Here is a 144,179-nt window from a genome sequence, read left to right on the forward strand (position 1 = left end):
GGGTAGTTAGCCTATACCTCAAGCAGCCATTCCTAGAACTGAGCTACACTGTTAGGACAAGCTTAATTCAGACACACACTCCAAAGGTTACAGAGACCTAAAGCACAATTCATGGTCATTGACATCTAGGAATCTCTTCTGAAATTGTGAATTTTTTCACAAAATAGGGCTTCAAAAGTCTCGGATTCCCCTGAGATCACAGCAATTTAGGAAGGGGAATTTAGTGCAAGTTCCAATTGCAATCTGCTCTATCTCTGCATCCAATTAGCATGTCCATAATTCTCTATAAATAAATCATCATGCCTCTCTTTTTTCTCTGCAATCCTAAATTCATTCAGGGGTGAAGACTGGGTAACTTAGAGGAGCATTTAGAGCAGGAATCTGGCACCAGACTACCTGCTTTTGAACACCCATTCTGCTACTATCTAGCTATTTGATCTGGGGCAAGAGCCTTAATTTCCTTTTTAGTAAAATGAGGATAATAATAGAGCTATTGAGTTAACACATATATAAAGTTCTTACTACAGTTCCTAGCACAGTGTAAGTGCTATATGTGTTATTTATTACTATTTATTATCATATAAGTAAGGAAGCATAATTTTATAAGCCACTTGAAGTTCAAAATGTTAAGTATCTCAGAGCCATTTATTCTAAAAACACCTTCATCTCAAGATGCTGCTTAGTATGGGACACAAATTTCCAAGACCCAGCCATCAAACTGAAGCAGACTAAGTGTCCAGACCTTGCTTCTTGTAAATATCCCATAAACTAGAGGTGGTTACAGACAAAAATATGAAGAAAATTCACCACCTTGACAACTTCATTTGTGCTCTCAGACACTGAATCTGATTTACTAATCTCACGGCACAGGCCAATGCATGATGGGCTACCATGATCAAAAACAATACGAGTGCAGAGGTAGGGCAGCATCCAAGTTTAGCTGATTCAGAAGTTCAACAGTCAGGGCCACATTGTGACTTTCCTGGGCTCTAGATACTCTTTCATGGGACCCTTCCTCTATCTAAAAAAATATATATTTTACAACTGCAATGGTATAAAGACAAATCTAATCCAGGCTAGATGATATTTACTTTTTCTTCTGACTTTTAAAGAAATTAAAACATTGTAGGGGCCCCTAAAAAATATCATGGGCCCTTGGATCAGTTTGCCCTATGAACAATACCATCAAGGATCCAGGTATGTCCCTCTGTCAGCCATCCACAGCATGTATCACCACTGTGCTCAGGCTGGGTTCCCTCTCTGCTCTAACATGGCTGTCAGGGCAACTGGGGCAAGGAGCTAGGGAAAAGCCTTTCCCCTACCTAGGGAAACAAATCCTTTGTTTCAGTTCTGACTGGTTCAAAATAGAACAATGGCCTACCCCTGAAGCAAAAGCAGGAGAACAGTATTGCTGATTGCTTTATCTTTAGACTAGTCTGGAGACACCCCAAGAGCTAGGAATGAGAAGGGTACTGTTGGGATTGAATCACCTGTCCCACAAAAGGCATGTTCAAGTCCCAACTCCTGGTCCTGTGAGTATGAACCCATTTGTAAATAGGACCTTTGAAGATATTATTAGTAAGGTGTGCCTAAACTCAATGAAGGTGGGCCTTAATCCAATATGGCTGAAATTTTTATAAGCAAAGGAAATTGGATACAGAGAGAAGCCACCGGGAGCAGTCAGAAGCTGTAAGTCAATGAAACCGGGAACAGAAAAGAGAGGATGCCATCATGTACATTGTCATGTGACTGAAAAGCCAAGGACCAAAGATCACTGGCAGCGGATCTTGGAACTTCACAGTCTTTGGGAAGAAAGCATCTCCTTGCTGTTGCCTTGATTTTGTACTTCTCCTAGCCTCAAAACTGTGACTCAATGAATTCCCATTGTTTAAGCCAACCTATTATATGGTATTTATTTTAGCAGGTGAGAAACTTATACAGGTACCTAAATAACACTGGGACTATATTAGGATGGAGGAAGATTCTACTGCATCCATTCACACAATACCTTCTAATATCTAAGAACAATCATTCCTGTGAATTGAGTATTTATCATAGCTTTCTCATTTCATTCTCACAACTCCCTTAAAAAGTAGAGACTAGTATCCTCTCCATTTTACAGAAGCAGGAACTGAGGCTTAGAAAATGTAAAAGATTTGCCCAAGTTAAAATTTCTTAGGCTAGGACACAAACCACCAAGGTAAAAATTAATAAACTGGACTTCATCAAAATTAAAAATGTTTGTACTAAGAAAATGAAAAGGCAAAGAGACTGGGAGAAAATATTAAATATATATATATATCTGACAAAGGACTTATAGGAAGAATATATTTAAAAAAAACCTTATAACTAATAATAAGATGAAAACCAACAAAGATATGGGCAAAAGATTTGAACAGGTACTTCACAAAAAAAGATAATACCGACAGACAATAAGCATATGAAAATAAAGCTCAATATCACTAGATATCAAACAATGCAAATTAAAGCCGCAATTTGATACTGCTTGCATACCCATCAGAATGGCTAATATTAAAAATTACTGACAATACTAGATCCTGGCAAGAATGTGGAACAACTGGAGTCTCATATATTGCTGGTGGGAATTTAAAATGATATGGTTACTTTGGAAAACATTTTGGCACTTCTTTAAAATTTAACATACCTGGGCCATGTGTCCCAGCAATCTCATTCCTAAGTATTTATCTAAAAGCAAGAAAAACATATGTCCACAGAAGATTTTTACATGAATGTTCATAACAGTTTTATTCATAAACAATCCAAATATCCATAAACAGGTGACTGTATAAACAAATGAGGGTATATGCATATAATGGAATACTACTCAGCAATACAAAAGAATGAACTCCTGATACACCTAAACACAAGGATGAATCTCAAAACATGCTAAGTGAAGGAAGCCAGGCATAAAAGGATATAAACACTATGATTCCATTTATTTGAATTTCTTGAATAGGCAAAACAATTCTTAGGCTAAAAAAATGTATATATCTGCCAAAATATATCAAATTGTACATTTTAAATGGGTACAGCTTTTTGCATGTTAATTATACCTCAATAAAATGGATTTAAAACAAGATTTATCCAAGGTACATCAGTAATAAGTGGAGAAGCGAGGCTTCAAACCCAGGCAGTCTGACTCCTCAGCATTGCCTATAACCACTCCTTTGTGCAGTCTCCAGAATCTCTCAGCTCCATCCAATCATGAAACCTAATCAAGTACCTAACCTCCTTTACTTGTCACCACTGGTGGGTTTACATCTAATTTAGAGATGAAGGCACCTTAGTGGTTGGTTATTGACTTCAGTCCTTGAAACTGAGGCTCAGAGGGACTGAGTTAGCTCAGGTCACCTAGTTGATTAGTGTCAAAACCAGGACTTAAGTCCCAGCTGCAGGATTTCAATGCAGTACCCCCTCCTCTGTGCAGGCAACCAAATATCTTTTCTTGCTAGTAGTTCTACTCACAAACTTCCCAGGAAAGGTACTCCATGAACATGTACTGTGCTTTCATGGATGGACCTTGGGTCTTGAAGAGCTGCTATTACAGCTCAACTCTAAAATATGAAAACTAACAATCGGTATTACATGGGGTTGTTGTGTGGGTTAAAAGAGATAATGCATAAAAGCACTTAGCTTGAGGCCTAGCCCATAGTGTGTACATCGTTCCCAGATGGCTCCTACTAATAAAGAAAATAAAATGTGTTGAAATTCCTTCTCTTTGTGAGAGAATCCACTTACTTAATCTCATTTAGGCTGTGTTATTTGTTTCTCTTTACAGATGAAAACAGCTGAGAAAGGAGGCAGCTAACTTCAGGTCACTCTGGTGGTAAATGGCAGAGAAAGAGCATAAGCTCTTTCCACTACTGTGTGCTGCCTACTATATTAATTTATTCATTTATTCAACAATATTTACTGACTGCCTCCTATATACTAGATACTTTTCTAAACGCTAGGACTATAGCAGTGAACAAAAACAGACAAATTTCCCTGCCCGCACAAAGATAATAAATTAAGTTACATAGAACATTAAAGAGTGATGCATGCTAGGTAGAAATATAAAGCAGAGAAGGTGGATAGAGGATGCAAAGGGGTGGAAGTCACAGTTTTGAATGGGATAGTTAAATAAAGCCTCCCTGAAAAGACAACCTTGGGGCAAAGACCTGAAGGAGGAAGCTATGCAATACCTGGGGTAAGAGGGACCAAGAAGAGAGAAAGGAAAATCAGAAGCCCCTATGTCTGAGAAAGCAAGAATGGTAAGGCTGCAGCCTAGAGAATGTGAGGGGGAAGTAGAAGATGAGGTCAGAGGAATAATGGGAAGTCAGATGAGTAGGGCCTTGTAGGCCATTGTGAGGTCTTCAGTTTCTACTCTGAGTGAGCTGGGGTGGCACTAGATGGTTTTAGATGAAGGAGTAATATGATCCAACTTAGGTTTTAAAAAGAAGGTTTTAAAAAGATCACTGGGGACTCTCTGCTGAAGACTTAAGGGGAGCAAGAGTATAAACAGGGAACCAATTAGGAGGCTGTTGCAATTATCCAGGTAGAAGATGGTTTGGCTTAGACCAGGGTGGTTGCAAAGAAGATGACAAGGAATTTTCTGAAGGAGTGAATGGAAGATGTATGAGTAAAAAAGAGATTAAGGATGATTCCATCATCTTGGACTTGAGCCCCTGGAAAGATGAACTGCCATTAATTGAGACGGTGAAATTGTTGGGTGGGGTAGGTTGAGAGAGATGGTGAGAATCAGCAGGCATGTTAAGTTTGAAATGTTCATTAGACATCCAGATGGAAACATCAAGACTGCAGGCTCCATGCTAGAAACAGAAATTTGAGAGTTTTTACCCCACTTTTTCTGGGAAAAGGGCTAAGACAGGTAGTAAGAGTTCAAAAGAAAACATCTGGCCAGATCTTCTGCTGTGCAAAAAGAAAAGACTCATTTTTTTAAAAAAAGTTTGGAGGTCATTCATGACAAAAAAAAAAAACACACACACACTAGAATTTTGGTAGTAAAAATTTTCAATACTAATTAGCAAAACCCATATACTCAAGTAAGATCCAAGGTCATCAAGAGCCTCTCATCTTATTCAATATTGTGTACCTTACTACCAACTGGCAGGGTCTGGGTGCCTCACCGGATGCCCCAGAGATAAAGAAAGAGGCTTCCACTTGACCACCCTTTGGTTCCTGCAGTTTCACCACCTAAGGTCAGCTCAGCAGGGAAGGGAGAGCTTTTTCTCTCCTTCTCATCCTCTGACTACCTCTCCTTCCCACACTCTGCCTTGCTTCTCATGGACAGAGACAAAGTCCTCAACCTCTTCAATTTGCAGGATGCTCATTCATGAAATTGTATTTGGTATTTGCTTCTTGGAAGACACAGCTGTCCTGGAGGCTAACTGTTAATCTGACTATAGAGCTGGAGCCTTCAAAGATAACGCAATCTGTGCGGTATGATTTGACAAGGCTGGGAAAAAAAAAAATATTTTTTTCTCTCTAAATTCCTGAAATTCCACCATTAGTATGAAAGGTGAGTGTGAAATGCTCAACTTTAAATGACTAGTTTAAGGATCCCAAGTGAACCAGCGGAGAGGAGAGAGGCAATAGATGCAAAAAGAGGCTCTAAAAAGGGAGGCATGAGAGAACAAAAATAAACGTGGATCGCACAACTTTGTTAGTATTCTACGTGGCCTATTCCCAACACCTAGTACACAGTAGGTTCACAAATACTTGTTCAATGAATGGATGATCATTTTTCTCCATTTGAGGAAGCAAACACCCTACCCCCACCCCCAAGCATCTGAAAGAAAAGGCAAAAGGATCAGTTCTATGAAATAAATTAATTTATCCTCCTAGGATTGATTTACTGGTAAAATAAAATAAAATAAAATAAAATAAAATAAAATAAAAATGTAAAGCAATCTCTCAAGACTCTGAGCAACTCTCTGGGTGAAATGTGTTGTTCCCCTTTCCAAGGCAAGAGAATGTGCCCCGACGGCTGGGACTTTCTTAAGGCTGATTTCATATCACTTGCCAAATGTGCCATCTTCAGCTTGTGTTTCCTGACGCCTGAAAAGCAAAGCACTGGGGGGTGCCGGCGTGCCGGGTAACTGCAGGCTAGGGCGGCTGGCAAGGGCGGGCCGCAAGTGCGGGCAGGCCCAGAGCGGCGGAAAGGGACCCTGAGAAAGGGGTGCCGAGCTGCACTCTCCCGCCTGGCTTGCTGCGCTTGGCTTTGGCCTTGCGCCTCCCTCAGCTCCCTTCTCCGCCCCCCTCTGCCCTCCCCTTTCCTCTCTCTCTCTTTCTTTCTCTCCCTCCCTGCCTCCCTCCTCTTCCTCCTCCTCCTCCCCCTCCTGCCGCCGCTACCGCTGCAGCTGCCAGACCTCGCCAGTTCAGACCCACGGGGCTGCCCTCCCCAGCGCACTCCCCTCGCTGTCGGGGCCTGGAGCGCAGCGCGGCAGCGCAGGTAGGAGCTCACGGTGCGGGGGACGCACCAAGCGTGCCCCGTGCCCTCGGGTCCACGCGCCGGCGGGTAAGCTAGGGTGACCTGGAGGGGCTCAGGAACTCGTGTACCCGAGAACGAGGAACTGCCCCGGACTGTGCAGGCATCTCTGGCGGAGAGGCAGAGGTGTGCGGTCTCAGAATGCAATCTGTGCGAGTACCGGGTGACATCTGTTGGGACGGGCATGTCTGTGCGCTCCGACAACCAGCGGCATAGCTTTGCCCGTGAACGAGGTTTTGAAAGTTTCGGGGAGCCTGTGGGCGAGATTTAAGCCGCACCTGGATTCCACAGGAGCTGGTTAGAAGCTGACGCGCTAAGCAACTCCGGGGGATTGCCGCCTGTTATCTTATTTCTAAGAAAGGGGACCTCATCTCCTTCCGGGCGCCAGGACGGCCACCCCGAAACTGGTACCAGAGGTTTCGGTGTGGTCCCGGAGTTACGGCCACAGGTGGCACCTATTCAGAAGGGCAGGATGCCGAGAACCTAGGAACTGATAAGGCCCAAGGGAATCAGACACTTTGGGTTACTCCTCAGAACAACCTGGGCTTTTAAACAAAGATGTGCGCATAGAATGGCGTGGAAATGCCACTATGAGAGTTTGTGCTAGGGTATGTGAGAGAGAGTTCTGAAGGGCAGGTATTCCACTAGAACTGAAAGGAGACTGCTCCCCGAGTTTTGGTTTGGTGTTTTGTTTTAACAAAAGTTTGAGGATAAGGTAATTCATAATGGTTCGCAGGTATTTCTGCTGAGCTGTGAAAGAAACTTAACTGACGACATGTGAGCATACAGAGACCTCCACTCCCAGGGAAAAAAAAAACACCTTCTTGGGAACTGATTACCTTCTAGTCTTTCCCTTCCACTCCCTCTTTCTGGAGCCTGCTGTGTAGGTGCGGCATAAAATCCACGCCTGTATATCCTTTGTATATGTTCAAAGCAGCCGGATGGAGTAAAGTGAAATGCAATTCTGCAGCCTGTTACAGACTTTCGTGCCTGGTTTGGCCACGCGGGAGGTTGAGGAGGGGAGGGGAGATGAGAAAGAAGATTGGGAGTCGAGTATGGTGGAGCCTCAGCCTCCTCCACCCCCTCCCCCTTCCTCCCTCCTTCCTTCATATCTAAAGTTGTATTTTCCCCGCAGCAGATACTAACCATCAGTTTGTCCTGTGGTTTCTTTGAGATTCACGATGTTGAAGGTCCTTTCCCTGACTATGCTGACCCTGGCTCTGGTCAAGTCACAGGACACGGAAGAAACCATCACGTACACGGTAAGGGGTGCTGGAATTTGAGATAAGTCGAGTTCATCGGGATTCTGTGACACTAGAGAGACTTTACCCACCCCCGCCAGGGTATGTGGGCTGTAACTCTGTGGTGCTTAATAAATTAAACGATGCTTTCCCATGGCTTATGTTAAGACTGGTTGCAAATTGTCCGTGAACCTTTCAAAAGTTCATTTAGATCACCAATTAAGAAAGGGGCCAAAGTGTAATGATTTGTGCAAGGCCAAAAAAGGGAACCCTTTTAAAGCTAAACCCCAAGTACAGGTACATGTTTCCAACACATTCAATAAACTTCAGGATGAGAGGAATCCAGAAGCCTCGATTTCTCTGTACATGCAGATAAACCCAAAACTTTTAGAATGAGACTCAAGTCAAATAAGAATATTCAACGTCATAAAAACACAGTGCCTCACTTCTGCATGTGATTTATGGTCTCATGTAAGTGGTCTTTCCTGAATATATAAAGGCTATGTATTCACTTATAGTGTAATTGATAATTCATAAATGCCTTTCAGATAGACTTGATGTTTCACCAGGATGCAGTATTTGCTAAAGTGGTGTTAAAAGGCAGTGTGTGAAATTCAGTTTTGAATTTTAATTAGCATTTATGACATTCCCAAGTAATATTTGATTAAACAATCAACTGCATCAGCATAATCAATGTTTAATAAAATATTAGAAATATCATCTACTCCCTCCCACCACTAGGAATGGACGTGGTGAGAACAGAGAAGGACAGTACTTACCCCGCTGCTAGGGGATTTGTTTGCACCTCTGTTTTGTCTTTTCCAATCTTTTATCAGTGTTGTGAGGCCAGTGACATTTGTCCTGGATAGGAATATGAAAAACACATTTCTCTACTTGCTTCCAATTTAAAATTAAGTAATTCTACTTAAAAGAATATGAAAAATTTTTGAAAATTAAACCCTTAAAAGTGAGCTAATGTCAATTACTGATAATAAACATTATCTCACTTTTTGATGCCTTGTTATCCCTAGAATGTTTGAATCCATCTGCCAAATGTTCCTTCTTGTTGTTCAGGTCAACTCTAAATCAAATAGAGTTTAATATAAATATTTTGCTAACTTAATGTTAAATGTAGTTGCTTCCTCTGCTGAAGATAAATAAAGCAAGAGGAAGAATGCATGTGTTGTTTATCTTCAAATGAAAATACTTTGTTATTCAGGCAAAATTTACTACCTTCTCAGGGAGCTAAAATCAAATTAGCTACCCCCTTTTATAATAATCGAATAAAACATTTTATTGCTTTTGCAATTGCTTATCTCCTACTTCTTTCCCTTTTCTCATCATCTTTAGCAGAGAAAGTTCCCTATGGATTAAACACTATAATTTTAAGATGACTAACTAGGGTTCACTATAATTTGTAACACATATTCTAGATATGATACCTTTTTTTGTGCTAAGATTAGATCTGTTCTCTTTTGAATTGTGTATGACTAATAATTCATGGCTAAAGGACAAGAGATAACTATTTATTGAAAACCCTGCTGTGGAGACACTATCTCCTTTCATCCTCACAGCAAAATATGAGGCAAGTGACATCATCTTTCTTCTGGTAGTAGAACTAAGGATCAGAGAGGTTGTCTAACTTGCTTAAGGCTACATGGCTAGCAAGTGGTATAGCTAAACAACTAAATTCAGTCTAGGCTTGTTTAATAGTAGAGCCACATTAAATGTACTGGAACTAAATATCTTAAACTAACTGCAAGTCTTCTCCATTTACCATACAAATCATTCAACTAAACTGCTATTTGTCCTGGTTTGAAATACACTTTTTTAGAAGGATGGCTCATATCCCCATATTCCTTAACATGCTAAAAATAGGGCACATTCAGGTATCTGCCATGTGCATAAGCAACTCTCAAGTCCTTTTCAAAATAGTTTATTTACTTACTAAGAAAATTCAGCCCTTAACCTCAGAGAACTTGTCTTGGAAAGACACTGTTGAAAACTACAAAGTTCCTGAACAAATACAGGCAAATAATATTATTATACAGATCATACATGTTGTTAAAGAGACAGAAAAGCAAGTTGGTGATTAATGTCAGTGATGGCATACTGGAGCAGATGGAGCTCTGTGCTGGTTCCTGAAGGGAGTGATGACCTTGGATTGATCTAGAGAGGCTGCGGGGGCACCTGAATTAGAGGAAATGGCATGATCAAAGGTTGTAAGTGAAAACAAGCAAGACAAGTCTAGAAAGTGAAAAGGTCAGATTGGCTGGAGCTGGGTTTTTGGGGGAAACTAGAAATGGTAATAATGGGAGATAAGAGGTCTGCAGGCCACTGTGAGTTCTTCAGTGGAAGAGTGACATAACTAGGAGAGTGAGAAAGATTGTCATGGAGGCTGTATGCAGAATATAGAGATACGGAGATGGACCAAAGGGCCTTGCCTACTCGTGAGACCAGGAGGGTGTATATCAATGTAGTAGATGTGGAAATGGACACAAAGTCAACAGAACTTCAGGAAAAATAATTGGAAATGTCAATGCTAATGTTAAAGTTGCAATCCTGGTTTCCCTAGAAAGGTGGTGGTGACTTGGACAGTGTTGGAGAAACTATAAAGAACTAGTTTGGGAGATAAAGCGACTTCAGTTTTCACTATGTCAAGTTTCAGATATCAGTCAAATATCTAAACTGATCTCTCTGCCTCCATTCAAGCTGTTTACTCACCAAGCATGTGTTATATGCATAAGCAACTCTTAGCTCCATCAAAAAAATTTACATTTATTTATTTGTTCATTCCACTTTTTCTCAGTCCTTCCTGAAAAAATGTTCTTCCCAGTGACTTCCTCAAATGCACATCTGATCAAGTTTTATCCCTGAGCTTAAAAGTTCTTCAGTGGCCTCTTGTCACTGACAGCAGTGTTTCTCAATAAGTAGCCCATAGAAGACCTAGTCCAAATCATCTGGGATGCTTGTTGGGAAGTCAGATTACCAGCCCCCTACCCAGACCTATAGAATTGGATCTTTTGGCTGGGCCCAGGGATCTTCATTCTAACAAGCACCCTGGGTGATTCCTAAGCATAATAAAGCTTAAGAATCAGTGATCTTCACGGTAGAATCCAGTTCCTTCCTATGCTGAAGAAAGGCTTCCCAAGTTTGGCCCTGTCTACCTCTCTGACCTCATCCTATACCCTGCTCTGAACTACTTGCAGCTCTCTCCCTCTTTAACAGTTTTGTGCCTTTGCTCACCATGGTCCCTCTTCCTAGAATTCTCTTATCTCCCTGGAAAAATACTGCTCATCCAGTAAGGCCCAATTCACTTGTCACCTCCCTGTAAAGACTTTCCCTCCACAATGTAATGCCCCTCACAGCCCAGGCAGAGTCCATCACTCCCTCCACACATGTGCTTTCATTATGGCACCTGGCCCACTGTCTTGCTCCAACTTCTCCATCTGTCTCCTGTCTTGGCCTGTGAACTATTTGAGGACAGGAGACAGGTAATCTTCATCTTTGTATCCCCAGGGCCTAGGATGGTTCCTGGTGTGGGAAGGTGCTCTATATGCTTGATAGATGGTTTGTTTGGTGAGGGAATGTAGGAACTGAAGCCAGGAGGCAGGCCAAGTCTGAGGGGGAGGTGTGGAACTCAGCTGAGCAGGAATGGCAAGGAAAGCCATGGGCTTTAATACACTCTCTAAGAGTACTTAAGGAAGAGCCACGAGCTAAAAAGAAGAAAGTGAACTTTTTTAGGTAAAATTTACAACTTGGAGGAAGGGGAAATAAAACAACATAGAGTAGTCTGAAAGTTTGAAGATTAGTATCAAGTCAGAAAAGAAGTTGAATAGAAGAAGATGGTGATGGACAACTGTACCGAATTCAACAGAAGAGGTGAGAGGCAGCTAATGATTGAGAAGGGACCCTTGAACTGTCCAATGCACAGACATGGCTTAAAAGTTAAATCTGTTTTTCCCATTGCTTTGCTTTGTTTTGTTTGGAAATGTTTTTTTATTTGATACATAAAATAATTTTAAAATAAAAATTTAAAAAAAGCTAGACAATGTTAAGCTACCTACCTCACAGTATTTCTAGAACTTTAGCACAAGAATTACTGCCATCAGAATGAAACTTTTAAAGTGAACTTTCAGGGAATAGATAAATCATTTAACTGTTTCCTTGCCCTATCTTTGATGTTTCCTTCACAGCAATGCACAGATGGATATGAGTGGGATCCTGTAAGACAGCAGTGCAAAGGTGAGCTAACTTCAGAGACTCCCCTGTGAACACAGCTTTCTGTCTCTCTCTCATGTGTTATCTTTCCTGTCTGTTTGTATTGTACCAAAAAGGTACGCATGTATATGTACATGTTCAGCTTTCCCTCTAAGAAGATACCTGACTTATTTTATCATTGACTACAGATATTGATGAATGTGACATTGTCCCAGATGCTTGCAAAGGTGGAATGAAATGTGTCAACCACTATGGAGGTTATCTGTGCCTTCCTAAAACAGCCCAGATTATTGTCAATAATGAACAACCTCAGCGAGAAACACCAGCAGGTGAAGGTGCAGGTGCAGCTGCAAATGCAGCGGCAACCTCAGGGGCAGCCCCTGGGAGTGCAGCTGCCAGTGGCATGGCTGCCAGCGGAGTGGTGCCCGGGGGCAGTTTGGTTGTCAGTGCTGCTGCTGTCGCAGGCCCTGAAGTGCAGACTGGGCGAAACAACTTTGTCATTCGGCGGAACCCAGCTGACCCTCAGCGCTTTCCCTCTAACCCCTCTCACCGCATCCAGTGTGCAACGGGCTACGAGCAGAGCGAGCAAAATGTGTGCCAAGGTAAGCATGACTTCTTATACTAACAAGACAGTTCTTTCCTAAGTGCACTTCGTTGTGAGGTTGACAAAATCTCGCATTTATTGAGGACTTTCCGTGGGCCAGACATTGTACTAAGTGCTTTCTCTCTGCTATCATATTTAATCATCGCAATAATCCTAAAAGGTAGGTCTGTCTGTTGTCATCATTTTATGAATGAAGAAACGGATCAGAGAGTTCATCAGTGGTTCCCAACCTTAGCTGCACATACTCAGAGTAACTTGGGGAGCCTTTAAACAACTCAATGCCCAAGCCACACCCCCATGCAATTAAATACCAATCTCTGAGGGTGGGTCACAGGCATCAGTACTTTTTTTTTTTTAATATTCATTTTATTGAGATATATTCACATACCATGCAGTCATACAAAACAAATCGTACATTCGATTGTTCACAGTACCATTACATAGTTGTACATTCATCACCAGAATCAATCCCTGACACCTTCATTACCACACACACAAAAATAACAATAATAATAATTAAAGTGAAAAAGAGCAATTAAAGTAAAAAAGAACACTGGGTGCCTTTGTCTGTTTGTTTGTTTGTTTCCTTCCCCTATTTTTCTACTCATCCATCCATAAACTAGATAAAGGGGAGTGTGGTCCTTATGGCTTTCCCAATCCCATTGTCACCCCTCATAAGCTACATTTTTATACAATTGTCTTCAAGATTCATGGGTTCTGGGTTGTAGTTTGATAGTTTCAGGTATCTACCACCAGCTACCCCAATTCATTAGAACCTAAAAAGGGTTGTCTATATTGTGTGTAAGAGTGTCCACCAGAGTGACCTCTCGGCTCCTTTTGGAATCTCTCTGCCACTGAAGTTTATTTCATTTCCATTCACATCCCCTTTCTGATCAAGAAGATGGTCTCCGTCCCACGATGCCGGGTCTACATTCCTCCCCGAAAGTCATATTCCACGTTGCCAGGGAGATTCACTCCCCTGGGTGTCTGATCCCACGTAGCGGGGAGGGCAGTGATTTCACCTTTCAAGTTGGCTTAGCTAGAGAGAGAGGGCCACATCTGAGCAACAAAGAGGCATTTAGGACGAGGTTCTTAGGCACAATTATAGGGAGCCCTAGCCTCTCCTTTGCAGCAACAGTCTTCCCAAGGGCAAATCCTGTGGTAGAGGGCTCAACCCATCAAACCACCAGTTCCCTATGCCTGTGGGCATGTTAGCAACCATCACGGTGGGGCAGGCCAATACCCCTGCATTCTCCACCAGCTCCTCAAGGGGGCTCTGCACATTTTTTTCCTTGTTTTTTTTTTTTTTTTAACTTTTTTTTAAATCAACTGTATGAAAAATAAAAAAAACATAAAAAAAAATTTAAAAAGACATACAATAAAAGAACATTTCAAAGAGACCATAACATGGGAGTAAGAAAAAGACAACTAACCTAAGCTAACTACTTTACTTCCAACATGTTCCTACTCTACCCCAACTTGTTCCTACTATACCCATCAGAAATTAACAGACCATAGTAGTTTAAAGCTACTCCATGGTCCTAGCACGCAGTCAGGTTTGAGAAGCAGAGGTTGCACAGGTTGAACCAGGCTTCAAACCCAGGCAGGCATATGCCAGAGTCCCAGCTGTAAGACGTAGCACACAGGTTTTCATTTGAAACTTGAAATTGTGCTGTCAAGCTACTCCATAAATGTCCCCCTTGGTTTCTCAAGCTTCCTTCTCATTGAATTTGCTGCTGACTTATTTTCCTAATTCAGGAATAAAGAAGTGGGGCTCCTACTTCTCAATACCTTTGAGGGAGTTTCCCCATTCACATATATATCTCTTTCAAAGCTCTCATTTGAGCACATTTCACTTATATCACTTGCACCATGGCACTATCTGCCTGGGCTTTTCTGTTTATTTTCACAAAGAGTACACATCACTGTGTATTCTAGAAACAGCTGTAGACTCATGTTAGCAGAGTGATAAGGATCTCAGGCTTTGAAGACATGGAGGATATTAGCTAACTGGATTGTGCTAAGGGATTTATTTTCCCTTTTTCTTCTTAGCAAACCCTTTCAGAGCTGCCTGCTGCACAGATTGCATTACTGAGATGGGGCCATGGAGCCCCAGGCTCCTTCATCACTCCCAGGGTTTCTGAGGCTCCATCACACCACTACATAAATGCCTGCTATGTGCTGGCTGATTTAAAGAGCCTGGGAGTTCTCACCTTCTAACTTCTCAAAGGTGAGGACAAAACCACCTTCCTCCGTCTATAGTGAGGGGTTCAATCTGAATCATCTCACTGCTGCATTAAGGGCAAGCAGCATCTCTTGGTTGCCAGGGATGCTGCTCTCATTCACTAGTGTTTAGTTTTCCCTTCTGTGTAACAGATACTAGACTTTAAATGGCTTAGAAATGAAGTAAGGAAACCTATCATGCTCTGGTTTCTGCTATTTTATATTTGTCTTCAGATTTTAAGTACCCCACATCAAGAGCTAACCCATACTGTGAGGGTGTCACTTTTCAGAGGGTGCATCATATTAGCATCTGTTTTGTGTTACTGTCATGAGTCAGAATTCCAATATTGATGATGAATGCTTCAGCATCTGCTTGATATTTTTATATTTAATTTAAGGATCATGTCAAGGAGATAAACTGGTGAGGTTATTATAGATAGGTAAACACTGATAAAAATGCCGTTAGTTTATTTAAGATATACCAACTTTTAATTTCTGTTATTTAAATATTTAATATATAATTAATCAGAAGTTTGGTGCTATTTTCCTGAAAATGAAGAGTTTTGCTGGAATTAGTTTTTTAAGTGTTGACTTTTATATACTGAATTAGTTTTAGCACTTCATATGTTGGATGTTTTAATGGTACTTGGGAGAAAAATAAAACAACAGATAAATGAATGGGCTATTTCCTAAAGTAGTTTATAGTCCCTTATTGACACTTCCGGTTGAATTCAAGAACAATGCCTAGAACTGAATGAAGTCCTAGAATAAAAACAAAATTCAGGACCTATAGCATGTATTGGTTACAGAAAGAACATATTTTGAATAATGAAAATCAAGTCCTATTTAATATTTCTGGAAAAGATTTAGACTACCTTACAAAGTGAGTTATTTTTCATATATCAAGACACTTATAATTCTTACTTCTTTGGGAAAGTTATTTACTATTAATAGGCTAGGACTATTAAATTCCTTGGTTACAATAAATGCCAAATATATACTGGTTGACTCAGGGCACACAGGGTGCTGGTATTTCCAATTCAAATTGTTCTGTATAATTCAACCAATTTCTAAAACTTGGGAATTGGGGTAAAAAGCAGGGTTAAAAGTTTTTTGGATGACTTAAGGCTTAAGTTGGATTTTGTCCCACCTCAATTTTGCAAAGTGCCCATAAATGTGGATTTACTTAATTGTTGATAAAAGGGGTTATTTCATGTGATAACAACAGGATAATCTGTCTAGGGAATCTGACTAACATAAGTGGAGTCACACTTGTGCCCGTTTATTATTGAACTAATCAAACATGCAGTCCAGCTTCTTCTAATTGCCTACAGATGTATGACATTCTCATTCCAGGCCAGCAGCACAAAATAATGTTTTATAACCAATGTGAAAGTGTGGGGACCTCAGCTTAAAACAATAATATGCTCCAAGGACCTACATTACTGACATCACTGTGGAGTTTAAGGAGCCTTCTGTTTTAACAAAGATCTCCACTCCCTTTTAAATGTTGCATACTTAAGCCCAGTATTCCAAACACATTTACCATGGATTGGAATAAATGAATGCTTACAGATGAGTCATATTTGTATTAAAATACTTCTCCTTTCCACATATATTTTTCAACAGGTACAGTTTATCATTATATAGCCTAAAATTAAGAACCTTTTTCTGTAACTGCTGAAAACTGTACCATATTTCAATCTTAAAATCAGTTATACCTTTGAATGCTCAGTTGCCAATCACAAATGGCTCCTGATAATTTAAAATAATACTATTAGATATTTTTAAATGTATGCTGTTTTATAAATATACCTTTTAACCAGCTGCCTTTGTTTTAACAGTTCAAGGCAAATATACTACTTTTACATGTAGTTTTTCTGGAGTATTTCAGTTTTGTGCAAAAGCAAGAGGTTTAAAATGCAACATAGCATCCAAAGATAAAGTCACAGTGAGCAGGTTTTTTTCAGGTAACTTTTGCTCCTGAAGGTGATACTGGGGGAGAGTCACACCAAGAATTTCAAACAATACGTGCTAACCTTGGAAGCTACAAAATACAAGATTATTCTGGTATTACATACCCAGAGTCATGTATAAATAAAGTTTTAGAAATTAATTGTATCTCCATGATCTATCATCTACCTCAAAGACAACAGATATTCATCTGAACCAAAAGGAAATTGGGTGAATGGGGATATATTATAACCCATTGATAGCTTATCTTTAAGTTTCTGCATCTTTATTGCCTATTCTCTATGTAATCCTCTTTAATGGAGATGGAGTTAGAAATTGCTAGTATAAACTGAGAAGAGATTTTTTATCCTATGTAACTTTCTAAGAGTCCTCTTGCAGGAAAAAAAAAGTATTTGAGAATTAGTCAGTAAGAAAAAGCATAGACTGACCAATCTGAAGGAATTTGTTTGCTTAATGGAACTCTCAAAAAAATTAAACATAAGATATTTTGTGTAACTTGTGATGAAGCCATTACTAAACTATCAGGATTTGCAGGTATCATTACTAACTTGCTAAAGAAACTTCACTGTGAAGAAATGAACACGATACAGATGCCTAATGAAGCAGATAAAGGAGCCAAATCCATAATGCAGTACTTGATTTGTATTGTACAAGGTGTAACTCAGCAATGTGAAAACATATCCTAGGGGTTCCAGCTGTCCCTGTCTGCGCAGGACTGTCCTGGTTTTAAAACTTGAAGTCCTATATCCTAGAAACAACTCAGTCCTGGACAAAGTCCCAGCATGGTTGGATTCCCTGCTATACCTCCACACCTAAACCCCCAACACCTCACAGCCAAGAGCGGGAAAGTCCTAGCATTGGAGCCATTCTTGCAGGTTAAAGCATTGTTTGTACAGTGAGGGTTTTTTTTGTTTTTTTTTTGCTTGTTTGTTTGTTTTTTACAATTTGTTTTGAACTTTTAAAAGCCAAAATTTCTTGATTTTTAGGAAACAGATCCTTTCTTTGCAGTTGTCAGAATCCCACTTGACAGTTTTTCAATAGGCTGGTCCATTTCCACATTATTCCAGTTTTTGTGCATGTAGGACCCTAAACCTTAGCACCTGCATACTTAACTATGTGTCATACCATAATTAGCCCATCTTTTCACACTTCTGCTCAGAAAAATTCACCATTTGGCAAAACTAACATATGCTCCAATTACAATTTTTCAGTTTGCTAAATTTTTAAAAAAAATTAGCTGTATTTTCAATGATTCCATTTTTGTATCATTATTATCTGTGACACAGAAACAACTAAAAAGCTAAAAAATATAGCCTTTTATGAAGCCCAAAAGAACAAGAAAATTAAGCTCACATTACTGAGGACCATCTATTACCTTTGCACATTTCTTTATAAACACAAAAAATAACTAAAATATTGTTTTGAAAAGGAAAGTTATTATCGATAGATCTATGTAGCTTCTTAGATGTTAGGAATATCTTTCTTTGGCTTCTTTCATTCGCAACTTAAATGACCTCATACCCAAAAGAGGATTTATAAATTATAATGTAACCAAGTGGTTTAGCATACTAACATGGTCATTACTAAACAGCTTTCAAACACTACCCTTTTGTTGGTTCTCACTAATGTCATTAGGGTCCCTAGCTGCTTTGGTTAGTTTTGTGAAGAAATGCCTAGTTTTTGTTACATATAATTATATAGCCCAGTAATAGAGTTGAACTCAGAAAATAGATATTTTACAAAATGTAGATTATAATTGAGTGAATTATGATATTAACAGAAAAGAATACTCCAAGCAAAAAGTTAAAATGGGCATTTAGCATGCTTGTATGGTGTTCGAAGCATGATTCACTGTTTTTTATTGTTAATTGCCTTTGAATATCTGGATAATCTCAAAAGCCACATAAATAGATAGGGGTTGAGTTTATATGAAAACTTAATTACTGTAAAAATAAGCTGATGCAGTGTAATAGACGTGATCATTTCCCTCCTGAAAAATCTAGTGTTGTTTTATATTTTGTTTTTTCCAAATACTGTGTCATAGAATTTCTAGGCAATTTAACATGAATTTTTAATATACATTTGTAAACTGTATATAAATATATCTGAGTCATGTACAGTCACAAAGTGTCCTTAAAATTCCTTCATAAAAATTAGACAAGAGGATTGTGGGAAGACGGTAGAGTAGGAAGCCCCAGAATCAGTCCCTCCACCAAAACAACTATCAAACTGGCAGGAACTGTCTGAATCAACTATTTTGAAACTTCAGAGTCTAGCTGAACACTGTGCTGCATCCAGAGAGGAGCAGGAGAAAGAGGCTGGTAAATTGTGATAAACACTGGTGAATTTCATACTCCCTGCAGCGATTACCATTCCCCTTCCCCCAGCCACTAAGCAGGTAGTAGCGGGGAGGTTCCTGGTGCAGCATGCTGGTGCCAGGGTGAGATATAAAGAACTATTCCTCCAAACCCCGGAGATGTGTAGTCTGGTCATTTACCACTCCTTTTGATCAGCTACTTCAGATCCCTGGGGGCCCTGCTCTGAGGGTAGTCATTGTTCCAAACCTCCTTGGGCAAAGGCAGCAGAGGAATCTTAAAGACAATAACCTTCCTCAAAACTACAGAAGCAGGGCTGCATTAAATGGGCAAGTGCTGAATCAAGGAAACCCAGCTTCAAACACCATAAAAGAAGTTCCTGGCACTCTCACAGGCCACACTGTTACCTCTGTCCAAAATGCGGGGTAAAGCCAGCCTGCCCACCCATTGTGGGTCCTTGGATCTGTTCCAGAGGAAGCGGGGTAAAGCCAGCTTGTCCACCCATTGTGGGCCCTTGGATCTGTTCCAGAGGAAGCAGAGTAGCCCCTGTGTGCATAATGGGGTGCATGTATGCCAGGGCAAATCTGTCAGATAGCAGCATGCGAGTCTGGCACAAGGACAGACAGTGACCAATGAGATTGAATTAAGAGTTCAGAAATCATCCCTCACATCTACGGCCAATTGATTTTTTACAAAGGTGCCAAGTCCTCTCAATTAGGAAAGGATGGTCTCTTCAAAAAATGTTGCTGGGAAAACTGGGTGTCCACATGCAAAAGAATTGAAGGTGGACCCTTACCTCACACCATATACAAAAATCAACTCAAAATGGATAAAAGACCTAAATATAAGAATCCAAACTAAAAAACTCCTAGAAGAAAAATAGGGTAGCTTCTTTAAGACCTTATGTTAGGCAATGGTTTCTTAGATTTTTACAGCCAAAGCTCAAGCAAAGTAGGTAAATGGTAAATGAACCTCACCAAAATTAAAAACTTTTGTGTATCAAAGGACTTTATCATGAAAGTGTAAAGACAACCTACTATGGGAGAAAATATTTGGAAAACACATATCCAAAACAGGTTTACCATCTAGAATATCTTAAGAAATCCTATAACTTAACAACAGAAAGACAAACAATCTAATTAAAAAATGGACAAAAGACTTAAATAGACATTTCTCCAAAGAAGATATACAAATGGCCAAAAAGCACATGAAAAGATATTCAACATCATTAGCTATTAGGAAAATGCAAATCAAAACCACAATGAGATACCATTTTCCACCCACTAGAATGGCTACTATATTTAAAAAAAAAAAAAAAGAACATTTTCAGGAGTTGAGGGGAATGTAAAATGGTGCAGCCATTGTGGAAGGCAGTTTGGCAGTTCCTCAGAAAGTTAAGTATAAAATTATATAACCTGGCAATCCCACTTCTAGGTATATACCCTAAAGAACTGAAATGAAAGCAGGGACTCAAACAGATATTTGCACACCAATGTTCATAGTGGCATTATTCACAATTGCCAAATGATGGAAGCAACCCAAGCGTCCATCAGCCAACAAATGGATCATTAAAACGTGGTATATACATACAAAGGAATGAAGTTCCAATACATGAGACAAGAGACGAACCTTGAAGACATATGTGGAGTGAAACAAGGCAGATACAAAAGGACAAATAATGTATGGTTTCACTGATATGAAATAATTAGAATAAACAAATTCATAAAGTCAGAAATTGTAATATAGGTTGGGCTAGGGTAGAGGTAGGGAATGGGATGTTAATGCTTAAATTGTACAGTGTTTCTATTTGGGTTGATGGGAGAGTTTTAGTAATGGATGGTGGTGATGGTAGCATAATAGGGTGAAAGTAATTAACAGTACTGTATTATATATTTGAATGTGGTTAAAAGGTAATATTTTAGGTGGTATATGTTACTAAATTAAAATTTTTTTTTAAACTACATAGGACTGTACAACACAAACAGTGAACCCTAATGTAAGCCATTAATAGTACAATTGTAAAAACATTCTTTCACCAATTGTAACAAATTACCACAGTAATGCAAGATGTTACTAACAGGGTGGTATATAGGAACTCTGTATTTTAAACATGATTTTTCTGGAAACTTTCACTTCTCTAATAAAAAAAGAGAAAGAAATCTACATGTATATAAAAAAATTAAATGAAAACTATTTCATATGGGCGAAATGGAAGTAGTCAATATGATCATGCTTACTTCCAGGTGAAAGATTATGCTATATAACTCCCTAACTCAATGGTTTTCAAAGTCCCTGGACCAGCAGCATCAGCATCACTTGGGAACTTGTTAGAAATGCAGATTCCTGGATCCCACCCTAGATCTATCTAATCAGCAACTCTGGAAGTGAGGCCCAGCAGCCTTTGTTTAAACAACCCCACCAGGTCATTCCTCTGGAAGTGAGGCCCAGCAGCCTCTGTTTAAACAATCCTACCAGGTCATTCTGATGTCTATTCAAGTTTGAGAACAACACTCTAACTTAAGCTTGACTTCGGGAAGATGCATTCAGGTCTAAAAATCAGGGGGCAGGGTCAGAAATCTTTACAGGGGAAGTAGTGATGAGAAGACATCAGAAATAAGGATCCATAAGTTCTGCTGCTAGGGTAGGATAATATTTCTGTTTAACTTCTCTCACCTTTCTTATTGTCCCCAAGACTCTGATCCCCAAACATGTCATGAATTCTGGTTAAGACTGTATCTCTGAATGAAAGACATAACAAATGCAATCTAGAGAAAAATGGGGCATTTTAACAAGAAAGCAGGAGAGCCTTGCATCCCTCCATAAAACCTGAATATGTGGAATAACAGAACTATCATTAAATTGTCAGTGGATGAAACTGGTAATGATTCATGTTAAGTGATACCTTCACCTTCTGTAGGAATTCCCCTTATGCTCCAGGGCACAAAGTTGTGAGGTGAGGTGCTGCTGTTTGGAGGTTCATGTAGGGCCACAAAAAGGAGAGAGATCAATTCTGACTTTGCCTTAAAGCACCTTTGAGTCACCAGAGTGATAGGGAACCCCTCCACTATGAGATGCACAGATGACCATCTCATTCCATTTAAGATGCTGTGAGTCATAAATAATTGAAGAGCCTTTTATTCAATTTAAACTTGAACAAAGATTTACTTCCCATCAAAGAGAGAAGATTCTTTTTAAAACTAGTTAACACGTCTGTGGAATAAATTTCCCTCTTCCCATAGAAGCAAAGAGAAGAAGATTAGAAAGTAGAATTCAAAGCCTATGCAACTTCAGAAATGTGCACTGGTATTGGCTCATTATTTCTCTAGCAGAAAAGTCTCACGCTATAGTTTCTGAAATCAACAAGTGGCCCCTTTTGAAAGGATTGCCTTTGCACTTGTTGGATTACTGGCACAATTTTATTCTTTGAAACCAAAGCGTAAATAAATTTATCCCAAATGTGTTTGATTTTGCACGAATGTACAAATAAGTAATTCATGCCACATCTGAAATTCATTAGCATGCTGCTTTTTCCAGGAGGTAACTGCAAATTGCACACTCAAAAATAAAACTGATTAAGAAAACTGTGTTCCAGCATTGGCAGAAGAAAACAGCTGTCACTGCAAGCATTTAACTGCAATTGCAGGCTTGTAGCTTAAAACTAAATGATTTGTAAACATTTAATAAAGATGAAGCGAAGAAATGACATGAAAGGAAGGTGGAGTGCAAAATACTGACAGCAGCGTGGATAGTTTATAGCTGTCAATTTCATATGACCACAATTTAAAAGGAAGGAGAGACAATGAATCAATACCATATAAATGTCTAATAAAAAGACTAAAAAACTTGAAATTTGGGCAAAATTAAATTGAACTGCCTTTCAAATAAGTATTCAGCTATACTGAGTCAAGAGTGACCAGGCAATACCATAAATGAAACTAATCAAACAGGACATGAAACAGTCAGTTAGTGTTCAATAAATTCAATCAATAAATAGCTATTTTAAATATTATTGAACATTTTCTATTGTAAGGCACCTTTTTAGAATCAAAACAGAAGGAAATAATGGTCATCATCAACCCAAGAGTTAGCATGCAATAATAAAAGAAACAAACAACAGTCCAGAGATATAAGAAGGTCATGACGAATTGCCAAAAGTAGAAGTAAACCAGTGAATTAATTAGAAGTAAACTCAGGTAGTTCAGTCCTACCTTTTACCAAAACCTATATTTGGACAGAAAAAGAAAACATGTCCATAGAAATGCAGTCAAGGACAAAAGTTTCTTTCTTTCCTGGAAAGGAGCATTTAGAAGGGAATGATGACTATGGCCGACTGATCTTTGATAAGGCCCCCAAAGTCACTGAACTGAGTCATAATGGTCTATTCAACAAATGGGGCTGGGAGAATTGGATATCCATATCCAAAAGAATGAAAGAGGACCCCTACCTCACACCCTACACAAAAATTAACTCAAAATGGACAAAAGATCTCAATATAAAAGAAAGTACCATAAAACTCCTAGAAGATAATGTAGGAAAACATCTTCAAGACCTTGTATTAGGCGGCCACGTCCTGGACTTTACACCCAAAGCACAAGCAACAAAAGAAAAAATAGATAAATGGGAACTCCTCAAGCTTAGAAGTTTCTGCACCTCAAAGGAATTTCTCAAAAAGGTAAAGAGGCAGCCAACTCAATGGGAAAAAATTTTTGGAAACCATGTATCTGACAAAAGACTGATATCTTGCATATATAAAGAAATCCTACAATTCAATGACAATAGTACAGACAGCCCAATTGTAAAATGGGTAAAAGATATGAAAAGACAGTTCTCTGAAGAGGAAATACAAATGGCCAAGAAACACATGAAAAAATGTTCAGCTTCACTAGCTATTAGAGAGATGCAAATTAAGACCACAATGAGATACCATCTAACACCTATTAGAGTGGCTGCCATTAAACAAACAGGAAACTACAAATGCTGGAGGGTATGTGGAGAAATTGGAACTCTTATTCATTGTTGGTGGGACTGTATAATGGTGCAGCCACTCTGGAAGTCAGTCTGGCAGTTCCTTAGAAAACTAGAAATAAAGTTACCATTCGATCCAGCGATTGCACTTCTCGGTATATACCCGGAAGATTGGAAAGCAGTGACACGAACAGATATCTGCACGCCAATGTTCATAGCAGCATTATTCACAATTGCCAAGAGATGGAAACAACCCAAATGTCCTTCAACAGGTGAGTGGATAAATAAAATGTGGTACATACACACGATGGAATACTACGCGGCAGTAAGAAGGAACGATCTCGTGAAACATATGACAACATGGATGAACCTTGAAGACATAATGCTGAGCGAAATAAGCCAGGCACAAAAAGAGAAATATTATATGCTACCACTAATGTGAACTTTGAAAAATGTAAAACGAATGGTTTATAATGTAGAATGTAGGGGAACTAGCAATAGAGAGCAATTAAGGAAGGGGGAACAGTAATCCAAGAAGAACAGATATGCTATTTAACATTCTGGGGATGCCCAGGAATGACTATGGTCTGTTAATTTCTGATGGATATAGTAGGAACAAGTTCACAGAAATGTTGCTATATTATGTAACTTTCTTGGGGTAAAGTAGGAACAGGTTGGAAGTAAAGCAGTTATCTTAGGTTAGTTGTCTTTTTGTTACTCCCTTGTTATGGTCTCTTTGAAATGTTCTTTTATTGTATGTTTTTCTCTTTTGTTTTTTTTTGTTTTTTTTTTTTAATTTTTTTTTCCATACAGTTGATTTAAAAAGGAAAAAAAGGTCAAAAAAAAAAAAAGAAAGAAAGAAAGAAAAAAAAGGAAAAAAATATGTAGTGCCCCCTTGAGGAGCCTGTGGAGAATGCAGGGGTATTGGCCTACCCCACCTCAATGGTTGCTAACATGACCACAGACATAGGGAACTGGTGGTTTGATGGGTTGAGCCCTCTACTGTAGGTTTTACCCTTGGGAAGACGGTTGCTGCAAAGGAGAGGCTAGGCCTCCCTATAATTGTGCCTAAGAGCCTCCTCCCGAATGCCTCTTTGTTGCTCAGATGTGGCCCTCTCTCTCTAGCTAAGCCAACTTGAAAGGTGAAATCACTGCCCTGCCCCCCTACGTGGGATCAAACACCCAGGGGAGTGAATCTCCCTGGCAACGTGGAATATGACTCCCGGGGAGGAATGTAGACCCGGCATCGTGGGATGGAGAACATCTTCTTGACCAAAAGGGGGATGTGAAAGGAAATGAAATAAGCTTCAGTAGCAGAGAGATTCCAAAAGGAGCCGAGAGGTCACTCTGGTGGGCACTCTTACGCACAATTTAGACAACTCTTTTTAGGTTCTGAAGAATTGGGGTAGCTGGTGGTGGATACCTGAAACTATCAAACTACAACCCAGAACCCATGAATCTCGAAGACAATTGTATAAAAATGTAGCTTATGAGGGGTGACAATGGGATTGGGAAAACCATAAGGACCACACTCCCCTTTGTCTAGTTTATGGATGGATGAGTAGAAAAATAGGGGAAGGAAACAAACAAACAAACAGACAAAGGTACCCAGTGTTCTTTTTTACTTCAATTGCTCTTTTTCACTTTAATTATTATTATTATTTTTGTGTGTGTGCTAATGAAGGTGTCAGGGATTGATTTAGGTGATGAATGTACAACTACATAATGGTACTGTGAACAATCGAATGTACAATTTGTTTTGTATGACTGCATGGTATGTGAATATATCTCAATAAAATGAAGATTAAAAAAAAAAAAAGAAGGGAATGATGAGAAAAAATGGGAGGTCTGACAAAGGAAATTAAGACTGAAACATCAGAGGAAATAGCTACCCTATAGTCAAGCAGGACAAGTGAAAAGCAGCATTGCATCAGTGTTCCTTCCATCCTGGAATAGTTTCCCATGAGAGTCCCCCAGAAGCTGTGTGCTACTGATAGGAATGCTAATGAGGTAAGGATGGGAAGAAGACCCGATCAGAAAGTACTATGATACTGAACCACTTTACACCACAAATATCTGTCGCTAGTTCCATCCTTGGTAACTCTCCCCAGCAAAATACTAATGTGCTCAATCAGCTCTACCTAAACATCATTCCAAACTGTGTTCCATTTTATTTATTATTGAATAGGCACTCAATAAGTGTTTTTGTCTATTTGCTTGCTTGTTTGTAATGACTTTTAACCATCAGAGAACTCATGCTTAAACTTCACTCTGAGTTCTAAAACCATCGTTGAAAATGAGGTATTAGGTACCATGTATATAGGTATATTTTCAAACTATTAAATGTTATTAAATTTCAATGTGGTCTGTGAGTACTTATTGAAAGATACTACTGTTTCTGACCACTAATATGGGTGTCTTAGAAATCTTGCCCCCATTTTAAGCTTAAACTATGTGAAAGAAGGAACCATTAAACCTTTTAAAAATTTTTTTCCAAACAAAAACTCCCCCATCCTCCCTCCTTTCCCTTCCATCCCCTTGGAACCTCTAATCTACTTTGTATCTCTGAGAATAGTCATATAAGTGATATCACACAATATTTGTCCTTATGTGCCTTGCTTATTTCATTGAGCATAATGTTTTCAAGATTCTTCCATGTTGCAGCATGTCTTAGAATTTTATTCTCTTTTATGGCCAAATGATTTCCATTGTATTTTGTACTGTATTCTGTTTATCCATTCATTTGATGGTGGAAAATCTATTCTTTATATCCTGGATCATTCAGTTTTGAATAAACATCAGGGGAAAACTGGATTACTGTTATTCCTAGAGCAAGACTAGTAATCAGAAATCCTAGAATTATTTTTATTTTCCAAGGCATTTACCAATGAATGCATCTCTGTATCAAATATACACTTCCTCAAAAATCTAATGATGAATAATAAAAATAAAGTTGGGATGGAGAAATGTTAATATTTATGATATTTGAAGTGAAATAATCATAAGGCTAGAAAATATTGATGTGAGCTGTCTGAAATTATGAAGAAACTCAAGCCTTTTGATGGAGCTCTGTAACATAACAGTAAGAAAGAACAAAGTGATCAGAGAAATCCAACTTGGACATTTTCCTGGGCTGCAGGCCAAAAATTATGCTTTTAAAAACTAACTTGTTCAAATGCTCAAGGACAATCCAGGAAGGTCACTTAGTTTTATTTAGATGACTTAAGGAAGAGCAGTTTCGATCTGGTCCAGAGGTATAAAGAAGTGAATTGCTAGAGAAGGGAGAAGGAAAATCACTGGTCCCAAAGGCTTTGGAAGAGAGAACCTAACCTACTGAGGGCCCTTGGAGAGCTGATAACAAGCTAGTAACTACCTGAACTCTCAGGGAAATAAGAGTGAAGTATGGAATGGACCTAGAGACAATCCTAAAAGCTGTCCATATAGCTTTATGTGTGCCCAGCTTAAGTGATACTGGAATTGGAACTGCCTTTTTGAATACAATTAAATCACTATCTCCAGGGACTGTGATGAAATCAATTTTGTGCTCTAAACAGCTGTGTGTGCTGCAAACAAATCTAATCCTACTCCATGGAGTGGAGCCAGGGAACATCATCCAAAATGGGAAGCAACTCAAGGGGGTTTTTATTTAGGGTCTCCCTAGAGACCAGGTTTATTACAACCTGGTTTAGGGAATAATTTTTGTTTAAATTGTAATTAGTTAGATTTCACTTGTGAATTACTTTGCGGCAAAGCCCTCCTCTTACAAACACTCACAAAATAAGGATGCCATTAAATTGTCATTAATATTTTTAAACTTTAATATCCCAACACTTTCTAATATACCATAATTGCAAGAGTAATGCAAGCTCTTTTCTTAGAGTCTGTTGTTGAGTCCGTAGAATTATGGATTTGAAGAAGCTTTTTACAGAATTAGTTTCCCTTTTAAATATTTTCCTAAAAATATGTGAACAATTTGGGAATCTGCATCATTCAACTTTGCAATGCCCACCATGAACTTTTTCCTAATCACTGCTTATGTAATTTGCAATCTAAAGAGATATTATTGTGTAACATGGTTTTTCCTCCTTATCCCATGTCTTTCTTGAGCAGTTTGTGATACCAGAAGATCCCTCATCTAAAAGAGAAGAAGAACATCCCAGGAGAGATTGTTAAAAGATACCTTAGAAACCCACTCATGCAGGCTAAAAGCCTCCTTTCTTGCTTATATTTAGTTTATCGTAGCTATTTACACTCGCACTTGTACATACACACAAATACCCACCAAGTACGTACATACACATATACACACATAAGCTTTCGTAGGAAGGAATGTGTACAAAAATAAAACTGATCAAGTTTGATGATGCTTCCGATAGTGACACAGTATGCAATTCTCGCGCCATTATTCCCTGTCAATCAATATTATAAACTGGTTTCCTAAATTCATGTGTTTAACCTATCACAAGAAATAGGGCACCTTGGACAGCTACTGCCCTATCTGCTCACAAAGAATTTTGTTAGATTAAGAAAGGGTAGACAAAACAAGTGAAAGCATTAAAAAGTAACCTCTAAGGCTTTGTTATCTTACAGTTCTGCCAGCACTGTGGTCATTTCTTTACCAATGTTTCTAGAGATTTACCTGGATTCCATCCTGACCCCACCTATGTAATCTATACTGAGCAACTGAATTTTTAGCAAAACAAAAATTTTTTAAATAAGCCACGATAGAGTGGATTAGAAAAAAATAATTTGTCCAGGACTGACACTGAATCCTCAAGCTCATTCATTCTTTGGATTTTGGTATATTATATAGTCAGGAGGCAGCCAGAATAAAGTTCCACTCAACAGCAAGGCAGAAAATTCGTTATTCATGATGAATTGAACTTCCCAGTAAGAAAGCCGTGGGCCCTTTTTGCAAAAACAGTTCATGACCTGGCATATCAGAAGAACCCTAATCCAGGAAGGTAGCCAGAGAGAAAGTCCTCCCACACAAGCTGGTAAAAGGCATTTCTGAAAACCCAGGAAAGATGCAGGGCTTTGTTCTGAACTTCAACTGTATGATCCTCCCTTCTTTAGTGATTAAAAAAAAGGCTAATGATAAAAAGAAGCTAAATGAAAGGAAAGAAATTTAATTGTAGTGCAATTTAAGCATCTAATGATAGCTCTAAAGACCAGGGAAAATTCTTTGTGAATAGCTCATTCAAAAAAAAAAACCTGTTAAATAGCAAAACCATTGTAAATTGGAAATCAGCTGTAAGTAAACTGAAAAATCTTCTCATTGATTTTTCAATTTAAGCAGAAAAATGGATTGTGTAAGTATGCCCAGGCAATAGTTTCCAATAAATCGAGCTATCACAGATGTTTAATGCCCCAAGTAGACTATCAGAATATCACTCTATTAGAAAAAGCTTGGGCTATTTAGTTGTCATTATAAAAACATGGCCACAAATAATATTTGGGCTTTAATAGAGAGTTTTAAAGAATCATTGGAAAGTCTGGTTATAATATCAAAGTCAGGAATAGGCAGAATTACACATCATCAAAAGTATTATGAGTCTATTTCAAAATGCTTTGAACTGTGTATTTTTGTTGGTAAAATACAGTTTCTGGACTCAGAGAAAGTGAGCAGTGTGTGGTGACAGAAAATAAAGAAGACTTTAAAAAGGAAGATTGCATGAGTAGTTTGATTAAATATGAATGGCGTTTTGAGTTTTCTCAAGAGCTTAAAAAAGTCCAGTAAAGGTCCTGATAAGTGGGTAAAACTAACTGCAAGCTACAGGCCTGCCTGTTCTTCAGTGTGAATTTCAAATTAGGAAAACAAGACTCAGCGCCAATTCAAATTCTGACCAAGCCTTTGCTGGTGATTTGGGTCACCTAAGCTTTTTTACTTATTCTAGTAGATGACATACTGTTAAGTCAAAGTTATTATTCAGTAGAAAGAAAACACCATTTTCTTCTAGAAGAGAAAAATAATTTCTCTTATGCTCTGTCAGAGTTAGGTAATCATCATAGCTACAAAGATTATAACTGGATAAACTGCAGTTGCTGAATATGTGTAACTTGTGTGTTACTTGATCATTGATGGACTTTAAAAACATATACCCCATATTGTTAGGTTGAAAAGGGTGAAGCCAGTTATGGGACATCCCTGCTCCTCTGCTGAGCCACTCAAGTGGCAGCAATCTACCACCCCCAGCACCACTTACCACTACCACATACCTCTCAGCTATGAAAATGAATCATCTAAGAAAAAGCAAAAATGCAATGAAAACATGCTAAGTGGGGGGGCAGTAAGTATTCATACATTTGTGGAGAATACCCTTCTCTTCCAGGAGCCTCTTAACTTGGCAGACAGCAGCAACTGTAAGAGGGGATGAGACGCAGAGATAAGAGATAGAGAATGGAACTGGAAAGGAAATAAAAAAGAACCTGGGGAGGCAGTGGGTAGAGACAATAAGAAATCATAAGACTTTCTAATTGAAAATAGGTTCTACTTAAGTATCCATAAAATAATATGATTACCAATTTTTCATCTACATGTATATGCTTAAATGCATATTTCCCTCAAAAGACGGACAAAGGAAAAAAGAACATGTGAAACCTAAATAAATTAGTTTTGCTGTTTTTATAAAATTGGCTAAAGGAGTCTTTAAATTTGGGATTCATTGTTTAATAATGGTTTTTGAGAATCTATTGTATGTCATGTGCTATATAGACCAGCGCTTCTCAAACTTTAATGAACATATGAATTACCTGGGGATCTTATTAAAATGAAGATTCTGATTCAGTTGGTCCAGTTGTTGATGGTGCTGGTCTATGGACCACACTTTGAGTAGCAAGACTATGAAGTACAAGTACACAGAGCTTATCCTCCAGTGGCTAACAATTTGCACTTCCCACCGAAAAGCTGATATGCTTAATAATTCTTCAGCCTCTATTTTCTTTGTTAGTAAGATATGGTATCATTTCAACAAAATCAGATTTATGTGTGGTGATTTTTCAAAAAGGTATTTTTCTCCTTTTATTAGATACTCAGTTTTTCCAATATAAATTATATTATAATAGCTACAGTTGTAATAAAAAGCTATCACAGGTATTTCCCTTGCTTACTAAATAATAGTATTTTCTCTTTCATGGAATGTTTTTATGCATAAATGCTCAGGAGGGTCCCGGGAAGTAGTCTTTGGCAGCAAAGAGTGGTGGAAACTATCAAACTCAGAAAGAGAGAAAGGTTCCCATCTGGGTTTTCCCCTCAGTGACTCTGACTGCATTAAATCAGTTTCACTCTCCAGGCCTCAGTTTCTCAGCTGTTAAAATTAAAAGTAGTCCCTTCAAACTCTTATTCAAAATAGTTTTAAAAGAATTAGTGGTGTTAATAAGGGGGTATACGAGAATCCTATATTTTTATGCATGATTGTTCTGCAAACCCACAACGTCTCTAATTAAAAAAAAAATTTTTAATTAAAAAAAAAAACGGAACGAGAGAGAAAGAAAACACTTTTTCTAGGTTACAAGCCTCAGGAGTATGGTAATTATATGGTTCCTGATTAATACATGCCTGGCATTTAAACTTTTTCTATGAATAGGAGTTCTTTGCCTTTTGGATGGCATTTTTATCAGGAAAACATACCAGGGCAAGTTAAAATCTGCCCTGGGAAGAATGCAGGTGCATTCTGTTATTATGATAGCATTAATGACTCAGAAACAAAAAACCAGACAGTTCTAAAGACCTGAAGCTTTATTGACAAAACACTTCACACTTAGTACTTGTTGTTTGCTAAAAGTCTGGACTAAATCACTGAATCTTTAAAAGCCAGATCATTTCAGTCTTCCCCAGGCACTGACAAAGGTAATGATTATGGTTCATACCACAGTCCAGGACCCATTACAACACTGATTCAGAAAGGAATTATTTTTATTTTGGTGCACAGTAAATATATTTTTGCAAATGTTAATATAAACTCCTGTAAAATTAAAGGTGCCAATGCTAAAATGTGGCAGGCTTTTATTATTTTCTGTGATTTTAATTAAGATCTCCTGCCTCCACTGGGGACATTAATACCTTTCAGCACAGAATAATCTGTTTAAAGTCTACAAGTTTGTTCATTCCATATTTCAGGATTTTTCACCTCAGACCCACACCAGACTTACAATCAAAGCAACAGGTCTTGCCTGAGAATACACATTATTATTTATCACAAGTGAGGAAGTCTATATACCAATCATCCAGTACCTTGTAACAAATTACCCAAAAATAGTGACATAAAACAACAAACATTTATTATCAGTCTCTCTGGGTCAGTGATCTGGGCATGGCTTAGCTGAGTCCTCTGGCTTTCCCTCTTTGACAAGACTGCAAGCTCCACTTCCTATCTCACTCACATGGTTATTGACAGGATTCACTTCCTGACTTGGTTCCACATGAGCTCTTCCTCCTTCATTTCTTGCCACATTAACCTCTCCATAGAGCATCTCACAAAATGGCAGCTTTTTTCATTAAGAGTAAGCAAGCAAGGGGGCAACAGAGGGTGTCAGCAAGAGAGAGAATGCCAATAAGACAGAAATCACAGCCCTTGTAATCTAACCACGGTCATGTCAACCCATCACATTTGCCATATTCTATTCATTAGAAGCAAGTCACCAGATACAGCCACACTCAAGGGCAGGAGTACTAGGAGGCTGGGATCATTGGGAGCCACGTCAGAAGTTGCCTACCGCAGTCTGTAATCAAACGTTCCCCCTGAATTGACCTCAACCAAACCATCATAACAAAATCTAGAATTTTAAATGGCTTTCAAAAAGCAAAATATGAGTTAAAAGCAAAATGCACCACCCTCCAGCAGTCCAGGAGACTGGATGATTCATTCAGATACCAAGCTTGATGGGTGTGGTCAGCAAGGAAAGTGCTGTCCTAAAGAAGAACCTGGCTGCTTCTAACATCTCCCTTTGAGTAAATATACCCTTTTCTTCTTCATGGACTTGAGACTTCTAAAATGGTTTCAAATTGCTCCAAACCACTCCAAAATAATTATAACTATCCCCTTTGATTTAAAAAAAAATAAATTAAAATGCTTCTTTATTCCACTCTATAAAAAATATCCATGAAACAAAAACTTTATAAGCAAACACAAAAACATTCTTTATTTTTCTGTTTAACATGTACCCTCATGCCTATTACATAAAGAAATGTATAAAGCACTCCTCTTGCTTTTTGTTAACTTTCAAAACTAGACATCTGTGATATTTGGGTGTTTGTTAGGAAATCGTGGAAATGTTCTTCAGCTCTCCCATAGAAATCCTCATGTTCTTTTGGTCTCATTTTTCTTCCTATTGTCTACTCAAAAGCCTGGTCCTGGAGTCATCATCTTTACTTTTAAATATGTTTACATTTTTTTCTTTTTGTCTCAAAGGCTACTAGGAGACATGTGCAGAATAATCTAAGGTGGCAATAAATGGTTTTGTACGAGTAAAAAAAATGAAGGCAAATTCAAATTGCAGCTTTTTGGGATCCTTCGGTCTCCTATAGAGGCGGGTAGTGGGTTTTTTCACGGAGGGCACTATGAAGCGAATAGCCTGCAAAGGGAGAGGGAAAAGAGAAAGATATATAGCAAAAAAAGAGGGAAAATTCAGTGAAGGTAGAGAAATTGAGCTGTGTATAGAAGGACCTGTAAAATCAGATGGCACATGAATAGAAGGCCACCAGTCACACCCTCCTCCAGAAGAATATTCTAGCAGGCAGATCATATATTAACCAGAGGGAAAAGACAGAAAAGGCTAATAATGTATTACTAACAGGAGTAACTAAAATCCAAAGGAGGGTTTTTTTGGTAAAGAAGATGAAAATGGACCAAATGCTCTAAATTGATTTTTAAAGTGCATAGTACAGCTCTGTATGCAGTGCAGCAAGTTTTGTCCTCAGTTCATTCTCCCTCAGAATTATTTTTCAGATTTGGGCCTGTTGATTGGGCTGTAGAATAAATGAGTGTTCTGCAGTCAGGTAGAGGCCAGACTCTGGCCTCAGGCCTAGAGCATCCTGGGGAGGTTGCTTTACTTCTTGAAACAGGCAGAGTAGGGGAGGAGAACACCCCTCAGAGGGCTCCGAGTCAGATCTGGTTCCCTTTACTTTAAGACCGGGGCGGGGGGGGGGGATGGGAGATGGGTGGGGGTGGCGGCGGCATTTTGCTCTTACTATTTTCTCAAATTCAACTACCAATTGCTAATGCAGTCTCTTGACATAGTAGCACCACTAAATTCCTCTTTCCTCATCACTAACTCTAAAATGACAGTTTAAGGATTATCCTTTCTGCCACTTAACCATGAAACACAGCTCCAAACCAGTTTGTTGTAGCTTTCTGAGCTTAACCACATAGCTCACAACTGAGTGGATAATCAATCATTCTATGACTAAATCCATCTGGAACAAATTTGAAGAAGTGGCTATGTAGGTTTCTTAAAAAAAAAAAAAAAAAAAAAAAATTAAACTGAAACCAGAGTTCATCTTTTCAAAGGTTCAGAAAAAAAAGAAAATTTAAAAACGAGCAATGACTTTCCCCCTAGAACTTGTGCATGCTCTCTGAGATTTGTTGGGGAAGAGCCCACCTCCCAGTGAATGAGGTCATGATCCCACCCTGGGCCCAAGGGAAGAAAGACATGGTATGGCCAGGTTGTCGCTGTATCCTCATGTTGCTCTTAAATTCCGAAACACAGGGGACTCCACTGAAGGATTGTGGAGCAAAAAGAGCTTGTTTCTGTCCTCATTCTTGCTGGACCTGCTACTCCTTGCTCTGTGGGCATTAAAGAATAATTTAAATATCTAGAGCCTTGGTTTTTGAGAACTCAGCCTTTCTTTACCTTGTTAGTCTCCAAATTGTTGTAGTTTTAGGATATATTTCTCCATGTATACCCTGAAAGCTGCACCACTCATGAACTCATTTGTTCAATTTTTCTAGTCATTTATTCATTGATTCATGCACCAATGCATTCAATTAACATATGCCCAAACTGTACTAGATGCCTAGACACACAACCTTTCTTGCAAAGACTTTTCAGTCTATCTGAAGAGACAAGATAAGCTCAGTTTAAAAAATTAAATGATACAAATAATTCAGCTCAATGATTCTAGTCAACAAACCCTAGCTGAGTGCCTCAATCCCAATGTAGTTAATAGTAAATGGTGGCTACAAAAAAAGCCTTGCAGGAGTTCAAAAGAGAGATTGGTTGCTGTGACCCAGGGGCCAGTTAGGGCTCTGTGGAGGGAGTGGATTCAATCTGAGTCATGAAGGATGAACTGGATGTGAATAAACCTGAGAAGAGCAGGGCATGATTTATTGGGTGGCCCCTCTGTGCACAAACCAATGGTGACAGTACTGTGTTGCTGTTTGGGGCAAGGGAAACGGGGCTGCTATGGGGCACCAGCATTCATGATTGGAAAAGGCACTGGAGAACATTTACACAGGACCCTGGATTCTTGACTAAGCCATTTAGATTTAGTACTATCATAACCAGTGAAAGACTTTGAGCAAAAAGTGACATAATGAAAATGCTACTTCCAGATAGTGTAAGATGAGGGGGGTGGGGGAATAAGTATGCACATATGTTTCAATGTGCTAAATCATCCTAATGAGACTGGGGGTGGGGAGTAAGAAGGGAGAGGACAGAGAGAGAGTATGTCAGTCTGATTTATTGAAAAGTGAGTGAGTTTCTCAATAAAGAATTGTATTACTTTCAAGTACTGTGTACAGTAATGATGCTAGAAAGTGGCATAAAGGAAAATTTGACCCATGAGGTCTGTTTTCAGGGCCATAACAATTACTTAAAAACATTTTCTGATGGACACATTCATTATTTTTGCATGCAGGTGCTCCTAAGTCAAGCAGTGATTCTAAGTTCCATTCCAAGTAGGGTAAATAGTTTAGGGTACTGTTTAGCAATCTTATTTATAAGCATTACAAAGTAAACTTCATATAGCAAATTAATAAGATTTTGCTGTAATTTCAGCTCCCCCAACCGGTGAAATAACCAATTTGGAACTAAATGAGCCCTTAAATGAAATTCTGAACAATCAGCCTTTCTGACTCATGCCATATCCATTAAGCTGTAGAATGTTCATTAGCCATAATGTATGACTGAAGGAATATGGAACAAGTCTCTAACCATAAACTATGTCTAAACATAGACCGTTAATAGCAGTTACTCTTATTTTAACATGTAAAAGACTGTGACCCTACAAAATGCAGTGAACTCAAGCAGATTCATGCCCTGATTATAACAAAGTTTTTGTAATTATTGACAGTTATGTCGAGAGGGCAAAGTTAGGATGGACCACCCACTCTCACTCATGAGCCCCCTACCATCCATTCTGCAAGCAAGCATGAACTAAGGGGTAATCTGGTTATAGATAGAGGAGACAGCTAGTTCTCCTAGTATGTCTAGGGGAAACGCATTTTCAAATTAAAAACAATCTTCATTTAAAAATAAGAGTTTAAAACAGAAAGGGGAACACTGAGGGTCATGAGACTGGACTGCTAAACTAATAAAGCAAGAACTTAAGACCATAAGAATGTATATTTTAGTTTATGGAGTAATCCAAAGGAATTTTAACTGGATTTTAGAACTCACTTTACTAAATCTTGTCTCCCTATGTTTTCTTTGAAGACCTACCCACAGCTAGAATTTTGCAAAGGTAAAACACCTGATTTGTCCATTTATTGACCTATTTAAGTTTACATTCTGAACACTTCATAAATAATAGTGATGCCTGTACTTGTCCTTCTCAAGGGTGGGAGTCTGCTGGAGATGATATGTTGGCTGTCCAGATTTACTTTTTTGTTTCATACTGGATTTGGGAATAGTAAGATGGGAAAAAAACTTTTACATTTATTTACAGTTTGGGAGATGACACAAGCACAGACTAGGTATCCTGAGCCTGGATCACTAAACATAATTTCAAAATGTGAGACTATTTGACAAGCATGAATTGAGAGTGTCTGCTGTGTGCAAAACACAGCGGGTGTTGAGAATACAAATCAAAGTTTATGAAGCCTGCTCTCAGGGCACTCACAGTCCAAGAGGAAGCAGGTGATAATCAAAATGTGGCATTTTGGGGACTTCACTGATAGGTGACACCACACCTAAGTATTAGGGAACTGTGGGAATTAGCCTTTAGAGAATGTGGGGAAGGAATAGAGGAGGAAGAATGTCCCAGGCAGAGGAACAGAATTTGCTAAGTTCATGAGTGGAAGACAGCTGGAAGGGGGAGCAATGAAGTTTTCTCTACAGCGTCAGTGTGCAGTAGGTAAAGGTGGCAAAAGGTCAAATCGCAAAGGGCCTAGCATGTCATGTTAAAAAGTTTGGATTTCATCCTTAAGATAGTCAGAAGTGACATAATCAGCTTTCTTTTGTACCAACTAAAAGATGCCCTATATCAATTTCAAACTTAATTACTTAGGCAAATCAAACTGCTGTCCATCCTCTTGGCTCACAGAAGATTTAATGCATGAAGCACATCATGTGCTTTGTATTTCTGAATTCTAAATTTGTTAATTCTACTTCTATAAAGGCACCTTGAGTATGGATTTCCTTTTAAAAATAGAGAAAAATACCTTAGTTCAGGGAAAAAACTACAAAAGTCAAATCCAGCTTTAAAAATCCATTCAGTATTTAGTGGACTTTTTTCAGACCATTTGTAATTTTTATCCATGTAGAATTTAAGGTAACTCTTAAAGGATTTTACTATTTGGGGGTTGTTACATTTTAAAGTTTGTATTAAAACTTATCAGAAGACTGGTTTGAAAACAAAATTGTAACTTAGCCTTTGCAGAAGCTATGGGAGGTTCTCCACATTCATCTCAATTGTCACATCATCCCCAATCTTGTGAACAATTGTTGTAGTGACAATATAATTGCATATCTATTATCAAAGCATTTGGCATTATTTATATAAGATTTTTTTGCCACTTCATAATATAACAATGCTAGAATTTATCCATCAAATTTATTGGAGAGCTCTTCAAACAGTTGAGGCTATAAAATTAAATATGATGTGTCTAGGGTTATCCAGTTGCTGGTTTACAAATGGAGAACACCAGGCTTCTGTGATCAGAGCAAAATTCTTCTAGAACCCTGAGCCAGACAAAGGGATACAGGCTACCCTTAATCCTCAAGGTGGCCCTGGTTAAGGATGAGGTGGAGGAGGAGACATCAAGGACCTCGTCAAGTCAGTTAATTTTCCAGAGATAGCAAGTTTCCTGCTATTCTTCCTTCTTAATAAGGATAATTTGTGGGTAAAGCTGCCACAACATCAGTTGGACAGACTGCTCTCTGTGGTGATCTTACTATGGGCAAAGGAACTTGGGAACAGAAGCATAAGAAAGTGAACCTGATCTGGGCTATAAGGATACTCTATCCTGGTAGAGTAAATGGGTTGGAGAGAGGCTTATGGGCAAAGGCTGGCAAGTGGGAAAAGTGTGTTGCCCAGGTGATAAGTAGCCTGGCTGATGTGGAGGGTCATACAAGAGGTCATTGATAAGTTGGAACCCAAAAAAAGGCCTATTTTTTTTTTTTTTTAATATGGAACTACCTGTTATGTTGCAGTGAGGTTCAGACCAATCATACAGGATGTTCTGCATTTCTTGACATTTACGTGACATGGTCACAAGACTGGCAGACAGGTCCTTGGGGCCGGGGCCTGACAGCAGCCCAGCCTCAGTGGGGAGGTCAAAGTGGCAGGGTCTGCCAGGCTCCCAGAGGGATTCACCAGAAAGCCGAGACCAGAAGCTTGACCAGAGGAACAGCTCTCTATAAATCTTTGCTAAAGAAGCCACACCCATGCTTACAAACCAACAAGAGGCAGTTTTCACACCACCTGAGATAATGGCAAGAATCAAAGCTCTCAAGCTAAAAAAATATTATTTCTGATCAGGGAGAAGTTGACAAAGGGCAAATGCAAAATTAAACATTTAAGTAGGAAGAAACAGTAAAAAATGCAGGGTGGAGAAGGGAAAGATAAGAAGACAAGAGAGGAAGAAGTAAGCTAAGCCACCTGCTGATTTGTAAGGCTGTCACAAGTATCTGGTTTTCCTCAAGTTTCAAGGTTTTTTCATTTTTTACCTGTTCATTCTCTTTGTTACACACTTAATACAGAAGCAAAGACAATCATATACTCATGTATCATTCACCTACTGCTATAATGAAATTATTCAGTGTAGGTCATCTGGTGTTTAAGGAAAACAAAATTTGAAAAAGAATACTTGTCTTATTTGCCATGGTTTTACTATACTACTAGCACAGCATTTACAAAACAAAAATTGGCTCCAAATCAAACTCACCTGTGTTGATACAGTTGAATGGCTGCTTCATTAAATACAAGTGGTGTGGATCACCATTCTAGTTTTTGTTTTGTTTTGTTTTGTTTTGTTTTTTCTTAATGCAATTTTGAGATATAGTCACATACCATAAAATCATCCAAAGTTTGCAATCAGTTGTTCACAGCATCATCATAGAGTTGTGCATTCATCACAATTTTCTGAACATTGTCATTACTCCAAGAAATAAAAATAAAAATAAAAGTAAAAAAGAACATCCAAAACATCTCATACTCCTTTTGCCCCCTATTATTCATTTACTTTTTGTCCCACTTTTTTCTACTCATCTGTTCATACCCCAGATAAAGGGAGTGCGGGCCACAAGATTTTCACAATCACACAGTCATCCCATACAAGCTATATAGTTATACAATCGTCCTCAAGAATCAAGGATACAAGGTTGCAGTTGACAGTTTGAGTTATTTCCTTCTAGCTATTCTAATACACTAAAAACTAAAAAGGGATATCCATATAGCCCTGTTCTAGTTTGCTAATGCTACCAGAATGCAAAACACCAGAAATGGATTGGCTTTTATAAAGGGGGTTTATTTGGTTACAAAGTTACAGTCTTAAGTCCATAAAGTGTCCAAGGTAACACATCAGCAATCGGGTACCTTCACTGGAGGATGGCCAATGGTGGCCAGAAAACCTCTGTTAGCTGGGAAAGCATGTGGCTCCAGAGTTCTGGTTTCAAAATCGCTTTCTCCCAGGACGTTCCTCTCTAGGCTGCAGTTCCTCAAAAATGTCACTCCTAGTTGCACTTGGGGTATTTGTCCTCTCTTAGCTTCTCCAGAGCAAGAGTCTGCTTTCAACGGCTGTCTTCAAACTGTCTCTCATCTGCAGCTCCTATGCTTTCTTTGAAGTGTCCCTCTTGGCTGTAGCAGCTTGCTCCTTCTGTCTGATCTTATATACTGCTCCAGTAATTTAATTCAGACCCACCCTGAATGGGCGGGCCAACACCTCCATGGAAATTATCCAATCAGAGTCATCACCCACAATTGGGTGGGGTGCATCTCCATGGAAACACTCAGAGAATTACAATCTAATTAACACCGACAGGTCTGCCCACACAAGATTACATCAAAGATGATGGCATTTGGGGGAACATAATACATTCAAACTGGCACAAGCACATAAGAATAACTCCAGAATGACCTCTCGACTTCATTTCAAATAGCTCAGCCACTGAAACTTTATTTTGTTTCATTTCTCTTCCCCTTTTTGGTCAAGGAGCCTCTCTTAATCCCATGATCCCCAGGTTCATCCCCAGGAGTCTTGTCCCACATTGTCAAGGAGATTTACAGCCCTGGGAGTCATGGCCCACATAAGGGGAAGGGCAGTGAGTTTACCTGCCATGTTGCCTTAGAGAGGGAAGCCACATCTGAGCAACAAACAAGGTTCTCTGAGGGTGACTCTTAGGCACAATTATAATAGGCTTAGCCTCTCCTTTGTAGTAAAAGAGCTTCCTAAGGGCAAGCCCAAAAATCAAGGAATTGGTCTACTACAATGGTAGTCCCCAGTGCTTGCAAGTATATCAGGAATTCCCCTGGTGGGGAAGTTTAATATTGTCCATTTTTCCCCAGTCCCTCTTGGGGGCTCTGAAAATATTTTTAATTCTCTGCCCAAACTACTTGGAATATATCGGGATTTCATGCTAACCTGTACAAACCAACCAGATCTCACTCCCTATGCAAGTTCTGTATAATTACGGTGTTTGAGTAAACTGACCATACTAGTTACAGTAAATAGCATGCTATAGAAAATATAGATTTTCCAACAAATAAACATCTCTTCCTTTGGTCTCACACAGAAGTTAAAGTTTTAAAACACAGTCAATATCATCCTTTTCTCTTTAGTTTGGTTTACCTTAGTCCTAACCAAGTCCATTTTGTTCATATCTCCAATTAAAGTATGATCTCTTTTCCAGCTTCTTTAACATTTTCTGTATGGGATAACGTTGACATTCATAGCTGTCAAACTCTGGTTCTGAGTCTCAGGTGTCACTCAGATACCTGAAGTTCTAGGAACCAACCAGATTATACACAAACAGCTCATCATCTCAGAACTTAGAGATAACCATTACAATTCAGGAATAGATGTGACTGCTTTAAGAGTTTACAATCTAGGAACCTTTACCATAAACCTTCTCCTGATAATCTATGCTCTCAGATTCAATTCTCAGAGTTTGCACATTATAGTTAGTTCATGTTAGAGGGCATTATAATGTTTGTCTTTTCTATTCTGGCTTATTTCACTCAACATACTGTCCTCAAGGTCCATTTACCTAGTTGCACACCTCACAACTTCATTTCTTCTTGTCCCCATTCAATACTCTGTTGTATGTATACACCACAGTTCACTATTCCATTTATCAGTCAATGTACCCTTCATAATGGATGGTCACTTCCATCCATTATGAATCGTGAATACTGCCACCAAAAATACCAGTGTGCAATGTCCATTCATGTCCCTGCTCTCAGGTCTTCCAAGTATATACCCAATAACAGGGCTTCAGAACCATATGGCAACCACAAAGTTAGCTTCCTGTGGAACCACCACACTGCCCTCCAGATGGGATGCCCATTCTGCTTCCCTGCCTACTGTGAATAAGTAACATCTCTCTCTCTCGCTCCTCCTCCACATTTCTCCAGCAACTTGTATCTCCCTCTGTTTATGTTTGAACAGGTTTGTATTCACACACCATATAATCCATTCTAAGTAAACAACCAATGATTCCTGGTAATATCACATAATTATGCATTTACCACCAAATCTATATGAGAACATTTCCATTTCTTCCACAAAGAAAGAGGAAAAGGAGGAAAAAATGAAGAATAAAAAATATAAAAGATAGAAGAAAAATAAAATACAATGAAAAGGTCAGAAAACACCACCACCAGCAAGAATCCCAAATCACTCCTATATCCCGCTTTATAGACATTAGCTTTGGTAAATTGGCCTTTGTTACAATTAACGGAAGCATCTTACACAAATGTTACCATTAACTATAGACTCTAGTTTGCATTGATTATATTTTTTCCCCTATACCATCCAATTTCAACACCTTACGATGTTGACATTCATTTGTTCTCCCTCTTTTAAAAACATTCTTATATTTGTACATTTTATCTCCATCACTTAGGTTTCGCTAAGTTATACAATCCCAGTCTTTCTCTTCTATCTTTCCTTCTGGTGTCATATATGCCCCTAGCCTTCCATTTTCAAACATATTCATGCTCATCTTTGTTCAGAGTACTTACAGTATTGTGCTACCATTGCACGATACTATGCTATCCATTTTTGGATCCATACAATCAATCCTGTTGAATTTTATGTACTCCTTCAGTCCTTCAGCATCAAATGCCCATTTTCTAACTTCTTTCTATCTCCTGACAACTTGTGCTCTCAACTCTAACTCTCAAATTTCACTCATCAATGCTAGTTCATATTATTAAGTCCATAGAGTATCCATCCTATTGTTTCTGGCTAATTTCACTCAATGTGAGGTCTACTGTCTACCATTTTGTCTTTTGGATTTTGTATGTCATCTCTCTCTCTCTCTCTCCTCTCTCCTCTCTCCTCTCTCTCTCTCTCCCTCCTCTCTCTCTCCTCTCTCTCTCTCTCTCTCTCTCCCTCTCCTCTCTCTCTCTCCCTCCCTCCCCCCCTCTCTCTCTCCCCCTCACTCTTACCAACAGTCTTCATTTTTACTCTCTTCTCCAAACCTTTCTGTCCTGTCTTTTCCTATCTGCCTGAAATGCTCCCTTTAGTATTTCTTGTGAAGTAGGTCTCTTGTTCACAAACTCTCTCGGTGTCTATCTGAAAATATTTTAAACTCTCCCTCATTTTTGAAGGACACTTTTGCTGGATATAGAATTTTTGGTTGGCAGTTTTTCTCTTTCAGTATCTTAAATATATCATGCCACTGCCTTCTTGCATCCATGGTTTTTACTGAGAAATCTGCACATAGTCTTATCGAGCTTCCTTTGTATGTGATGGATAGCTTTTCTCTTGCTGCTTTCAAAATTCTTTTACTTTGACATTTGATAATCTGATTATTATATGTCTTGGAGTAGGTCTATTTGGATCTATTCTGTTTAGGGTATGCTGCACCTCTTGGATCTGCAATTTTATGTCCTTAATAAGAAATGGGAAATTTTCAGTGATTATTTCCTCCATTATTCTTTCTGCCCCCTAATCCCTTTTCTTCTCCTTCTGGGAGACCCATGACATGTATATTTTTGCACTTCATGTTGTCATTCAGTTTCCTGAGACTCTGCTCATATTTTTCCATTCTTTTCCCTGTTTTTTTGTGTAGAATTTCAGATGTTCTGTCCTCTAGTTCCTGAATCCTTTCTTATGCCCCTTCATATCTGCTGTTGTATGTCTCTATTGTGTTTTTCACCCTTCTGTTGTGCCTTTCATTCCCATAAGTTCTGCCAATTGTTTTTTCAAGCTTTCGGGTTCTTCCTTATGTTCACCCAATGTCTTCTTCATATTCATCTCTTTTGCAATATCTTCCCTCAACTCACTGATTTGATTTTTGAATTGATTTACCATATTTGTTTGAACATCTTTAATTAGTTGTTGCAACTCCTGTATCCAGTTGAAGTGTAAATTTGCTCCTTTGAGCTGTAATCTTCATTTTTTTTTCTAGTGTGATTTGTAATTTTTGTTATCTAGGCATCTGGTTTCCTTGATCACCTCAATCAGATTTCCAAGACCAGATGGGCCCAGGTCTTAGGAAGAGGGTATACTCGGTATTAGGTTTCCCTGAGGATGAGACCCAGAAAGTTGTCAGACTTTCCTGGGAGGCCGCTAGACACTGTGCTTTTCCTATCCTGCCCAGAATGTGGTGCTTGCCAACCCGCAGCTCCCCACCAGTGTAAAGAGGTGCACTGCCTTTATTTTTCAGTAGACTCTGTCCCTGCCAGGGGCTGAGAGTGTCAGAAGCTAAGCTTAAGCTGTTTCTGTCCCTGAACCCCAGGTCCTAGGGTCTGAGTTCTCTAAAGGAGGGCAGTCACTTGAACTGGGCCCTGCCTCCCCCTTTTCTTAGAGAAGATAGATCCTTTAGGGATTTGTCTCCCATACTTGACTTCTTCCTTTGACTCTCTGACTATCTTAACTCCACCCTTGCCTGGGACAGCACTAACAATTGAAAATTTCTATGCCTGAGGCTTTTTCTAATGAGCTACTTAGAATGAGAGAAAAAAAAAAAAGGAAAAAAAAGAAATCCCCTTTCCAGAGCCAATCTCCAGCCCCCCAGTTACCAGTCAAGAACCAGAGTTGGTGTCCAGTTCTGTGTGCCCCTTTTCTTGGGACACAGCCCTTTTCCAGTATTCTGAGCTCAGCCAATTCCAAAAGCCTCTTTTTAAATTTATTTACTTATTTATTTATTTATTTTTTCCATCAGTCTCACCTCCTCTCTGCCAGGAGAAGCCTCTGGGTTCCTTTCCTGCTTGCCCTGGGTTTATCTGTGCTCTTAGCTTGTATTCAGTAGTCCAAATTCATTAATTAATACCACAATTGGAGCTTGGTTGAGCTACCTTCCCTTCTTCCTGGTAGATTGCTTCTTTTTCCCACAGGGAACTCTTCCAATTCAGACTGCCATGCCACTGGGGGAGGGGCACCAGCTGCACAGTTTGGGGAACTTCACTTACAGTTCTTATGCTATGATGTCAGCTGTTCCACCCATTCCAGTCTGGGGTACAAGGTTTGTCTGATGGTCACAGTTGTTCCCCAGCAGTTGTTCCAGACCATTTACTAGTTGTTCCTGGCTATATGCTAGTTGTTCCAGAGGACTAATTAATTTCCACATCTCCTTATGCTGTCACTTGCACACCACAACCCCCACCATTCTGTTTTGTGGAAACTCTTCAAACAGTGTTCATTTGAGCAATCAGTCCACATTTCCTTCTTGAGTCTGACTCTGAGCCTTGCACTTATGAATAAACAAACAGAAATCCCAGACCTGGCTGTACACTTCTGTTCTTTCTGCTACATTTGAAAATATTTCCATTGTTCTCTAGTTCCTGATGTATAATTTTGCAAATGCCTTGAAAGATGGTGACCATACTATCCTTGAACATATTCAATAAAGAAAACTGCTGCTGACATTTACATTGGTAAACTTTTTTGTAACTAGAACTTGTTCACCAAAATCTCTCTCAGATTTACATCCAGGTTCTAATTAGAGTTCCAGTTAGAGCTATTTTTGCTGAGAAGTCTTTATAAACATTAATACTCCATTGCTATAAAGGGGTTTTATGGCCATTGGCATTCCTTTCCCATCACAAAATTTTATGAAATGCAAAAGATATTAGTTCATTTGTTTTGCTAGATTCCTTTTGTTTGAATGTTTGCAACTTCCCTAACGAGAAATAACTTTAAGAGAGAAAGGCTAACTTTTCCTTTTCTTGCATCCATTCTTCTGGGTTGTGCCAAAGGAAGGGGAGTTCCTCCATTGCTAAGGTGTTCCTCACAATGGACTTTGCCCATGACGGACTACATTCAAAATATGACACTAAGCAAGGGAATGAGGATAGAATGTGTAATGATATGCAAGTATATGGAAAATTGTATTAAAAATTCTTACTTTCTGCAGTTTTCTTGCTTCCTTCCATCTGTTCACAACAGAGATATCACCCTGATCCACTGCCAAATTATAGTCATTTCACACAATTAAGAACAATTTATTGAGCACTTACTGTAGACTAGGTACCATTTGGGGGCATGTGTTACATTTAATCCTCACAATAAGATTATGAAATTTGTAATACCCCTAGTTGACAGATATGGCAGTGAGACTTGGAAAGGTTAAATAACTTTCCCAAGACACATAACTAAAACATGGTTTTGCTTGGATTTGAACTGAGACCTATTTGACTCTTAAACCCATGATCTTACCCACTCTTCTGTCTCGATCATATTTTATATCTTTCTGTCAGCAAGTATTATAAGAAAAAAATTTCTTCTGTGGCTCTCAGGCATTATACGAAAATCAACAAGTTCTCCCTGAAACTCTAAATATTAATTATTATAGTAAAGTTAGAAAAATTAGCATAAGCAACTAAAGAAAAATGTAATCTCAAATAAAATAATTTAGAACTTAGAAATAATACTTGATGAAAGAACAATAATATAATTCCCCTAATTCTGAAAACCAAGGAAAGAAATCTGTAATTGCAGGTCATGACTGAGGACTTCCTTAAAGCCCTCTGGCAGCCTCATACTCATCCACATTAACCAGCTGTGTTTTCATTTAAAGCCAAAAGTTTTCATTTAAAGGTTCCCATAAACAAATTATTACATTTCTAGGAAAAAAATAATTCTAAGCTAATTTTAAAATTAACAATATAAATTTCTCAATTTTCCTTTTCTCCCAAAATGAAAACTTGGAATATGATACTCAGATTTTAGAATGTAAGTGTTTTTTTTGTTTGTTGTTTGTTGTTTTAATCTATGTTTATTCCAATGAAGAAATTCTCTTTAAGATGGACTTAGTTTGGCATCTACCTTTAACATATCAACACCATACCTGGCGCCAGTCCATCTCCCTTTGTACTCTATAGACACAGAAACCATATGCAGGCATGTTTCCCCTGGAGATTTTTTTTTTAGTTTATGCTGCCAAACAGACATTAAGCTATTCTAAATTCCTGACAATGGAGGGAAGAAGAAACGAAGATCCATGACTGTGGCCCCAAGAAAACCAGAGCATGTTATTTGGGTTTTCCAGGATCCAAATATTAATTTTGAGAGGGCAGAAGAGGTAAGAGCTGGAAAATAAATACTTTTTCCTACAATATTCAGGAATTTAGCAAAGTGAACTTTTAAGTCCAGATTCTTAAAACTGAAAGGGATCCCAAAGAATATATAGTCCAACTTATTTTTGCCCCCAGGAAATGTAAGGTAAAAGACCCAAGACACATTTAAAAGTCCCAAGACTATTTGATGTGCTAGCTTTGAGAGGTCTTTGCAGGATCAGTTTTACTAAACAGTGTTTTTTGTCCCTATTGCTATTAGGCATTCCTTGCACTAATACTCAGGAATTATTTGAATGCTGTTGCTTCAGAAAACTGAAAGTATTTTGACATAGAGAGGGAAAAAAATAAAATAAATCCCACAGCATATATCCACACAATTTATCAGTAAATTAAATTCAAGTATGCATAATAATTTATGGATAACTGGGGAGAATGGTAACTATAGTATCAATTTGGAACTAAACCAGAGAGTCAAATCTCACTTAGTTTAAGGTATGTGAAAGATTTGGGCACAAGCTGATAGTTGCTTTCATTTAACATTATCACTAAATAATCTTATGCCTTAACATGATGAAGACTACCAAGTCTTCCTCCCTGAAAAATCTTTAATACAGAAAAAGGAATAATAAGTTTAGGATTTCTTAATTAGTTCCCTGCTCAAGGAAGAAGGAGGAAATATTCATTTAATATGAGGTCTTTCCTTGCTATGCTTTTATCATCAAGTAAGTTTTTCAAATGTTGGAGGACAAATAAAACTATAAAAGTTAATTTCACAACTATACAAAGATATATGTATATGCACCATGTGTCAAATGAGAGAAAATACAGATATTCAATTTTATTGAATCCTCACAATTTTCTATGTTGGGTGGACACAGCACCTATTTTTTAATTTTTTTATTATCAACACTGTCTTTGTTTGCCTGAGCTGCTATCACAAATACCATACCATGGGTTATTTAAACAACAAGCATTTATTGGTTCATGTTTTTAGAGGTCAGAAGTCCAACAGCTAGATACTGGCAAGGCTGGCTTTCTCCCAAAAACCTGTAGTGTTCTGGAGCCAGCTATCTGTGGGGTTCCTTGGCTTTCCCATCACATGGCGATATCCTTTCCTTTCTTCTGGTCTTCCAGTTTTCTCCACTGACTTCTGGCACCCGGCTCTTTAAAGGTCTCCAGTAATCTGAACTAAGACCCACCCTCATTCAGTTGGGGCACACCTTAACTAAAAATAACATCTCTAAGGGGTCCTGTTTACAAGAGGTTCACACCCACAGGAATGTGCATTAAGATTAAGAACATGTCTAAATTGGGGTACATAATTACATCTATCACAAACATTTTAAACTTAGAGAAAAGTTAAATGTATAGTAGAGTAAATATTGAACACACCCACCATTCAGATTCAAAAATAAAAATTCTGCCGTATTTGCATGCAGTACCATAACACCATTTTTAAAAACAGATGGCTGGTCAAATCCCAATGCTAGGATCCTCTTTGCACTATTTGCAAATTTCCAGTGACAGGAACCTCATTGTTCCTAATACCTTAAAACTTCTAATTTTATTTTACATGAACTAAAATTTGCCTTCCTTGAATTTCTACCCATTTATCCTAGTTCTGCCATTTGGGAAGACATGGTCAGTATCTTATCCTTCCTCTTTTTAAAAAAACACTTCAAATTACTTTAGTCCACTCTCATAGCAAACTATCTCAAATAAAGTCTCATCTGTATTGTCTTCTCTTGTAGATTGAGGGTGATAGGGAAAAAAAGGATGATGTGAGGAGAAAGGGTGGGGCTAATGGCCTTTTTATGGGCTGGCATTTTTTCCCACGTTTGATTATGTAATATTTCATTTCATTCTGTTTGAAATATTTAAATTTCAATTTTGTTATCTTCTTTAAACAAGGAGTTGTTTTGAAGTGTATGTCTTTTTTACAAAATAAGGGGATTTTTCTAGTTTTATCAGCAGCAGCATCAACATCATTATCATTATTATAATTACTGTTATTTCTGTCTTCTTTTCATCATAGTTAGAGGATATAATCTGTACATTGCAATCCTTTGAAATTTGTTTAGACTTGCTTTAAGGCCAGCATATCATTGTTTTCTTTTAATTTTCCTTCACTACTTGAAAAGATTATGCATTATGTATAGTGTTCTACATATGTCAATTAGTCCAAAGTTTTTAATCTGTTATTCATGTATCTTCTATTCATTTCTGAAAATGAGAAAGGGATATTAAAATCTCCTTTATAATTGTGTTTGTTTTTGTTTATATTGAGGCTATGTGATTAATGCATTCAAATATAGAATTTCTACATTTTCCTGGCTAATTAAAACTTTAATCATAATGTAGTATCATTTCTTATTTTCTAGTAATCTTTAATCTTGCATACCAACTTGCTTTGGGTTAGTCTTCGCATGGTATAATTTTGCATCTTTTTTCCCAATCTGTCTTCTTATATTTAAAAAGTGTTCCTTGAAACAGCATGTTTGGATTTTGTTTTTTAAATCAATCCAACAATTTTTGTGTTTTTAATAAGCACATTTAGTCTATTTAAATTTAATGTAACTATTGATATATTTGGATTTGAAGCTATCATTTTACTCTGTTTCCTTTTAGTCCTACACATTTTAAGATTCCTTTTCTTTCCTTTCTTGTCTTCCCTTTAAGTTGATTATTTTGTATTACTCCATTTTCTGCTCTGTTAGCTTTGCAGTTTTATACTCTTTTACTATTCCTTTAGTACTTTCCCTGAGGGTTCTTGAATATGGGTTCTTGAATGTGCATCCATGACTTAACATAGTCTGAGATAAATAGTATTTTCACCTCTTTCTGGACAATGCAAGGACTTTAAAATACTTTAACTCACTTTACCCTCCTGCCAAATTAAATTCTATTATCATCATGTATTTTTAATTCTGTATATTTTATATATCCCCAGAGACCTTTCTATTGTTGCTTGATATAGTTGATATTCATGTAGATTTGCCCACACATTTGCCCTTTACATTGTGTTGGAATTTTGAACCAACTAGAAAAAAAGAATTGAATGCAAATTTGGTGTGTCCCCCTTCCCCATCTCTGCTCCATTTGCAACTCTGAAAAGCATAAGGGCCCTGAGGCATATGGGGAAATATTATGCAGAGGCATTGTAAGTACAAGTAATGAAATGGGTAGGAAAATAACACACCATAAGGCAATGCATCAGTGAAGTCAAAGGCACAAAGATAACTTATTTTAAAAGGCTTAGACAGTTAATGAGTAGGAGAAGTATTGCCAAGTTACAATCACCAAATTTGGTAATATGCCTCAAATTAGTGGGCACAAAGGCTGTTTACAGTTGAACTAACAAGTATAATGTAACTGGTCTTGTACAATTAGAAGGTCATCAAGACATGCTTGTTATAATTGGCATTGCCATAGCCAAGGGCTTAGGCACCTTAAGTGATGATTGGCCTGAAGAAGTAAGCCAACAATGTGTGTGTTCTGGGCTGGGGACACTGATTAATCTGGCTGTAAGATCTCAGAGAGCGGGGCCAGGAATCAAATCACAGGGCCCGGAATAGGGTGAACTCAGTTGAATGCAGTCAGTCTATTCAGCCCATGTCTCCAGGGGCTTGATCTGGGGAAAATGCAACTGAAATGTCAATGCAAAGGCATCTCGTAATAGAGTAGAATCATATTTCCTCTGTAGGCCATCCAGTTTGAAGCAGGTCATCCCCAGTCTATGTGGGATGGAACTGAACTTCACATCGGGGGTCTTTAATTCCTGGTACGAGCTTCCATAGAGCAAAGACTGATGATGCTGCTTGGTTCAAAATACACGTTTACCTCCAGAAGGTTACAGACTGATGATCTGTTGTATTATCCCAAATACGGGATTTGTTTTGTAATTACCAAGGTCATCATTTCCCAAATATTTTCAATGAATAATTAAGCTTAAGAAGAAAAAAAGAAAGTTTATATGGGTATGACATAGTCACAGAGATGCTAGACAACACCCCTGACAATTAGCAATCATTGATCAGTAGAAAATGAGGTTGCCTTAAGATTCTGAAAGAAATAAGCTTCACTTTGTCAGTGTGCAAAAGAGCTGAAGACTAAGAATTACGGTTTTTGCCTCCTTGCTTGTTCTCCAGTTTCAGCCTATGGCCAGTGGGTACATTTGGTTTGTGTGTAGTATGGATGAGTCACAGACTGATCATGTATATGCGCCAACTGGTTTTCCTCCCCATGTTCATGAACTCTATGTCTAACCTCATCCAGTCATCTTGCAAATGAACACCACTGGTCTCAAAGGAGACTAGGTGACAGAGGGTCAATATGCAATGCAAATCCAACATCATTGCTGGAAAAGCAACCCCAAAAACGTGTAGCATAATTTTTCCATATGGGAACAGCATATTGCAAGGTTCTGGTATAACACAGTGTGATGCCAGGAATTTCTAGGGCACTTGATTAGCCACTTTATAAAACAAAGAAATGACCTATCAGAGGAAGGTGATATTTGTTGATTTGGGTGATTTTTTTAAAATTATTTAAAGCACATTAAATTATTAACAATCTGTTTTGCCAGAACTGATAAGCATCTAAAACTATAAATTTACTGCTGGCCATCAATGAAGACAATATTCTTTTGTTACTTAATATTGGTATTTATTTTCTCCACTAGAACTGCTTAGCTTGGGTGAATTCTAGCTGATAATTTCAGAAGGGTGAAAAGCTAACTAGAACTGGGCATTTAGCCCAGATAAATCTGATTCCAGTACTATGAAGGACACAGCAAGGGAAATAGAAAGTCTTTGACAAAAATTGTTGATAATTGGCTAAGGACTGGAAGGGAAACAGAAAACTTGGAGAGTTATAAATGTTATTCTAATGGAGAAGAAAGAAGCAAGAGAGGAATTAAGGCACTACAGATTAACAGCCTTTTCTTTAATGCTAAGAAAAATTTAAAATGTATATAACTACAGTAAAACCTCTATTATCCAGAACTCTTGGAAAATAAGTCTTTATGAAGACTAAACTTGCAGAGGCAAAAAGATACCTTGGCCTTGAATCTCTGCTCTATGTGACCTTGGGCAAGTCACCTCACCAGCTTACATTTCAGTGACATCCTCCTCCTTCATCTATAAATTGTTGATGATGGGACTACCTGCCTACCCCACAGTGCTGTTGTTGGGATTAAATCTGAGGCTTTGTAAATCTGATTTGCTAATCAAATAATAGATCTTTTCATATCTTTTCATATTACTAAGCATTTACTTATTCTTATACCAATTAATTTTAGAATTTTAACAAATTTGTATACAAAGCTGTCTAAAATATTATACCCCCTCTTAACCAGATTACAATCAACATAATTTAATCTGACTTGATTTTCATTATCAAGTCATTACTGGATGAGGCAGTAGTACAATAATAATGCTCTCAGCTGTTGTTGAGATAGTTCCTACCTTCCAGTACCTTATATTGAAAAAGAAGATGAATAGTCAAAATAACTATAAGATCTTCATCCAGTGAGTTCCTTTTATTTAAAAAAATTTCATAGAGTAAAAGTAGAAAGAGTATTTTAGTAGGAACTAATTTATTGCCCTGTCATTAAAGAAGATTAGGACCAACCATTCAGAGCAGGGTGTCTATCAAAATTTTTAAGAACGTTAAAAAAAAAAGAGGCCAAGAGTCAAGTAGCTCTTCTTTATAGCAAACACAAATCCTCAGCCTTTTTTTTCCCTATTTTACTCCATTTATGAGGTTAAATAAACATGGTAGGATAGATTTAAGGTTTTAAATCCACACATATCAAGAAACATTAGCCACTTGAATCTAACTACTTCCTTTTCTCTAACCTCAAAAGCTCCAAGAACAGCACCATTAAATAATATCGATAAAGCATCTCCAGGGTGCTGCCCAGAGCTAGTAGAGATGTGGTCATTTTACTTTAAGGATTCATAGTCTGGAAAGAAAAAGATACATTTTGAGGATTCTGAACATTTTTTTTAACTTTGCATCATCATTAAGGATAGACAGACCATTTTACAGATGGAAAAACAGAAAATAGAATTGAGACCATGGCTCTGGATTACACAATGACAGGATCAAAATAATTTCAACCCCCTTCCTCATCTTCCAGAGCATTGTCATCACTGGTCTACAGTGGCTTATTAAAGAGTAACTGAATTATCCTATAAATCCAGAGTGAGTTGCACAAATTACAAAAGTCTAAAATGATAGATACTCTACAGCATTCCGGTGCAAATAATTTTTGCTCATGAAAACACAATGAAGTGACTCTGTGTGGTGGTAAATTATCAAATTATGGAAAGAACATTGCAGAGATTAAAACGTTGCATAAGAGAGAGAAATCAGCATGAGTCAGGGGTTTGGGAAATATGAGTCAGACTGAAGGGAAAGAGCCAAAAGCACAGTGAAAGAGGGCCTAAGCAGAGACTTAATGGACACCACAGAGATGTGGACACAGTTGCCTCCATTAAGAGAAAATCAAATATGCATTTTCATAAGATGGGTCAGCATGGTAAAGAGGCTAGAAGTGACAGCAGAGCAAAGATCAAACCAGATTATTTAAAGCAACCGATGGTGCGAAAGTCAGCAAGAAGGGAACCTATAATGGTATAAATCACTGAGAGGGAGAGTGTGGGCACATTTTTGAAAAATGAGGGAATCGCCAAATATTGCCATTAGCTATTCTTAATGTATCAGAATGATGAAATGTGAGTTGATTTACATGTTGTGATATTTTAGGAATCACATTCTGTTATTTTGTTCTTTGGTAATGTTTATATCAGGATAAGTCTACATAGTTCAGAGCTGCTCCCTATGGTGTTCAATCCAAACACCCTAATCCCACCTTTAAGGCCCTGATATTTGCTCCATGATTTGAGCTAGCATTTTCTGTGCACATTCAACCAGGCTCTGCCCCAAGCTCCTCACACACAGCCCCTGCAGCCAGACTGACTCCCATCTGTCTGCCATTCTTCTCATCCATGTTCTCTAAATGTGGCGGGCCCTCTGCCTAGAAACAGCCTCCTATTTCTGCCAATCCATGTAGCCCACATTGAAAATGCAGCTCAAATCTTATCTCCTTGGGCAAATCTTCTGCGATCATCCCCTCTGACACTGCTTTTTTCCCCATAATCTCTGCACGTCTGGAGTCAATTGCTTGACATTCTCTTCCATTTGCTGACATCCTACTGATTTTGCTGTGTTTCTCAGATCTTGTATTCACATATGTGCCTTCTAGACTGTCTTGAAAAGTTTTAGTTCTATGCAATAAAACACTGATCCTACCTTCCTTAAACTCTAGGCACCAGGCCTCAGCAAACAGTCATGATTCATTTGTCTATTTATTGAACTCATATTTTTGAAAACCTGCCATTTGTCTTGCCTATGCTAAGCACCAGAAGTAGAGAAAAAAGCAAGTCATAGATCCTACCCTTAAGGAGCTTGGGTCTAGGGTCCCGGGGATGCATTTACTGAGTGCCTAAAAAACCTAGTGTGCTTAACTAGTTGTCTAGGATAAATTTAATTGTCTACACTTAAAAAACAAAACAAAACTCCTCTCCCAGAGTACTTTTTCCTAGATTATTAGGAAAATCAAGGCTGACCCAAGCAGTTTCCTATATGAATAAAGCATTGCTTTTTCTAGTACAGGTATTCTCACATATAAATGTAGGAAACTGCCTTTTTTTAAAATACATGGAGATGCCTGCAAAAGGCAGTATTTATGTTGTAGTGAGTCAGGGGGAGGCGGAAGGCAATTCTGGCAAAACAGATTGTTAAAAATGTGATGTTCTTTAAGTGATTAAAAAAAAATCACCACAATCAACAAATTTCACCTTCCCTGATAGGTCATTTCTTTGTTTTAAATAGTGGCCTATCAAGGATCCTAGAAGTTCTTGGCATCGCACTGTGTTATACCAGAACCTTGCAATGTCCCCATATGGAAAATCACACTACACGTTCTTGGAATTGCTTTTCGAGCAGTGGTGATGGATTTGCATTGCATATGGACCCTCTGTCACCCAGTTTCCTTTGAGGCCAATGGTGTTCATTTGCAAGATCGGGTAAGGTTAGACATAGAGTTCATGAACAGGGGGAGGAAAACCTACTGGTGCATGTAGACGATCAGTCTGTGACTCATCCACACTATACACAAACCAAATGTACCCACTGGCCATGGGCTGAAACAGGAGAACAAGCAAGGAGGCAAAGGCCTTAATTCTCAGTCTTCAGCTCTTTTGCACACTGGCAAAGTGAAGCTTATTTCTTTCAGAATCATAAGGCAATGTTGTTTTCTACTGATCAATGATTACTAATTGTCAGGGGTGTTCTCTGGCATCTCTGTGAATATGTCATACCCATATAAACTCTCTTTCTTCATCGTTCTTCATGGTGGTGGATGGTGCCACAGTGGGTTTTCATAAACACTCCTGAGAGAGCTAGGTGTCCTGGTAAAACTACACAGAACTGAGGATATTCTGTGTTGAATTTCTGACATACTTGTGTATTTTAGTGTTTTGCTTATCATGTTGATTTTTCTGATATTTAAAACACATAGAAATGCATACAAGTAGAAAAGACAAGCATAACAAAGTATAACAGTGTATAATCATTTTGACGTGACTTTCTATAGATTATGAATAAGTAATAGCAGGATCTCAGAATACAATTTTCAAAGTAATAAAATTGTGTTATTTAAATAAATTAATAAATTGACATTTGTACTGAAGATAGTTCAAAGAAATTCCAATTATCTACATCCTTCAGAATTAGCCAACCTGTTCAGAGCAAGGGAGAGGATAAAGATTCTAAGCTCTAGCCAGAAAAGCCATAAATGAAAGTTAGTCAGTTCATTTAGAAACAGATCCAGTTCAAGGTGTATGATGAACTCAACACCTTTGGAATAAAGTCTTGAATGGGATTTCAGACAACTCTACTTATTAAATTTCAGGAGGTTCCTATGCTATGGAAGAATTAAAATAAAGGTACACATTCAAGCAGCCAAAACAGTTTTTCTTACATTTAAAAGAAATTTTTTTTAATGATTTTAGTATTATAGTTCATTTTACAGGTAAAATACAATTAGTAACCTCTGTTCTTTTCTGCGCAAAGCAGCAGTTAGAGCTTTCTGGATTGGAAAGCAATGATGGGGAAAGAGAATTGAACATAAATTTTATGTCCAGCTTGTCAATAACCTACCTTAAAGTCCCTCACGATATGCCCTTTAAGTATTTATTTTTAGTTACATTTTTATATTGAAAAAAAAGTACAGGTTCATCAAGAGCCTTCTGATAACAAAGCTAAATAAAAAAAATCTGCGAGTACTGACCACATTTAACCAAAGTTCTACAATACAGTCATTCAAAAGTCCCATTCAAGACTTTTTTTGTGTTTCTAGTCTATGCAGAAATACTGTACTAGGAACTGTGGTGGCTATAAGAATCATAAACTTCTTTCTTCACCCTTATGGACTTACCATCATGTAAGTTAGAAAAGACTCTGGGAACAGAACAGATGGGATAGCTATTCAGAAGAAAGATTTATAACAGCATTACACTCAGTAGTTGTCATACTAGGTGTTGGCTGAGCCTTTTAGAACAATAGAGCTCATCTCTATTTGGCCTGTCGACTATCATCTCCCCAAAAGACCACAGTTGATCAAAGTCAAGCTTATCAGACTTGCTGCAGGAGGGAGAATACTACCTTGAGCGAGTCTTGGTAGTATCTCAAAATGGAGAAATTAGGGGAGGATATTAATAGAATTTGGGGTTCTGGGCTGGGTGGTTTTAAGGCAGGTCTTGCCATGGGGAACTGGTTGGGCTTAGGCAGAGTTTATGGCATCATAGGTTTGCATATATGGGCATATGAAGGCAAGGGTCTCTCAGCAAGCCTTGACAAGCAAGCTGTTAGTCTTGATAAATAATCTATTTTAGTTGGTTCACAGTCTTACTTCCAGGACCAAGTATTTTCTGAAGCAAGTAGTTAAATTATGTTTCCCTGTTTCCCTGTTCTCAGTATAGTGAACAAAGATTTTAAAATGTATGCCCATTACAAAACTGTTTAGCACAGGAACAGGAAAAAGATGTTTGGTCCCGGTCTTGTTTAACACAAGAACAGAGGATTACATTAGTTTCAGGTCTTAAGTATGCTTTGTATATACTTTTTTTTTTTTATTAAATTCAGTTTTATTGAAATATAGTCACATACCATACAATCATCCATGGTGTACAATCAACTGTTCACAGTACCATCATATAGTTATGCATCCATCACCACAATCTATTTATGAACATATTCCTTACATCAGAAAGAATCAGAATAAGAATAAAAAATTAAAGTAAAAAAAGAACACCCAAACCGTCCCCCCATCCCACCCTATTTGTCATTTTGTTTTTGTCCCCATTTTTCTACTCATCCATCCATACACTAGATAAAGGGAGTGTGATCCACAAGGTTTTCACAATCACACTGTCAACCCTTATAATCTACATTATTATACAATCGTCTTCAGGAGCCCAGACTACTGGGTTGGAGTTTTGTAGTTTCAGGTATTTACTTCTAGCTATTCCAGTACATTAAAACCTAAGAGGTGTTATCTATATAGTGCATAAGAATGTCCACCAGAGTGACTTCTTGACTCCATTTGAAATCTCTCAGCCACTGAAAGTATTTCGTCTCATTTTTCATCCCCCTTTTGGTCAAGAAGATATTCTCAATCCCACGATGTGGGTCCAGATTCATCCCCGGGAGTCATATCCTGCGTTGTCAGAGAGATTTACACCCCTAGGAGTCGGGTCCTATGTAGCGGGGAGGGCAGTGAATTCACCTGCCAAGGTGGCTCAGATAGAGAGAGAGAGCGTCACATCTGAACAAAGAGGTACTCAGGGGGAGACTCTTAGGCACAATTACATGCAAGTTCAGCCTCTCTTTTGCAGTAGCGAGCTTCATAAGGGCAAGTCCCACGATAGAGGGCTCGGCACATCAAACCGCCAGTCCCAATGTTTGTGACAACATCAACACCAGTCCAGGTGAGGAAGTAAATGGACCTATTCTTAAGAAAGACTAGGTTCAAGCAGCACTGATTTTTATTTTTAAAACTTATTTAATTGTGCATGGATTCTACTGGAGATGTTAGCCTGTTTATCAGAGAGACTTAGAAATGAAAGAATATAGAAGGAAATTGCAGGACAGCAGGAATGTGATGGGGTGGAGGCAGTTTGCAGAGAGATGTCTCAGCAAGAGAAGCCTAAGTCATTGGTGAGGCCTCGCTTAGAAAATGCAGCAGTCAGCTTGAGTCCTTGATCTTCTGCCAGCATGTACTTGGGAAACTTGCCACATCTGAATCTAACATTTCGTTATCTTTCAGGACTGTTATCACTACAAATGCTGGCAAATGTTCTTGACATGGAACAATAGGAATCCTGTGATTGTTTCTGCATTAGCGAGTCATAAAGCCCTGAAGAAACCCCAGTAGAAATGTTTTTTGTCAAGTGCATATGAGAAAATAATAAAAGATAACAAAAAGAGCAAATAATTTCAAAGGGAAATTGCTGCACTTTTGCACAGTACCTAAAAAGAGCAGAGTTTCTAATCACTGACTTGGAAAAAATAAGTTTAAAACAAAAATGAAAATAAGTTTAAAAACAAAAACAATTAGCCAAAAACTTCAAAACCAGTTTCAGAGAATTATGTAAATAGATCCATTTACAGGTTATTATCCAATAAATGGCCACACTTCACTAGTGTATTTTTCATCTCCTCTTCCTCTTTCTTAAGGAAAGAATCTTTCATTTCCATACCAGGTAAGTAAAGTCAATATCTGAGAACAACCTAAACTTCCTACATCACTCACTGGGTAATGTAATTGCTGCAAGTCTACTTGAAAATAGAGAAAAAATGAAAGAAAACAATACCAGGGGCCACTTTCTATTTAGAGCTTCTTAAAGAGAATGCCAGAATTGAGGAGTACATTTTAATCATGGATCGCTTATTTTTTAAATTGATTCTTAGGTAAAAATGGTTTGTATTTGTGTGTAGAAGAGACCACTATTTATTCTAAAGTACACCTCTGAGTCTGCCACAGTGATGGTCTAGGACACCCTGAGCCTAAGTTTTTATTTGAAATTTGTCATGTAGAAATTACAATTTTTTTACTTTTTAATGCAGCTTAGAGTTTTTCAGTTGTTGAAGAAAACAAAATTGCATACTCTTGTTGTGCTGTTTAACGTCATAATGTAGGAGGATTTGAATGAATGCAAAGGTAATGTAGACAAGTCAAAATTAAATTTCATTTATAAATCACTGTAAATATGAATGTATATGCAAAAATTCACATCACATGTTGATCACAAAGAAATTTTTTATAACAGATTTATTACGTTAGGACTGAGATTTTTTTACTTTTCCAGAACTCGAACTTGCTTACTCCCCAAGGCATATTTAGTAAATTATTCCCAGAAGTAAAGTGCTTTGGGAAAATATGTATTTCAAACTACACCAGCCTATCTCTCCTAAAGGAATAGATCAAATTAAGTTCTTTGCATTTTGAAAATTGCACCGAATGATTTATATATATTTTACTCTAAAGGTTGCAAAAATAGCTACAGGATTTGCACCTCAACAAGGAAACAAATAGAAAAATGTATGATATTAAAATTTGATTACACTGAGTTACTGGGCAGAGTTTTAGAGAATTTTCAATAGAATTTACCTCAAAAGCATAATATTGGGTGAAAAAGCAAGTATCACACAGTTTAGTTAAATTTTTTAAAATACCAAATAATACTATATACTGTCATGCGTGAATCCATGTGTAATAAAAATATAAAAACATCTCAGGGAAGGATTCACACCTACCAGAATAGTGGTTACCTCTAGGGAGGGAGGTAAAGGGATGAAAATGGAATGAGGCTTTAGCTGTATCTAAAATGTTTCATTTCTTAATGAAGGCTGAGCAAGCATGGCAAAATATTAGCATTTGATAAATCTGAATGGTACACACTGTTGTCAATGAAATTTTTTTCTGAGCACTTGAAATAATTTATAATTGAAAATACTGTCATATGGTAGCACAATATTGTGAACGTAATCAACACCACTGAATTGTATATTTGAAAATAGTTAAAATGGGAAATATTAAAAAAAAAATTTAAAAACCATAGAACTGTACAACAAAAAGAGTGAACCCTAATGTAAACTATGGACTATAGCTAATAGTATAATTATAATAATACTGTTTAATCAATTATAACAAAGGTACCAAACTAATACCATGTGTTAATAATAGTTTCTAGAAAACTGTGTGTGAGGGGAGATATATGGGAACTCTGTATTTTCTGCATGATTTTACTTAAATCTACAACTTCTCTATTTTAAAAAATGAAAAAAAAACTGTCAATATAACAATATAATGTTTTCAAAATAAAGTAAAAACTCATTTTCTTTAAGAAAAGTCTAATGGCAAAGTGGAGGAAATAGTAACACCTTCGCAAATTACTAAAATCCTTTCTGTACTGTGTCTGTTTTTAACAGACATAGATGAGTGCACTGCAGGAACACACAACTGTCGAGCAGACCAGGTGTGTATCAATTTACGAGGCTCCTTCACCTGTCAGTGCCCACCAGGGTATCAGAAGCGAGGAGAGCAGTGTGTTGGTAAGTACCATAGTGAGGCAAACAAAGTCCTGTCTTGAGCATCTTAGGTGTTTAAACCTCAGGCATACAAAACAAAGCACTCATATTTACTTGGAGAAGGATAGCTAATAACTGCTTTTTTTTTCATGGACTACCGATCCATTTTCACACACCAAGAAAGAATTAACCAGAAAGGTTGAGCCTATTCTGGATATCAAAGTGTTGGTTACTTGTTAGACTAAGCAAAAGCAGAAATTTGGGGTATGAAAGAGACCATAAATGCAATCAAGAAAATAATTGCAAATTACCTATTTGGAGCCCATAGCCCTAAAACATTGGTAACATGGGCTTCATTCACTGGAACATAGCACAGCATAGCATAGCAAATAAAGCACCCAGTCTTTGGGGTTTAATTCCATGCTCTACCTCTAACTTACTTTGAGGCTTTGGGAAAGTTATTTAATTTTGCAGGGTCCCTACATCACACAGTTGTCAGGAGGACTGAAGGAGTTCATGTATGGGAAGTAGTACGAACACTGCCTGGTCCTATGCTATTATGTGGTCATTTAACAAACACATACTGAGCACTCTTTGTGTTGCAAGCCTGTACGAGGTGCTGGGAATGCAAAACCCAGCACAGCCTGGTCATCTAGTTGAGGGTCTGAGAGCGTAAGATCCTTTAGGGCAGGGCCAGGTCTGGTTTGTGTCACCATTGCCTCCCCAGTCCCTAAAGAGTCCCTGCCACATCACTGACACTCTCTGCATGTTTTATGAATGGATCAAAGAGCATGGTATGGGGAAACAGTCTGGCAAACAGAGAAGTAAAATTAAGTGTTCTGGGTTCAATCCTGAGGGCCAGCACTAGTCACGAAACAGTAATTGACTCCTCATGTCCATTTATTTAGATACCACCTCTTACCACAAATCATGAAGAATCCTCATTTTCTCTTAGGAACAGAGGTTGAGGACATTGGGATAGGCAACCAGCATCAATTTTTTGAGAATTTGAGCTGTTGACATTAGGATTTCAACACTGACCTCATTGGCCCCAGCCCAGTTCTGCCAGCCAGCAGTTGTATCTAGTTGCTGGGGTTAGTGCCCAGCCTCTGATGAAGGGCCCAGGATTTGCAGTGACTGAAGCTGTGATTTTGTCAGATTTGGTACTCAACAGGAACCCACTGTATTAGTCAGGAAAACATGTGAGAGCATAAAAAGTAAAGAGAAAAAACCAACCCATCCTACTAAGGAGAGAATTAAAGAGAATGGAACATATATGGTCAAAGCCATTTATGATATAGTTAAGAGGAGACATCTAATCATGTGACATCACTGCATAAATCACTCCAGTATTCTTTCACCCACAGAATCAAGTCTATATTTCTCAACAGAACATATAAGGTCTTCCCCAATGTGACCTTTGCTCTCCTCAATATGACCCTCTATTGCATCAACATTCTTCCCACCCAAAAAATACATATAGTCTAGTTTTATCCCACTTGTTATAGTTCCCCACATACACCATGCTTTTAGTGCCTCTACAAGCTCTTTCCAGCACCAGGAACATTCCCTCCTGGCAAACTCCTATCCAACTATCAGATCCCAGCTGAAGGTCCCCTCCTCTGGGAAGCCTTCTGTGATCTAACCAAATAATTACTTACTCCCTTCTCTATGCCAGCACTTCTTAACTATGGTGAAGAAGCCTTTTTATAAATTTCCAAACTGTTGCAACCAGTACTTTTGTAAAGTACAATAAAAATGTTGTAGCAATCTCAAATTGCTATTCCTAAATGCATACTCTCAATTTCTGTACTCACTCGTTGCAGACCAGTCCAAATAGTCCCTGGACTAACAGTGGTCAGCAGGCCACACACTGAGTAGCACAGTGCTCTCTCTGTTCCTTGTACACATTTCTGTTGTTGATCTTATCATTCTGTGGAGCAATTTGTCCTCGAGCCTGTCTTCCATGCTAGACAAAAGGTAAAACATATGTGTTTGTGCTATCATTATAAACTTGCAATGCCAAACACAATGCTAGCAAATAACACCAGTTCAGTGAATGTCTGCTGGTTGAGAGGACATGCATCATTCATTTAGCAAACATTTACTGAGGGCCTCCTGCATGCCAGGCACTGTTCTGGGTGCTGGGCTGTAACAGTGAACAAACAGATTTTACAAAACCATGGCCTTCATTACCTAAATTACTATAGATCCTGGAACCTGGCTATGATACTGGTTATTAGGAAGCACTATGCTCTTAAGTAGTATGAGGTTTCCAATCATTCAACTAATGTTTATTGAGTACCTGTTATGCCAGGCTCTGTTCCAGGTGTTAAGAATACAGAAGTGAACAAACAAAAAATCCTCTGCCTCCACCTCAAGGGGAAAAGACCAGTCTTATCTGCTATGCACTATAGTGAAGGAGACAGACAACAAACAAATGAATATATAACACAATGTCAGGGAGTGTCAAGGGCCAGAAAAAAATATAAACCAGGATAAGGAGCTATATAGGGCAGAAGCAGCTATTTTATATGGGTGGGCAGGGTTGACCTCCCTGAGGAAGTGACATTTGAGCAGAGACTTGAAGGAAGGAAATGAGGAAGGCATGTGACTATCCTCTTATCATTTATTTCAATAATCAAGTTAAATCAAATAGCTTGCAGCTTAATAATAATAACTCCCATTTGTTTTTGCCTACCACATGCCAGGAACTTTATCTACATTATCTCATGTAATCCTCCTAAAAACTCTACCATGTTGCTAGATTACTACTTACAGAAGAGGAAATGGAAGCTCAGAGAGATTAAGACCAAGCTAAACTATCAATTACCAGAACTTAGATTCAAATTCAGGTTTCCCTGAAGATGGTTGAGCACAAATGAGGCCGCTCACACTTTCAGTCATGAAAGTACCAAAAAGAGGTCAGCATCAAGTTTTGTTTTGCACCCCCCTTTTTTTCCATAAAGCAGTGTCACTAGATACTGTTACACTGTGAATGCCTAGTTGTTGTATTAAATTACACATCATGTTGGAATTGTCACAAAGTGTACAGTCATGAATTAATGAACTTTTAATATGCTTCTAAGATGTTAGCTCTACTCTGCAAGTTCCCAATTGAACATTTTATAGTTGGAAATATTTATATGAGAAGGACACGGGCTGGAACACTCAGTGTATCAAAAGGGCACTCTTAAGAGGTAACTTGTGTAGCATCCTATTCTTTCCACATCATTCTTTCATTTGATGCTCACAGAAACTTCCTAAGATAGACATGGCAAGCATTACTAGCCACATTTTACAGAAGAAAAAAGCTGAAATACTGAATGGTTAAGTGACTTAGCCAAGGTTCCCAGCTGAAGAGAAGCCCACACCTCCTTTCCCTTAGCTTTGTTTTGCATCACTCAATTCCTCTGTCGTTACAGTTGTCATTATAAATAAGTTTTTAGCTCCCACACTGACATGCTCATATATATGTGAAATAGTCTTAATCACTTTTCCTCCCTTTAAATCTCAATCCACTCAACCAGATTTATTTACCACTGAATGGCATGAACATTCAGTTCAGTTCCTAACATCTAACTTAACTGCATAATGCAGACTAAGTATATTTAAAACACATATACCTTAATTTTAAAAACAAAAAATCAAGGGAGAAATAATTACTTTTAAAGCAAGTTATTCTCTAGATAGTCTGTCTAGATAAGCTCTATTGAGAACTTGAGAGCAAACAGCTGTGGATATGCAATGCTTTGACTCTTTGTGTTTGTGTGCCTGATATCCTAGATATAGATGAATGCACCATCCCTCCATATTGTCATCAAAGATGTGTGAACACGCCAGGCTCATTTTATTGCCAGTGCAGTGCTGGGTTTCAGTTGGCAGCAAACAACTACACCTGTGTAGGTAAGCCTTTGGAATTTGCCATCCTGACTAGCTGATTTCGGTCTTCAAAAAAGGCAAATCCCATTCCATGCTGCACTATTTCCAGTTTTCTATGTTCTCGAGTGAACTGGTTTTTATCAACTTCCCTTAAGCAATCATAGAGCAGAACAGACAACCAGTCTGTTTCTTCAAACATATCAAGATGTGAATGGAAAACTTTTTTAACCTTGGTTTTAGTTCTCCTCTGTGGGTGTATTAAAAAAAAATTTTTAAGCTACAGATTGACTGATGCACACACACACCAATTAGTCAACAGTGTGTGATACAAATGCCAAAGGTGCGAAAGGGGACAGTGCAATTTCATGTACATAAACTTTCCACTGAAAGCACATCTGATTTTTACATGCTTGTTCTCCCCCTTCAGAATGCAATGTCACAGCACACAATTTTAAGATTGGCATGACATGGAAAGAATCTAGTGCAGGACAAATGCCTTTTCACAATATCTTCAGTGCCTTAGAGCATTGCAAAACTCTGTATGGGTCTCAAAGTCTTATGATATAATTGTAATGGAATTTAACAGAACCCATTTAAAAAGTAATAAATAGCACAGATAAATCTTCACTACAGCAAGCTGAGAGACCATATCAGTAAGTGTGTCTTATATCAATTATTTATAGACTTGGCATTTTGTATTTGAACAACAACAAAAGAAAATAGATGCTGGAATGTATATTTATTAGAAGCATTAAATTCTTTTGGAAAGGCTCATGAAACATCAAACTAACTGTCATTCCTAGAAAAATTATTGTGGTATTTCAAAAAGGAGTATAAGACACATGTCTGATGTTGTTCCAACAAACATGAAACCTGAATGGATGTTCTCCAGTAAGCTTCTGCAGGGCAAAGAATTTAGCTAGGGAATTACTAACTTATCATCAGATAACATAGGTTCAAAAAAAGCAATGATATGCTTAAAGCAAGAATACATATATGAAACTTTTCCTTTCAGATATAAATGAATGTGATGCCAGCAATCAATGTGCTCAGCAATGCTACAATATTCTCGGTTCATTCATCTGTCATTGTAATCAAGGATACGAGCTAAGCAGTGACAGGCTCAACTGTGAAGGTAAAATATTTTCCAAATAATGTGTAATCAAGTCCAGCTCACAGAACACATTTCTGTTGCTGTTATTTTATCTGATTAAGTACCTCTGGTGGAAACAAGTATTTATTTATGGAAATTCTGTTTTAAAATCCAGTTAATTTAGTTTGGTAGCAACATTGGCTTTTCACTATGTTATCAAGAGAAAGTGGAAGGAAAAAAATAAATTAACTATTAGATGCCCTCTGGGCTTATTAATTAGAAGGAGTACTCTAGTGCCTTGGCTTCTCAAACTGTGATCTGATGATCAGAGGCATCAGTCCTTCCAGGGAGCTTATGAGAAATGCAGAATCCCAGGCTCCATCCCAGACCTACTGGGTCAGAATCTGCATTTCCACAAGATCTCAGATGACTGGTGTGCATATTTAAATTTGAGAAAGATTGATTGCATGTCAAAAACATTAGAATAGAAATCAAGAGATTTGATCCCTTGTCTTATTCCTGCCACTGTGTGACTTGGGCACATTTCTTATGCTGCCTGGGTTTCATTTTCCACATGAGTAAAATGAGGGCTGTTTAAATGGGCGGATGACCTTCAAAATACACTGAGTGTGCACGTTTCACTGTGTAATTCCTAAGCCATAAGACATTCCTGAGGGGGATGCCATTGCCTTGATTTCCCTGATTTCCTCACGTACCCTCCCAGCTTTACTTGGGGCCACAAAGGTTATACCCCACCCAGTAAAGCCTCACATCGTGCTCTTGTGCTCCAAGCCAAGAGGGGCTGGCTCTGGACAGCCGCCCCTGCCCTTCTGAGCAAACTAAAGGGACATCACCATTCAGAAATGCAAAGCATTCTTCCCCTGAAGGCCAGACCCTGCCAAGACATAACCCTCTGGAAGTTCGCACAGGGATGGGACTTGGAGTTCAAAGCTCAAATGAACTTGGCGGCAGAGCCACCCAATTTCTGAGAAGACAAAAATGAATCTGCATGGTGGGTGGGTCTGCAGAGCCCAAAGTGAAGAGTGTCAACCCAAAGCCAATTCATTCAGTCTGTTAGGCCAGTATGGTTAGGTTCAGGATTAGCCAAACTGTCAGCAATAATTCAGTAAAATTGATGGTAAGAAAAACTCTTTGTGCTGTGAAGTCATAAGGGAAATGAGCTGATATTGTTAGAATTAGCCCTTGAGCTTGTTGTAAAGTATTGTAATTCTATTTCAGAGGTTGCAATATTTTTACTCTTTTTAGCACATCTAAAATAATATTACCAAAGTAGTGATGTGTAAGTTTTCAACTGTGTCCTTGCTCTTGTCCGGTTCAACAGATATTGATGAATGCAGAACCTCCAGCTACCTGTGTCAATATCAATGTGTCAATGAACCTGGGAAATTCTCATGTATGTGCCCTCAGGGATACCAAGTGGTGAGAAGCAGAACATGTCAGGGTAAGCTTCATTGTTTTCATATCTGTGAAGTGTTCAGTTTTAACCAGGAAGAGCAGGGAGGAAGGTTTAATATTCTATACCATGGACTTCCATTTTTCTACCTTGAATATGCAATTTGAGCTCTTTCTTCCCTGTTTATCATAAGGTATGTAATCTCATAAAAGAGGGCATTCAATGTCAACAATGACTTCCTTGAAATTTAAAATAATAGTGTTTCTTTCTTAAAATATAATTTTAGTAAAATATCGATAGCCCTTCTATATAGCCTATATAATCTCTATGATATACGTCTTCAAATTGTCCACCAGAAAAGATTCAATTATTGGAATATTTTACCATGAGTTTGGGTCCGCAGCCTAAGCATAATGTATGGCATTAGGCATACCTCAAACCAGTCTCAATTCTCTAAAACACTAAGATTATAAATTAGGTAGTAGCTTAGGTGCTGCAACAATCAGCCAAAATGGGAATTAAAATGTGCTTGAATTCTTTGGAGAAAACCATTAATCCAAATATGGCTAATACTTTGGGGTCCAGTTTCAAAAATATTCAAGTGGTCTACACAAAGACAGAGGGCAGTTCTCTACAAGGTGTGACTTCAGAGTCTCTCAGAAAGATCTGAAAATATGCATCCTCTTCCTCTCACCTCAAATGTATTTTAAAATTTCTTCATGTAATTTAAAATTTCTTCAACAGCAAAAAGACTGCTCAGATAAGACCAAAAATGTAGATAACCCTGGAAACCGTAGTACAAATACTTAAATTTACATAAAACAGTGGGAGAGTGAAAAAAATGACTGACTTGAAGATACTAATCTGTACGATCTTGAACAAATTACCAAACTTCCCTGAGCCTGAGATTTCTCATTTGGAAAAGGGAATTGTGGGAATGAAATGGAATGATATTTAAAATAATGTGTAAATTATAAAGATGGTACAATTAAAAGTGTGATTAGGAAATGTACCCAGCAGTGTAAATGCCTAGCAGCAAATCTTTTCCAGAGAGTCCTTTTAATATGAATTGGAGAGAGGGCACACAAGGGCAGTAAAGATCCTGTTGAAAGAGTAAAAGGTCAAGGAAAGGAGAAACGAGATACTCAGTCTGTATCATTATTTTAAGGAAAATTTTAACCCAGAGGACCATATCTATGACCTGAGATTTTACAGTGTACATGTGATTATTCAACTAGACTCCAAGCACTAAGTATGAACATAATCAGCATCTTATTCATTGCCCAATGAACATCTTTAAAACCCTCTCCAGGTTACTAGAGACTGTAAATGCTAATTGTGGGGAAACATTGCATACCAATGGTTTTACTTTCTAAACACCCTAACTGAGACTTTTAACATCAATATTACATGCAGGAAAATATTAGCCAGTGAAATATCCTGACCAATTTCCCTGGAGTCCTTAAAACAAATATATATATGTTTCTGATCATAAATGGATTTGATGCTTAGACAAATACAGAGACAAATTACCACACAGTGGAATTTTACCTACCAAGGTAAAATATCTAGAAAATTTATATGTTATAATCAAAGATGAAAAATACACTGAAATTGCAAATGAGGGACATGTCTTGAAGATATGTAGCTTCAGAATGTTTGGTTAAGTCAAACATTTTTTTTAAATGAGACTTACATTCTTTTAAGGTAAAAATCAACTGTTTTCCCCCATTAAAACCACCCCATCAGAGACTCCTCCATAGAACAAAAGTAAAACCGAAAGGGTTTGGAATCTTACCTTCCTCCAAAGGCTTATTTTGTAGATGAAATTATGTTCTTATTTCCACAGTCTTGCAAAAATGAAGAGGGAGGGAGAGATTTTAATACTACTAATAATTGCTGAAAAACCTTCCAGAATTATCAAGGTGCTGATTATCTAGGTTTTTAATTACTAGAATAAATGGAATTATAACAAAGTTTCCTTTTGCTAATGTTGTTGGACTCATATAACAAAAAGTCTGCAGTTTTCCCTATAGCTAAACAACATCTTTATTTTTCAAAAAAAAAAAAAAAAAAAAAAAAGTGGAAACTATTGAAAGGATAAATCAATTGCAATTTCTTCTGAGGGGTCTATGTTTTCTGTCATTAGCCATAACCAGTCCAAAAGAAAACACTGCTTGTAACTGACTCTTGGAAACTACATAGCTTTTCCAGTCTCCTCCTATACTCAGGTTAACTTGGCCAGTTTGGAAGCTAAAAATTTTCTTTTTCTCCAAAGCCAAAGCACAGAATTATTCTCATTTAGAAGATATGGTACCATGCAGTAGAAAGATTCCTGGCCCTAATGGTATGAATGTGGGCCTGTCAATTAACCCTTTTTTCTTTTACCTCCATATCAAACAGAGATAATCTTTTTCTCTACCTATCTCCACATGGTTTATTTAAGGAACATCTTAGTTCAGTTTAATATTTGTTGAAAGCCAGATGTCCTCAATGCATTAATGCTACTTGATGAATGGGATAAAAAGACGGATTTGATAGTCTTTGACCCTCAAGATGTTTACAAGCTAATAGAAGCCTTAAGACAAACACCCATATTTCAATAATGCAAAGCAGAAAGCAATAAAAGCCCTAAAAATAGGAACATGGAGGTATAAGAATTCAGAGAAGAGGAAGAGATAATATCCCAGCATCTCATCCTTGCCTGACTATAGCAAGGATTCAGTAAATTATCTACCGAATGAACAAATTAATAAATGAAAATATCCAATTGTGGGGAAAGAATTCAAATGTAAAGGAATATAGACATATATTGCTATATTGTTAAAGTTGTTGTTGTTTTAACTGTAATGGATTTCTAGTGAAACTGTTGTCTCAGAGGTCATCTAGGAGCTCCTAAGTGCCAAATCCAAAAACTGTCCTTGTCCATCCTAACCTTCTTCCTGGGTCTCTTTCTCCTTCTGGCTTCCTTGGCCCTGCCTTTTCCCAACACTGGCAGCCCCTCCCTTAACTCCTCTTCTTCCACACTCCTTAAATAGGTGTGCTCTACAAGGTAGAACATTTCATAGCTTCCCTTCTTGTGCTATTCTTCCTCTGGACAGATAATCCCCTCTGAGAGCATCAGCTATCCACCTGCATGCTAGTGCTTATCAAAGCCACCTCTCTAGCCTTTACCTCTCTCCCAAGCTCCTGAGCCAGATTATCTTTGCCCCACCAATAGTATCTGCTTGCTGCTTTCTCAGCCAGGAAGGCCCCCCCCCCACCGCAGCCATAAAATTCCCATCTAACCACACTTCTAGGCCAAATTGAGATGACTCCTCCTTCTTGCAGCCTTCCCTAATTCCCCTAGGCAGAACTAATCAACTCTGCCTCTACCCTTCCTGTGAATTTATCCCTTAGTTAATTCTGTTTTACTTTATAATTAACATTTGCCATATCTATATTCCCAACTAAATTGTAATCTCCCTAGGATGGGTGGGTGTCTTACTTTGATATAAGCTGGGGCACTGGCTAGCATGTGGCTTTGCATTCAACAGATGAACAATTTGTGCTTCATAAAATATAATGAAGTGACACAGAATGGCTCAGCTAAATCTGTCCTGAATTCAAAGCAATGAACTCAGGTCCCACCCAGTCTTGTATTTAAAAGCAAATTAAACACAGATTCTCATACACTTCCTTGCTTGCTAAACAGAATCTGCCACTTACATAATTTTACCTAGATCAGTAAAATCAGTATCTCTTCTCGACAGATATAAATGAGTGTGAGACTACAAATGAATGCCGGGAGGATGAAATGTGTTGGAATTATCATGGTGGCTTCCGCTGCTATCCACGAAATCCTTGTCAAGATCCCTACATTCTAACATCAGAGAAGTAAGGAAATTCAGAACTTTTGAAAATGAGAATCTTCTGATCTTACCAAACTAAACTGTCTAATGCTTTTGTTTGTCTCTGCAGTCGATGTGTTTGCCCAGTCTCAAACGCTGTGTGCCGAGAACTTCCCCAGTCCATAGTCTACAAATACATGAGCATCCGATCTGATAGGTCTGTGCCATCAGACATCTTCCAGATACAGGCCACGACTATTTATGCCAACACTATCAATACTTTTAGGATTAAATCTGGAAACGAAAATGGAGAGTTCTACCTAAGAGTAAGTATTCTGAAAGCAACCCGACTATTGAGAAAGGTGAAAGTATCTCTCTCTTTTTAAAAATATTCACATGGAAGGGAAGCTAACATTTAAGAGAATTTTTATGTGCAGGTATTGTATAAAGCCCTCCTCTGTGTACTATCTCATTTATTCATCTTGGTAACACTGTCAGAAAGGTAGTAAGATTTAGCTCCTTTTTTTTTTTTTATATAACAGACTAGGAAAGTATGACTCAGAGAGATTAAGTAGCTTCCCTAGAGTCACTCATATACCAAGTTGTAGACTCTAACAGATTCTGTGTTGACCACCAAAACACAAGCTTACACATATACACACTCACCAAATAGGTACCACAAATCAGTTGTGGCTATTTAATTGCAAATAGAAAAACTAAATCCTGGAGACCTTTCAGAAAATCATAAATTCCTTATTATTATTATTATTGTCACAAGATTGTCCACATTCACACCAAAACTAAAACCCGCAAGTCTCTGAGAAGTGACCCCAACCCCCTGCACCGTCTGTGTCAGCAGCTGTATGGTTCTTGCAGACTTCTAGCCAGACATCATGGAATCACCTTTGACTTTTCCCTTTCTTTCACTGTATCAAATCTTTCTCTGAATTTTGTTGTTTCTTCACCGTGTCTCCTGGGTTCTCCTGGGTGCTTCTTCCTGCCCCTGCCTCTCTGCCTTTAAACTGGTTCCCATTGTCTCCCAACCCCCTCCAGTGGCTTTTTAGTTGGTCTCCCTGACTCCAGTGCCTCAGCCTCCCAGGCCCCCCTGAAAAATCTGAGCAAGTTCATTTTAGGTTAAAATTCTGACATATTTTAAATATGGCTCACCACTTCATGTGAAAATGATGGCACCCCACCAAGCAGTTTGCAGGGTTACGGTAACGGTTTCACACTAAGGATGTTATTCATCCAGTTACAATTTTCTTAAAACTCCTTTGGGCACTCTTCATTTTTAATCAAATTTTAAAGTCAATATTTCATTTTGAGAATATGAAAAGTAAATTGGGAAATTCCTGCTTGTGGTAAAGTTTACAGATTTTTAATGTTTACACGTTTATCCTGTTCTTTGATATATTAAGTTCCCTTCCAGCTCAGAGTCATGTGATTCTGTTTCTTTGCCAGTAAATTAGACATGATTAATTTCTCATGACCAACTTCTGAAGAGAAAAACCCAATCCAAAATACAATCTATTACCTTTATTTTTTTCTAATAGGAAAGAATAAACTTCTTTAACATTTGATGTTTTAAATTTGAAATATACCAGATAATTCTAAGAAGTAGCCTCTAAATGAAATCCCACATTTCAGATGCCAGTTTAATAATTCTAGCCCAAATAAATTAACATTATTTGTAACCCCATGGCAATTTAATAGGTTCATCTCAAAATCTTCTTTAAAAAGAATTTTCCATTTTAAATTCTTAGCCATAGTTTAACAAAATAAAAAATCTTAGCAGCATCAACAGTGAAACACAGTTCCAGGATGTTTTTTTCTTTGCAATAAACACAGCACTTTGAAAGCTATTTATGATTCATATCAGTGCAGTTATAAACTTGATATTTTCAAATATAAATATTAACAGTGTTTTCCCAAATGAAAAAAAAATGGAATCCTTTTTCTCATGAATGAAAAAAAAAAAAACCTTGCCAATTTTAATGATTCCAGAGTTAAAAAATTTAAAATTATTTGAAACAAAACACCTATTTAAATAATAAAAATAGACATTTCAACACTATTTATTTCTGTTTTATTTTCCCTGCTGCTAAAACAAATACCATACAATGGGTTGACTTAACAACAGGAATTTATTGGCTCATGGTTTCAGAGGCCAGAAGGCTTGCTTCCTCCAAGGTCAATATCTTCTGGCTGGCCAGCATTCTGTTACATGGCAATGCACATAGTGGCATCTTCTCCTTTCTCTTCCAGGTTCTATTGACTTCCAGCTTCCTGCTTCTCCTGTGGCTTCCCTTTCTGTGTCCAATTTCCTTTGCTTATAAGGAATTAAGCCATATTGGATTAAGGCCCACCCACATTCAGTTTGGACACACTTTAATAACGTCTTCAAAGGTCCTGTTTACAAATGGGTTCACACCCATAGAACCAGGAATTGGGACCTGAACCTGCCTTTTGGGGAAGGCATGATTCAATCCCCAACAATTTCATATCACGTAATTCAAAATAGTTGGATCAAGTATTACAAAGTTTCTCCACTGAAATTCCACTTGTGCAGAGAATGCATAATAATAAGCTGGCACTCCTTAATTAAGCCTCACTGGGCTCTCAGCTCCATGCTAGGTGCTGTGAGGAATTAAAAAGACATGTAATACATGATTCCTGATTTCAAAGAGCTTGAAATATCACAATGTAGCAAAAGTTAGCATCTATGAAAAAAGAAAGGGGACAATATTGCGCTTACTTCCATGGTTCAAAGATGTCAAAGAATTAATGTGGGTTAGAATAGTCAAAGAAGGTTTCTTGATGGTCAGGAGACTTGATCTGATTCTTGAAAGGATATGTGGGATATAGGATTTATATTTATATCCCTTTTGTGAGAATACTGGGGAAATTCCTTACCTGGAAAAGGGAACATATTGGAAAGAAGTAGTACATGTAAACAAAGGTAGAATAACGTCCCCACCCCATTTTTTATCCCCCTTAATGAGCCGTATTTTCCTTCAAAGCCCTTATCACCACCTGGCATACTATTCATTTGTCTGTGTGTGCCATGAGAACAGAGACATTGCCTGTCTGTTCACTGCTCTGTCCTCAGAACATGGAACGGTACATAGCATATGGAAGGTACTCAAAAAGTATTTTTAAGTGAATGGGTTAATTCAATCAACTCTTGCAAGATATAACTATTGCCTACAAGCGAGCAAGCACTGTGCAAGGTCCTAGGAACACAGCAATGACTAACACCAAACCAATTTCTGCCCCCATGGAACTGAGTCAAGACAATGAACAAGTGCTTACAGGTATGCTGAGTGTTACACAGAGAGTTGCCAGTTGGTCATGAGTGCCTAACAAGTGGACCTAAACTAGACAGGGGTGGTCAGGGAACTTTAAGGAAGAAAAGGTATTTTAGCAGAAGATAATGGCAAGTGGCAGGAACAAAAAGCAGTCCAGTTGGTCCTAGAGACAGAGTGACTTGAGAGGATCCTGAAGAGATGAGCAGGGGCTAGACCATATTAAGGTTTTTAAGTAGAGGATTCACTTATCAGATTTACTTATTAAAAAGATGCCTGGATTGGAGTGGGACAATAATGTAAGTACACAGATTAGTTAAGAGTTCAAGAGATGGAGTACTAGTGTGGTAGCAGTGGGTCAAAAAAATGGACAGTTATGAAAATTTAGGAAGAATAACAAGACTTGGAGACCCATTCTCTATAGGCATGAAGGAAATGGAAGCATCAAGGATAACTATCCCCAAGTTTCTGCTCGAGCAACAGTAAATTGTGGTGTCATTTACAGAGCTTGGGAAAAAGGCGGCAGTATACAGGAAAAGGTGAGGAGTTATGTTTGGACATACTGAGTCTTGGTCCCTTGAAATATCCAAGGAGAGATGAGTAGATAGTAGGATATGTGGGCTTGGAATTCAAAATACAGATTTTAGAGTCAATGGCAAATACATAATAATTGAAGCCATGGATATGGATGAGATCACTTAGGGAAAGTATGTAGGCAGTAGATGAGTCACTCAGAAGAGAAGAGGGCCTGGGATAAAGAGGGGATAGATGATGAAGAGTTTTCCTTTCCATACCATGATCTGAATGCTATTATAATCATCCAGCTTGTAAGCCTACAATCTCCTGACCATCTCAACCCCTATGAGCTTCAGCTTCATGCCACTCTGCCACCAACCCCCATGGCCACACGCTGGAATTTGTTCTCATTCAGAACTTCCACATCAGAAGCTTAGTCTCCAGTGACTGTCTCAGTGACAGGCTTTCCTTCCTCACTGTCATCCCCTAACTCCCATTCTATCTGTTATTTTACCCTCAGAGTGATGTTAGTCTCTCAAACTCCCCATTTTCTTCCAGTCTGTCAACTGCTTGGTGGACACCTGAACTACTCTGTTACCAAAACCTCAACTCTGAATCAACCCCATAAAACATATCTGTTTTCATACCCAGCTTGTCAGGACAGATTGGTAATACTCTAAAATCTTGGTCTCTACTTCACAGGGATCCTCAGTATGCTCAATGATCCTATTACTTTTTCTTATTCCTTTCATTCCATTCTCTTCAGGCCCCAATCTCAAACTTCCCCCATTCTTTTAAAGTCCCTACACCCTTTGTTTTTAGTAGCTAACTTCACCTCCTACTCATCTGAAATCACTGAGAACAGGCATAAATTACCAGAATGTCCCATCCCGCCCCATTATAAACTTAAGTCTATGAGTCCTCCTTCTTACCGCCTTCCACTAGTCTCCAAAGCTAAGGTTTCACTTGTTAATCAAGGTCAACCCCACCACTTATATTCTTTCTTCCTTCTTCTCTGTAACCTTATTCCATTAGATTCCCCTCTACCTCCTACATGTTCAACCTCAGTTTCTCCCTCTAGATATTGTCCTCTCTTTTCCCTCCTTCCAAGCTAAGGTTCTTTAAGCACAGGCTGTAATCATGATCTCTGCTTCCTCACTTCCAAGTCACTCCTCTTCCCACCATCCTACTGAAGTTGATCTAGAAAAAACTACCTATAACATCCATACTACTAAATCCAGAGAACACATTTGGTCCCAGTAATCCTGTGCTGTGTTGGACACTGATGACCACTTGTCTGTTTTCCACTTAATCATCTATTTCTTCTCAGCTTCCTTCAATGATTTCTCCTCTGCCTACTCCCTAAATATTGGCCTTTCCCAGAACTTCAGCCTTATCCCGTACACATTCTCTCCTCTTGTTTAATGTTCACCCACTCTGGTGATTGCTGAATCCTAATCCAATCTTGGTTCCTGTCCTCCCCCTGGCATCCAGACTTATACATCCCCTCACCTACCTCAGATCTCACCTCCCCAGCACTTATCATACTCTTCAACATTATGAAATTGCATCCAATTCTCCTGACATACTGCTTTACATAACTTCTGTTTATCCTGGGTGACTTACCTCTGGCATTCAGAAGCCTTCTTTCAATGCCCAACGTCCCTCCTCTTTTTCTCTGTGTGAATAAATCTTTATGCATCTTCTTGAATTCCTGTTTATCCCCACATAACATAGCATTTTTGCATTCTATTGAAATTAACTGTGTCTCACCAGAATTTAAGCCAGATGCACAATGTTGAGAAGTAAAAAATGACAACTTTGCATACCATTTCAAAACTTATCAGAGTCTCACCTGAACTTGAGTCTCTATAAAGGTTGGAGCTACTCAATAAAAGTGAACAGAAATGTTAACAAAGAAGAAGGAATAGAAATCAAGGAGCTATCAAGGAAGTCAGTCACTATAACTTGGAATTAATAACCACAGCTACACAAGGGGTAATAGTGGTCTAAATAGTGGTTCTTTCTTCCCACCCTCAAAATTTTTCTCCTAAATACTATAGGAGGCATACTTGCAATAAAAGAAACTCTTACCCCAGAAAAATGATTTTATTATCTCCCTCCCTCTTTTTTCTCTTATTTCAGCAAACAAGCCCTGTAAGTGCAATGCTTGTGCTGGTGAAGTCGCTAACAGGACCGAGGGAGTACATCGTGGACCTGGAGATGATGACAGTCAGCAGTATAGGAACATTCCGCACAAGCTCAGTGTTAAGATTGACAATAATAGTGGGGCCATTTTCATTTTAGTCTTTCATTAGAGTCCACCACAGACATTTAAATCAGCCAAAGAGTATTGTTACTTTAAAGCACTATTTTATTTATAGACATATCTAGTACCATCTACATCTATATTCTGTACACTCACCCATAATTCAAACAATTACACTATGGTATAAAATGGGCATTTAATCTGTAAATATTCAAAGTTTGTCTTAGTTACTGTATGTAAATTAGACATTAATCCACTACACTGGTCTTGTCCAAGACAGCTATACATACACTATACAGTGAAATTTGGATTCTTTCCTGCAAAAGTGGGGCCAGGCAATGATGATCTTGTGTGGTGCTTAAGAAACTTTTACTACAGCTCCACTGACAGTCTCAAAGGAAGCGGCCATCCTAACAGTGAATAGCATGCAAGGGCTAGAATGAGTTTTTTTAACTGCTTTGTAAGAAAATGAAAAAAAATCAATAAAGATATATTTCTTTAGAAAATGAGGAGCTACCATATTTGTTTTGATTTTTATTTTATGATCTAAAGGTCTAAAGGTAGTTGTTTATTACACAGTAATACGTCATTATATAATATGCTGATTCAGTAGGATATTTTAAATCTTGTCAGAAATTTTTATTATGAATGTTAAGAAAAAGTAAGCAAAACTCTCCCAAAATGAATAATGTATCCCCTGGAAATTTATTCTATTGAGAAATCTAATGGAGGAGACAAGAAAACAAATCCTTTCTAAACTACATTGGCTGATCTGAAGAGCAAACTCAGTAAATGTAATAAGGTCCCCTGAATTCAAGACTTCTACAGGATATGAAGAAAAATGAAGAAAGGAAGTTTTAATTTATGGATAACATTAAGATCCTGCAGCTTTACTTCCTAATAAGTAAAATTTCTCATCTCTGTACTCAATGCTCACAGAGGAAAAGAATGGTGATGGTTCTTATTTCCAGCATCAGAGGGACAATGAACTAAAACAAATTACCCTCCCTCCCAATTCTAAGAAAAGGCTTTATGTCTTCTTATTTGTTTGAAATGTAACCACTTCACTTTGTTGTATCATATTTTTAAATAAAAATAAATACTCTTTTAGAGGATCACCCAATCATTGGAGGTGTCTTTAATGTAGCCAATAAAAGCCAATATAATTTTTGTGTCTGGGGGGAAAAGTCACTTACCATTAGCTGCCAGAGCAAGAATGACCATTTGATTTTTTTATATTTGTATAAATATACTAGAAAATGAGAAAACAAAAAGACCGTTAATACTGTGCCACCAAAAAAGCGTACAGCCATTTTTTTCTGACATATAGTTTGTTTTTTTTTTTAATCTTCATTTTATTGAGATATATTCACAGACCACGCAGTCATACCAAACAAATCATACTTTCGATTGTTTACAGTACCATTACATAGTGATACATTCATCACCTAAATCAATCCCTGACACCTTCATTAGCACACACACAAAAATAACAAGAATAATAATTAGAGTGAAAAAGAACAATTGAAGTAAAAAAGAACACTGGGTACCTTTGTCTGTTTGTTTCCTTCCCCTATTTTTCTACTCACCCATCAATAACTAGACAAAGTGGAGTGTGGTCCTTATGGCTTTCCCAATCCCATTGTCACCCCTCATAAGCTACATTTTTATACAACTGTCTTCGAGATTCATGGGTTCTGGGTTGTAGTTTGATAGTTTCAGGTATCCACCACCAGCTACCCCAATTCTTTGGAACCTAAAAAGGGTTGTATAAAGTGTGCGTAAGAGTGCCCACCAGAGTGACCTCTCGGCTCCTTTTGGATTCTCTCTGCCACTGAAGCTTATTTCATTTCCTTTCACATCCCCCTTTTGGTCAAGAAGATGTTCTCCGTCCCACGATGCCAGGTCTACATTCCTCCCCGGGAGTCATATTCCACGTTGCCAGAGAGATTCACTCCCCTGGGTGTCTGATCCCACGTAGGGGGGAGGGCAGTGATTTCACCTTTCAAGTTGGCTTAGCCAGAGAGAGAGGGCCACATCTGAGCAACAAAGAGGCATTCGGGAGGAGGCTCTTAGGCACAACCATAGGGAGGCCTAGCCTCTCCTTTGCAGCAACCGTCTTCCCAAGGGTAAAACTTATGGTACAGGGCTCAACCCATCAAACCACCAGTCCCCTATGTCTGTGGTCATGTTAGCGACCATGGAGGTGGGGTAGGCCAATACCCCTGCATTCTCCACAGGCTCCTCAAGGGGGCACTACATCTTTTTTATCCCCTTGTTTTTCTTTTTTTTTTTTTAACTTTCCCTTCTTTTTTAAATCAACTGTATGAAAAAAAAGTTAAAAAGAAAACAAACATACAATAAAAGAACATTTCAAAGAGACCATAACAAGGGAGTAACAAAAAGACAACTAACCTAAGATAACTGCTTAACTTCCAACATGTTCCTACTTTACCCCAAGAAAGTTACATAATATAGCAACATTCCTGTGAACTTGTTCCTACTATATCCATCAGAAATTAACAGACCATAGTCATTCCTGGGCATACCCAGAACGTTAAACAGCTTATGACATATAGTTTTAAAGGCACACATGAATAACTTCTGACAACCAGGTAACCTTACCACTGAAACAACTGTGTCTCAGAGAGTTGATTAAATTTATAGGAATTATCAAAAAGAAAGCTCACCTTGAGACCAAGGAACAAAACACAAACTCCTGTGAGTAGTGAGGTCGAGTTTTTAAAGGGCGAAGGGGCACAGAAAGTGATGAAAACAGGACTGGCCAAGGGGACAAAGGAACAGTGAACACCCAGCCACGACACAGCAAGACTTGAGCCTGTTCTTCGCACCCCGTCTGTACGATTACATAGCAGTCCAGATAAATTAAGACTTGATCCAAACAGTTTCATTTTTAATCAGTGTAGTGATTTTTCTATATAAGGTCACAGCTTTCAAGTCAATGCAGGGAATAGTTAACAGTTTAAAAAAGAAAAAAACCTAAAACCTTTATGCAACAGATTTTTCAGCACTTCACCTCCAAATATATATATATATATATTTATTTATGGACCTAAAAAGCCATAAACTTCAGACAAGCTGGTTACCCTTGCATCCCAAAAGCCTTTACTATTCAAAAGCCATAGATACATGGAAAGAGTTGGTATACTGAATCTTGCTGATGTGATTCCTATTCATTTCACCCACTAATCTCAAAGCGTAAATTTTACCCATTTTCAGTTTGACTGAAAAGAAGAGCAAATAAAAAATTTATTTCACAGAAGCAAAAATCTAAAAAGAACTTTGAGAAGCTAGCCCATGAGTTCTATTACAGGTACAGACATCCTGAGTAAACATAAAAATCTCATGAGCTCTTTTTAATGCAATTTGAAATTTAAAATAAAGGAAATGCTATGATTAAAAACAAACCGAGGGGACATGCAGAGGAGGCGGGGCAAGATGGCAGACTGGTGAGCTGTATGTTTTAGTTACTCCTCCAGGAAAGTAGGTAGAAAGCCAGGAATTGCGTGGACTGGACACCACAGAGCAATCTGACTTTGGGCATACTTCATACAACACTCATGAAAACGAAGAACTGCTGAGATCAGCGAAATCTGTAAGTTTTTGTGGCCAGGGGACCCGCACCCCTCCCTGCCAGGCTCAGTCCAGTGGGAGGAGGGGCTGTCAGCTCCGGGAAGGAGAAGGGAGAACTGCAGTGGCACCCCTTATCGGAAACTCATTCTACTGATCCAAACTCCAATCATAGATAGACTGAGACCAGACACCAGAGAATCTGAGAGCAGCCAGCCCAGCAGAGAGGAGACAGGCATAGAAAAAAAACAACACGAAAAACTCCAAAATAAAAGCGGAGGATTTTTGGAGTTCTGGTGAACATAGAAAGGGGAAGGGCAGAGCTCAGGCCCGAGCTCAGGCCCTGAGGCGCATATGCAAATCCCGAAGAAAAGCTGATCTCTCTGCCCTGTGGACCTTTCCTTAATGGCCCTGGTTGCTTTGTCTCTTAGCATTTCAATAACCCATTAGATCTCTGAGGAGGGCCCTTTTTTTTTTTTTTTTTTTCTTTAATCCTTTTTTCTTTTTCTAAAACAATTACTCTAAGAAGCCCAATACAGAAAGCTTCAAAGACTTGCAATTTGGGCAGGTCAAGTCAAGAGCAGAACTAAGAGAACTCTGAGGCTAGGCCTCCCTATGGTTGTGCCTAAGAGCCTCCTCCCGAATGCCTCTTTGTTGCTCAGATGTGGCCCTGTCTCTCTAGCTAAGCCAACTTGAAAGGTGAAATCACTGCCCTCCCCCCCCTACGTGGGATCAGACACCCAGCGGAGTGAATATCCCTGGCAACGTGGAATATGACTCCCGGGGAGGAATGTAGACCCGGCATCGTGGGACGGAGAACATCTTCTTGACCAAAAGGGGGATGTGAAAGGAAATGAAATAAGCTTCAGTGGCAGAGAGATTCCAAAAGGAGCCGAGAGGTCACTCTGGTGGGCACTCTTATGCACACTTTAGACAACCCTTTTTAGGTTCTAAAGAATTGGGGTAGCTGGTGGTGGATACCTGAAACTATCAAACTACAACCCAGAACCCATGAATCTCGAAGACAGTTGTATAAAAATGTAGCTTATGAGGGGTGACAATGGGATTGGGAAAGCCATAAGGACCACACTCCACTTTGTCTAGTTTAAGGATGGATGAGTAGAAAAATAGGGGAAGGAAACAAACAGACAAACGTACCCAGTGTTCTTTTTTACTTCAATTGCTCTTTTTCACTCTAATTATTATTCTTGTTATTTTTGTGTGTGTGCTCATGAAGGTGTCAGGGATTGATTTGGGTGATGAATGTACCACTATGTAATGGTACTGTAAACAATCGAAAGTACGATTTGTTTTGTATGACTGCGTGGTATGTGAATATATCTCAATAAAAGGAAGATAAAAAAAAAAGAAAGGCTAGGGAGGGAGTGAAATGGGAAGATTTAGGCTGTATGTATGTTTCCAGAACTGAAAAAAAAAAAAAGGCAGTCTAACTAGATGACAATTGAATACTAAGGATGAACTTGGATGGGACAGGAGGATAGAGGACAGGTGGCTCAAAGGGACACAGTTGAGACATAAGGACAAGGAAATATAGAATGTAAGCTTTGTATCATTGTTGAATCTCTTGTACTTCTTAGCTGCACTTAATGGGATTGCATAAAAGAATGTTCTTTTTCATGGGAAGTGTATACGTGAATTATAGTGTATGTTCAAGGATGTGTGCAGCTAGCTCTCATATGTTCAGAAGACAGAGCAATAGATGATGGATGATAGATAGGGAGGGAAGGAAAGAAATAGCGATGTGACAGCATGTTAAGGTTGATGGATTGAGGTATCAGGGGAGGGGGGTCAGGGCATGATGGAATTCTGTGTATGGAGTTAGTATCATTTTTGGAACTGTTCCTATAACTTTGAATCTATTTCAAAATAAAATTGAAAAAAAAAAAAAAAGAACACATGCAGCTATATACGTTTCATTTTAACATGAACTCATTAAAATTCCCAATGTTGAAGTTAAAAATGTTTTATCTGTCCATTAAAAAAAGGATATTCTTAATTAACATAGCCATTTCTTTTCCATTTGTATTAAATGTCTTTCCTTAGCAAGTATTAATTCTTGGTATAAAAATCTGTCCAATAATATTTTTAAAAATCTAAGAACATCAAATAAAATTTTTCAAATAGCAAAAAAAAAAAAAAAAAACAAAAAAAAAAACAAACCGAAGTGGTGAGAAAAAATACACATGACTCCCTCCTCCCCTCTGCCATAAGAATCCCTGGGAATCAGATTGGAATGATGAGAATGATTCATTATCAAAGTTTATTATTTGGCAGCAAACATTTAGTGAGTAACTTTTATGGTTACCTCTTCCAACACCTAACAGTGTAATGTATTATGAAAGAACCAGGCTTTTAGTCTCAGTTCTAACATTAACCAGCTGAGAGACCTCAGGCAAGTTACTTAACCTCTCGGGACCTCAGTTTCCTCATCTATAAAACTGGGTTATTGAATCAAAGTGTTTGTCCACCTTTTAAAAACTATAACCGATCCTTACCCCAGGGCTAAGGTGACAGAAGAGATCGCTCTATTTGTCAAATCTTTGAGAGCATCAGAGTATTCTTTGCATGAAGTGGCTGTTGGGAAGCATTGCTGGAAGAGGAAATTAACAGTTCCCACCTCAAAACAGGTCTTCACAATGTGTGCTCATTATTGGGTAGAAGGACATGAGAAATAACACAATTTAGTTACAAATTTTTTAACAATTCAAAGTAATTTTTGTTTGCATATTCATTGTTAAATTATATACGATTCTGCTCCTCTCCAATGATACTGAAATATGATTACTCATGTTAAACTGAAAGTTAATTTACCTTGTTTCATGAGTGGAAAAAAGCCTGTCATGGGTTCCCACACTTCCAAACATGCTTCCAGGGAAATGTGAAGGTTTATATTCAGTGAGCCTCAGTCATGAGGAATGACCTCGTCATTTCTATCACTTCACCATTCTAGAGCCATTGTCCGGGGCTCTGAGACTTCTGGGCTCTCTGACCGTACAGACTTATTTTCCAACAGTGATTAGGAGAGGACTCTTGGTTGTTAAGTCCTCTCAAAAGGTAAACAATGGGAGGCGGGGCAAGATGGCAGACTGGTGAGCTGTATGTTTTAGTTACTCCTCCAGGAAAGTAGGTAGAAAGCCAGGAACTGCGTGGACTGGACACCACAGAGCAATCTGACTTTGGGCATACTTCATACAACACTCATGAAAACGTGGAACTGCTGAGATCAGCGAAATCTGTAAGTTTTTGCGGCCAGGGGACCCGCGCCCCTCCCTGCCAGGCTCAGTCCCGGGGGAGGAGGGGCTGTCAGCTCCGGGAAGGAGAAGGGGAGAATTGCAGTGGCTATCTCTTATCGGAAACTCATTCTACTGATTCAAACTCCAACCATAGATAGACTGAGACCAGACACCAGAGAATCTGAGAGCAGCCAGCCCAGCAGAGAGGAGACAGGCATAGAAAAAAAACAACACGAAAAACTCCAAAATAAAAGCAGAGGATTTTTGGAGTTCTGGTGAACACAGAAAGGGGAAGGGCGGAGATCAGGCCTGAGGCGCATATGCAAATCCCGAAGAAAAGCTGATCTCTCTGCCCTGTGCACCTTTCCTTAATGGCCCTGGTTGCTTTCTCTATTAGCATTTCAATAACCCATTAGATCTCTGAGGAGGGCCCGTTTTTTTTTTGTTTTTTTTTTGGTTTTTTTTTTTTTAATCCTTTTTTCTTTTTCTAAAACAATTACTCTAAGAAGCCCAATACAGAAAGCTTCAAAGAATTAATATTTGGGCACGTCAAGTCAAGAGCAGAACTAAGAGAGCTCTGAGACAAAAGGCAATAATCCAGTGGCTGAGAAAATTCACTAAACAACACAACTTCCCAAGAAAAGGGGGGTGTCCGCTCACAGCCACCATCCTGGTGGACAGGAAACACTCCTGCCCATCGCCAGCCCCATAGCCCAGAGCTGCCCCAGACAACCCAGTGTGACGGAAGTGCTTCAAATAACAGGCACACACCACAAAACTGGGCTATGGACATTAGCCTTCCCTGCCAACCTCAGCTGAATTGTCCCAGAGCTGGGAAGGGGAGAGCAGTGTGAATTAACAAGAGCCCCATTCAGCCATCATTTCAGCAGACTGGGAGCCTCCCTACACAGCCCAGCAGCCCAGAACTGCCCTGGGGGGACGGCACTCACCTGTGACATAGCACAGTCATCCCTCAACAGAGGACCCGGGGTGCACGGCCTGGAAGAGGGGCCCACTTGCAAGTCCCAGGAGCCATACGCCAATACCAAGGACTTGTGGGTCAGCGGCAGAGACAAACTGTGGCAGGACTGAACTGAAGGATTAGACTATTGCAGAAGCTTTAAAACTCTAGGATCACCAGGGAGATTTGATTGCTTAGAGCCACCCCCCCCTCCCTGACTGCCCAGAAACACGCCCCATATACAGGGCAGGCAACACCAACTACACACGCAAGCTTGGTACACCAATTGGACCCCACAAGACTCACTCCCCCACTCACCAAAAAGGCTAAGCAGGGGAGAACTGGCTTGTGGAGAACAGGTGGCTCGTGGACGCCACCTGCTGGTTAGTTAGAGAAAGTGTACTCCACGAAGCTGTAGATCTGATAAATTAGAGATAAGGACTTCAATTGGTCTACAAATCCTAATACAACCCTATCAAGTTCAGCAAATGCCACGAGGCCAAAAACAACAGAAAATTATAAAGCATATGAAAAAACCAGACGATATGGATAACCCAAACCCAAGCACCCAAATCAAAAGACCAGAAGAGACACAGCACCTAGAGCAGCTACTCAAAGAACGAAAGATGAACAATGAGACCATAGTACGGGAGATAAACGAAATCAAGAAGACCCTAGAAGAGCATAAAGAAGACATTGCAAGACTAAATAAAAAAATGGATGATCTTATGGAAATTAAAGAAACTGATGACCAAATTAAAAAGATTCTGGACACTCATAGCACAAGACTAGAGGAAGTTGAACAACGAATCAGTGACCTCGAAGATGACAGAATGGAAAATGAAAGCATAAAAGAAAGAATGGGGAAAAAAATTGAAAAAATCGAAATGGACCTCAGGGATATGATAGATTATATGAAACGTCCAAATATAAGACTCATTGGTGTCCCAGAAGGGGAAGAAAAGGGTAAAGGTCTAGGAAGAGTATTCAAAGAAATTGTTGGGGAAAACTTCCCAATTCTTCTAAACAACATAAATACACAAATCATAAATGCTCAGCGAACTCCAAATAGAATAAATCCAAATAAACCCACTCCGAGACATATACTAATCACACTATCAAACACAGAAGAGAAGGAGCAAGTTCTGAAAGCAGCAAGAGAAAAGCAATTCACCACATACAAAGGAAACAGCATAAGGCTAAGTAGTGACTACTCAGCAGCCACCATGGAGGCAAGAAGGCAGTGGCACGATATATTTAAAATTCTGAGTGAGAAAAATTTCCAGCCAAGAATACTTTATCCAGCAAAGCTCTCCTTCAAATTTGAGGGAGAGCTTAAATTTTTCACAGACAAACAAATGCTGAGAGAATTTGCTAACAAGAGACCTGCCCTACTGGAGATACTAAAGGGAGCCCTACAGACAGAGAAACAAAAAAAGGACAGAGAGACTTGGAGAAAGGTTCAGTACTAAAGAGATTCACTATGGGTACAATAAAGGATATTAATAAACAGAGGGGAAAAATATGACAAACATAAACCAAAGGATAAGATGGCTGATTCAAGAAATGCCTTCACGGTTATAACGTTGAATGTAAATGGATTAAACTCCCCAATTAAAAGATATAGATTCGCAGAATGGATCAAAAAAAATGAACCATCAATATGTTGCATACAAGAGACTCATATTAGACACAGGGACACAAAGAAACTGAAAGTGAAAGGATGGAAAAAAATATTTCATGCAAGCTACAGCCAAAAGAAAGCAGGTGTAACAATATTAATCTCAGATAAAATAGACTTCAAATGCAGGGATGTTTTGAGAGACAAAGAAGGCCACTACATACTAATAAAAGGGGCAATTCAGCAAGAAAAAATAACAATCATAAATGTCTATGCACCCAATCAAGGTGCCACAAAATACATGAGAGAAACACTGGCAAAACTAAAGGAAGCAATTGATGTTTCCACAATAATTGTGGGAGACTTCAACACATCACTCTCTCCTATAGATAGATCAACCAGACAGAAGACCAATAAGGAAATTGAAAACCTAAACAATCTGATAAATGAATTAGATTTAACAGACATATACAGGACATTACATCCCAAATCACCAGGATACACATACTTTTCTAGTGCTCACGGAACTTTCTCCAGAATAGATCATATGCTGGGACATAAAACAAGCCTCAATAAATTTAAAAAGATTGAAATTATTCAAAGCACATTCTCTGACCACAATGGAATACAATTAGAAGTCAATAACCATCAGAGACTTAGAAAATTCACAAATACCTGGAGGTTAAACAACACACTCCTAAACAATCAGTGGGTTAAAGAAGAAATAGCAAGAGAAATTGCTAAATATATAGAGACGAATGAAAATGAGAACACAACATACCAAAACCTATGGGATGCAGCAAAAGCAGTGCTAAGGGGGAAATTTATAGCACTAAACGCATATATTAAAAAGGAAGAAAGAGCCAAAATCAAAGAACTAATGGATCAACTGAAGAAGCTAGAAAATGAACAGCAAACCAATCCTAATACAAGTACAAGAAATGAAATAACAAGGATTAAAGCAGAAATAAATGACATAGAGAACAAAAAAACAATACAGAGGATAAATATCACCAAAAGTTGGTTCTTTGAGAAGATCAACAAGATTGACAAGCCCCTAGCTAGACTGACAAAATCAAAAAGAGAGAAGACCCATATAAACAAAATAATTAATGAAAAAGGTGACATAACTGCAGATCCTGAAGAAATTAAAAAAATTATAAGAGGATATTATGAACAACTGTATGGCAACAAACTGGATAATGTAGAAGAAATGTACAATTTCCTGGAAACATATGAACAACCTAGACTGACCAGAGAAGAAACAGAAGACCTCAACCAACCCATCACAAGCAAAGAGATCCAATCAGTCATCAAAAATCTTCCCACAAATAAATGCCCAGGGCCAGATGGCTTCACAGGGGAATTCTACCAAACTTTCCAGAAAGAACTGACACCAATCTTACTCAAACTCTTTCAAAACACTGAAGAAAAATGGAACACTACCTAACTCATTTTATGAAGCTAACATCAATCTAATACCAAAACCAGGCAAAGATGCTTACAAAAAAGGAAAACTACCGGCCAATCTCCCTAATGAATATAGATGCAAAAATCCTCAACAAAATACTTGCAAATCGAATCCAAAGACACATTAAAAAAATCATACACCATGACCAAGTGGGGTTCATTCCAGGCATGCAAGGATGGTTCAACATAAGAAAATCAATCAATGTATTACAACACATTAACAAGTCAAAAGGGAAAAATCAATTGATCATCTCAATAGATGCTGAAAAAGCATTTGACAAAATCCAACATCCCTTTTTGATAAAAACACTTCAAAAGGTAGGAATTGAAGGAAACTTCCTCAACATGATAAAGAGCATATATGAAAAACCCACACCCAGCATAGTACTCAATGGTGAGAGACTGAAAGCCTTCCCTCTAAGATCAGGAACAAGACAAGGATGCCCGCTATCACCACTGTTATTCAACATTGTGCTGGAAGTGCTAGCTAAGGCAATCCAGCAAGACAAAGAAATAAAAGGCATCCAAATTGGAAAAGAAGAAGTAAAACTGTCATTGTTTGCAGATGATATGATCTTATATCTAGAAAACCCTGAGAAATAAACGATACACCTACTAGAGCTAATAAACAAATTTAGCAAAGTAGCGGGATACAAGATTAATGCACATAAGTCAGTAATGTTTCTATATGCTAGAAATGAACAAACTGAAGACACACTCAAGAAAAAGATACCATTTTCAATAGCAACTAAAAAAATCAAGTACCTAGGAAAAAACTTAACCAAAGATGTAAAAGACCTATACAAAGAAAACTACATAACTCTACTAAAAGAAATAGAAGGGGACCTTAAAAGATGGAAAAATATTCCATGTTCATGGATAGGAAGAGTAAATGTCATTAAGATGTCAATTCTACCCAAACTCATCTACAGATTCAATGCAATCCCAATCAAAATTCCAACAACCTACTTTGCAGACTTGGAAAAGCTAGTTATCAAATTTATTTGGAAAGGGAAGATGCCTCGAATTGCTAAAGACACTCTAAAAAAGAAAAACGAAGTGGGAGGACTTACACTCCCTGACTTTGAAGCTTATTATAAAGCCACAGTTGCCAAAACAGCATGGTACTGGCACAAAGATAGACATATAGATCAATGGAATCGAATTGAGAATTCAGAGATAGACCCTCAGATCTATGGCCGACTGATCTTTGATAAGGCCCCCAAAGTCACCTGAACTGAGTCCATAATGGTCTTTTCAACAAATGGGGCTGGGAGAGTTGGATATCCATATCCAAAAGAATGAAAGAGGACCCCTACCTCACCCACTACACAAAAATTAACTCAAAATGGACCAAAGATCTCAATATAAAAGAAAGTACCATAAAACTCCTAGAAGATAATGTAGGAAAACATCTTCAAGACCTTGTATTAGGCGGCCACTTCCTAGACTTTACACCCAAAGCACAAGCAACAAAAGAGAAAATAGATAAATGGGAACTCCTCAAGCTTAGAAGTTTCGTGCACCTCAAAGGAATTTCTCAAAAAGGTAAAGAGGCAGCCAACTCAATGGGAAAAAATTTTTGGAAACCATGTATCTGACAAAAGACTGATATCTTGCATATACAAAGAAATCCTACAACTCAATGACAATAGTACAGACAGCCCAATTATAAAATGGGCAAAACATATGAAAAGACACTTCTCTGAAGAGGAAATACAAATGGCCAAGAAACACATGAAAAAATGTTCAGCTTCACTAGCTATTAGAGAGATGCAAATTAAGACCACAATGAGATACCATCTAACACCGGTTAGAATGGCTGCCATTAAACAAACAGGAAACTACAAATGCTGGAGGGGATGTGGAGAAATTGGCAACTCTTATTCACTGTTGGTGGGACTGTATAATGGTTCAGCCACTCTGGAAGTCAGTCTGGCAGTTCCTTAGAAAACTAGATATAGAGCTACCATTCGATCCAGCGATTGCACTTCTCGGTATATACCCGGAAGATCGGAAAGCAGTGACACGAACAGATATCTGCACGCCAATGTTCATAGCAGCATTATTCACAATTGCCAAGAGATGGAAACAACCCAAATGCCCTTCAACAGATGAGTGGATAAATAAAATGTGGTATATACACACGATGGAATACTACACGGCAGTAAGAAGGAACGATCTCGTGAAACATATGACAACATGGATGAACCTTGAAGACATAATGCTGAGCGAAATAAGCCAGGCACAAAAAGAGAAATATTATATGCTACCACTAATGTGAACTTTGAAAAATGTAAAACAAATGGTTTATAATGTAGAATGCAGGGGAACTAGCAGTAGAGAGCAATTAAGGAAGGGGGAACAATAATCCAAGAAGAACAGATAAGCTATTTAACATTCTGGGGATGCCCAGGAATGACTATGGTCTGTTAATTTCTGATGGATATAGTAGGAGCAAGTTCACAGAAATGTTGCTATATTAGGTAACTTTCTTGGGGTAAAATAGGAACATGTTGGAAGTTAAGCAGTTATCTTAGGTTAGTTGTCTTTTTCTTACTCCCTTGTTATGGTCTCTTTGAAATGTTCTTTTATTGTATGTTTGTTTTCTTTTTAACTTTTTTTTCATACAGTTGATTTAAAAAAGAAGGGAAAGTTAAAAAAAAAAAAAAAAAAGAAAAAGACAAACAGGAAAAAAAAAAAAAAGATGTAGTGCTCCCTTGAGGAGCCTGTGGAGAATGCAGGGGTATTCGCCTACCCCACCTCCATGGTTGCTAACATGACCACAGACATAGGGGACTGGTGGTTTGATGGGTTGAGCCCTCTACCATCAGGTTTTACCCTTGGGAAGACAGTTGCTGCAAAGGATAGGCTAGGCCTCCCTGTATGTTGTGCCTAAGAGTCCTCCTCCCGGAATGCCTCTTTGTTGCTCAGATGTGGCCCTCTCTCTCTGGCTAAGCCAACTTGAAAGGTGAAATCACTGCCCTCCCCCCTACGTGGGATCAGACACCCAGGGAAGTGAATCTCCCTGGCAACGTGGAATATGACTCCCGGGGAGGAATGTAGACCTGGCATCGTGGGACGGAGAACATCTTCTTGACCAAAAGGGGGATGTGAAAGGAAATGAAATAAGCTTCAGTGGCAGAGAGAATCCAAAACGAGCCGAGAGATCACTCTGGTGGGCACTCTTACGCACACTTTAGACAACCCTTTTTAGGTTCTAAAGAATTGGGGGTAGCTGGTGGTGGATACCTGAAACTATCAAACTACAACCCAGAACCCATGAATCTCGAAGACAGTTGTATAAAAATGTAGCTTATGAGGGGTGACAAGGGGATTGGGAAAGCCATAAGGACCACACTCCACTTTGTCTAGTTTATGGATGGATGAGTAGAAAAATAGGGGAAGGAAACAAACAGACAAAGGTACCCAGTGTTCTTTTTTACTTCAATTGCTCTTTTTCACTCTAATTATTACTCTTGTTATTCTTGTGTGTGTGCTAATGAAGGTGTCAGGGATTGATTTGGGTGATGAATGTACAACTATGTAATGGTACTGTGAACAATCGAAAGTACGATTTGTTTTGTATGACTGCAGTGGTATATGAATATATCTCAATAAAATGAAGATTAAAAAAAAAAAAAAAAAAAAAAAGACATAATGCTGAGCAAAATAAGCCAGGCACAAAAAGAGAGATATTGTATGTTACCACTAATGTGAATTCTGTGAAAAATGTACAATGTTTTATACTGTAGAATGTAGGGGACCTAGAGATACCAATTAGTGGAGGGGGAATGATAATCTAATAAGAACAGATAAACTATGGAGGGTAATCTCAATGTTATGGGAATGCTCAGGAATGATTATGGTTTGTAAACTTTCTTGGATATAGTAAGATCATGTTGGAAGCAATAGAGTTATTTTAGGTTTTTTTTTTCTCTTATTCCTTTGTTTTCTTAGGGGTTGTTAATTTTCTTGGGGTATGGTAGGAACATGTTGGAAGCAATGTAGTTATTTTAGATTATTTGTTTTTCTTACTCCTCTGTTTGGACATGGTTTATTAATTTTCTTGGGGTATGGTAGGAACATATTGGAAGCGAAGTAGTTATTTTAGGTTATTTGTTTTCCTTAATCCATTGCTTTGTTTGAAATGTTGTGGGGTTTTTTTGGTTGTTGTTTGCCTGTTTGTTTTTAATTTTTTGATAAACAAAGTTAAAAATTGAAAAAAATCAGTAGAAAAATGGGAGTAAAAACTAAATGACAAATAGGGTGGGATGGGGGGATGGTTTGGGTATTCTCTTTTCACTTTTATTTTTTATTCTTATTCTGATTCTTTCTGATGTAAGGAAAATGTTCAGAAATAGATTGTGGTGATGAACGCATAACTATATGATGATACTGTGAACAGTTGATTGTATACCATGGATGACTGTATGGTTTGTGAATATATTTCAATAAAACTGAATTTAAAAAAAAAAAAAAAAAAAAAAAGGTAAACAATGTCCCTTCAGCTACCAAATTTCCCTCTTAAGTAGTTTCTTTGACAACTTGCAGTCTGCTTCCCAATACAACATAAAATCTTTCTTAGTACATGCCCTTCTCTTTCTGATAATAATAGGATTCTAGAGCTCAGATAACAACTTGCCAAACCCTCTTATTTTTAAATTTGCTCAAGGTCACAGTTTGTTGAGCAAGAACCCTGTGCCTAAATGCAGGTCTTATGACTTAGGTAAGGGCTCTTTTCATTAGCCACATTCCAAATTTCATCACCAAAAAAGCAATCCCACCCCTCTCCAAACCTCTTCCTGCAGAGGGTCCATCCTACCACTGTGCACCAGCCTTGCTAGCTGCTGTGGGACCAGCTGTCAATACTATTGTCACAGACAGTCAAGTTGAAATTATTCAGATAGAAATCTGATTTTGATTTACTATATTTAACTTTAACTGATTTATCTTTAAGGAGCAGTGGTTGTATTAGATAAAAATACTCCTGAACACTAGAAACTGAAATGCAAGGACCAATCACATATTTGTCCTTACTATACCTAAGAAGATAACAAGTTTCCAAAAGAAAAAAAAAGCCAATTTACTGAAGCTCCAAATGGAGCTCGTAGCATGGGGGGCTGGGGTGGGGCAGGCTTTGAAAGTGGCAGTAGTTAAAGATGAAATGGAACTAAGAATGCCAGCAAAAGTGAGAAGTGAATGTAAAGAATACTACAGTTCCTTGGCATTGGTTAATATTCATTAGGTGATTTTTGAAAGGGCAAATACATACAACAAATGTCATCACCTAAAGGATACTTGATTTAGAGGCCTGGATAAGATAAGATGCCATATTTTATGAATGACGCACTCCTCAACGGGGCTTTTAGTCCTTCCACAATATGTTTAAATGAAAACAGCAAAAAAAAAGGCTTTAATCTGAAATTTTTAAAAATAAAAATATTGGTAGAAATCAACTAGAAACCAATCCCAGTATCTAATTAAATGTTGTCATCACTACCCGCTCTGCTCCTATAAGGAAAATGTTTTAATGACTCCAAATGATGGAAATAGAAAGATTGTTCAATACCCTAAGACTACTTCAACACAGCTCAGTAGGATTATTATTTTGGGGTAAACTACAAAATACAAGTTTTTTGTTGAATCTTGTTTCCATGACTTCAAGCAGTTGCTTATGATTTGAATAGCCATATATGCTTCTAACTTCCTAGCTCTCCTTTTAAAATATAGAACAGCTGCTGGTCTGCTCATATGTTATGCATAAGAAGCCCGGGAGGGACAAAGCCCTCCATTAATATGAAGGATTATTTAAAAATACACACTTATATTTCTATCCTGAATTATCATCTCAGAAAGATAACAGTTTTCCATCTTCTCAGCGGGGGGAGCACCTGCAAAATACAAAGCCAAACTGTGACACATCTGGTACCAAAAAAACCAATCTTATTTCACCTGTCCAGACTAAGAGATCAAAATCATTGAACAGAAATGAGGCAAAAAGTTAACTACCTCTTATATGTAGTCAACACAGATGTCTAGTTAAACTGTACATACTGTAAGTGCATGTATATATCAACAGAACACAGATCCCTTAATAAACCAGAGTTAGAATATAAATGCAACAGAATTTTAAAGATTCAAATGCAGTAATTCAGTACTTTTTTTTTTATCTTCCTACCCAAACTAAATTAGTTCCTGACGAATTTCAACATTATCTTTAAGCAGATGCATATAAAACAAATAAATGATTTTGTTATTTGGGTATCTCCAAATTATTAATTCCCTTTAAAAACTGTATTCTGTGTTTTTGTATTTTAATATTTAGATTGTTTCTTTAAATGGAAAATTACTTGCACATGGCTTAAACCAGGTGTCTTGGTTTTTCTCAGCAGACTGAGACAACTGAGTGCAGGTAGTTTATTTGAAGTTATCTTAAGAAGCACAAGCAAGGAAGGGGGAAAAGTGAGCCGGGGAAAGGAAAGAAGCCAATAAATGAGTGAGCTAATGAATAGGTCACCTCTGTGGGCAACTGGAGCTCAGTTCTTCTGGGGATCCTCCAGGAAACTCCATGGAACAGCCTCAGAATCATTCCACCAGAAGCCCAATTCCCATCCCTGCTCTGGCAGTTATCCCCAGCAGCACTAACTGGCAGAAACCCTCACCCACTTGTAACTGCGGCCAGGTAAGTGCTCAGGTGATGAAGAAAAGCCCAAAGCAGAGAGGAAGAGGACAGAGGCTTGAGATGGGGTGTAGTCAGAAAGCTTCAAAGTTGTATACTGCAGCCCCAGAAGAACTCACATGGGCGGAAGGAATGTTGGGTGGGGCATCAACCTCTGTTGCCCCAGGTCACCACCCTGCTTGGTAATTTGATAGCTGAAGCATATGCTACTGGCTCTATAGCTTCCCACTGCCCAAACCTCTCCTTGACCTTTTTCTATTGATCCTCCCATTTTTTTTACTCTCTTCCCCTCATGTTTTCTTCTCCTCTGAGTATCAGTGAATTAGCGAATCTGGCATCAACCATGTCCAAAACACTCACTACTGAGTTGGATACAAAGACACATAAGGCACCACATAAAATGGTTTCGTGAAGATAACGCCACAAGCCTATTTGATTCCAGAGGCCATCACAAGTTCAATTACAGGGCGCTGTATAAAATGGGTTGCCCTTCATAGGTGAAATTTCAGAGAAGCTAAGTTTAAGCCTCAGGGCCCTCCCTTGTAAGAGTCACTTCCAAGGCTCTTGGATGAGAGTGTAATATTGTGTTCCCATGGTCATAAATTTTTGTAAAATTTTCAGAAGTAAGACATTTTAGCTGAAGTGATTAGGATTGCTATCTTTTTCAAACTCTCTGGTTCCGCCTCTTCTCTGCTGGGTGGCACTGGAGTGGTCACAAGCATTCCAGCAAAGGACAAGATGAGATGGGGATACTTCAGTTTGGATTTAGTGGAACATACTTACATAATTTTGTAGTATAATACATTGTCTGGTCTTTGTCCCTGGTTTGGAGGTAAATTCTAAATCTTTGGAATTTCCCATGATAGGAGTATCTTTTGTTAGCGGCAACAGATGGCGGGGAAAACTGATAATATACCACAACAAGGGCATCAACAATCAAATGGTTGAGTGTGGCCATTGCAAAAATTATTTAAGATTAGTCACTATTCAAGAAAACTTGTAATGACCTGAACTCCTACAGTTCGTATATCATAGAAACTTGATAGAGGTTTTACCAAATTAGACAACAATCCTAAAATTTTGCAAGACATTACCAGTAACAACTTTTGAAGCCAAAGCAACCTTTCTAAACTATCAATTAAAAAACAATCATCACGCTAGAGGAAACAATGAACTAATATTCTATTCTCTCAATGGAAAATCGTATTACAAAATTGTTGCAATAAGCAAAGAGTACACAGCCACAAAATGTAGGGGGAAAAAACCTTCAGTAAAATGGAGTTAATAATCTCTTCCTCATAGGGTGAATGTGAGGAGTAAGGTAATTTATTACAAGGGAGTGTTGGTCAGCTAAATAATAAAAAATATTATTTTCCCAGCCTTTGTTATATTTACTGTTTTGTCAGCTTTTTAAAAATTATAATTTATTGTGGTTTCTTTTGTTGTTCTAAATAAAAAATTATGCTTGGGTCTATTTTTGTATTTATAATTTGTATTCTTTTCTTAAACTGTTTAAGCTCTGGGTCACTCAAAACCGGGACACATCCCTGGTTGTTTTAAAAGGGCACTTTTGACTGTAAGCAGCCCTCTCCCTAGCACATATGGAGCTTTTGTGCAAATTAGAAAAGACCATATAATCTGGGCCAGGTGTAGGAGATGGACCTTTATCTTAAGCTTGCCATCACCAGCTTTTGGTACATTTAGTCTTGCTAATACCAATTGGATCAACAGTTGCTAAGTTCTGAGTCAAGACCCAAAGTTGAAAAATTTATGTCACCCTTTAGTCTCTATAAAGGAGGTGTTTGTTTGTTTGCTTGCTTGTTTGTTTTTTGTAGTGTCTCAACATTCTGTTCCCCTACTTGTCTCTTAGCAGTGATTATCTGCTTTAATTTCTTCCTAGGATCTATTGACTAGCCATTAATAAAAAGGCAGAGACCCTGCAGAAGTCATCCTGAGAATATTCAAACTCCTGAATACACCACAACTCCTGGATCCTACCTTGTAATTCTGGTATGATTCACTTCAATAAACATTCACTGGGCATCTACCATGTGCCAGGCATTGTAGTAAGGGAACAAAGATGAATTTGACATGGTCTCTGACTTCAAGGAGCTTGCAACAGGGTTAGAAAATTAAACATGATCTATTAGTTAGAAAATTAAACACAGGTGTTGGGTTCCATCTTAAAAAAAAAATTCACTATTTATTGAGCACCTATTATGTATGAGGTGCTTTCAATCCATTACATTACTCATCACATTCACCCTATGAGGAAGAGATTAACTCCATTTTACTAAAGAAGGAGAATCGGAGATTTGTTTAGTTCCAAACGTGAAGCAGCAACAGAACCAGGATTAGAAAGCAGACTCGTGTCTCTCCAAAGCCTGAATATTTTCTAAGGGGAGGGTACCAGAGGGTAGTTAACCCAAATTGAGGAAAGTCAGAGAAAGCACCCATGGGCTGATCTTAAAGATTATATCGGGTTTCTTTAAGTAAAGAAAAGGCATTCCAGCAGTGGGATATTTATACACAAAGACAAGGAAGTAAAACAGCAAGGGACATGTCAAGAAACCTCATTAACCTGTGGTTCCTAACACTCAACCAAGATCCTGACTCCTAACATTCAATCATCTAGTGACAAATTTCACTCCACCCCATCAGTTTCTTCATTTCCCCAACTCTTCTTTTTCTCCTCCTTTCTTTCTTTCTACAAGCATAGATAAGATGGATGTTTAGATGTCATTCCTGCCTTCAAGGAATTTACAATTTCTTGGGGAAACAAATTAATCAAGCAATCCCACAAACAAATATAAAATTGCAAATGTGACAGATGCTATAATAAAAAGCATGTGGTGCTATGAGAGCCTATAATAGGGGCAATTGCTGTAATGATCTCATCAAATGATCTCATCAAATAAGCCTTCCCTAGGAAAGTGTCTCTTGAGCTGAGATTCTGAAGATAAGTAGTAGTTAACCTTGTTTAAAAAACAAAAAGGAGGATAGAGCATTCCAGAAAAGAGATCTACAAAGACCCTTTGGAGGGAGGGATCAATCTTGGGAGAGAGTGTCCAAGTGACCAGAATACCAGTGTGGCTGGAGCTGAGAAGTAAGAAGTGGCATGATGGGAGGTAAGGCTGCAGAGATAAATAGATTGATGAAGTTAGGTCTTTATACTAAGAGCAATGGGATGCTTTTTAAATATTTTAAGCAGGTAAATAACGTTATCAGATTTGCATTTTGGAAAACTTCCTTGACCTGGAGATGGGTTGAAAGGGGGCCAGAATGGTAGGTAGCAGATGAGAGACTTTCAGCAGTCCTGGGAAAGAGAATATATTAACTTGGACAAGCGTCTTGGTGGAGAGCATAAAGAGAAATGAACAAATTCAATATATATTTAGAAGGCAAAATCAAGGCTTGATGAATTGGATGCAGAGTGTGAGGGAGAAGGACTTGAGAATGAGCTAGGTTTCTGTCTTGCATAATTTGATAGGCAAGCAATTGTTCTCACATAGGGGTTCAGGAATCCACGCTCCTTCCATCTTGGGGCTTTACCACCTTCAACAGGGGGCTCTAAGGGTCACTGTTATCACCTACATCAAGAGGTGGGCAGGGAAAGAGCTTGGGGGATTGAATGTGGATCTTTTTATGTAGCAGCTCTGAAGAGGCAGGCATTACTCTGCTTATCTTCCTTCAGCCACACCTCATTGCAAGAAAGTCTGGGAAAGAGTCCAGTTATGTGTCCAGGAAGAAGAGCAAATGAGTTTGGTCACTGGGTAACAGTCTCCGCCTTAATGGGCAAGCTAGAAAATGAGTATATTCCTTATTCTGGTAATGAGGCATTCCACTGAGGCTGAGAACAGTTTTCTAACTCCCAGATTTATTTATTTATTTTTCTCCATAACCCTTCCTTTTAATGTACTTCTAATGTTCAAGGGTAAGTAGAACCCTTATTTAGTTCCTCACTTGCATGTATTCATTTTTAATACCTATTTATTCCTTCATTAGGTATTTAAGTGTATTTTTGCAGCTTAGTTGCTTACTCCTTGCCCAAAGATGGCAGAAAGAAATAAAATTAATCTTTCACTTTTAAAAGAAGAGCATTAGAACTGGGTTTTTAATTTAGGAGAAAAATGTTTATGCATAAATATGAGTACATTAGTGTAATTTCTAATAACCAAACAAATGGAAACAGATTACATGTACAATAATGAGCAAATAGCTAAATTAAAACTTTGGCAATCTATATGATGGAATACAATGCAGAGATTACAATAATATTTATAAAGAGATTTTTATGAAATGTGGAGTGATTCTTATACAATGTTAAATGGGAAATGCAGGAGGTACTATCTCAATTACATAAATACATGCATGCAAAGAAGAAAGTACATGGAATGTTAACTGCAGATATTTCTGGGTAAGATAAAGAAACATTGTATTCTCTCTGTATTTTCCTATATCTGCAATTTTTTTTACAAGTTTCATATCAGACAAAAATTTCTTTTCAAAAAATTTAAAAACTCATGGAAGCCATAAGGTCAAAGATAAAAAAGAAAAAGTCAGATCCAGAGGGTCAGGGTGGGTAGAAGAGGTAGAATAACACAGTCAAAAATCCTGGTAAGAGAGAATCAGAGGGAAAGACCAGAGGTTGACTACTAGAACAATAGAGGCAAGCAGTGGCAGACACCAAACAAGTAGATGGATGGGAGAAGCAAAAACTACCCAAGCAGTTTGGATTCAGAGATGGTAAACAAAGTCTGAGAGCAAGGATTTGAGTGCTGGGCAGTCCAGATCCATTTCCTAAGAAGGATTTATGCCATACCTCATTTGAAAACCTAAGGCCCACTTTTCAGGCATGCCTTCAAACATTCCTAAAGGCATCCCTTAGTGCCAGAAAATCTGTTAGTGTTTTCCAAGAGAGACATTTTTTAATGCCTAGACATTTTAATACTAATCATGATAGCTAAGATTTACTGAGCACCTACTATCTGCCATACACTATGGCCTTGCACTGTACTAAACACTTTATGTGCTTTGCAGATATTATCTAATTTTATAACATGAGCATTTCTATCCCATGTTAAAGATGAAGAGTCCGAGACTCAGAGAAATAAGGAACTGCCCAAATCAAACAACTAGAAATTGGTGGAGCCAAGACTGTAACCCAGGTCAGTTGAGTCCAAAGCCCATACTCCTGACCACTTCATTACTGCTTGGTGGCTAATTCTCTGTGGCCCATTGATATTTGCTGCGCCTCTTTTTTAAAACATTTTGGTAAAACAAACAGAGATAGGATTGGTAGGATCATGGGTAAGTAAATTGCATTAAGATCTTTGGTCCCTGTTAAAGGAAAATTACTAATAGAAAACTCTTATGAGATTTAATTTGGAAATAAGAAAGCCTTGTCAGCACCCCTAAAATCAGACAGTGGGGTTTGGAGATGACTCTTATTCCTGCCTCTCTAGAAAGTAAATACAGAGGAAATGATAAGTTTATACTAGGTTACCTCAGGCAGCCATGAAAATTAGGAAAAATCTAAATAGAGTAGGTAAAGTATTAAGCAATTAAGGTATCTAAATAAAATTGAAAACACAACAGACAACCATGAATTATTCATCTTTGGATCACTAAAACATCCTCCCTTTAAACCAAATATCTGAAGAATACTGTTAAATATAAAATATATTTTTAAAACCTTTATCGTGCGCTAAAATTTTCTGTGTACTGAAGAATGCTTTCAAATGTGCAACGGTGAACAATGAATGGAATAAAGATAGTAAATATCCATTTGCTTCTTAAAGATTAATGTAGAGCTGTTGTCTATCAGCTGCAACTTAATGATAACATGCTCAGAGATTTTTGGTTTTGGTTTGGTTTTTTGTTTTTTATTGCTCAAGATCTGACATGTTTTCTACTGTTGAGCAAAGCCCACACAATAGCTACGGATCCAGTAGGGCCACTTCACATTCACAGAAGTAATTGTTAACACATGACCAATAGCCTGCTCTTCATCACTGGTACTAAATTTAGCAAGCCATTCCAAAAGCAACAATGAGGCTTCAGAACATAATATTCAACTCCTGTTTCAAAAAAAGTTTTTCCTTTAAGCAGCAATTCTCAACCTATCTCCCAAGAAATGTTTCAAACACCATGTGATGAAATTACACAAAGAAAACAGAAAACAAGTGATGCTGTGAATGTCACAAAATGGCCAGTTGGGAATTAAACATCTGCTCAACAACACTAAAGAAATATCTATTTTTTAAAATGGTCCAACTGCCAATCTGAAGATTTCATTTTGAAGTTACTGAACTGATAGCTAGATACGCTTTTTATTCTATGGGTATGCTTAGAGAAGGGTGGGGCAAGTTTCCATGTCAAATAAATCAATGTCAATGATAAATGAAAAATAAGAAATCAAAACTGATGTGATACAAAGCTATTTTGTTCTGCCAGCTGCTTCTGTAGCAAATGAGTGATTTGTCCTGTTATCTTCCCAACAGCTTCGGTAAAGAGCTCTTTGGTGTGGAAGGGAACTCAGGCCCCAGCTCTTGACACTTTTATAGTCCTTGGTCAAAGTTTTCAATAGCACTTGGGGCAGGCATGACTAGGCAGCTAGATTACACAAACTGACTTTCCACTTGCAGATACACAATATTTACTTTTCAGGATGGGCCAGTAAACCAGCTGACCAATTAGGCAACACATTCTGTGCCTCATGGAAGCTAAGCAAAGACTTTGCATGTAAAAGTCTCAGAAACGCAGTCTGGATTGTCCTCTAATGTGTCTTCACATAATCTCCATGAAAAAGAATACCAACAACCAGCAGTCTTCTACATCATAGCCACATAGGTGTAAAAAACACTGAGTGTGTCTCTGAAGGAGAGATTTAGTTCTGTGGATTTATGGAAACCCACATTAAGGCCATAAATGGGATCAAACTTCAGAAATGGAGGCAAAGTTTTACAAAGTTTTCCAAACTTGGTCTGTGTCTTAGTTTGCTAGAGCTGCTATGACAAATAACACACAATGGGTTGGCTTCAACAACAGGGATTTATTGGCTCACATTTCAAAGGCTAGAAATCTAAAATCAAGGCACTGGCAAGGAGATGCTTTCTCCCCAGAATCTGTAGCATTCTGGTGCTGGCCTGCTGCTATCCTTGGGGTTCCTTGGCTTGCATTTCTGTGTCTCATCACATGGATCTCTCCCATTCCTCTGTCTGCTCCTCCAGTTTTCACTGACTTACGGTTCTTCCCTGTGTCTTCCTCTGACTCCTGGCTTCTCATTATAAGGATTCCAGTCATATGGATTAAGGCCCATCCTGATTGAGTTCAGCCATACCACAACAGGATCTTAGAAGATCCTATTCACAAATGAGTACACACCTTAATTAATAACACATCTTAAAGGGCCCTATTTACAAATGGGTTCATACACTACAGGAATGTGGATTAAGATTAAGAACATGTCTTTTATTGGGGCACATGATTCAATCTACCACAGCCTGTCATTCAAGTTCCAATTTTCTCAAACAATATTTCCTCAAGTGAATCCTTTGTTCCAGTTGATCTTCCCATGGTCCTCTGAAAATCCGATGCATAGTCTTACCTCTCTGCCTCTACAACATTGCCCGACTTCGAAAGTTATCATCCCGTCGTCCCTATTTCGTCTTCACCCATCACAAATCCCACACCTCCATCTAGACCCCACTCAAATTCCACCTCCTCCATGAAGAATTCTTGGCCACACTGATTTCTCTCTTCTCTGACCTCCTTTAGCACCAGCTGTTTATACATTCATTTGTTACTCAGACTCCTGCATGACATTTGCATATCATTATCTACCCTTTAATTTTGTGTGTAATTAGTCCTCCTAAAAAATTGCCCAGCCACCTGTCAACCACTTCTATTTAGGTAGCTGCCATCCTGCAAATTCAAAAAATTCACAATCAAATCTATGTTCCTCTTTATTTCTATTATCAGTACCCATCATTCCTACATTTCAACCAGGCTCACAACCTTTGAGTCTCCTTCCTCTTCCTTACTTCCCAGAACAATCAGTTGCCAAGGCCTATGAATTCTAGCACTGTCATATCTCTCACAACTACTCACTTTTTCCATTTCCACTGCCAACACCCTTGGTCAGGCCTTTATATCCTTACCTGGACCATTTCAAATGTCTCTCGTTTCCCCACTTCCAATCCAATCGAAACATGTCAGCCAGATTAATCTTCCAAAATACTGCTGTGAAGCATGTTACTGTCTTTGAAAACATCTTCAATGGCATTCTAAGGACTACCAAATAAAGTATAAATTCCTCAGTCTGGCATGAACTAGGTCCAGTGTAGCAGATCCCGTCTAATACCAAGGACTCATTCCCCCAGCCAGCAGTGCTGGCTTCTGACATGTCACAGCTGAATCCCTCTCCAGAGATTGCCCATGGATAAAGGGAGCTTTTTGGCCCAAGTTTTGCCCTCTTCCCCGGGGCAGCCCTCATCCAATTAATCTGGGGATACAAAGGCCCAGCTTACTTGTTCTAATTCAGGACAGCTTTCTAGGGTTATGCCAGCTTCTGAGTGGCCCATGGGATTAGCTGAGGGCCTTGTTGCAACTTCATTTCAGTTCAACTCCGCCCTTTTCCCAATTCTGCCTCCTTCACTCCCTTTTAGGTGTTGCCTCCACAAGTACTCTCCAACAAACTTTCTGTACTCAAATCTCTATCCAAAGGCTATTTTCAATAAACTCAACCTAAAGCATCTTTCTTTCATATCTTTCACTATTGCCTTTCATTATATCCTGCACACCAGTCAAACTAGCTGATCTGTCATTACTTAAAGACACTTCATGCATTATCACTCATTCATTCATCCTGAAAGTATCTACTGAATATCCCCTATGTCAGAGTCAACAGAGGTATTAGAGATAAAGAGTGATCTGCATAGACCCTACCTATGACCTAAAGGGACAAAGACAAGTAAACAGGCCACTGGACCACAGTATGAGCAGTAATTTCCCAGCTGGGACCAGAGAAAGAGCAAAGGAGAAGATTACGCTAGTTGGCGAACAGTATTCACAGAGTCCTAGAGATAAGACAAACCCTGGTGAGTTTAGGAACTGCAAGTGTCCTTCAGAATTACTAAACTCAGGAGGTCTTGAGTGGTGGTGGCAAGAGATGAAGCAAGCTGGGTCAGCAGGGGCCAGAATAAGAAAGGTGAGTAAACCTTATTTAGGAACTTATTTAGGTGTCGGGACACCATTCTTAGGGCAAATAGGAACTATCAGAAGGCTTTAAGGAAAGAAGCAACATTATTATATTTGTGCTTTAGAAAGATTCCTATGGATACATTGTAGAGAAAACACTAGCTGGAGGAAAGATTGACAGCAGGTGGCTACTGAAGCCATCCAAGCATAAGATGATAGTGAATTGATCCAAGGAGGTTGGCAGTGAGGATGGAGAGAACATGATAGATTCAGGAGATGTTAATAAAATAGAATATAAGGGATGCGATGATTTATTGTATGGAGGATGGTGGGGAGAGAGCAATCAAAGATTATGCCATGTTTCTACTTGAATAACTGATGCATATTATTCACTGAAATAGAAAACACAGAGGAAGATGCAGCTCTGTGGAGGAAAATGACAAACTCAGTCTTGGACATGCTGAATTTAAGGTATTTAAGTAAGAGTTGGATAGATACATGGGTTTGAACCATAGACAGATATGTGGGACTGAATTTCAGGCGATCAACTTCCCTAGAGACATAGCCAAGGCATCATTAGCATGTGTGTGGTCATAGATTCCTGAGGGTGAGACTGAAAAAAGCCATCAGAAAAGCAGGAGGAAACCTTGGGGAATGTGATGTCAAAGAAGCCAAAAGAACAATTCAGACGAAGCAAGTGGTCACCAGGGTCAAATGTTGCTTAGGCCAAATAAAATACGGACCAAAAAGCATGTTCACTAATTAAAACACCTCCATGCCTTTGCTCAAGTGATTCTTTCAGTTTGGAGTGTCCTTTCTCACAATCAGTGACCATGGATACATTTCCATCTTTCAAGGATCAGTTCAAATTACCTCACATTTTCACAGTGGTTTACCAAACATCATCATGCATTACCTCATTTACTGAATGTAAGGTTTTAAGGGTTAAAACCATCTCTTATGTATCTTGGCAACCCCTGAAACTCATTAAAATTTGGTTGCTGTAGATTCAGAAAAGGAGCCAAATTTGCAGGAAAAGCTTCATGACAGAAGAGCATCTAAGGATGGAAAGAGTTGATCCACAGGCCAGAATTATTGCTTGTCCATGTCAGCATGGTGGCACAACCCAGTTCAAGCTTGTGTCCATGTGGGCCTAGCCATGGATAAATGTCCTTTATTATTTAGAAAGGAAAACAGGATAGTCAGTCTCCCTCCCTGTATGCCAAGTTAGTGAATGAAATGATGGTGAGGGGGCCATCCTACCTTTTCATTGTGACATTACCCCCATGGACCAGTTTAGTTCTAAAACTGGAGCAAAATGCCCACATCTTCCAGGGCTTGACTGATCTCACTCACCCCAAAAGGGAGGTGGCCATGAGCAGCCACTGATAAGCAAGCACTCATCTTCTCCATGTTCTTTTTTTCTGGAGTATAAACATCTAAAGAGGAAAGCCTATTTGAGTAGGTGCAAAACTGCCGACTTCACTTACCTCCTCTTATTTAATGAGCCTATTTTGTTTTATGGTTGCTTCAAAAGAGCTGACAGAGAGGAGGCGGCAATGAATGGAAAACATGAAGCAACTTGCCGAGTCCTCACTATGAGGTCGACGGCTTGCTTTGTTGCACCTTCACAGACCAATGTTCCAAGATTGCTTTTTCAAACCCAGATCAAACCAAAACTGGAGGAGGAGAATGTTTGCTCTCTTCCCAAGAGTCAACATGAGAGACAAGAGAGTTTCTCAAGGCAGTTTGAGGGAGATGTGGCCCCCAGCACAGTAAGTCAACACGGTAGTAATGTACATTTTCTTGGAGATGTTCAGCCCACCTCCAAAATTTGCTGCCTTGCAGCAGAACAGGAATTATACTGCCCTCCCCCCCATCCCTGCCTAAGCAACATTCCTCTAGAGGTCTCAAGAGGCCCTGGTATTCAGAACATTGGCAAATATTTACTCAAGGCCCAGCAGAGTACCACGAAAATGGTGAGTCCTCAGTGGTAGCAACACACATCAACACTGGTAACAAACAGCCTCTTAAGACGTAGTTTTTTTTTTTATAAATGGAAAGAAGACAGAGTACTGAAGATAGAAATTAACAAAGGTAGAAATTCCCAGCAGCTTCTATCAGGAATATGTTGCCTAAAGAAACTCCAGTTCACTAAGAAGTTATTAAATGCTTATTAACATTAAACAGTGGAGGAGTCTGGGCGGGCCCCCGTTTGCATCACATTGTTTTCTCAGCATCGCCTTGCATATAATAATGCATAGGTCACTTCTGGATGTATTTTTCTCTTACACTTTGGTTTCCACTGACAACCTTGAGTGGGTTAAAAACAGATGATCCACTTGACACTGATCCATCCTATCAGTGTCTAAGGATGGGAACTAGCTGTATAAGGAGAACTCTTCAGACAGGAGAAAGAGTATTATAAACTGAAGCTCAGGAAAGAACTTAGAGAAGTAGCTCAGTGCAGCATTTCACGTTTAAATTTTTTTTAAAACAACAAGCTGAGAAATGAGAAAAAGTGTTTTGCCAAGGCCACATACTTATAATTTCCTGAGAACGAATTTTAGTCTCAATGTGTTTCCACTGTTTTTAATGCCAGCAGTATTAGACTCTTACCACAACACAAATGTATGCTCCTTTTATAATCTTAATCACTGAACACACACACAGACAATCATATACACACACGCACATGCACACACACACCGCTCACAACAGTTTAAGAGGCCTTTAAGAATAACATGGACATAGAAGTCAACAATGATTTAGGTAGGGAAGAGCATTCTCCAGAGACCTACTATATTAAAATAGGAGAAAGCTATTTGAATTAGGTTCAGGAAATACTCTCCTGTAACTAGTAACAACAATAGGTAGAATTTTTTAGATGCTGTGTTGCTTTGGATGTATTATGTCCCCCAAAACACCATTATTGTTGATGCAGTCTTGTGTGGGCAGGAAAGTATTGGTGTTGATTGGGTTGGAGACTTTTGATTGGATGTTTCTGTGGAGATGTGGTCACTCAACTGTGGGCAAGATCTTTCATTGGATAATTTCCATGGAGGTGTGGCACCGCCCATTCGGCATGGGCCTTGATTAGTTTACTGGAGCACTTTATAAGCTCAGACAGACAGAGCAAGCTGGCTACAGCCAAGAGGGACACTTGGAAGAATGCACAGAAGCTGAAAGAGGAACTGAAGCTTACAAAGACATTTTGAAGATGGCCTTTGAAAGCAGACTTTTGCTCTGGAGAAGGTAAGAGAGGACAATCTCCCCAAGAGCAACTAAGAGTGACATTTTGGAGAGAAGCTGAAGCCTGGAGAGGAACATCCCAGAAGAAAACCATTTTGAAACCAGAACTCTGGAGATGTCAGCCATGTGCCTTCCCAGCTAATAGAGGTTTTCTGGACACCATTGGCCATCCTTCAGCAAAGGTACACCCTTACCTTGGACACTTTATGGCCTTAAAACTGTAACTGTGTAACCAAATAAACCCCATTTATAAAAGCCAATCTGTTTCTGGTATTTTGCATTCTGGCAGCATTAGCAAACTAGAACAGATGCATTAACACATCTAATCCTCACAACAATCCTATGAAGTAGGGCTGTTATTATCCCCATTTTACAAAAGAGAAAATCAAGGCTTAAAGAAGTTAAGAAATTTTCCCAAGGTCCTACAGGTCTCATAGCTAATAAGTGAGAGAGCCAAGATTTCAACTCAAGCTGTCAGGTTTCAGAGGCTACACTCTTAACCATGAGGTTTCACTGCCTAGATTCAGGCTTAACATCTATAACCATAAACAACATGCATGAAACTGATTTACAAATGGATCTCCCAGAGCTTCATCTATATATGAGGAATGAGATTATTCTTTATAGTATTCATAGAAGTGCTGACCCAAAACAGTTGAATAATTCAACATTTCACAATTCTCAACTGCCCTTTCCACTGATACATGGTACTTCATCTCAGTAGCTAATTTTTATAACTAATGAATGTAAGATTGCTTCTAGCTTACAAACTAAAGCTATGCCCTCAATGTAGAATTTTCAAGATCTTGGTTTTTTTAAGATGTTTTAAACTAAACATTTAGCATCTGTTACTTTTGGTCATCATTCATAACTTGTCCCATTTCTTATAATTTATTACTGGAAATTATGCTTGGTTTTAGAATAACCCATGCAGGTTGGAAATGGGGTTTCTTCCACTTAGGGTGAATGAAATATTTCAATAGTGACCACATAGTTTAACCAATAGGATATTAACTATAACTTCAAGTGAGCCCTTTTAAAGGCCAATCTTGTTTTTTTAATGGTCAAGATAGGAGAATTAAGCTGAACAGAATTCTTCAGACTGTCAAATTATAAATCATAGCCACAAATCACAAATTATATCATTGTCAAACTACAAATTAATTTGAGAATTTCAATTCAATAGAATTTATTAAATGACTATAATGTGACTAAATAGTGAATTCCAGTTCCAAACAAGTATCTGTATTATTTACAGGCAGAAATAAAAGGGCTATATAACGATTAAAGGTAAAAAGTCAACCTCTTTTTAGCTCTTCCTTTCCAAATAATACATGGGCCCCAAAAGTAATTTTCCAGAAAAGATAAATGAAAATTTGATTTGAATAAAAACACTGAAACCAAGCCTATCAATTAATAAAGTTCCTATGATGAACTGGACCACATATTAGATGCTAATATATACCTAAAAACATCAAAACCAGGTCCTGAACAATTTTACCCCACTGTTTTGATGTTGTCATTTTCACTCTGGGGCTTGTTTTGACCACATTTTTATGGACAGAGATATTCTAAAGTAAATTTCATTAAGTCATTACAACTCTTTGATCAAGTTTCTACACATATAATATTTCTAATTTTTCCCCATTTTTATTTTAATTTTATGGTATTATTTTCATCAGGATGAGTTCTTTTTTGGGTAAATTTTACAATGAAGATTTTATTCATTTATCAGATTTTGAGTATCAAATATTACTGATTATCCCTTTGACCATTTTGAATTTTATTTTTAGGATCATTTTTTCATACTTAGTTTGTACTCTAAATTTTGTCAAAAGTATTTTATTCTTCTATTAAATTGAGTAAATTATACATTTTACCATGTGAAGTTTTAATTATTTTCATGTTGTTTCTTACCAATTATTTATACCTGTAATATTCATTGTGAACTTGATTTTAAATAATGATTGCTGATGCATGAAAATGTGAATAATTTCTCTCAGATAATACAGGATTGATCTGTCATTAAGGATTGGCCACCTGTATGCTTTGTATACTTCCAAACACTTCTGTGTTCCATGAACTTCCATACACAGCATTGACTGAATAATCTTTGCAAAGCTGCTTAATCTGACTACCTGACTGTTTCTCAAGTTTTCTCATCTTTAAAATCAGTATCATAACAGTGCATACCTTATCAAATTGCTTGGGTATTATAGTATTAGAAAAGAGAGAATAAATGTAAAGCAACTAGAACACAGACTAGGTACCTAGTACTCAATTAAATATTAGCCATCACATTTTTTACTATTGTCTATAGTGACACAGAAAAGAGCAGATGATTGGGTCAAAATGTCCTTGATGTCAATATGATGAAGTCAAAATGGCAAGATCAAAACAGCAAGACCAAAAGGAGAGGTCAGAATATTCTGTTTCATATGCTATCTAACTCACTTGCAAGACCACCTTGAAAGAGAAAGACTAAAAACTCATTATCAATACTGACAGAATTCTCTAGCATAATTTAACAACCATTCCACTGTTTCAGGAATACCTCTATCCTAAGTTCATTCAGGTGAAAATATAATACAACACTATGTAATTCACAGCAAAGACTGGTACCTCCTCATTTTTAAAAAATGCTGTAATGATTGCTCATGATTCTTAAAAATTACAATATTAATATTTACTTGTTTAGCATTCTGCCTTTCTCAATGAGTCTCACAACCACCTGGAAAGTCAATTAGGGTGTTATTCATATATATTAACTGGGGCACAAAGAGAATGAAGGATTTATCCAAGGTAATAGCTACCAAGGAGGTGAGCCAGAACTGGAAATCAACCCTTTGAAAATATACCCCAGTTTTAAATATTTGAGGTCCTCTAATAATGCACATGATGCTTCTTATGATATCCCTTATTAATTGAATTGTGTCCTTTAAAAAAGAAGTTCAGTCCGAACTACTGGTTCTGTGAATGTAAACTTCTTTGTAAATAAGATCTTCGAAAATGCTATTAGTTAAGATGAGTGGGTCCTAATCCAATATGCTGAGTGTACTCTTAAGGAGGTGAAATTTGAAAACTATCAGTAGGAGACACAGAGAGTGGATGGCAATGTGATAGAGCCAGAGATGAAGTTATGCTATAGATAGCCAGCAAGCTACCACCAAAACCCAAAAGACTTCAGAGGATAGATGGCCCTGTCAACACCTTGATTTTGGACTTCTATACTCCAAAACTGTGAGACAATAAACCTCCTGTTGCTTAAGTCAACTATTCTGTGGTGCTTTGTTACAGCGGCTCTGGCAAACTAAGACATTGTCTAAATGAAATATTATTTTATTCTTCTATTGACTGAATAATCTTTGTAAAGCTGCTTAATCTGACTACCTGACTGTTTCTCAAGTTTTCTCATCTTTAAAATCAGTATCATAAAAATATATCTCAGTTTTATTGAGATATATTCACATACCATACAATCATCCATGGTGTGCAATCAGCTGTCCACAGTTCTATCCTATAGTTGTGCATTCATCACCACAAATCAATTTTTGAACATTTTCATTACTCCAAAAAGAATGGAAATAAGAATTAAAAAATTAAAAAACAAAAAAAACAAAAAAACACCCAAATCATTACATTCTCCCCATCCCACCCTATTTTTCATTTAGTTTTTGTCCTCATTTTTCTACTCATCCATCCATACCCTGGATAAAGGGAGTGTGAGTCACAAGGTTTTCACAATCACACTGTCACACCAGGTAAGCTCCATAGTTATGCAATCATCTTCAAGAATCAAGGCTACTGGGTTGCAGTTCAACAGTTTAAGGTATTTACTTCTAGCTATTCCAGTACACTAAAACCTAAAAAGGGATATGTATATGGCACATAAGAATGCCCTCCAGAGTGACCTCTCAACTCCATTTGAGATCTCTCGGCCACTGAAACTTATTTTGTTTCATTCTACATCCTCTTTTTGGTCAAGAAGATTTTCTCAGTCCCACAATGCCGGGTCCAGGCTCATCCCAGGAGTCATGTCCCGTATTGCCAGGGAGACTGACATCCCTGGGAGTCATTCCCACGCGGGGGGGGAGGCAGTGAGTCCACATGCTGAGAGGGCTTACGGGGTCGGGGGGCACATCTGAGGAACAAAGAGGTTCTTTGGGGACATTCTTAGGCACAATTATAACTAAGTTTAGCGTCTCCTTTGCAGTAACAAGCTTCATAAAGGCAAGCCCTAAGGTCGAGGGCTCAGTCAACTATATTGTTCATCCTCAATGTTTATGAGAACATCAGTGTGCCAGTTTAAATGTATTATGTCCCCCAAAACACCATTATCTTTGATGCAATCTTGTGCGGGCATATGCGTTAGCATTGATTACATTGTAATTCTTTGAATGAGTGTTTCCATGGAGATGTAACCCACCCAACTGTTAGGTTATAACTCTGATTAGATAATTTCCATGGAGGTATGGCCCTGCCCATTCAGCATGGGCCTTGATTAGTTTACTAGAGCACTATACAAGCTCAGACGGAAGGAGCGAGCTGGCTACAGCCAAGGGGGACACTTTGAAGAATGCACAGGAGTTGAGAGAGGAGCTGCAGCTTACAGAGACATTTTGGAGACAGCCTTTGAAAGTAGACTTTTGCTCCAGAGAAGCTAAGAGAGGAGAAATGCCCCAAGAACAACTAAGAGTGACAATTTTGAGGAGCTGCAGCCTAGACAGGAACGTTCTGGGAGAAAGCCATTTTGAAACCAGAACTCTGGAGCAGACGCTAACAGAGGTTCTCCGGATGCCACTGGCCATCCTTCAGTGAAGGTACCGATTGTTGACGCCTTATCTTGGACACTTTGTAGCCTTAAGACTGTAACTTTGTAACCAAATAAACCCTCTGTATAAAAGCCGATCCATTTCTGGTGTTTTGCGAAAAGGCAACATTAGCAAACTGGAACAATCAGTAATACCCAGGTTGGGGATGTCCAACATTTTCACATTTTTCTCCAGTTCCTCATGGGTGCACAGCACACTAACTTCCTGTCCAAAGTTCCACATAATTATCGTGTTTGAATAAACTGACCATACAAGTTAAATTATTTAGTGTGCCTCAGAAAATATATATCCTGCACCAAGTAAGCATCTCTTCCCTTGGTCTCACACAGAAGTTAGTTTTAAAACATAGTCAATATCATCCTTTACCCTTTGATCTGATTTGCCTTAGTCCTAACCAGATCTGCTTCATTCATATCTTTAATTGAAGTCTGGACTCTTTTTCAGCTTTTCTAACAGTTGCTGTATATGGTAATACTGACTTTCATAGCTGCCGAGCTCTAGCTCTGAGTTTCAAGTGTCACACAGATACCCAAAATTCCAGAGACAGACCAGGATATACACAAAGAGCTCAGCATTTCAGAATTTGGAGACAACCATTACAACTCAGGAACAGATGTGACTGCTTTAAGAGCCTACAATTTAGGGGCCATTACAATAAGCCTTCCCCTGATAAGCTGTGCTCTAAGATTCAATTCTGAGTTTACACATTGTAGTTAGTCTATATTGGTAAGGCATAATATTTGTCTTTTCATCTCTGGAGTACTTCATTCAAAATGCTGTCCACAAGATCCATTCACCTCGCTGCATGTCTCGCAGCTTCACTCCTTCTCACAGTTGCTCAATATTACATTGTATTCATACACCACAGTTCACCATTCTGTTCATCAGATGACGTACCCTTAGGCCACCTGCATCTACTGCAAATCGTGAATACTGCCTTCATAAACACCAGTGTGGAAACGTCCATTCATCTCCCTGCCCTCAGATCTTCCAAGTATATATCCCATAATGAGGTTGCAGGACCTTGTGGTACCCACCTACTTAGCTTCTTGTGGAACCACCACACTGTCCTCCAGATAGGGTACATCAATCTACTTCCCCACGAACAGTAAATAGGTACATCCCTTTCTCCATGTTTTCTTCAGCATTTGTATCCCTGTTTATATTTTTCCCTGCAATTCTATAGAGATATATTCACATACCGTACAATCATCCACAGTGTACAATCAATTGTTCACAGTGTCACTATATAGTTGTGCATTCATCACCACAATCAGCACTCGAACATATTCAATACTATGAAAAAAAATTTTTTAATAATAAAAAAGATAATAAAAAAACACCATACAATACAATATTAAAAAAAGGTCAGACAACAACACCACTACCAAGAATCCCATACCTCTCCCTTATATCCCCCTCTCATAGACATTTAGCTTTGGAATATTGCCTTTGTTACATTTAATGGAAGCATATTACAACGTTACTGTGAACCACAGACTCCAGTTTGCTTTGATTATATTTTTCCCCAATATCATCCCTTTTTTCAACATCATGCTAGGTTGAAATTCATTTGTTCTCCCACATGCAAGAACACTTTTATATTTGTACATTTAGTCATAATCATTGATCACTCCAGTTTTTGCTAAGTTAAAGAGTCCCAGTCTTAATCTTCTATCTTTACCTTAGGTGTCATATTTGCCCCTAGCCCACCTCTTTCAGCTTTACTCATGGACATCTTCGTTCAGTGTACTTACAATATTGTGCTACCATCACACAGTATGATGCTATCCATTTCTGAATCTATATATTCCATCTTGTTGACCATTCTATACTCCTTCAGCATCAAATGCCCAATCTCTACCCTCTCTCTATCTCCTGATAACCTGTGTTCTTAGCTTTTAACTCTCAAGGTTTGTTCATTAACATTAGTTCATATTAGCAAGACCATAGAGTATTTGTCCTTTTGTTTCTGGCTAACTTTGTTCAACATAACATCCTCAAGGTTCATCCACATTATTATATGTTCCATGACTTTGTTCTGTCTTACAGCTGCATAATGTTCCATCACGTGCATATACCACAGTTTGTTTACCCATTGATAGACATTTGGGCTGTTTCCATCTCTTGGCAACTGTGAATAATGCCGCTATAAACATTGGTTTACAAATGTCCATTTGTGTCTTAGCTTTCAATTCCTCTTGAGTATATACCTAGTAATGGAATTGCTGATCATATAGCAAAACTATACTTAGCTTCCAGAGGAACTGCCACACTGCCTTCCAGAGTACCTACACCAATCTACACTTCCCCCCAACAGTGAATAAGTGTGCCTCTTTCTCCACATCCTCTCCAGTACTTTTAATTTTCTGTTTTTTGGATAATGGCCATTCTGGTAGGTGTGAGATGATATCTCATTGTGGTTTTGATTTGCATTTCCCTAATAGCCAGTGAAGTTTAGTATCTTTTCATATGTTTTTGAGCCATTTGTAGTTCCTCTTCAGAAAAGTGTCTGTTCATGTCTTTTGCCCATTTTTTAATAGGATTATTTGTCTTCCTGTTGTTGAGTTGTAGGATCTCTTTATATATTCTGGATATTAAACCCTTATCTGACATGTGGTTTCCAAATATTGTCTCCCATTGCATAGGTTGCCTTTTTACTCTTCTGAAAAAGTCCTTGATGTACAAAAGTGTTTAATTTTGAGGAGATTCCATTTATCTATTTCTTCTTGGGTTGCTCATGCTTTGGGTGTGAGGTATAGGAAACCATCTCCTATCACAAGATCTTTAAAATATTGCCCTACATTTTCTACTAGGAGTCTTATGGTCTTAGCACTAACATTTAAGTCTTTGATCCATTTTGAGTTAATTTTTGTATAAGGTGTGAGACAGGAGTCCTCTTTCATTCTTTTGGTTATAGATATCCTGTTCTCCAAACATCATTAATTGAAGAGGCTGCTCTCCCCATGTCCCAACCTAGTAATTCCTCTTCCTCCTTCAGATCTTCTTCCAACTCAAAATATGAAAAACTCACCCATGATATGCTCTAATAGCTCTATGTACTTCACCTTTTTAGCACTTATAACTGATATAATTTTAAATGTATTTGTATGATTATGTGATTAATATCTATCTTCCCCACTAGACTATATATTCCATGAGGATGGGAGATCCATAACTGGCTTTGCTCACCATCATTCCCCAGTGTTTAGCACTGTGCCTGGGAAAGATACCTGCACTATGAAACAAATGAATGAATAGGTAAATGTGGCCTCAGCATGATAAATAGATTTAAATTTATGTTTATCATTTGTGACATGCCACTTCGCAGCTTCCCTTTTCAATGGCTTCCATATTGTGCCTCATTCCACAGAAGCAGCAGCTTCTTCACTTGGAGAAAAGCCCCTGCCACAGGCATCTAAAAGAGGGAGGGCATGGACTGCTACAGGTATCAATAACTGCTAATTCCCCTGGAAGGGCTTGAAGTCACCAGACAGGTGGGAAAAGCCAAGATGTGCCAGAGAAAAACCCATGTCAGGTACTTTAGGAATTAATCCCTCCAAAGTTAATCTTCCTTCCAAGAATTAATCTCTCCTTAGAGAATATAAGCATTTCTGATCATACAACAATATTGACTTTTGGCCTCATTGAAGATAACCAAATTTTTTATGTCTTCAGAATTTTTGGTGTGTGTGCCTGTTTTCTAACTTAGCATAATTAATTAACTTCAAACTATAATATTTGAGTTGGAGAATCAAAATGCACAAAAAGAGGGGAAATTAATCTTACCTGGTCCACCAATCCCAAGAGTATGTCCTCATGGAATCCTGGTATCCTAAGAGTAGAGAGGACCTAGGAGAGGTCATAACCCATCCCCTTCACACTCACAACCAAATCACTCTATATCTCTCACTGGAGAGTTCCCTTGAGCCAAGACAATCTGTTCCATATACATTAAGGGACTTTGGAGCAAAAAAAAAATTGAGGCTGTCCACCAAGTTCTAGAGAAATAGGAATAGATGGCGGAGAAAAGAGAGGACATGTGGAAATAGGAATTTGGGAGGGGAATGAATAATGGAAAAAAAAGAACTAGGGAAAATAATGAAAATGGAAAAAAAAATTCTGGAAACATGTGCAAATTGAGATAGCCCAGGATATGAGTCAGAAAAGGCTTGGGTGAAAAAGAAAATCAAAGAAAAATGTGGAAAATGAAGATGGCTTTGTTGTTTGTTGGTATTGTTCTCTTACAAACCTAAGTTTGGAATTACAAAGCATGGCAAAAAATAGAGTTGCTATAATGCACTATATTTTAGGGAAGGAAATTCTAAGGTAAAAGATGAGAGTCTAAGGGTGTATGAAAATACTCAATGTGCAAGGTAAAGCATACCTTACATTTGTTTTTAAAGAAATCACATTGGGCAGCTAGGAAGATCCCTTCCAAAATGTTTAATTTTCTTTCTCTTTACCTGATGCCTCTCAGTGTGTTCACCCACACACCCTAATGTTGCTGGCACACAAATCAAATCTTTCATAAGAAATAAAAAAAAATATGAGCACAGGAAGTTCCTGACTATGGCAAGACTCCAATCCACACATATATTCCTGGGCCTGATTCACTAACATACTTTAAGAAGCCATTTGGTTCCTAGTTCAGTGATGGGCAAGGTGCCACGAGCCTTAATTTACATATACTAATGTAGTCTCTATAAGAAGCAAGATTTCTCCAACAAATCACCTGGGAATTGTCATATGAGAGCCTGCTGCAAAATGTGTAAACTCTTCCTGACCATACATTTGCAACCAGGTAGTAACTGAAGCATTGGAAGACTTGGAAAATCTGGTTCCATGGGTTTGTGAACAGCAGTAACAAAGAGCCTAGAAAAGGATGTTTTATGGCTTTGGCTTTGACGTCTGCAGCAGGAAAACTCTTAGTATGGGAAACTTACGCCTTCTCAGGAAGATCTAGTGCTTATAAATACTAACACAGAAAACACCCCTAAGGACTCTCCCCATAAAACAAAACAAAATACAAAAAGCTTTGAAAGGGACAAGAAGCAGATCATATAGAATAATCTTAACCAAAAAAATGTCAAAGAGGAGGCACCGTAACTCCCTTTTTGCCAGAGGCTGACTCCCTGGGAAGGGCTCCCAGAGCGGTCTTCAAGTCTGTTGACTTGTTTTTTCAAGCTGTTAATGTAACTTGCAACTAAATTCATTTGTTTTGTTGTTGTGACATGGTCTCCATAGATGTGCACTGAAATTGTGCCCAACTGCACTGAGGCCAAGAACCATGCAATCTGAAGGTTGTGCAAGTAAGATTACAAGGCTCCAAGGTATCCAGTGCCTGCACTGCTCATCTCTTCCGCTTACTTCAAAGTTTGGCTTGTCCAGCCTGGGCAATGGAATGCTACTTTGGGACCAGATCCAAAGGCTTTAAGAAAGTGGCTACATTTGCAGGGAAGGGATACAGCTTTATCTTCGTATCAGTGCCTTATTTGCTTGTCTAGGGAATGGTCAGTGATAACCAGGGCCAGTTTAGCATTTGCTTTTTTTTTAGTTGCCCTTCTTCTTTTCTGCATATAGCCCAGTTGCTCATCCTTTTTCTCTCTATGATCTATTGCCCTCATGTTTTCCTCATCCTCTGTCTCCCTCAAAAAATGTATTCTCAAGAAATAACTTGATCGTTCCTTCACAGCAGATGTAGCAAATAAAAATATCTGATGCCCAGTAATATTTGAATTTCAGATATAAATGAATAATTTTTAGTATAAGTATGTTTCATGAAATATTTGGGACATACTAGTACTAAAAATTATACTTAAACTAAAATTAGTCATTATTTACTTGAAATTTGAATTTCACTGTGTGTCCTATATTTTATCTGGCACCCCTATACTAGAGTAAGTTGTTTTTACTCTTCCCAGAATATTCACTGAATTTTAATTCAGAGTCAAAGTTCCCATAATTTAAACCAAATGAATAATTATAAGATTTTAGCAACAAACTGGAAGAAAAATATATTATATGAGATAAACTATCTTTTCTTACTCTTAACCAAAAAAAAAAAAAAGTGGCTTTTTTAAGTTGCAAAAGCCTGTACCCCAGAGACAGAAAGCATAGTTTGAGTCTTATCTGCTTGGAATCAAGGCTAGAGATCAGTGTTTACTCCAAATCAGAGAATGTGACTGTTCATATTAATCAGTGTTCTATTCTTTTAAATGGAGAAAATATGATTCAAAGCCTGTGCCCCAAAATATCTCTTCCCACAAGGGTCTTCTAGAGGCTAGAAATATTGGTGGTGACAACTGAGTATCGTAGATCTCGGCTCACATAATATCAGCAAAGACTTTTCACATGGCATACTCATTGACAGAGCCAAGTGTGAAATACATACTCTTCAAATCCTCAGAAAATCTACAGTTAGAAAGGGAGTGGGCAGAGGTATAAAAAGAATGGGAATGAAAGAGAAAACAGGAGAATGAAAGAAAATAAATAACTTCATTCACTACAGAAAATGTAAATGGAGAGTGAGGACACATGAGCTGACCTCAGTCACCTAGAACAGGTGGGGGCCTAGTGGTGTGAGCCAAGGGTCTCCGGAAAGAAACCTCTGGAAGATACTAGAGATAGGCTCATTCAACCTCTACTCCAACCTCATTCTGAAACGAATTCTGGAATAGCTTCCTGATAACCAAAGAACTACTTTTTTTCAGACTTCCTTGCCACTTTTATTCTGGGTGTGATTTAGGCTCTGCCATCAGATGCACCTTGAGAACCTGAATTCAGAGCTGAGTGAAGCAGGGAAAGAGGCTGAATCTTAGGCATCATTTGGCCAGTGCAGATGGAATGCTAACTTTCCAATTTAGCAGAAAGGGCTTCCTGACTGCAGCTTCTCCATTTGACAGGTGGTGTCCAGATGAAGGAAAGAGCAGCAGTTCCCTTGATGGTTCGGTCGCAGTGTGGCTTTGGGAATCATTCCTGGAAGCTCCCTAGCCTAAAAACTGTTTGTTCAGTCTCCAGACCAAACCTATAGACCACTGAATACCCTGTCATTACTTCTTTCAGCTTAAACCAGCTAGAGTGGGGCCTGTTTTTTGAAATCGTACACTGACTGTCACAACCCTCTGCCCCCCCAAATATCTATTCCACTAGCCTAGTGGTTCTCAACCAGGGCTAATTTTGCTTTCTACCCAGGGAACATTTGACAGTGCCTGGAGACCTTTTTGCTTGCCACAACTGGATGGGGTGTGAACTGCTGGCATCTAGTGGGTGGAGGCCTTGGATGTTACTGAACATCCCACATAGGTACAGGGCAGCCCCCACAGCAAAGACATATTCTGCTCAAAATGTCAACAGTGCTGAGGTTGAGACACCCCTCCTTAGCCTAGCATCCAGTTTCAAAATTTATCATTAAAAATGCAATATTTGCAATATTTTGGCTTTAAAAGTTTCTTTTTTTAACAATGAAAGTAGCTCTGAAAAAAATTAACAGGTAAAGTTTTGTTCTCAGTCAACATGGTATTAAAAACCCTGGTCTCGACACCCAGGGAAGTGAATCTCCCTGGCAACGTGGAATATGACTCCCGGGGAGGAATGTAGACCCGGCATCGTGGGATGGAGAACATCTTCTTGACCAAAAGGGGGATGTGAAAGGAAATGAAATAAGCTTCAGTGGCAGAGAGATTCCAAAACGAGCCGAGAGATCACTCTGGTGGGCACTCTTACGCACACTTTAGACAACCTTTTTTAGGTTCTAAAGAATTGGGGTAGCTGGTGGTGGATACCTGAAACTATTAAACTACAACCCAGAACCCATGAATCTCGAAGACAGTTGTATAAAAATGTAGCTTATGAGGGGTGACAGTGGGATTGGGAATGCCATAAGGACCAAACTCCACTTTGTCTAGTTTATGGATGGATGTGTAGAAAAGTAGGGAAAGCAAACAAACAGACAAAGGTACCCAGTGTTCTTTTTTACTTCAATTGCTCTTTTTCACTCTAATTATTATTCTTGTTATTTTTGTGTGTGTGCTAATGAAGGTGTCAGGGATTGATTTAGGTGATGAATGTACAACTATGTAATGGTACTGTAAACAATCGAAAGTACAATTTGTTTTGTATGACTGCGTGGTATGTGAATATATCTCAATAAAATGATGATTTAAAAAAAAAAAAAAAAACAAAAAAAAAAACCCTGGTCTCTTTGTTATAAGATTTACATGATTTTCACATTAAAATATTTGTGAAATCATTTCATGACCTAAAATCAAGGTGAAATTTTATTGTGGTAATACTGTTTTCTTCTTCTTTTTAATCGAAAAGCTGATATTAAATCTACGGCGTATCTGAGAACTGATGGCATCTTGAAATCAAGGAACAAGCATGGTTAAGAAGACACTTTCCTGAGGGAAAGCAGGTCAAACTGCACATGAGGAGGAGTACCAAGGTGAGGGGAACGCAAGCTTGGTGCCAACACCAGCTGCACATTACAATCACTAGGGAGCTTTACACTGGTTTAGGGGAAAGACCCAGGCACTGGCACTTTTTCAATACTCCCTGCAGCCAGCATCAAGAACCGCTAACCTAGGGCACCTTGAAGAATTTGGACCCCTGGGTGATATAGAAAAGGGAAGAGAGGGGTGCACTACTAGGAAAGATAAACAAAAAAGTCATGGCAGATAATCAGGCTCAGAGGACAAAACATCCATCCACAGATGACTCTGAGACCTTGAAATCTAATGGAGTTTTCCCTGCTGGGTTTCCGATTTGTTTGGGATCCATGACCCGTTTTCTTTCCAATTTCTCCCTTCTGGAATGGGAATGTTTATGCTATGCCTGCCCCACCATTGTAAATTGGAAGCAGATAACTTGTTTTCTAGGTTTTACAGGTCTGTCAGGGAGGAATTTTGCCCCAGGGTGGACCACACCCATAAATGTTTTTGATGAGGAGAAAGAAAATCATGGCAATAACCAGATTTCAGGACATCATTCTCCTGCCCAGGAGCAGGCCTTGTTACTAATGCCAGGCTATTTGCTAACATCCCAGCCTTACAGTGGTTGAGTAATTTTAACAATCTCTTGAAGACCCAAGGAAAATCACAACTGGAGAATTTAACTAACAAAGGATCCTGACAAAAGTAAACTGAAGACCCTTTCATCTACTCCAAACTAAGTACATATCCAAAAGCAACATGTATCCTATAAATACATTTCCTATAACTTATAAACACCTCGTTCCCCCATGAGTCTAACTCCTGCCTTGAATGTAAATAAGTATTTGCTACATTGAATTAAATCTACTTCCTAAAAGTACTACTGAATGTATGGGACAGGGATATGAGCCCCCCCCTTTTTTTTAATTCAATTTTATCGAGATATATTCACATACCATGCAGTCATACAAAGCGTACAATCATTTGTTCACAGTACCTTTATATAGTTGTGCATTCATCACCAAAATTAATTTTTGAACATTTTCATTACCACATACATCAAAATAATAAGAATAAAAATTAAAGTGAAAAAGAAAAATTACAGTAAAAAAAGAACACTGGGTACCTTCCCCCCCACCCTTTTTCTACTCATTCATCCATACACTGGACAAAGGGGAGGGTGATCCACATGGCTTTCCCAATCACATTGTCACCCCTCATAAGCCACATTTTTATACAAACCTCTTTAAGATTCAAGGGTTCTTGGTTGTAGTTTGATAGTTTCAGGTATTTACTGCTAGCTATTCCAGTTCATTAGAACCTAAATATAACCAGCTCATTAGAACCTAAAAAGGCACGCGTAAGCGTGCCCACCAGAGTGACCTCTCGGCTCCTTTTGGAATCTCTCAGCCACTGAAACTTATTTCATTTCATTTCACATCCCCCTTTTGGTCAAGAAGATGTTCTCCATGCCACAATGCCAGGTGTAGATTCCTCCCCAGGCATCATATTCCACACTGCCAGGGAGATTCACTCCCCTGGGTGTCAGATCCCACGTAGCAGGGAGGGCAGTGATTTCACCTGTCAAGTTGGCTTAGCTATAGAGAGAGGGCCACGTCTGAGCAAGAAAGAGGCATTCAGGAGGAGACTCTTAGGCACAATTACATGCAGGCCTGGCCTCTCCTTTGCAGTAATAGTCTTCCCAAGGGCAAGTCCTGTGGTAGAGAGATGAGCCCCTTTTAAAGGAGAGAGCAAAAATTCAAGAGAGTACAGAAAAGGAGGCATAGAACTAACCCATTACAATTACTTCCTTTCTCTAGTGGTAGGAAGGGGTCTAAACTGGTCTAAATAAATGCAGTCTCAGAAATCTGCTACCACAGCCAACCCAACATGCCTACTATTTCTTTGTAAAAAAAAAGTTAAAATTTATAGAATAAAATTCGTCCACATCCCCAATTGCCTCCCAGCCCAGAGTGCAGATGTCTAAAGCCAGACCAAGGATAGGATGCCAAAATCATCTTCTGTTACACCGCAAAGGTGTGTTTAGGTGACAACCTGTGATACTGCTGAGGAGTTTGTTTTAAGCACTAGTTAGACGATGAAGTCTTAATCTATCTTTTTAGAAACAATTGCTCTCATCATTCCAACAGGGTCAGTTTTCCCTTGTTTTACATTTATTTATTCAGAGACTTCTAAATATATGCTGATCTGTTCAAACAGCCTCTGGGCCCAAGTACAATAAAAATATTAATTAAAACACACAATTAGGAACACCCAGCAGTGAATCTGGAATGGCATCAGATGAGCTCTGCCATCTAAGCGAAAGTCATAGAAGACAAATCTGCCTGAAGGCAACCTGCGGCTGTCCCCCTTCGCTGTGGATTCCTGAAGAACGAGTGTTTGGGTGCTGTGCCAGTTTGAATGTATTGTGTCCCCCAAACGCTATTATCTTTGATGTAGTCTTGTGGGACAGACATTTTGGTGCTGATTAGATTTGCTTGGAATGTGCCCCACCCAGCTGTGGGTGATGACTCTGATGAGATATTCCCATGGAGGCATGGCCCCGCCCATTCAGGATGGGCCTTGATCAGTGGAGCCATATAAATGTGCTGACTCAAAGAGAAGGAACTCAGTGCAGCTGTGAGTGACGTTTTGAAGAGGAGCAAGCTTGCTAGAGAGGAACGTCCTGGGACAAAGCCATTTTGAAACCAGAACTTTGGAGCAGACACCAGCCACATGCCTTCCCAGCTAACAGAGGTTTTCCGGATGCCATTGGCCATCCTCCAGTGAAGGTACCCGATTACTGATGTGTTACCTTGGACACTTTATGGCCTTAAGACTGTCACTGTGTAGCCAAATAAACCCCCTTTATAAAAGCCATTCCATTTCTGGTGTTTTGCATCCCAGCAGTATTAGCAAACTAGAACAGATTTTGGTACCGAGAGTGGGGTGCTTTTGCTGCTGAGTCTGCAAATACCAAACATGTTGGAATGGCTTTTCAACTGGATAAGGGGAAGATTCTGGAAGAATTGTAAGGAGCTTGACAGAAAAGCCCTAAACTGCTTTGAAGAGACTGTTTGTGGAAATATGGACTCTAAAGATACTTCTGACGAGGCCTTGAACAGAAATGATGAAAGTGTTGTTGCGGGCTGGAAAAAAGGTGATCCTTGTTTTAAAGTGGCAGAGAATTTGGCAAAATTGAGTCCTGGTGTCAGATGGAAGGAAGAATTTGAAAGTGACAACCTGGAATACTTAGCTGAGGAGATCTCCAGACTACGTGTGGAGGATGTACCCTGGCTTCTCCTTGCAGCTTATAGTAAAATGCGAGTGGAGAGAGATAAACTTAGAACTGAACTCTTGGGTTCAAAGAAACCAGAAGCTGATGGCTTGGAAAATTACGAGTTTCCAGGGGGTGGAATCCCAGAAGCTACAGCCCAACATGAGGATGTAACCAAACATGGAACCCAGCCGCCATTTCAGTACAAGCCAAGATTGGAGATGGAATTATCCAGAAAGGATTCGTGGAAACTCCTGTTGTCTCATGGCTTTGACCCCTGCATGCTTCATGCGAAGCCAACAGAATTTTTGCGAGATCTTTGTAGACAGAGCCGCTTCCTTTCGGGACTAGAGGAGAAAGACAAGGAACAAATTGAAGGAAAAATTTCTTCAAAGACAGAACCATGGAGGTTGAGATCTGGAGTCAAGACGTCTAGGGCTGGGAGAGCGGAGCAGCCCACACGCATGGAAAGGGTGAGTTTGCCCTGGAGGTCGAGGGTGGGCATTCCGCCTCGATGCTCAGGAAATGTCTTGCCACACCAAGCCCCAAAGAGGGTGGAGCACATTCCCAGGGAATTGGGGAGAGCCTGGCTGCCACCACACTGTTCTGAAGGGGTTGAGTACGTGCCCCGGAGATGGAAGGGAATCCAGGAGCTGCCCCCATGTTTGAGGAGGGTGGGGCTGAGAAGGTGGTCTCCCCAATGTGTCGATATGTTGCAGCACTCACCCAAGTGTTTGGAGAGGAAAGGGCTGCCACAAAGGCCCTTAGGAAGGGTTGGACTCCCACTCTCTCAAGCCCCAAGGATGCAACGTTGTTCTGTAAATGACTCTCAGACTTTGAAATCTAATGGGGTTTGTCCTGCGGGTTTTAGGAATTGTTTTGGTCCTGTTAACACTGTTTTCCTTACTCTTTCTCCTTATGGCAATGGGAGTGTGTACCCTATGAATGTCCCTCCTTTGTATATTGGAAGCACAAAACTTGTTCTAAGTCCACAGATCCCAAGCTAAAGGAGAATTATGCCTTAGGACCCACCACGCCTGTAGTTGATTTTGATAGGATCTTGTACTTAACTTTTGTTACTGAAATGATTTAAGTTTTTGTGATATTGTGATGGAATGAATGTATTTTGTACTTGGAAAGATAATGTCATTTTGGGGTCCAGGGGGTGGAATGTGCCAGTTTGAATGTATTGTGTCCCCCAAACACCATTATCTTTGACGTAGTCTTGTGAGGCAGACATTTTGGTGCTGATTAGATTTGCTTGGAATGTGCCCCACCCAGCTGTGGGTGATGACTCTGATGAGATATTCCCATGGAGGCATGGCCCCACCCATTCAGGGTGGGCCTTGATCAGTGGAGCCATATAAATGAGCTGACTCAAAGAGAAGGAACTCAGTGCAGCTGTGAGTGACGTTTTGAAGAGGAGCAAGCTTGCTAGAGAGGAACGTCCTGGCAGAAAGCCATTTTGAAACCAGAACTTTGGAGCAGACGCCAGCCACATGCCTTCTCAGCTAACAGAGGTTTTCCAGACGCCATTGGCCATCCTCCAGTGAAGGTACTTGATTGCTGATGGCCTTAAGACTGTAACTGTGTAGTCAAATAAACCCCCTTTATAAAAGCCATTCCATTTCTGGTGTTTTGCATCCCAGCAGTATTAGCAAACTAGAACAGTTGCCCACTTCAAATTAGTACCTTTCTCTTCAACCCTTGACTAATTTGGCACAGTCTCTACCTGCTTCTCCTTCCATTCTGCAATGGACTAACAAAAAGTTCACAGAATCCCCACGTTTGGCAAAGGATCTGGGCATGGGAACCTTACATAACAGTTGGGCTTTGGCGGTACAGGTCCCAAAGGGCTGGAAGCTCTCAGGTGAAAAGTGCTCCTGCCCTCTGAGGGCCTTGCAATGCCCTCTAAAATGGTTTGCCCTTGCTTTTAGCTCTGAACACCTCTGAATCTAGAAGCAACAGCAGAATTAACATAGAATGCACAAGGGTAAGGCTCAAAAGGAAGCACCTTGGGGAACAGCATGGATTTTAGATAGTTTGGACACTTCTAATTGGCAGGGTGCAGTGGCCATCTACTAAATAGAGGTAATAAACCTTTACTCACTTGTGATATAGAAAATTCCACAAATTCCAAGTTTGTTTACACAGCTAATTAGGCATGAAAAAATCTGAATCTACCACAGGCCTGTTATGAAATAAGATCTTGCTACATGCAGACATGTTCTGTCAAAGGCTCCTATCCAGTGAGGTGTGCCATCAATAGGAAAAATGACTTTATTATAAGTTTTATTCTTTTCTAAAAGGTTCACAAGTAAAACAAAAGCAAAAGATCTTGACATCCTTCTTTCATGTATGATTTTCCTTCACAAATCTCCCATCTTATAAAAACAAGAAGAGAGGTTGAAAAGAAAATAACAGTAGATCAGTGCTAGGTAGGAATAGTATTTCAAAAGTGGTGGGAACGTATTATTTACTGTTCCACTGAATTCTGTATTATTCATTCCTTTTTTTCTCTTTAATGACAAATGAGCCAATATCTTACAACAAAGAAGCTGCCACCAAAGTAGATAAAACTGCCTTTTATCGTACATCTGGTCCAAATTATATCTCTGGAATCCCTTTCAGTCATTTTTTTTAAACAATTTTTGTGATTTCGTCAAATTGGCTGAATCTCATGTATTGCCTGCTACTAAATTCTGAAGTGCCAGGCTGGTAACTAAGAGGAAGAATAACATTTTTCTTCACTCTTAACCCACATTCTGACTTCTCATGCTAAATTCAATCCCCAGCTAATTAGTTCAAGAGTAAGCAACTTTAACCAAGATTCAGTATGACTTTCCTGTTTCTGAGAGCTGGCCTTTCCCCAAAAGTGGCTCTCTTGTTACCCTTTGCATTTTAAATTAGCCATTTTGGAACATGGCTCTTGTTTCTTTCTTTAATATATGTATCCCTTGAGGCTGCAGTGAAACTTGTGGTGGCTCTCTGTTGGCAGTCAGCACAAAATATCTTATACAAGATCTTGCTTTGTCCTACAACTGGCGTCCATTGTACAGCCCAAACTGAATAGGGAGACTGCAAGTTAGTTCTCTCAGACGTGCAGCATCTCTAGTATTCTAACATAGAGTACCTACTCTAACCTCAAGTAACTCAATTTAGTTTGTTTTAAACATGCAGTAGCACTTCCCTTTAGATAGTTTGTGAAATGACGTATTCCACAGAAGTCAGTTTTTCACACAGCTGAAGATCTGTTAATTTAAAAGTTTGACGGAAACTCTTTCTAAAATGTTAGCAGTACCCTGTGTCTCAAACAATATGCTAAATGTATTTCACTTTTTCATGATGATTTAAGGTAATCACTAGACCATCAGTTATTATGTTGGGGTATATAACAACAATAAATGCACAGAATTATTTCCCCTACATTAAATAGCTCCAGGCCACTATGCTTCTTAGGTTACATTGGTTAATTTTTATATTTTTGGTTTTGAGCCCTTCCATACTATCAAAACCGAGTCATCACTTTACACTGAAGTTCATATTTCTGTTCCTAGAAGCAAACTTTGGGTTTACTGCTTTCAGTTTGCAGATGGCTGGAAACACAGATGGACAAGTTTGTCCTAACAACATCTATGATAAAAGTAAATCAGGACAGGCGGGGCAAGATGGCGGACTGGTGAGCTGTATCTTTTAGTTACTCCTCCAGGAAAGTAGGTAGAAAGCCAGGAACTGTGTGGACTAGACACCACACAGCAATCTGACTTTGGGCATACTTCATACAACACTCATGAAAACGTGGAACTGCTGAGATCAGCGAAATCTGTAAGTTTTTGTGGCCAGGGGACCCGCACCCCTCCCTGCCAGGCTCAGTCCAGTGGGAGGAGGGGCTGTCAGCTCCGGGAAGGAGAAAGGAGAACTGCAGTGGCACCCCTTATCGGAAACTCATTCTACTGATACAAACTCCAACCATAGATAGACTGAGACCAGACACCAGAGAATCTGAGAGCAGCCAGCCCAGCAGAGAGGAAACAGGCATAGAAAAAAACAACACAAAAAACTCCACAATAAAAGCGGAGGATTTTTGGAGTTCTGGTGAACATAGAAAGGGGAAGGGCAGAGTTCAGGCCCTGAGGCTCATATGCAAATCCCGAAGAAAAGCTGATCTCTCTGCCCTGTGGACCTTTCCTTAATGGCCCTAATTGTTTTGTCTCTTAGCATTTCAATAACCCATTAGATCTGTGAGGAGGGCCCCCCTTTTTTTTTAATCCTTTTTTCTTTTTCTAAAACAATTACTCTAAGAAGCCCAATACAGAAAGCTTCAAAGACTTGCAATTTGGGCATGTAAAGACAAGAGCAGAACTAAGAGAGCTCTGAGACAAAAGGCAATAATCCAGTGGCTGAGAAAATTCACTAAACACCACAACTTCCCAAGAAAAGAGGGGTGTCCGCTCACAGCCATCATCCTGGTGGACAGGAAACACTTCTGCCCATCTCCAGCCCCATAGCCCAGAGCTGCCCCAGACAACCCACTGTGACGGAAGTGCTTCAAACAACAGGCACACACCACAAAACTGGGTGTGGACATTAGCCTTCCCTGCAACCTCAGCTGATTGTCCCAGAGTTGGGAAGGCAGAGCAGTGTGAATTAACAAAGCCCCATTCAGCCATCATTTCAGCAGACTGCGAGCCTCCCTACACAGCCCAGCAGCGCAGAACTGCCCTAGGGGGACGGCACTCACCTGTGACATAGCAAAGTCATCCCTCAACAGAGGACCAGCGAGTGCACAGTCGGGAAGAGGGGCCCACTGGCAAGTCTCAGGAGCCATACGCCAATACCAAGGACTTGTGGGTCAGTGGCAGAGACAAACTGTGTCAGGACTGAATTGAAGGATTAGACTATTGCAGCAGCTTTAAAACTCTAGTATCACCAGGGAGATTTGATTGTTAGAGCCACCCCCCCTCCCTGACTGCCCAGAAACATGTCCCATATACAGGGCGGGCAACACCAACTACACACGCAAGCTTGGTAAACCAATTGGACCACACAAGACTCACTCCCCCACTCACCACAAAGGCTAAGCAGGGGAGAACTGGCTTGTGGAGAACAGGTGGCTCGTGGACGCCACCTGCTGGTTAGTTAGAGAAAGTGTACTCCACAAAGCTGTAGATCTGATAAATTACAGATAAGTACTTCAATTGGTCTATAAATCCTAAAAGAACCCTATCAAGTTCAGAAAATGCCAAGAGGCCAAAAACAACATAAAATTATAAAGCATATGAAAAAACCAGACGATATGGATAACCCAAGCCCAAGCATCCAAATTAAAAGATCAGAAGAGACACAGCACCTAAAGCAGCTACTCAAAGAACTAAAGATGAACAATGAGACCACAGTATGGGATACAAAGGATATCAAGAAGACCATAGAAGAGCATAAAGAAGACATTGCAAGACTAAATAAAAAAATAGATGATCTTATGGAAATTAAAGAAACTGTTGACCAAATTAAAAAGATTCTGGACACTCACAGTACAAGACTAGAGGAAGCTGAACAACGAATCAGTGACCTGGAAGATGACAGAATGGAAAATGAAAGCATAAAACAAAGAATGGGGAAAAAAATTGAAAAAATAGAAACGGACCACAGGGATATGATAGATAATATAAAACGTCCAAATATAAGACTCATTGGTGTTCCAGAAGGGGAAGAAAAGGGTAAAGGTCTAGGAAGAGTATTCAAAGAAATTGTTGGGGAAAACTTCCCAAATCTTCTAAACAACATAAATACACAAATCATAAATGCTCAGCGAACTCCAAATAGAATAAATCCAAATAAACCCACTCCGAGACATATTCTGATCACACTGTCAAACACGGAAGAGAAGGAGCAAGTTCTGAAAGCAGCAAGAGAAAAGCAATTCACGACATACAAAGGAAACAGCATAAGACTAAGTAGTGACAACTCAGCAGCCACCATGGAGGTGAGAAGGCAGTGGCATGATATATTTAAAATTCTGAGTGAGAAAAATTTCCAACCAAGAATACTTTATCCAGCAAAGCTCTCCTTCAAATTTGAGGGAGAGTTTAAATTTTTCACAGACAAACAAATGCTGAGAGAATTTGCTAACAAGAGACCTGCCCTACTAGAGATACTAGAGGGAGCTCTACAGACAAACAAAGAAAGGACAGAGAGACTTGGAGAAAGGTTCAATACTAAAGAGATTCGGTATGGGTACAATAAAGGATATTAATAGAGAGAGGGGAAAAATATGACAAACATAAACCAAAGGATAAGATGGCTGATTCAAGAAATGCCTTCACGGTTATATCGCTGAATGTAAATGGATTAAACTCCCCAATTAAAAGATACAGATTTGCAGAATGGATCAAAAAAAAATGAACCATCAATATGTTGCATACAAGAGACTCATCTTAGACACAGGGACACAAAGAAATTGAAAGTGAAAGGATGGAAAAAAATATTTCATGCAAGCTACAGCCAAAAGAAAGCAGGTGTAGCAATATTAATCTCAGATAAAATAGACTTTAAATGCAGGGATGTTTTAAGAGACAAAGAAGGCCACTACATACTAATAAAAGGGGTAATTCAACAAGAAGAAATAACAATCGTAAATGTCTATGCACCCAATCAAGGTGCCAAAAAATACATGAGAGAAACACTGGCAAAATTAAAGGAAGCAATTGATGTTTCCACAATAATTGTGGGAGACTTCAACACATCACTCTCTCCTATAGATAGATCAACCAGACAGAAGACCAATAAGGAAATTGAAAACCTAAACAATCTGATAAATGAATTAGATTTAACAGACATATACAGGACATTACATCCCAAATCACCAGGATACACATACTTTTCTAGTGCTCACGGAACTTTCTCCAGAATAGATCATATGCTGGGACATAAAACAAGCCTCAATAAATTTAAAAAGATTGAAATTATTCAAAGCACATTCTCTGACCACAATGGAATACAATTAGAAGTCAATAACCATCAGAGACTTAGAAAATTCACAAATACCTGGAGGTTAAACAACACACTCCTAAACAATCAGTGGGTTAAAGAAGAAATAGCAAGAGAAATTGCTAAATATATAGAGACGAATGAAAATGAGAACACAACATACCAAAACCTATGGGATGCAGCAAAAGCAGTGCTAAGGGGGAAATTTATAGCACTAAACGCATATATTAAAAAGGAAGAAAGAGCCAAAATCAAAGAACTAATGGATCAACTGAAGAAGCTAGAAAATGAACAGCAAACCAATCCTAAACCAAGTAGAAGAAAAGAAATAACAAGGATTAAAGCAGAAATAAATGACATAGAGAACAAAAAAACAATACAGAGGATAAATATCACCAAAAGTTGGTTCTTTGAGAAGATCAACAAGATTGACAAGCCCCTCAATAGAGTGACAAAATCAAAAAGAGAGAAGACCCATATAAACAAAATAATGAATGAAAAAGGTGACATAACTGCAGATCCTGAAGAAATTAAAAAAATTATAAGAGGATACTATGAACAAATGTATGGCAACAAACTGGATAATGTAGAGGAAATGGACAATTTCCTGGAAACATATGAACAACCTAGACTGACCAGAGAAGAAATAGAAGACCTCAACCAACCCATCACAAGTAAAGAGATCCAATCAGTCATCAAAAATCTTCCCACAAATAAATGCCCAGGGCCAGATGGCTTCACAGGGGAATTCTACCAAACTTTCCAGAAAGAACTGACACCAATCTTACTCAAACTCTTTCAAAACATTGAAGAAAATGAAACACTACCTAACTCATTTTATGAAGCTAACATCAATCTAATACCGAAACCAGGCAAAGATGCTACAAAAAACGAAAACTACCGGCCAATCTCCCTAATGAATATAGATGCAGAAATCCTCAACAAAATACTTGCAAATCGAATCCAAGGACACATTAAAAAAATCATACACCATGACCAAGTGGGGTTCATTCCAGGCATGCAAGGATGGTTCAACATAAGAAAATCAATCAACGTACTACAATACATTAACAATTCGAAAGGGAAAAATCAAATGATCATCTCAATAGATGCTGAAAAAGCATTCGACAAAATCCAACATCCGTTTTTGATAAAAACACTTCAAAAGGTAGAAATTGAAGGGAACTTCCTCAATATGATAAAGAGCATATAAGAAAAACCCACAGCCAGCATAGTACTCAATGGTGAAAGACTGAAAGCCTTCCCTCTAAGAACAGGAACAAGACAAGGATGCCCGCTGTCATCACTGTTATTCAACATTGTGCTGGAAGTGCTAGCCAGGGCACTCCGGCAAGACAAAGAAATAAAAGTCATCCAAATTGGAAAAGAAGAAGTAAAACTGTCATTGTTTGCAGATGATATGATCTTATATCTAGAAAACCCTGAGAAAACGACGATACAGCTACTAGAGCTAATAAACAAATTTAGCAAAGTAGTGGGATACAAGATTAATGCACATAAGTCAGTAATGTTTCTATATGCTAGCAATGAACAAACAGAAGAGACACTCAAGAAAAAGATACCATTTTCAATAGCAACTAAAAAAATCAAGTACCTAGGAATAAACTTAACGAAAGATGTAAAAGACCTATACAAAGAAAACTACATAACTCTACTAAAAGAAATAGAAGGGGACCTTAAAAGATGGAAAAATATTCCATGTTCATGGATAGGAAGGCTAAATGTCATTAAGATGTCAAGTCTATCCAAACTCATCTACAGATTCAATGCAATCCCAATCAAAATTCCAACAACCTACTTTGCAGACTTGGAAAAGCTAGTTATCAAATTTATTTGGAAAGGGAAGATGCCTCGAATTGCTAAAGACACTCTAAAAAAGAAAAACGAAGTGGGAGGACTTACACTCCCTGACTTTGAAGCTTATTATAAAGCCACAGTTGCCAAAACAGCATGGTACTGGCACAAAGATAGACATATAGATCAATGGAATCGAATTGAGAATCCGGAGATAGACCCTCAGATCTATGGCCTACTGATCTTTGATAAGGCCCCCAAAGTCACTGAAGTGAGTCATAATGGTCTTTTCAACAAATGGGGCTGGGAGAGTTGGATATCCATATCCAAAAGAATGAAAGAGGACCCCTACCTCACACCCTACACAAAAATTAACTCAAAATGGACCAAAGATCTCAATATAAAAGAAAGTACCATAAAACTCCTAGAAGATAATGTAGGAAAACATCTTCAAGACCTTGTATTAGGCGGCCACTTCCTAGACTTTACACCCAAAGCACAAGCAACAAAAGAGAAAATAGATAAATGGGAACTCCTCAAGCTTAGAAGTTTCTGCACCTCAAAGGAATTTCTCAAAAAGGTAAAGAGGCAGCCAACTTAATGGGAAAAAATTTTTGGAAACCATGTATCTGACAAAAGACTGATATCTTGCATATACAAAGAAATCCTACAACTCAATGACAATAGTACAGACAGCCCAATTATAAAATGGGCAAAAGATATGAAAAGACACTTCTCTGAAGAGGAAATACAAATGGCCAAGAAACACATGAAAAAATGTTCAGCTTCACTAGCAATTAGAGAGATGCAAATTAAGACCACAATCAGATACCATCTAACACCGATTAGAATGGCTGCCATTAAACAAACAGGAAACTACAAATGCTGGAGGGGATGTGGAGAAATTGGAACTCTTATTCATTGTTGGTGGGACTGTATAATGGTTCAGCCACTCTGGAAGTCAGTCTGGCAGTTCCTTAGAAAACTAGATATAGAGCTACCATTCGATCCAGCGATTGCACTTCTCGGTATATACCCGGAAGATCGGAAAGCAGTGACACGAACAGATATCTGCACGCCAATGTTCATAGCAGCATTATTCACAATTGCCAAGTGATGGAAACAACCCAAATGTCCTTCAACAGATGAGTGGATAAAGAAAATGTGGCATATACACACGATGGAATACTACGCGGCAGTAAGAAGGAACGATCTCTTGAAACATATGACAACATGGATGAACCTTGAGGACATAATGCTGAGCAAAATAAGCCAGGCACAAAAAGAGAAATATTATATGCTACCACTAATGTGAACTTTGAAAAATGTAAAAGAAATGGTTTATAATGTAGAATGTAGGGGAACTAGCAATAGAGAGCAATTAAGGAAGGGGGAACAATAATCCAAGAAGAACAGATAAGCTATTTAACATTCTGGGGATGCCCAGGAATGACTATGGTCTGTTAATTTCTGATGGATATAGTAGGAACAAGTTCACAGAAATGTTGCTATATTAGGTAACTTTCTTGGGGTAAAGCAGGAACAGGTTGAAAGTTAAGCAATTATCTTAGGTTAGTTCACTTTTTCTTATTCCCTTGTTATGGTCTCTTTGAAATTTTCTTTGATTATATGTTTTTTTTTTAAATTTTTTTTTCATACAGTTGATTTAAAAAAGAAAGGAAAGTTTAAAAAAAAAAGAAAAACAAGGAAAAAAATATGTAGTGCCCCCTTGAGGAGCCTGTGGAGAATGCAGGGGTATTCGCCTACCCCACCTCCATGGTTGCTAACATGACCACAGACATAGGGGACTGGTGGTTTGATGGGTTGAGCCCTCTACCATAGGTTTTACCCTTGGGAAGACAGTTGCTGCAAAGGAGAGGCTAGGCCTCCTTATGGTTGTGCCTAAGAGCCTCCTTCCGAATGCCTCTTTGTTGCTCAGATGCGGCCCTCTCTCTCTAGCTAAGCCAACTTGAAAGGTGAAATCACTGCCCTCCCCACTACGTGGGATCACACACCCAGGGGAGTGAATCTCCCTGGCAACGTGGAATATGACTCCCGGGGAGGAATGTACACCTGGCATCCTGGGACGGAGAACATCTTCTTGACCAAAAGGGGGATGTGAAAGGAAATGAAATAAGCTTCAGTGGCAGAGAGATTCCAAAAGGAGCCGAGAGGTCACTCTGGTGGGCACTCTTACGCACAATTTAGACAACCCTTTTTAGGTTCTAAAGAATTGGGGTAGCTGGTGGTGGATACCTGAAACTATCAAACTACAACCCAGAACCCATGAATCTCGAAGACAATTGTATAAAAATGTAGCTTATGAGGGGTGACAATGGGATTGGGAAAGCCATAAGGACCACACTCCACTTTGTTTAGTTTATGGATGGATGAGTAGAAAAATAGGGGAAGGAAACAAACAAACAAACAGACAAAGGTACCCAGTGTTCTTTTTTACTTCAATTGCTCTTTTTCACTTTAATTATTATTATTATTATTTGTGTGTGTGTGCTAATGAAGGTGTCAGGGATTGATTTAGGTGATGAATGTACAACTATGTAATGGTACTGTGAACAATCGAATGTACGATTTGTTTTGTGTGACTGTGTAGTATGTGAATATATCTCAATAAAATGAAGATAAAAAATGAAAAAAAAAAGTAAATTGGTTGTGGAGGGTATTCTGAGGCTCCTCCTTCTAATCTAAATGCTTAAGTATCATGCATAAATGTGAAGCATCTACAATGGTTGCTCAAGGGCCTCTGAGATTTAATTTCAGCTCCTCATCTGTATCCCACAGAAAAGAAATTACCCAATTCTTGTCCTCAGGTGTCAGGCAGTCAAGTTTGTTCATTCTTAGATTTGTTCATTCTTAGATTTCTTCCCTTTCCTTCTTGTTCTTATCTCCTCTTTGTCCCTCTTATTTCCAGCTTTGAACCATTTCAAAAAGCATTACATTTCCACTAAAAAGAAGGAAAATACAAAGGAAAGAACAGAGCATTTTTATCTATGCAAATTGACCTCTAACTTTTGAGGGAGAGGGAGGATTTAAGGGATCCATGTGAAGGACAAAGGTACATTGAAATCAGAGATTATTTAAACCATTTACATTTTAAATTTCCCTCTCATCAAAATGAATGCATGAAGGTTGGCTATACTCCTCCAGGCACCTGCTACTCTTATGTGGCAGTCCCCCCCAGTTATAAATTCTCAACTGATCTAACTAAAATCCCAACAGTTGTTTGAAATGCCTGTCTATCATAATCCAGGCAAAGCTAATAAAAGAGTTCCCAAAAGATAAAGTTTCTTATTCAACACCACACTATATAATGTTCAAATTAGTTGGGAATAGGGCAAAAAAACTGTGCTGATTTGCCAAGGACTGTCCTGGTTTTGAAACTGAAAGTCCCACATCCCAGGAACCCTCTCAGTCCCAGGCAAGTTTTGCCACTGGTCATCCTAGTTGTGGTCGATCACTCAAAGAGTTCTCAATTTTCCCCCTGGTGGTCACTTTTACCTTCAAAGCAAAAGTTTTTACAGCATTTCTAATTGATAGACTCGTTTTCCGTTTTTCTCTCTGCCCAAGCAGTCTGGCTAATTTTTTCTCAGTAACGTCTCTACTATCAATCTCTTCTTTTCGTATGCTACAAATTTGGACCCCCATGAAGCCTTCCTGTCTTCACTTTACTATGTCTCAAATTAATCTTTTGAAAAACCTGTTTGGCTAAAGTTCCACCTCCTCTATGAAGTCTGGAATCTTCCCAGGCAGAAGGGGAAGCATGATCAGGGTGGGAGAAAGGAGTGGCAGAAGCTGAACACTGGGAGGACTTCTGTGGAGTCAGTGGAGGGACTGTTGCCTCCCCAAAGCTGCTAAGGAACAAAATCAAGATAGGCTGCAAGAGGGGAGAAACAGGCAGGGCATTGAAGTCAGCAATCCAGAAAAGGTGGTCAGAATGTCACCAAGCTAAGGAGGACGAGCATTAGACACAAAACCCAGTAGAAATGCAGCTGTTCAAGAGCCAGGTGTTCTGGGCTGAGCATGCTAAACTAAGAGGGACCTATCTACCAAATCTCTGGGAAAGCAGACTTTCCGCCTCAGCTAGCTCAAGGCAGGGCTGGCCACATGAGAAGGGAAAGTGAACTTCAGGAGAGGGACCACCTGCACCATCCTTTTTACAGTTAGCAGGTACTAATTTGGAAAGTCATTCATACTTTAATATGTACATCCCTTGAATGTAAAGAGTACATCTTAGAACTCTGTATCCTTTGCACCTAGCACAATATATAATCAATAAATATTTGATTTAAATGGTAGTAAAATGTGAGCCTGTGTTCTAAAGACCATATGTCTAAGAAACCATGAAGATTGCGAAAACTCCACTTCTTTTCAGAAAGTCTGGAAGCCATGCATCTGGTGGGGTTTAAGGTACACTAATCAGCAGGTACAGAGAGGACACAAATCCTCCCTTTCCTCTTTTTAAATTGTCAGAGCAAAGCATCCATTCTCCTACCTCCTTTTGTATCTCACTTCAAAGCCTAGGCACTGAAAAATGCAAAACAAAACAGACTGCCTTTCCCCAAGACTGCAAACCAACCCCTAGACCCAAAATATCTGCATGTTTTCATGTTAGTACTTGATGTTCAACCAGAGGGAATGAAACATCAATCTAGTTGTTCAGTTCTCAACTTGAAAGCATTCAGCAAATATGCTAAACCGCTTCTTGAGTATGTGTCCTGGTGTGTTTCGTGCTGAGAATTCCTTTAAAAGGGTCAAATCTTAAAATGACTTTGCTAAGGATATGTTTTTCATTAACACTGAAAAAATAATACAAGTTGAAATGAAGACTTATTATGATAGCTTTAAAATTGCAGTCACCTTTCTTTATCTACTGATCTATGAAGTCCTTTGAGTAAACAGGAAAAAAATACATGGTAGTTATGATTTACAGATAATCTACTAATGGAAATAGCCTCAAGTGAGAGCCTTGTTTTAAGTGCCAAACTAAACACCTGCAACTATAAAGGGAGCCACCGTATCTTTCTATTTTAAAAAGTGACATGGCTTAGGCAGTTTTAGTTTTGGAGAATATCTGGAGAAAACAAAACAAGGAGGGACTCAGAATGAATCACTGATAGGAATCTGGACAATATACATAATGCTGGAAATATTATTCACCTAAAGAAGGTGAATAATAAATAAACTAGTGAATAATAAACATACTGTTACTACCACTTTCTAACAGATTTTTAGAACTTATGATACTGTGAAGAACTACCCTAAACTTGGTAAATCATCAATCTAAACCCGGGTTTCTCAACCTCAGCACCATTGATATTATGGGACAGATAGTACTTTTTCATAGGGGCCACCCAGGGCATTGTAGGATGTTTAACAGCATTCCTGGCCTCTAACCACTGGATGCCAGGAACAGCTCCTCACCATCACCACTTATGACAACCAAAAATGTCTCTAGACATTATCAAATGTCCCCTATAGGGCAAAATCACACCCAGTCAAGAAAAAGAAAGTTGCACTGGCAAACCTTCTGCTTAGGCAAAATGAAATAACCACAGAAATAAACATACCTTTAAAATGGAAACAATAAGACCTAACATTTGAGAATAATGCTATGCTGAAGAAAAGAGAAAGGGCAAGCATTGGTGGAATATCTGTAAAGATGTTTTTCTCAAAATTTTTACCTGAAAATAAAAATCAGTCTGAATGAAGAATGCCAATCAGTTTCATTCAGAAAATTTTTGCACAGGATGACACTCTACCACCAACTCAAATTCTACTTGTATTTAATATTTGGAGGATAAGTGTTTACAAACTTCCAAGTCAGTACCAATTTGCAAAGCCATTTATATCTTTTAATTCAGTTTTATTGAGATATATTCACATACCATATAATCATCCACAGTGTACAATTATTTCCAGAAGCATCATATAGTTGTGCATTCATCACCACAATTTTTTAACATTTTCATTACTCCAAAAAAAAAAATTAAAATAAGAATAAAAATACAAGTAAAAAAGAACACCCAAAACATCCCATACCCCGTCCCCTCCTATTAAGCATTTAATTTTTGTCCCCATTTTTCTATCCATCTGTCCATACACTGGGTAAAGGGAGTATGAGCTACAAGGTTTTCACAATCACACAGTCACACTGTGTAAGCTACATAGTTATACAATCATCTTCACAAATCAAGGTTACTGGGTTGCATGCAGTTCAACAGTTTCAGTTATTTACTTCTAGCTATTCCAATACACTAAAAACTAAAAAGGGATATCTATATAATGCATAAGAATAACCACCAGAATGGCCTCTCAATTCTATTTGAAATCTCTCTGCCACTGAAACTTGATCTTGTTTCATTTCTCTTCCTCCTTTCGGTCAAGAAGATTTTCTCAATTCCATGAAGCTGGGTCCAGGCTCATCCCTGGGAGTCATGTCCCATCTTGCCAGGGAGATTTACACCCCTGGGAGTCATGTCCCACACAGGGAGGAGGGCAGTGAGTTTACCTGCCGAATTGGCTTAGAGAGAGAGGCCACATCTGAGCAACAAAAGACTTAGGCACAATTATAAGTAGGCTTAGCCTCTCCTTTGCAATAATAAGCTTCATTAAGGGCAAGCCCCAAGATCGAGGTCTTGGCCTTCTAAATTGTGAGAATATCAGAAATTCTCTAGGTGGGGAAGTTTAATATTTCCACATTTTCCCCCAGTCCCTCAAGGGGGCTTTGCAAATACATTTTTATTCTCTGCCCAACTTACTTTGGGATGTATCAGTGTTTCACACTAACCTGTACAAACCAACCAGATCTCAGTCCCTATTCAAATTTCCATGTAATTTTGGTGTTTGAATAAACTGACCATACAAGTTAAATTATATAGTGTGCTAAGAAAACACAGATTTTGCACCAAATAAACATCTCTTCCTTTGGTCTCACACAGAAGTTGAAGTTTCAAAACACCATCAATAACGTCCTTTACCCTTTAGTCTGATTTGCCTTAGTCCTAACCAGATCCTATTCATTCATATCTCTAATTGAAGTCTGAACTCTTTTTCAGCTTTTTTAACAGTTGCTGTTTGGGGTAATACTGACATTCATAGCTGCCAAACTTGCTCTGAGTCTCAGGTATTAGACAGATACCCAAAGTTCCAGAGCTCAACATCTCAGAATTTGGAGATAATCATTACAACTCAGGAATAGATGTGGCTGCTTTAAGAGCTTACAATCTAGGGACCTTTACAGTAAGACTTCCCCTGATAACCTGTACTCTAAGATTCAATTCTCAGAGTTTGCACATTATAGTTAGTCTGTATTAGTGAGGCATTGTAATATTTGTCTTTTTGTTTCTGGCTTATTTCACTCAAAATGCTGTCCTTGAGGTCCATTCACCTAGTTGCATGCCTCGCAACTTCATTCCTTCTTGCAGCCACACAATATTCTATTGTATGCATACACCACAGTTCACCATTCTGTTGATCAGATGACGTACCCTAGGCCACCTCCATCCATTGCAAATTGTGAATACTGCCGCCATAAACACCAGTGGGCAAATGTCCATTCATATCCCTGCTCTCAGTTCTTCCAGGTATATACCCAATAACGGGGTTGCAGGACCTTATGGCAACCCCGTACTTAGCTTGTTATGGAATCACCACACTGCTCTCCAGATGGGCTGCACCATTTTACTTCCCCACAAACAGTGAATGGGTACATCCCTCTCTCCACATTTTCTCCAGCACTTGTATTCCTCTGTTTACTTTTTTCCCTCCAATTATTTTTATGTATACCTCCTTGAATATGAAGCCTTTATTCTAGAACTCTCTCTATCTCCCACATCTAGCACAATAGACACTTGATAAGTATTTGATATAAACGATAATAAAATGTGCCTTCATTATCTAAAAGGTGGTGGTAAGAACGATTTGAACATCTGACCTGGAAATTAAAAATGCTGCATGGAAAAATCTAAACAAAGCTCTCTGGAAATACTGGATAGCTGTGAAAGCAAAGATTGCGCAGTTGAAAAGACCTGAGTTAAATCCCAGCTTCAACGGTCCTGGCTATGTGATATTGTCCATTTACTCCTCTATAGAATGAGTACAATGATCTTACCACATAGGACCATTATAATTATATAAGATAAAGTGTACATATATAAAACAATATCTTATCTCTCTTACAAGGTATTTTAAAAAGTTTACTTAGTTAATAGCATATTTATTGATAATTTTTAAAACAGTTCCGTGTTAACGTTATTATTTTGAGAAGATAAGCTGACTACATGTCATTAAAATTTCCTTCCAACTTTGTTCTAAAATTTCTTTAAAACTGAAGGCTATTTCTGAGGTCATGAAAATCTTATATATCTTAATTGGGGTAATGGTTACTCAGGTGTATATATTTGTCAAAATTCATCAATTGTTCAAGATTTTATATTTCACTACATATGAAAAGCATTATATATGTGTGTATGTGCATTTGTATATATATTTGCATATATATGTATATATATACATATGCATGTATGTGCATATATATACATACATATAATTGTTTTAAATTTTTTAAAAAATAGATAGTTGTAAATTTATGCAATTTCGACATTTTTCCTCTCCCTCAAACTGGTTAATTTTTTAAAACCAGTTTTAATGGTCAAAGGATTAAATAATTTTTTTTTAAAATGAAACAATGAAAGTCCACACACACCATATAAATAAAAAGAGAAAGTAAACAAGGAGCACAATAGCTTTAACTCTCAAGGTCACTGGCTAAATTAAAAGGTAACAATTTCTGTTGTTGTTTTATTGTTTTAATTTTAATTGTTGCCTACAGAAGAAACACATACAAGATACATTAACAGTGGTTCTTACCTATCTGAGAGTCAGGGACCCTTTGAGTCAGGATAGGGAAATGCATTTAGGAATATACAGAAAAATTAATAATAACAATTCTAGACACTTTATATGCCAGTTTAAAAACCTCTGAACTAAGAGCTGCTGAATGATCAAAGGCCTATAATTATCTGTATGACTGTCAGAGAAGCATATTTTATTATCCTGGTAGCCAATAAAAGTGATTACTTAGCATTCATTATCAATAGAAGTAAATATGGTCACTATATAATGGATAATACAGATTAAGAATGCAACCTAGAACTACTAAATATATATATTTGAAACTACATAGCCAAAGCATGCATTAAAAAAAATGATAAAAATGCAAGAAGCAATCAAGATGAAATTATAACTACCAGACAAATAGATTTAAAAAAAGAAAAGAAAAAAATTAGCTAATAAAAATGAAAGAGAGAACAAGTTTATGTAAGAGTTATCAGTCACATGAAGAAATTAAATATTATCCCAGTTTGCTTTACTTTCTTTTCAATAGTACAAAGATCTATTACAAAAATTAATATGTAGTGAGACGCAAAGACATATCCATAAATGAAAATTGGCATAAATTTCACCTATTACAGAGAACCTAAGATAGCGGCTAGGTGAGACGGCAAAAAAACACCTCTGTGAAAAATACTAGATAAAAACCAGAAAGTGACCCAGAACACCAGTTTCAGTGATGCACCAGCTGGACAAGGTCTGCTAAAACCACAGGGACCATGCACTTGGTGAAACCAGAAGTCTGCATTCTGAAACGAGTAAGCCAGCTGAAAGTCCCACAGCTGCGCTGCAGTGTGGGGAAACCAGGGGTTGACATTTGGAGACAGACTAGTTCTTCTAAAAAAAAAACAAAAAGCACCCAGGAGCGGCTGCAGTTACAACGGCGAAAACCGCACAGTGAAGCACAGCAGGAGTGGGCTGTGCCAACCTCTCGGTATCTGGCATGGAGGATAGACCGCTGCTGATTCCCTCAGGACTGGGGGGCAGAGGGGAGCCAAAAGGAGAAGGAAACCATGCTTCTCGCAGCTGACTCCCTGGCAGGCTGGAGACACTCCTGCCCGGGGCCATACCCACAGCCCAGAGCCGCGCCAGGAAACCCAGTGTGATGGGGAGTGTATCCCACAGCACCGAGCACATGCCACAATATCAGCCATGGACAGTGGCCTTGGGTGCACACACAGCTAGTTGCCCCGGAGCTGGGAAGGCAGAGCTGTGCGGGGTGGGGGGGAGCTTCCCTTGAGGGATGGCGCGCACTTGTGACGTAGCACAGCCTTCCCTCAGCAGAGGTCCTGGAAGATCACAGCTGAGAAGGGGGGCCTGCTCAGAAAACCCAGGGATGCTACGTCAATGCTGGGGACTTGTGGGTCAGCGGTAGAGAAAATCTGGGGCAAAACTGAAATAAAGGCTTAGACTCTTGCAACAGCCTTGAATCTCCGGAAACACCTGGGAGGTTTGATTACTAAAGCTGCCCTGCCTCCCTAACCACCCAAACACACACCCCACAAGCTGTATTTTTTAGAACTTGAAAGAACCCTATCAAGCAAAGCAAATGCAAAGAGGCCAAAAACAGAAAATCTTAAAGCATATGATAAAACCAGACGATATGGAGAATCCAATCCCAAACACCCAAATCAAAATATCAGAAGAGACACAATACTTGGCACAATTAATCAAAAGACTACAATCAAAGAACGAGAGCCTGGCACAGGATATAAAGGACATGAAGAAGAACATGGCGCAGGATATAAAGGATATAAAGAAGACCCTAGAAGAGCATTCAGAAGAAACTGCAAAAGTAAATAAAAAAACAGAAGGTCTTATGGAAATAAAAGAAACTGTTGGCCAAATTAAAAAGAGTCTGGATACTCATAATACAAGATTAGAGGAAGGTGAACAACAACTCAGTGTCCTAGAGGACCACAGAACAGAAAATGAAAGAACAAAAGAAAGAACAGGGAAAAAAATAGAAAAAATAGAAATGGATCTCAGGGATATGACAGTTAAAATAAAACATCCAAATTTAAGACTCACTGGTGTCCCAGAAGGGGAAGAGAAGGGTAAAGGTCTAGAAAGAATATTTAAAGCAATTGTTGGGGAAAACTTCCCAAACCTTCTACACAATATAAATACACAAAGCATAGATGCCCAGACAATTCCAAATAGAATAAATCTAAATAAACCCACTCCAAGACATATTCTGATCAGACTGTCAAATACTGAAGAGAAGGAGCAAGTTCTGAAAGCAGCAAGAGAAAAGCAATTCACCACATACAAAGGAAACAATATAAGACTAAGTAGTGACTACTCAGAGGCCACCATGGAGGTGAGAAGGCAGTGGCATGACATATTTAAAATTCTGAGAGAGAAAAAATTCCAGCCAAGAATACTTTATCAGCAAAACTCTCCTTCAATTTGACGGAGAGCTTAAATTTTTCACAAACAAATGCTGAGAGATTTTACCAATAAAAGACCTGTCCTACTTCAGATACTGAAGGGAGCCCTACTGACAGAGAAACAAAGAAAGGAGAGAGAGATATAGAGAATTTTAACAGACATATATAGAACCTTACATCCCAAATCATGAGGACACACATTTTTCTCTAGTGATCATGGATCTTTCTCCAGAATAGTCCATATGCTGGGACATAAAACAAGCCTCAATAAATTTAAAAAAAAAAAAAAAAATTGAATATATTCAAAGCACATTCTCTGACCACAATGGAATACAAATAGAAGTCAATAATTTT

The 144,179-nt window shown here is 38.6% G+C and overlaps 1 protein-coding gene and 1 long non-coding RNA gene across 3 annotated transcripts; one reads left to right on the forward strand and one right to left on the reverse strand.

The window, feature by feature from the left end:
- The first annotated feature begins 6,217 nt into the window (after positions 1-6,217).
- On the forward strand, positions 6,218-78,265 carry EFEMP1 (EGF containing fibulin extracellular matrix protein 1). The gene is made up of 11 exons (XM_037806941.1): positions 6,218-6,475; positions 7,686-7,773; positions 11,949-11,997; positions 12,162-12,575; positions 60,740-60,862; positions 64,625-64,744; positions 65,736-65,855; positions 67,156-67,275; positions 70,980-71,103; positions 71,188-71,383; positions 77,024-78,265. Exons 2-11 carry the CDS (start codon positions 7,693-7,695, stop codon positions 77,183-77,185), a joined length of 1,509 nt encoding a protein of 502 aa, XP_037662869.1. The 5' UTR covers positions 6,218-6,475; positions 7,686-7,692; the 3' UTR covers positions 77,186-78,265.
- LOC119512326 lies at positions 73,421-94,793 on the reverse strand. 2 transcript variants are annotated; one of them, XR_005212361.1, is made up of 5 exons: positions 94,565-94,793; positions 93,870-93,938; positions 78,344-78,399; positions 73,813-73,970; positions 73,421-73,694 (listed from the first exon to the last, which is right to left on the reverse strand). It is a non-coding gene; the product is annotated as an uncharacterized LOC119512326 (long non-coding RNA). The 2 variants fall into 2 exon arrangements; XR_005212362.1 differs by lacking the exons at positions 78,344-78,399; positions 93,870-93,938; positions 94,565-94,793 and adding an exon at positions 76,505-77,122.
- Between the last annotated feature and the right edge of the window lie 49,386 nt (positions 94,794-144,179).

The sequence above is a fragment of the Choloepus didactylus genome, chromosome 17 (assembly GCF_015220235.1).
Source record: "Choloepus didactylus isolate mChoDid1 chromosome 17, mChoDid1.pri, whole genome shotgun sequence".
Classification (NCBI taxonomy): Eukaryota; Metazoa; Chordata; class Mammalia; order Pilosa; family Megalonychidae; genus Choloepus; species Choloepus didactylus.

What these genes read in the sequence shown, in the direction of transcription:
- EFEMP1 (XM_037806941.1), top strand. Translation starts at nt 7,693, where the DNA reads ATGTTGAAGGTCCTTTCCCTGACTATGCTGACCCTGGCTCTGGTCAAG. An exon ending in TGACAGGCTCAACTGTGAAG is followed by an intron (nt 65,856 to 67,155) that starts GTAAAATATTTT and finishes CCGGTTCAACAG; the next exon opens with ATATTGATGAATGCAGAACC. An exon ending in TACATTCTAACATCAGAGAA is followed by an intron (nt 71,104 to 71,187) that starts GTAAGGAAATTC and finishes TTGTCTCTGCAG; the next exon opens with TCGATGTGTTTGCCCAGTCT.